This window comes from Chelonia mydas, chromosome 8 (assembly GCF_015237465.2).
Source record: "Chelonia mydas isolate rCheMyd1 chromosome 8, rCheMyd1.pri.v2, whole genome shotgun sequence".
Taxonomy (NCBI): Eukaryota; Metazoa; Chordata; order Testudines; family Cheloniidae; genus Chelonia; species Chelonia mydas.
In genome coordinates, this window is record NC_057854.1 from 10,403,155 (window position 1) to 10,547,333 (window position 144,179).

Genomic DNA, 144,179 nt, shown 5'->3' on the forward strand with positions numbered 1-144,179 from the left:
TCCTAGTTAGTGAAGACAGTGGGGAAATACGAGGCCCGCTCTTTGCGGAAATTATCAGCACCTCTCTTTGGGAGGACAGTGTGTCAGCTGGCATTAAGGAGGAAATTGTTGGTCTCTTGCTCAAGTGAACATGAATGATATGGATAATCCTAATCCTATTGATCATGGATATCTTTCAAAACTCCCTTTTTGGGAAAAATAGGTGAGGAGGTTGTAGTGAGACAACTCTGGTAATACCTGGAGTCCTCAGATTTCCTAGACCCCATTCAATCTGGTTTCAGGCCTGAGTATGAGTTGTTTTGGTTGATTGTCTACTTTTTAAACCACTGGATTTAGGGATGGTCTTAGATCCTCAGCTACTAAGAGATGCTTAGAGAACAAAGTGGCCAGGATGGTTTATTTGCTTGTTTTTCCTTTTTTCTAACTGTGTTTGTTTAGAAGGCTCAAAACTTTTGTTTTGGGGAAAGACTTGGCTACACATTTTTTGTCACCTCGAGATCAGATTAATACAGTATGCTCTACATAGAGCTGCCACTAGTTATGATTAATTATTAATTATTATTATTAATAAACATGTATATTGCAGTAGTATGTAGAGGCAAGCCAGGTCAGGGTCCCATTGTACCAGGTGCTGTTGTACAAATGTGTCAAGACCATCTAGGAAACTAAGCTCGTGCAGACTGTGGCTCCAGACGGAACTGGTTTGGAACCTACATACCTAGCTGACAGACAGCATCTCTCCCAGCATGATACCACACAATGATGGCCAGTGGGAATGCTTGGGTTAACAGCCTGCTGGTTAAAATGGAGGTGTCTGGGGGGTAAGGAGTTCTTGGTGAGAGGTATGTGACTGTGGAACTCACTCTGTTACCTTGGTCCATGAGATCCTTACCGTAATTATCTGCAAAGCTTGTCTACATTCCCAGGTTTTGCGGGAAGGTGTAAGGTAAAAAGTTTGGATTGATTGGGGAACGTACTATTTTCGGTGCTCTAAAGGGGCAATTTATATTTTGCGAGATTGGGGCAGATTGGCTTTCAGGAGAATGGTTAAGTCTTTGATTAGAGCTATTTGCCCTTTTGTTTGCATGCTTCTAATATATGTGCAAGAACCTAGAGCCTTGGATAGGCACGTTTAAGCATATTTAAATATACACCGTACATGTGGAACCATTTATCTCATTTTCTTGTAAACTTCCTGTAGCAAATCATTACAGTCTTGGTTTCTGTAGTATTTTAGGTGAAAGTGTTATGTTATTTTCAAAATAATAATTCATGCAAATATTTTCTCTTTGGCACTTTGCATGCACACACATGTTTTGCATTAACGAGAAATGATAACTGGATCTTCTGCCGGATTTACTCAAACCTGGATGGCAAAGCTATTTATATCCTGGAGCTAAAGCTGCTCATACACATTTTCAGAATCTTCTGAGTTTCATTTCAGCTTTGAGGAACCCTTTAATTTCTTTTCCTTGCCTTCCTTTATCCTCCTGGGATCGCTTTGTACTGACCGGATTGTCATTGATATTTGCTTTAGCTATTCTGTAATTATTGCCATCCTTGTCATACTTTTATAGACTGCAGGAGGCTTTCTTCTGCCACATGTCAGTTACACTGAACTAAAGTGACTGGATTGTTTATGAGCAATGTTTGCTGGGGCATAACATCAGTTTCAGATTAAAATAACCATAAAGGCTTCAGAGCAATGTCAAACAAAACCCTCAACCCTAAATCCTAATATTAGCTGTCCTACCATGAAGGCAGCATCCAGGAAAGAAGATCATTGCTTACTCTACAAGGGAAAAGAAAACAAAGGCAAAATAATGGAAAAACTTGCATACAAAAGGTAAGAAAACAAAGTCTACAACTAGACCAGACATGGCATTGGATTTCAGAGTTTTACATCTAATTCTGCAGACAGAACTCAGATGTTTATTACTGATTGTTGTAATGTCACTGCTTTATGAAATGAGGCCTGTATATAAATAGTGTACCTGAAGTATAAAACTCCCCATCTTTCCATCCCTGCTACTCAGTTATTAATGAGCTATTGCCCCTTTTCCCAAGATTCATAAAACTATTAGCTTATGCAAGGTTTGAACCAGAATTCTGTTGTCATTTTCTGGGAAGTATCACATTGACACTTTCTGCTTAGCAAGTTCTGAGGATAAGAAGTTTGGTCCCATGTTGCTAAACACAATTAGTGAAGCAGGTCATGTGTGGTGGGCAAGGTACCTGGTGGGGAGGACAAGGGAAAAATGAGAGGAATTGGCATGTAGTGTCTGAATGCAGGTCAGTTCGTGATAGAAAACTTCAAACATTTTCTGAGAACATAGAAGGCCTGATTTTCCTCTCCCACATTGATATAACCCAACTCAGAGGTAAATAAGGCCCAAAGTGTGCAAGTAGTCCTTAAGCCTATCTTAATTTAAACCCCTGGCACTGATGGAGAAGTGAATCCAGGCTATTATATTTCTGAAGATTGAATCTATAATCGTTTTCTCCCATAGCATTTGGACCCCAAAATTATTATTGTGGTCTATATCTATCTATCTATCTACACACACACACACACAGAGGGAGAGAGAGAGAGAGAGACCCTTTTTATTCTGGAATATATATATTTCTAACATGACCAATATATGGAAAAGGTGTAATACAGTTTAGGCTTATTGTAATAAGTCACTAGAAGGGAATATTAAAGAGATCTAAGACATAAAGTAAAATGTGACTGAGGTCTGTGTACAGAATTGTATTTTATGATATGAAATGTGAGCCTGAAAGAACATTACACAAGTGAAGCAAAGTGAAGCCATGAAGAAACAAGAGGTCAGTTCATGTTCTGTATTATACCAGGGGTCAGACTAGATTATTATTATGGTTCCTTATGGCCTTAAAATCTAGGAATCTATAAAATGACAGTAAGAGAGGAATGACCATAAGAAAATTGCGCAACACCTGTCCTAGGTTCCCTGGATGAAGCTGTAGTATGTTGGGATTATCTTGAAACTAGAAATGGGTGAATATTCACAACCAATGATTTTATATGCTGAATTTTGCCTTTTCCCACCATCATTCTCAAATTGTCCATGAATAGACTGGATTATGGCATCCTTAAGTTTATTAGTTATTCAGAATTAGTGATCTGTGAACATGGCCATAATTGATTTTCAATATCAATATTTCAGGGAAAATATTTTTCTACTATTTGCTCAGCTGGAATTAAAACAGCACTAAAATATATGGCAGGTTTCAGAGTAACAGCCGTGTTAGTCTATGTTCGCAAAAAGAAAAGGAGTACTTGTGGCACCTTAGAGACTAACCAATTTATTTGATGCATCCGATGAAGTGAGCTGTAAGCTCACGAAAGCTTATGCTCAAATAAATTGGTTAGTCTCTAAGGTGCCACAAGTACTCCTTTTCTTTTTACTAAAATATATGAAAGTTCTACTAAACATTCTAAAAACATTCAAAGCCAGATTCTCAACTGGCATAAATCAGCCCTGAATGTTTTAATTCAGCAGCCCTCTGCCAGAGGTGTCTGAACTTTCCCCAATTTGCCAGATGTCTGAGGGTTGTTCCTAATTTTGAATGATATGGAGAAGCCTGCCAAGTCCTCCACTTGGACCAGAATGAAGCATAAATACCACCCCCTCAGGCCATATCTCCATGTTAAAGAAAAGGGTAGGCGTGACCTATATTTGACCATCCCTGCTCTTTCAGTGCTCAGAACCTCCTGAACAGTGGCTGAATTAAAAACACAAATCTCAATAGGTAAAAAAACAGCCTCAGAGACTTTTTTCCCTAATACTAGCAGTAGAATGTTCTGGAAGAGTGCGTTAGCTGAACTTTCTGAGGTGTGTGTGTTAGAAATATTCAGAAGCCACTGGGACCTCCTCACTATAAGGGGATTGCCACGTTCTGAGCTACTTTGTTTTCTGAACTATTCTGACAGGGTCAGGTTTGCATAGTGTCAGAGCCTCATCTATGAAGCCAGCAGTAAAGGGCGAAGTGGAGAGTTCATTGAAGCTGAGTTACTGTTTACTCTGAATGGCTGTCTCTTTGTCACTTCACATCCATGATCAGTGCAGAAAGGAGCGTCTGTCTGCTGAACTTGAGGAAGGAAGTTATAGACTTTGAATCGAGGCTGATCAATAAAAGGTCCCCTTTCACTCCCCCACAACTGCTGACCGGGGATTCTATTCGTGAGAGCTTGTTAGAATATGCAGCATGAAAAGCTAGTCTAACACATTTTTATGACAGACACAACCAGAGACAGTTGAGGTCAGATTAAAAATCAGCCTGCTCTGAGGATGTTCACTGGCAGCAGTGATAGGAAATTATTGTACATGGTTAATGCCCTGTTTATCTCTTAACAAGGGACTCCCACAATGAGGTTCCCTATTTGGCTGTGATACACTCCGTGTGCAGTATGGCAAATGTGTGTGTTTGGACAAAGGAGGGATCAAGGACAAGGGGCTTTAGGCTTTTCCTGACCGCCACGTGTAGAGAGGAAGGGGAGGGCTCTGTGGGTCTAGTGCCAATGGCAGGTCTTATGGAAGGCTCTGACATTCTGTGCACTCCCCGCTGTCCGCTGGCCATACCGCTTTGGGGAAGGAGCACTGGGAGACCAAGGAGTTCCATAGTCCTCTCCCAGCAAGTTCCTCCCTATATGGAGGAGGGGGAGGGGAAGTTTCAGCCTGTTGGCCTCGCTCTGGGTGTGGTGGAGATCGAGAAGGTCAAGAACCCTCTGACTTATCCCTTGAACCATGTTTGGCAGGGATGATTAACAGTGTCCATTCAGGGAGTGAGGATCGTCAGCAAAAAAGGAAGCTACCCAGCCCTCCTATCAGTTTGCAAGGAGAAGTTTATCAAGAGGCTCCTGAGAGTTCCCTGTCACCCAATAATGGCCAGTCGGCATCTCCGAAAGATAGGTGCTATCACCAGGCTTGCAGCAGACACAGCACATGCCATTGATTTATTCCTCTCCACTTTGTTTTAATCCTATTGACAATGGCTGGTTGTGACAGGCGGCTAAGCAGAAAACTGCTTAGCCCACCCTCTGTCACTCCAGCTCCAATTAAGGGAGGGGAATTGGAGCTGGGTAGATCACCTGGCCCTGATTGGGAAAGCTGGAACAGCTGCTGCCTCATCAGGCTGGGGCTGGAGAAAAGCCCCAAGGGAAGGAAGCTGGACAGGCTGTAAGCTGCAGTAGAGGAAAGGCAGTGCAGGGAAACAGAGAGAGATTGCTTGCCCCTTCTCCCCTGCTGGTGGACTGTAAGAAGGATCCTATGTGTAGGATGGAAAGGAGGAGAAACACAACCTGTAAATAAAAGCACCAGGTGAGCACTGCACCAAGGTCTGTGTGTGACTTTCTCAGCCCAGTGGGGGCAGGAGTCAGGAGGGCCCTGCAGGGACCCTGTTACATAAGGGGGCTTGTCTGGGATTTGTGCCAGAGCAAGAGTTTGGCAGCCTGAGGTGGAAGAGACCTTGCAGTGGCTGATCAAGCAGCAGGAAGAGCTGCAGAAGGCAGTGGGAACATTTCAGCAGTCCCAGCAGCTAGAGAAGCAGGCCCTGCTCAGCTGGCAGGCTGAGCAGCAGAGGAGTCTGCGAGGCTTTATTTGGGAGCAGAGATGACCATTCAAAAGCAGCTCCTCCAGAAGGCAGCGAGTCCCCTGGTGGGGGATGGCATGTGGGCACCGGGCTTAGGACTATGTAAAATGTGCCCGGCAGACTACCCTGATGCCTTCCTAGGCACTTTTGAGCGGGTAGCTATGGGGGCAGGATGGGACAGAACAACCTGGGCCCTACCTGGCTGGTGAAGCCCAAGCGGCCTATATGGCCCTGAGTGAGGAACAGGCACCAGGAGCTACGACACGGTAAAAGCGGGTGTCCTAGGGCTGTCAGCCAAAAAATATTGCCAGCGCTTCTAGGCAGCGAAGTGGACAGGGGGGTTGAGGCCTCTGGCCTTTGCCCAGAAATTAATGGACTGGGCCACCCGACAGTTGAGAGCTGGAGCCCAGACCGTAGAGGAGGTCATGGATGCGCTCATCCTGGAGTGCGTTTTTACAAAGCCTCCCTGAGAGGACAAGTGTATGGGCGGAGGCTGCAGTAAAGCTGACAGAGGAGTATGTGGAGGCAGACTCCCCCAGAAAGGAGGGGCACCCCTATAGGGATGAAGACTGTTGGAGAAAATCCATGGACACCCTGAACAGGAAGGGTCTGGAGAAAAAGCGGGAGTCCCACTGGGGAGCTCCCACTGGGACCAGGCAACTCATCTGCTGGCAGTGCGGGCGAGTGGGACATAAAAAGCAGGGTTGCCCAGATATGGACTGCGGCTTTGCAGAATTTTGTGGGTGGACCAACTCTGGAGGGCGGAGGAAGGGGCAAAAACTGTCCACCATTCCTGTGAAGGTGGGGAGGAGACCCCAGTGGGGTCTGGTGGACTCGGCCTGCTCCCTAGTAAGGAGGGGGCTAATGAAGCTGCAGTGGATAATCCTGGGGGCCAAAATAAATCTGGGATGCATCCATGGGGATGAAAGGCAGTGCCTAATGGCCCAAGTACCCCATGAGGTTCGGGGCCAGTTCCATTGGAAACAGGTCGGGGTGGTAGAGGGCCTGTCATACCCAGTGGTGGTGGGCACCGACTGGGACTCTTGGCCCAGAGGGAAAGGAGATGGGGCGAGGAGGCCCAAGATGAGAGGAGAGAGAGACCCATTGAGGAAGGGGGAAGAGGTCTTGGAAATAGAAAGCCCTAGACAACAGAGCCCGAGTCAGGAAGGACGGGACAAGGAAAAGGAGAAAAAAGATAGGGAGGGAGTATCCGCCCCAGGGCTCTCAGCAGAGCCAGTGGGTCCAACAGAACTCTCTGTAGGCAGACCCCTAGTAGACGAGGCCTGAATCCTGCTTCAGGGGTCTTGGGAATCAGAGGTCCTGGGTGCCCAGGAGGAAGCTGGGGCCAATCTTGAATCCCTGTCCAAGGTGAAGGAGCGCACCAAGGGGTATGACTGATGTGATGCCCTCTGGGTGGAAGCAGCGCTAAGGGGTGGCCCACCCCCCACGCGATGTACTTGCGGCAGATGGGGGATGGCTGAACCCTGCAAGGAAGCCCCAGCAGGTCACCCAAAAGATGAAGGCCTCCCCAGTAGGACCCCACCCATTAGAAGGGACCTGTATGGTTGAACTGGGTGGTTTGGAAAAAGGTGGGAGGCATGTGACAGGGTGCTAAGCAAAAAACTGCTTAGCCCACCCTCTGTCACTCCAGCTCCAATTAAGGGAGGGGAATTGGAGCTGGTAGATCACCTGGCCCTGATTGGGAAAGCTGGAACAGCTGCTGCCTCATCAGGCTGGGGCTGGAGAAAAGCCCCAAGGGAAGGAAGCTGCGGGGGAGGGAGCTGGACAGGCTGTAAGCTGCAGTAGAGGAAAGGCAGTGAGGGGAAGCAGAGAGAGATAGCTTGCCCCTTCTCCCCTGCTGGTGGACTGTAAGAAGGGGACTATGTGTAGGGTGGAAAGGGGGTGGGAACACAACCTGTAAATAAAAGCACCAGGTGAGCACTGCTCCAAGGTCTCTGTAACTTTCTCAGCCCAGTGGGGGCAGGAGTCAGGAGGGCCCTGTAGGGATCCCGTTACACTGGTTTTGTGCTTCACCAGGTTTGCCGGCATCAGGCAGCCAAGTTTGACAGCTGCTTCCAGACTCCATGGAATATCTTATTTTGCACTAACCAAAGGCATGCTCTCAGCTCCTCATCCAACAGGTGATACTTCAAACAGCTGGATTTTCCTCTGAAGCAGAAAGTGATATGATATCTGAGGCTGCTTCTTTTCTGTACGAGGAGTTGGTTACAGCTCTGTGTCATTAGATACTTCTATAAATGCAGGCTTCGAATAGTTATTCTTTCAAGCTAGCTCAGCTGCTTATTATCTGCAATACAGGGGTTAGCTGTACACAGCTTATATAAGTCAGTAAAATAGAGCTGAGCAGGAAATGGTTTTCCTGAGCCTCTGAGAGTTTGAAATTTTTTCCCATCCTGAATTGGGCTAAAAAGTTGAAATCTTGTTAATTTTTCACGGACCGATAATCTGAAAAAAATTTCAGACTAGGTCACTCAAAACACCTTGATTTTGACCCTTTAATTTTTTTAAATCTTCTTAAAAGGTACAAATAAACTAAAATTTCTAAACAAAGTCATTTTGAACCGAAAATTTCATTTTCAAAACGTCAAAACAAGATGTTTTAAAAAAAAAAAAAGAGAAGTTTTGAAATTGTCAAATCAAGAGATTCTTCAAAACAGACTCTTTCTCGTGAACAGTGTTGATTTCAAGGAAAGATCATTTTCTGAAAAAGAGACTTGTCAGAATATCCCTGACCAGGTCTAGTAAGTAGAGAATAAACAACTGAAGATGAGAAACCTTGCAAATGCTTGTGAAGCTTCACTCTCTTTTGATCAAATTTGTCATCTGGACAATTGCCAGGTGCTGAAAGAAAATGGAGCAGTGTGCAAAGAGTGAAGGAAAAAAGGAAATCAACAGAGAGCTAATTTTTTTGGATTTCCATATGAAGAATCACTGTCCACCTTGTTCTATTCGCTGACAGAATAGGTGCCAAGAGAAATAGCAGATGTGACCTTAGCTCTCCTCCTGCCACTGAGGATATGGATGGTTGCTTTTGTGATAAACATAGCTGTTTTCAGCAGAATTAAATAAATTAGTTTTACATTCATTACCTAACCACTTTCCTTCCAAACACCACTTTAGATCCCCAACCATTACTTTAGCATTCAGAATTACCAATTCAGCATGGTAATTCAAGCACATGAATAGTATACTCACTGAGTTCATTGGGACAACACACATGCTTAAAATAGACACATGCTTAAATATCATGCTGAATCTGGGTCTAAAGTAATTGCCATCTCTCCATTCTGTGATCTCTGGTTTTTCTTTTCACTAACTTGACCGTCTCTTTTCCCACTGTTTTAACACATGCAATGCCAAAATTGTATTTTGGATGCCAGCTAAGTGACATTCTTTGACATGGGTGATAGAACATGCTAGTGGAAATTCCCTTTTCCCCCCCCCCCCCCCCCAGTGATAGAAGGGTAGACTTTTAGAGCCAGAGTAACTGAGGCCTACTACCATAAGGGATTGGCAGCCACCAAGTCTGAGTTGTCACAGTATTTATGATGTCAAAACATATTGGGCCAGATTTTCAGCCATACTTGTATTTTGTATAGCCACTGATGTGAGTGTCCTCAGCTACACGTACTAAAGTGAGCACATAAAATCAGAGGACAAGGCTAAACAATTTGCCCATAATAAATATTGCAACAGGATAGCTCTTTTTAGATTAAAAGTAAAAACGTTTAGACAACCTGTTGTGTACCTAAGGCCTCACACCCAAAATTTCCTCAGATCCCTAGGAATCACATCCCTCAGATCCAAAAATCCTTAGATTAGTTGGCCAATTTATTTATATTTACAGTGTACGTATGCCTTTGTCAGTTTTGTGCTAGGAATGTTTCTAGACAATAATGGCTTGCTAATTGGAAACCAAATCAATACACAGACAAATATGTGTCTGAAGAAAAAAACGGAACAAGCTTTTTGCTTTTTCAAAGATGCACAGAGTACTGTTTCAGCACATTAATTATAATGGTGCATAGGGCAGTGAAGAAATCCTGTTCCAGGATTTTTAGTGACTGTCACGGATGAAATGTTAACTAACAAAGTCTACTCTGTTCTAGTGTCACATTCCTTTATTGTGTATGTTGCCTAACATCTTTCAATGGTGACAAGTCTCAGGTAAATCAGAGATGAGATTTTCTTCCTCAATAAAATGGATTCTAATAATGTACATATCAGAGCTGGTCAGGAACATTCTATCAGTATGAGTTTCCAATGGAAAATGCAGTTTCTGCAAAATTGAAATTTTCTGCAGGAAAATTTTGATTTTTCCGTCAGGAAAATTGAAATGAAATACTTAATTTCCAGCCTGTTTAACTCAAATTGGAATATTTCATTTTTTGAACTGATCCAAAATGCTTTATTTTGAATCTGTTCAACAAAACACTAACTTCATTTCCCTGTTGCACTCTGCTTTAAATGGGTATTGTACTTTCAGCTCCCAGTTCTGTCCTATAACCTGGGCTCCCTGGAGGACTACATTTTCCATATGGCAATGCATTGATTTTCTTTTGACCAAGCTGTGTGGTGCATCATAGAAGACACATGCCTCTGGGTGCATTATGGGATTGATAGTGCAGTTAAGGATCCTAGCCCACAAGAGGGAATGGGGGCTGGAACTACAACTCCCATAAGGCAATGCAGAGTAGGGAAATACAGTTTAATATTGAAATGACTTGAAACAAAATATTTTGGGTCATTTTTTCAACAAAGTGAAACAAACCATTTAAAGCTTGGAAATGTCAAAATGTTTGAACACTTCTGAGTTGAATTTTTGGGGAATTCCCATTCTGCAGAAAACTTCAAAATTTCAGCTTTTTGTCCCATTTTGGGATGAAAACATGTTAACGTCAGAATTTCTTGTGGGATGGAAATTCCAAATTTCTCTCAGCTCTAGTACACAGTGGTATGTGAATCAATGTTTACTAAAATGTTAATGAAATCAACTTTATTATTATTTATATTGCAATCAAAGTGTACTAGGTGCTTTACAGGCAAATATACAGAGCAGGTGCCTTCCTGAAGTGCTCACAATCTAAATAGCTACAAAAGTTGGAAAGAGGATTTGTCCCTGAAGAGATTCATTTACTTAAGCAATTTTGCACCTACAATTATTTGCATCTGCAGGCTTAGTTGTTAGATGTGTAAGGGTCAAATTTTCAAAAGAATTTACATGATCTAGGAAGCTAAGCCCAGGCTGCTAACTCACTTGAAAATTTGTCCCTAAATCCTGAATGTGTAGGTTCAAACTGGGATTTTACCTATCTATTTGACCTAAAGTACAGATGAAAATAACTGTGGGTACATATTTGTAATTGCAATTTACATCCACAAGAAACAGATGTGCCAACTCTCATGAATTTATCACAAGAGACATGATTTCTAAGTAAAATTAATCCTCACTCGTGATCTTGCAAAAGAACTCTCAAATGTCAGGTTTTTTTTTTTTTTTTCAGCCGTGGGAAGATGAAGACTCCAAAGAGAAGCAGAGCTGAGACCGGGAGGGCTGAACTCTGGCCTGGGGACTGAAGTGAGGAGGGTCGAGGCTGTTGGGATGGGGAGGGGCTGTATTGATGGTGGGTTCTGAGCATATCAGGTGAGTGCTGGGAGGGTGAACTGAGAGTGGTGGGGGTCGATGGGGTTGAACTGATGGGGTGGTGATGATGGGGGTTGGGGGACTGAATTGAGGGGGGTTGAGTGGGGACAGAACTGATGGGGGACAGGATTAATTGTTGGACAGGAGAGGGGCAGATGGGGGGGTGAGAGCTCCTGCAGCAGGGACCAAAATAACCGTACCCAGCCAGCACTAATTGTCACATGCACACACCCTGGAGATGAGCAGGGGGAGTTCAAACATCAAGAGACTGACCTAGAAAACAGAGTATAATCTTTTTTTTTTCTAAATGTCATGCTTTTTTGGGCCCATCTCATGATTTTGGGGGGTCCGACTCAGGATTTTTGAGCTCTTGAAGCTGGCAATACTGAAAATATTAGAGATTGCAACACCATCACAATAATTTCATCTGACTTCCAGCATAATATAAACCATAGCATTTCACCCAATAATTCCTTCATGAAGCTCAATAACTTCTGGTTGAGCTAGGGCATCTCTTTTAAAGAACAGAAGCCACTGTCTTCACATCTCTCTTGTTATCTTATACTGGTTTGTAAAAGTTAACCCCTTTTAAACTATTACATAATCAATCCCAGCTTCATCCCTCTCCCGTATTTTTCCACAGCTCTCAAGTCTTCCTCTGTTTCTATGCTCTATTTTATAAATGGACTCTTATTTATACAGCAGATTTAAACAGTTACATATCTTGACCTCTACCATTTACTATGATGTACATTTATTTGATACTACAGTAAAACCTGTGTTATCCGGCACTTTATCAACCAGAACGCTCTAGTAACCGGCATTTCTGGTATCTCCCAATACAAATCTTCACTCTGGTAACTGGGACTAGTATAATGCCTAGGAGGATGTGCAATTGCACGTTCTGCACTCCCTTTATGCAAAGGAGGCAGAAGACAAGTCAGTAAGCTGATATCAGGGATTTATTCAAAAAAGCAGCTTCCAGGGTGTGTCACAGGGTTATTAGAGATTCAGCCCAATCTCCTACACCTTCTACATCTACAATGATAACTGATGTTGATAATAATGACTCTGAGGCACTGCAAGACCCTGAAGTGCCTTCTGAATCATCAAAGATTAAATTATGTTCAGTATAGTTTTAGTGTTAAGTGTATTTTTAGTGATCTGGGTGTATGCCATGCGCTGCCCATAGTGATATGTAGTGTCATAGGATAACCTACTTTATTCCACCAATATGCCAGATAACAAAGCTTTTACTGTTCTACTAAACAACTGTATGAACTCTTGCTTTTGCACTATTTCAGGCACCTATAATCGTTAGCCCTGAATGTGCACTGTAGGACATGGCACTTTAATATAGGATGAAATGTGTTGATAAATTAGACGGTGCAATAATGTTTCATTCATGGATTTTAATTTACTTCCAACAGGGTGGTATTTCTTAGCGTCCCAGAAAGTTAATGTCACTGTCAATAGAGACTGTGATCACCACTTCAACTATATGGTTTAACTTCCCTAATCAAATGCACAGGTGAAAGGAACTACCGTTCTAAAATTGTGTGTTTGTCATTCAATTAGTACTCTATAAATCTACCATTCTCAAACTTGATACCCTTTATACAAAAGTAATTAAAGCTATTTATAGCAAAACATCAAATATTGCAAAGAAACACTCATTTCTTTGATGCCCCAGTGCGACTCGTGATGCGACTGACCGTGTTTTGTTCATCCTTTGCTTCTCTAGGATATCAGGAATATGACTGAGATAATGCATTTGTGAGACATCATTTAGGATCTCTGGAGAAAATGAAGCATAAGCACAATTTTGAAATACTGTGTACTGCAGCCCACTTTGTGTAGTGTGGTTTATGTGCACATACAAGTAAACAGATGTTCTGATGGCTAAAGATAAGATATTGCTGTATGAAATTATGCTTTTTTTAATCTGGGAATACTTTTGAATACAGATGATCTAGAATGGTCTCAGCACTCCCCCACTTAAGTGCTTAAACATTCTTATTTTGCCATCGTACATTAGGAGCAAATGCAGCCTTTAAAGTTGTAGTTCTGCATCCAGGGGCAAGATCCTCAGGTGTTATGAATTGTCATTGCTCCGTTAACTTCAACGGAGCTATGGCAGTTTGCACAAGTTGAGGATCTGGCCCCAGATATTTCATTTCACGTTAATTACCACTGGCAAAAATTCCCTGTGGTAAAAATGTTACAGACCTGACAGAGTTTTTACAGCTTATCTGCACTTTAACCATGCAGCTTTTGCAACACAATGGCACCAAGTTCATCACGAAGCTTTCCTCTGGAGATATGATCCTTAGCACAGTACTCCTTCCTGCTGACAGCATGGGCCCCATATGTAGACAGGCATTTCCTCGAAGAAAATGGAAAGAGCAGTGCCAACGCCTGTAAATCAAGTGGCTATACCATGCTAACATGAAACAGCTTTTCCATCCCACATGCATTCTTTAAATGAAAGACACTCTCTTTTCCCTGTCATCGCCTTTTCTTGTACCAAATGTAAAACTGTCTAATTACGGCACAGTGATGGACAGACATTACAAGATACAAAGGGTCGATAAGTATCAAAAAGGAGAAAATGCTTAGCTGATCTTGATGTATGCAAAGCAGTCACCGAGGGATTGAGCCTGTGAGTAAAGCGACTATGAGTTGACCCTAACTAAATAAAAGCTGCTCTTATACTCCACATATTTTAAATCCATTTGTTAGTTTCATTCAGATTCCTATGCTACTGCTACCTTTTAATTTTTTTAAAAAATGGCTTCATTAGGTTTAATAATGAGTGCATTACAGGACACTCATGCTATCAGACATTACATTTCCCTATTTCCTACCTGGTACATTTTGAGTTAACTACTGATACGCTCTAACCAGATCTGAGTGACTTGCTGGCTGGAGGGGGAGGGGAGAAAGAACAGCCATGAATATATTCATTTGAATCTGAATTTCTGGTCAGTCATGTTCATGATCCTTTCCCACTCGCCTTCCACAGACATTTGAGTTTTATTAGCATAACTGCATGTGAAAAGTGAATGTTTAATTTAGTCAATTTGCTAAAAGCAAATTTTACTATATATATTTGATTTTACAATTAGCAATTAGAGCCATGTGGATTAATTATGTAAGTCACATGGTGCTGTTTCTGTTTCCTAACTGGATGATTTATGTACATAATAAACACAGAGTAATTTGTGAATAAAGCAACTGAATTGTTCATGGAAGAAATTCACAAATAATTTCAACTAACTGTAACACTTCACAATTTTGCAATTTTCTCAGACCATTAATGAACAATAAAAAATGTTGAAATACACCAAATAATTAATACAGGTGAGTTATTTGCTCAGTTCTAATTCTAGGCTAAAAGCAGCTGTAGGTGCATGCCAGCTTCCAGAGGGAAATGCATCCTGCAGCTCTGTTACTTTAAATCTGCCTTTGATGGGGTGAAACCCCATCATGGGCTGGAAAGTGGTTAATAGCCAATTATTTACAGCACAGGTGCAATAAATGTAACTAATCAGTTGCTTCTCAGCCGTAGAGGTGGGTCTGGGAGGCATCAGGTGAAAACTTAGTAGATACCTGGCTTCATAAAAGGGGAAAGAGTTCAGCCTGAAGGAAGGAACCACAGAGGTTCCTCTGATGGGACTGGTGCTAGAGTCTGTAGGAGAATAGGAATGTAAGAGAGATGCAGTCTAAGGGGCCAGTGCTCGCTGCTAGAGATGGTGAGAAAACTGTGGATTGCTAAGAAGAAGGAGGTTGAAGACAGAGCCCAGAAGAAGGGTAGAGTGATTGAGAGACTTTTTGGATGTTGGTTTGAGCTTTTGTTACCTCACAAGGCAGCTTCTCAGCTGTGGAACTGACTGGCTCCCAAAGGCAAATAACCAGCAGGAGGTGTGGGAGATGAAGATCCTTGAGACATCATGCCCTGCAGCCAGGGGATGTTCTAGGGTGAGTGTGCACCACACTATGGCCACTTGATGCCGCTGTGGATATATATTTCCATTCATATTACTCTTGCTTCAGTCACTGTATATGACTTACTCTCATATCAGCCACAGCACACAGGATGTCTGTCCTGCAGCTTCCACTAACTCCTTAAGGCTTATTTAATTTCCCCTCCAGTGCCAATAGCAGTTCTGGAATGAGCAGGAGGGGAACCTCTGCAGCTCATGCCTAAGGAGCAGTAAATTTTCCAAAAGCCATCAAGTGATGGTGCCAGACATTTGCTCTCCTTAAGCTTGTGGGAAAGACTCATGATGACTTTGCTTGGTGCTAAAGCAGCTCTAACACCGAAGCACCAGTTGGTGGGGATTGTACTCTAGGTTTGAGCAAATTGTTGTTTCAATTGGGGATTATTTATTTGACATTCAAGCCTTGCAAGCCCCTGAGCTGATTGATTACTTTGTCCAATGCTTCTGTTCATTCCCTGTTATCTCTCTTATGGGCTGGTCCCCTCCCATTAAAGTCCATATCCGTTCTGCCATTGATATGAATGGGTGCAGTATGAGACCTTTGCTTTGTGGATTACTGGGGGTGTATCTATGCTTAAAATGCTACAGCTGTGCCACCGCAGCGGCCTCTGGGATGTAGATTTTTTTTTTTTGTACCCCTGAGTGACAGTTATGCCAACCTAATTATTTTAGTGTAGTCCGGGCCCAAGTCAAAATCTTCTTCTTTCTTAGGCTGTGATTCAGTACTTTCCTCTGGATTACCATGCTGGTTCTAGAACTGTCTTCTAGTCTGGGATTGGTGCCTTGAGTTACCTTCATGATTAGCTATTTTTATCCCATGTGGAAACTTACTCCTGATTCAATAATATGTAGCTCTCATACAATGCTCTTCATCCATAGATCTAAAAGGGCCTTACAAAAGAGGTCAGTATTATCCCTATTTTAGAGACCTAAAGCACATATATAAACCGAATATGAACATTTCTTTTGAAAAAAACATTGACTTGCTTTGTCAAATATACCTGCTTAAGGTGATCCTCAACTGTCACTCTTCCCTCAGCCCAAATCCACTTACTGCACTTAAACCTGCAACTAAGAAGCCACACACAATGTCATGAACTTGCCCTCTGCCTCAGAAAGTGGCCAGATGAAACAAGCTCAAACAATGTCCTATTGTTGGCCAGAGTTGCTCTGCAATGAGAGCAAGCAACAGAATTCTGGCCAATCACCACTTCCACAATGGGACAAAGGAGAGACCATTGCTTTGTGCAATAAATTCACAAAGTCTTCTTTACTATTGTCAAAGCTGGAAGGCACAACGCTTCCCCTTCAGAAGACTTATGACACCATTGTGTTGTGGGGTTTTTTATTTTCATTTTTCTTAAGAACTGTGTGAAATGCACCTGGTTTAATCACAACTCACACCCCATTTGTCAAAAGCTTTTGTGAAGGCTAATGAACCTTCAAGTGATCCTGGCGTGACTTATGGTTTTCTATCAACTAACGTTTCAAGGTTTTATGTGCCTTCAATTTGATGGGAAGAGAATGAAACTCCTCAGTTTTTACTGACTTTTGCTTTGTCATTTTGAATTCATTTGAATGAACAAGATTTGTGTTTGGATCTATAGGATGGAATGTTCACATGTCCCTACTGAGCTTTGCATATTTCTTCTCTTGCTCACATTGCCATGCCCTCTAACAGATGGGACGTCTTCCCCAACTCTCTCTGGGTGACTGCCTTCCCTTTGCGCCAATCCCTCCTTGAGACACACTTCTGCTGTGAAGCCCACTGGAAATGAGTGAATCATGACATGGCACAGGAATATCTATTGATCATAAAATGTATGTCAGAGTGCACATGCCTTTGATTAGCCACACAAGGTCGATTTTTTTCAGAAATGCCTAAGTCCTACTTTTAAGAGTACCCAAGAGCCATATTGAGGTATGTCGGCATCTCAAGTTGCAGATAGATACTTAACGGGATTTTCAAACGTCCAATAGGTTAGGTGCCTAAATGCCTTTGAAAATCTGGCTTTCAGGTACTTAGCCGAAATCACATAGATTTTGAATGGGACTTGAGCACTTAAGCCATTTAGTTGCTTTTAAAAAATTTTACACATACTCTTGTTACTGACACCTAACTTTCATACAAATCCCTTCCACACTGTGTTGCTCCTTCATTGCAATGTATGCAAATTTAGACTGAGCTCTCAAAGGCAGGGTCCAGACACTCTGTCTGTACTCTGAGGTGTGTAACATAGCTCCAGGTTCTTTAATAATCTGGATTCTTAGTTCTAATTTTTCTCCTTCAGTTGCATTAATATGAAAACTTTCTGTCCTGAAAGCAACTAAAATGTATAATAAAAACCAAGGCCTTACTTTCCTCTTAAAATTGTATTCACCCTTAAAGAAATTAAATAGGGTTGTATGAAATATGCAGAATATAAAATGTGAAATGAGTCAGGCTGGTTGAGAAGGCCTATAGACTTAACAGGCTGCAGGATATTCCACTGCTTTACTTGAATAACCAGACAACATAAATAAGAAGTTTATAGAAAACAGTTTTTGACAACTGGATGCTGACTTAAATTAATGAGGTGTCCAACATGGGCTTATTATAGTTATCATTCAACTAGGAAAAAAGTGTGAATACCTGACCATTAGAAGCACATTTAAACCTTAACTTGATAAAAATTGGTACATTATTTAGCCTTTAGTTCCCTGTTACCCTATTAAAAGTAAAGTTCAGCAGAATCCTGGTTTAAGAATGACACTTTTTGAAACATGCAACAGCATGGAGGAAACCTGCCGGATTATCTCTAGGTTCTCTGTATTCTGAGTGAGAGGGGGAACCACTAGTTCTGGTAACTACGTGTTCTGCTGCAAGTGCTAACTTCCCTAAGTAGTACGGAGGAGCAGTGTAAAGGCTATCCCCTACCTCCCCTGGTGTAGTATGCAGCAGAGTTGGCTGGCCACAGAGAGAAAGCAGGTGTTGTGCTTATTAAGACTGATGGAGCTTTCTTTCCCTGGCAGCATGCACTGTCCTTGAGCTGGAGGAACAACAGAATGCTGTAGCCCTTGCAATTTAGTAAAAGCCCGTGCATGTAACCATTCTGCAATCAGTACAGGTTCTCCATTTGCACCTTCTCCATTTCCTACATACACACAGGATCACATGCTGATGTCAATTCCACTGATGTAACTCTGGGGCAGTGGAGTTACTGAAAAATATACTCCAATCTAACTATAATTGCCATCTGCTATCGATATTACTAAACATCTCATTAAAACAAGCCCTCCCAATAATGAAGATAAATGTATTACTAGGTGCACCTAATGGCCAGAGTCTATCTTTGGTGCAAAGAAAGGGATGAAATTGTGTATGACAGTTTGTTAGCATCTTCCAAATCACACATTCCTCAAGGTCAGCTCCCTGCCAGCTTCAAAAAAAAAAAAAAAAAATCACACCAGCAAGGCAGAACAGAGACTCCTAGCACCAGCTTGGAGCTGTCCTGTCCTGTTACAGAAAACGCTGCTTTGTGCAGCAAGCAAGATTGCCTTGAACCATGGTGCTTAGGGAGGTTAATGAGCCAAGATACACTGAGTATTTGCCTTGTAAAGAGAAAAGGGAGTTGAGGTATGGACAGAAAAGCATCATATCCTCACAAGCTGGGTTTAGATGCTAAGATATTTAAACAACAAGGAGTCTGGTGGCAGCTTAAAGACTAACGGATTTATTTTTTGAGATATTTAAGTGCCTAAAGATGCAGAGAGAGAGGCAGAGGGATTTTCAAAAGTGTCCAAACTGGTGAGGCAGCTGACTTCCATAATCACTCCAAGGCACCTGTCTGCATCTTTCAGAGCCTGTCTCTGAAAATCAGCCCCAGTATGCAGGTGTGTCTAGATAATATGCTTTCTAACCATGGACACCAATGGGGTCAGGATTTCACTCTTGGGGTCAGAGTGTAGCTTTAACCCACAAGCTGTGTTACAGTAGGGAGAATGAAGAGGTGCTGGAACCAGGGGGTGCTTCTGCAGCCCCTGGCTTGAAGTAGTAATGACAACCCAAATACATAGTTTCTGCCTTCAGCCCCCCGCTATAAAAATTGTTCCAGCAGCACTGCCCCCAGTAAAGGCTGGCCCAGCTTTGCTGATCAGCGCAGAAAATGGCAGAGCTCTGACCAGCTCCTCCTTGAGTCCTTTGGGGAGGCTAGTGCCATTCAGCCTGAAGCCTCCACTTCCTGATATAGATTGTGCCTAATCCAGGACAGGGGATGACTCCTCTCCTTCCTACCTCATTCGCCTATGCAGGGCCAGGTGAAATCTAGTACTTACATTTCGTAAGTTTATTGTATAGCATCTTTCACAAACTCATGGTGCTTCCAAAAGTTACAAACAGGTGCAAAAATTACTGTCCAGATTAAATATTTTCTAAAATCACATTCTAGTTATAATAGGGAGAGATGCATTGGATGCACGGTATTCTGCCCAAGAACATCCAAAGCACATGCTTATGCACTGAGTTTAGCACAAAGTGGATTTAACAGCAGACTTCAGATATCGGCACACATAGCGTTACAGTCATGTTGGAAGATGGCCACTCACCAGCCATTTGCAAACTGGTGGAAGGGGCTTCCCATTCAGCTCCACATTTTTGGCGTTCACACCATCTCTGATACAAAAGGTGTTGCTTGTACATATTTCACTACAAAGTACATGCCATAACATGTAGCTCTTACGCAGTGATTTGTCAGTAGATCTCAATGGAGGTAATAGCATCATGTCCATTTTACAGTTGGGGGAAACTGAGGCACAGAACAGTGAAGTGACTTACCTCCGGCAGCAGGCCAATGACAGCCAGGAAGAGAAACAAGATCCCCAAAGTCAGTCTGGCGTTCTATCCACTAGGCCACATCATGTGCCCTACGGATAATACATAAGAACTATTTGATCCTAAATTGAATTCTCTGAGGCACGCAGTGACTTTGTGTTGCGTGTACACTGGGACCCTGCTCACTGTTTTCAGGCATTACTGCAATGCAAATAAATAATATTATGGAGAACGGAAGGTAGGACCAGTGGTGCAAGTAGATTGTAATTCTTATCACTATGCATGGGTGACTCATGGGAGGGACACAAAGAGGGGTACCAGCTAAAGGGGTGGGATTATGTAACCTCCCCATATGACTCCTCCCTGCCCCGCCCCCAACCCAGAGCCCCCAAGCTCTCTCCATCCCATGTTACCTGGGGTGGGGTGGGAGGGCTTTGTCCTCCCACTGCACCGAATACAGATTTCTGAACCCCAGGGCTCTCCTAGGAACTGCTCTTCTGGTGTGACTGTACTGCCCCAAGCCCTGCCCCCAGCCCTTCCTCACAGCTACATCTCCTGTCTGGGGTCTGTACAGCCCTGCTGGAGGACAGGACTGGGGGCAGTACCAAGACAGTCGTACTTGAGGTGCTGCTGGTATGAGGCACTGGCTCCTGGGAGCAGCGGCCCCACGTTCTGCTCCTTTTGCTGCTGCGGTTCCCAAGAAAGCTCTGCCGTTGTAAAAATGTGTCTTTCTGGTACGGCGTACTGGCAATAAATATCTTAATGGTACGGCATCTCTGACCATACCTGCTTACTTCCACCACTGGGTAGGACTCACTCACAATCTGCTCAGACTAGAATTTGTGCTCCCGCCACTAGTACTTTGCAGGGATTACTTTCTTGCCAGATTGAAACAGACTAAAAACAAGCTGCCATAAATATAAAGGGAAGGGAAAACACCTTTAAATCCCTCCTGGCCAGAGGAAAACCCCTTTCACCTGTAAAGGGTTAAGAAGCTAAGATAACCTCGCTGGCACCTGACCAAAATGACCAATGAGGAGACAAGATACTTTCAAAGGGCGGGGGGAGAAACAAAGGTTCTCTCTGGCTGTGTGATGCTTTTGCCGGGACCAGAGCAGGAATGTAGGTCAAACTCCTGTAAAAAGTCAGTAAGCAATCTAGTTAGATATGCGTTAGATTCTGTTTTGTTTAAATAGCTGATAAATAAGTTGTGCTGAATGGAATGTATATTCCTGGTTTTGTATCTTTTTCTAACTTAAGGTTTTGCCTAGAGGGATTCTCTATGTTTTGAATCTGATTACCCTGTAAGGTATTTACCACCCTGATTTTACAGAGGTGATTCTTTTACTTTTACTTTAATTAAAATTCTTCTTTTAAGAACCTGTTTGCTTTTCATTGCCCTTAAGATCCAAGGGTTTGGATCTGTGTTCACCTATGCAAATTGGTGAGGATTTTTATCAAGCCTTCCCCAGAAAAGGGGGTGTAGTGCGGGGGGGAGAGACGTTTCCAAGTGGGCACTTCCCTGGTTTTTTGTGTAGCACTTTGGTGGTGGCAGTGTTTAACCAAAACTGGTAAGAATAAGCTTAGGGGGTCTTTCATGCAGGTCCCCACATCTGTACCCTAGAGGTCAGAGTGGGGAAGGAACCTTGACACAAGCTGTGCTACACGTGAGAAAATACAGCACATTTCCATGCAATTACTGACGGGATAGAGTGGCCAAGAATTTAAAACTTCACCCTCCTGATTTTTAAGAGGTCAGGATCACTGAAAAGCTTCTACGTTCTTTATCCTGAAGCTATTTCTGTTCATCAGCTCCAACAGCAGCTGCTATGTGTGCTCCTCGTAACTCCCAGGCCTTTCAGCTTTTAGAGACAAGGCCTGGGTGGCAGCTATTCAGATCCTAGGTTAATACTGAGCTTTTTGTTATGGTAAAAGAAACCCTATGAAGGGCTGGTTCTTAAGTCAGTTCTACTCCAAATATTGTGTTAATGAATCCACAAGATGAGGATAAGGTAATATAAAAGTATGGATTCCTCCCTAGACATTTTAGTGTTGAGATGGAAACTCTGCCTTTATCTCCCCAGGAAGCAGCGAGCTTTCCCAATGCTGAGGGCAAGATGATCATTTATTGAGATCATACCAAATAATGCAATACCAAATAATGAGGAGGAGGGTTAAGGGATGAGATTAGAGGGGAAAGTCTTCATGTGGCTTTAAGGTAGATATTTGGCATCATTTAGTGCCAATGATTTGTTGGAAGGGGGCTATTAATTTATATATGGTACATTTTAAAAAACAGGCCCTGATCCTACCATATATTTGGTGTCTGAATTCATGTGATATTTGGATGGGGCAAGTAGAGCTGAAAGACAGCCCTTTAAGCCACTGCTCTTCTTTTCCTCCTAATCAGAGCTGTGAGTGTGACCCTGCTTGATTATCTAGGTCACAGGCACTTTCATGTTCAGGCAGCTGGAGCAGCAGCTGTAAAGGCTGATGAACGATTTTTTTCTCTATTTTATTTTTTCCTTCTCTTCGATTCAAATAATTCCTGACAATCCCATTTCAATTAATCTACCTGTTCTTTCTCAGAGAGAGAGTGCTTAGCTGGACAGTCTCAAGATCTTTTTGCAGGGTCCTTACTGGACCTTCCAAACCCCTTTTCATGAAGCATTCTCCCCTCCCCAAGTACATTCTTTGAATGAAGACCAGGTATTTTTCCTGAGGCAGAGGTTCTGTATTGGGTTGAAAAGGAACAGAACTGCCAGTCTAGAAACAGTAAAAAGAAAAGGAGGACTTGTGGCACCTTAGAGACTAACAAATTTATTTGAGCATCAGCTTTCGTGAGCTACAGCTCACTTCATCGGATGCATGCAGTGACAGGCCTTTCAAAGGGAGGAAAAAAGGATGAATCTCAGTAGGTAGGGAAAGTATCATTGATAGTCAAATAATAACTGACGGAGGTATCACAGGTTTGTTAAAGGTAGGTTCTAATAACAAAACATTAAGACATCTGGAAACGGCTACAAATCACATCCTGTAGAACAGTGGCTCTCAATCTTTCTGGACTCCTGTACCCCTTTCAGGAGTCTGATTGGTCTTGCACACCCACAAGTTTCATCTCACATTTAAAAAAAAAAAAAACCAACAAAACCCACTTGCTTACAAACTCAGACGTACAAATACAAAAGTGTCACAGCCCATTTTTACTGTAAAGTTGCTTCCTTTCTCATTTTTACCATACAGTTAATAAAGTCAAATGGAATATACATATTGTACTTGCATCTCAGTACATAGGATACAGAGCAGTATAAACAAGTCATTGTCTGTATGAAATTTCACTAGTGCTTTTTATGCAGCCTGTTGTAAAACTAGGCAAATATCTAGATGAGTTGATGTACCCCCAGAAGACCTCTGGGTACCCCCCAAGGGTACATGCATCTCTGGTTGAGAAGCAATGCTGTAGAATACTTATCTAAGAGTGCAGGTCATGTCCTAAGCCATAATAATTCTAGCAGGGGGTGGGGCATCCAAAATCATTAATCAATTTTACCCTCTTAAAGAAATCAAAGGTTTGTGTATGTATTTGGTGATTTGTTTTGTTCCCCAAATAGCATACTGGAATAGCCCTGGAGGGAAAGTACCAACATGCAGATATATTTATCACAAGGAACTGAAGAGGATGAAAAGCCTTCTACAGTTGTTTTTTTTAATATGGAAAACAAAATACGCTAATAAAAATATGGCTCATATGTTACAACAACAAGTGATAGTTACAAGGGAGAATATGAAACTGAGAACACCATGCAAGTTCATAGGGAGGGGCTGACGTTGTTCAGCTTATGCAGTGTTGTTGTAGATGTGTTGGTTCCAGGATATTAGAGACAAGGTGGGGGAGGAAGAAGAAGAGCTCCGTATAAGCTCAAAAGCTTGTCTCTCACCAACAGAAGTTGGTCCAATAAAAGATATTACCACACCCACCTTGTAGCTCTCATTGTTTAGCTTGTGAGGTATGATAGAATCACAGCACTAAATGATAATGCCTGCAGGCTCTCTGCGTGGACTTCTCTTCAACTGCAAGCTCACATGAGGCATTAAAGAATATTGTTACAATGGGTGTGTTTTTGGATAGCCCTCTGTTTCTGAGTGGCTTTTCTGCTTACAATGCATTCCTATCTCTTTGAGCTTCCTTTACATATATCATATCACAAATAAGCGTTCCTGTGGTAAAACTCTGTACTGATGCTGTATGAAAAAAACTGGTCAGTGAGTGGCTCTATGTTTTCCTTCTTTTATGGGAATCCATATCCCATTATCTATCTTTCACTGGAATATCCTGACATATACACTCGTTTGCAATTGCAGTGCTAATCTAAGTAGTGGCAGTAATAATAATTTCCTAGGTGATCAATCTTCTGCATTTTAAAACTTACAATTGCAGAACATATGTAAAAACTAAGGATGGCAAGCTTGTTTTGCTCATGATGATACCCCACCCCAATAACATGGTTCTGAAATTCAGCTCAGCCTTGAGTCATTACTTTACAATTCTTGTTAGGAGTGAATGCAATAAATTATGCCAGGAAAAATTAGAGAGAACTGGAGCGGGGGGGAGGGAAGCACAGACCATGGGAAAAAGTAGAGAAGGTGAGGGAGAAATTCAAGTGAAAAAAATATATAAGGCCAAAGTTTCACCTGTTGTAATAAATCAATGTAGCTCTGTTGGAGTCCATTGTATTCAGCAGCAGAGGAAGTAGCCTGCTGTATATAGGCCACCCAATTTACCAGTCTGGGTTTTTTTCTGAGCTGGTTTGTCCATCCACACCACTAATCCTGCTTAAATTTAGCTGTCTTCGCTGCACTACCTGCAGCGGAGCCAATGCACTGGAAGAGCAGTTTCATTCTTCAGTGCTGAATTAACCTTGGTGGCACTGTCTTGATGGCTGTCCAGGGGTACCCCAAGGTAGAAAATCATGTTTATTCGTAATTTTAAATAGTGATCCTTAGAAAAGCTACATCAGCCCCCACCCAGAATAAGAGGTTCACAAGTTTGAGCTGAGCTACTTTTGCACAACTAAAAGTTATTTGGGAATTGTGCAAATCCTCAAGTATGGAGATCATCCAGTAAAAGGCAAACATTAACACAACCCAAGAGGAAACGTGATAAGTGATGTTATCACCTCTCTGTCAGTGAAATCATTGTTTTACTAGAATTTGGCCTATCCTGCATTCCCATTGATTTCATCTTGCCCTCCCTGCCAGAATCAGCTCCCAGTTCAGCCATGCACTGAAGAATGCAATTAGCTTTAAATACATTTGCAAAATACATTTCAAATAAACACATTTGCAAAAATCGCAAGTTGTTCTTGGGGTGGGGGGAGAAAAAAAAGTGACATTAATTGAATAAATGACTCTCTGCACTTGTACAGACCCAGAACTCCAGATTCTTGCCCAGAGAGAATAATCCCAGTAACTCAACCAATTAAATAAAATAATTCATTCAAGTCGTGCATCAGCAAATGCCATTACTGAGTTAGATTGGAGAGTTTGTCTATTAATGTCAGTCAAACTGATCGCTGCTCAAGAAAGTCCAGTCAAACCTGCCCTCCTTTTAAAGTATTACTCATTAAAAACAACGAAAAAAAGCGCCAGGGATAATGAAACCAAAGTTATCTCCAACTCAGAGGAGCAAGTGTACTCAAACCTTCTCCTCTGCATGGCTAGCATCCTTAATCATATGCTATGAGATGACAATCAGCAATTAAAGGCACAGTGCCCGAATTAAAAAGGAACAGGATGCCAGGGCTGCACAAGAGTCTGTAATTCCTTCCTTTCATCACTACACACAAGAATAGGCTCGCACAATACTGTAAATGATAAACCAGCTGGTACTGGAGTTAACCTGCTAGCATGTCATTGCTTCACAGTATGGATTAGATCTAAAGCTCAAAATCAAAAAAGTAAACACTCAGTTGTCAAGATCTGCCCAGCCCACATTTTTTAGGGCTGGAGTCAGTGCCTATGCTTACTCACATTAATGACCACTTAGTTACATAAGGAGTCCCACGAAAGTCAGTAAGTGCTCACCAATATGGAGAAAAAGTTCCACGGCTTTTGGTGTCTTGTGTTTTTCCCCCCCCTCATTCCATCATTTCCTCCAGGGCAGATTGGCAGAGGCCCTTGGGGTTTTTCACCTTCCTCTGCAGTATGGGGCACAGGTCACTTGCTGGAGGATTCTCTGCACCTTGAAGTCTTTAAACCACGATTTGAGGACTTCAATAGCTCAGACATAAGTTAGGTGTTTGTTACAGGAGTGGGTGGGTGAGATTCTGTGCCCTGCGTCCTCCCAGGAGGTCAGACTGGACGATCATAATGGTCCCTTCTGACCTTAAAGTCTATGATTCTAGGATTCAATGAAAGGCAATCCAGGGACTTCGGATTTGCAAGGACTGATGCTCTGTATGTTCAGCACTGAACAATCCTCTGCTAGACAGTATAGTTAGCGGAGCACCTGTGCAATAAGTTTTCAGAGGGGTTTACCCTTTATTCTGTCTTAAATGGGTTTATCATCTTTTTTTGGTAGCACATCATCCAGGGTAGAGAAATGAGTGGTAATAATTTGCATCATGCTTTCAAATCAGAGTCATGATTCCTTAAACTGACAAAAGAACAAGGAAGGTGCACTAGACTGAAATAATGGAAGATGTTTCCTTATGCACATCACCCCTTGGAAGAGATGCAGATGCAAAACTGTCTGCTTTGTAACAGCTCACTGGGAGGCTTTGTAATGACTGCAGTAGGTGGGAATCCACTGTTGACATGGAGGAATAACTATTCAAGCACTGTGTGACAGATACGGCAATTTCCTGCAATATCCTTGGGAGATTTTATTGAGTTAAGTTTAAGTATCTTTGAGGTCTACTGTATTAAGAGAATGTGGTGTACCAGGCTCTTTGAAGCCTCCTGCTGGAGGCCTCACAGTCCTACCACACCCCACCCCAGAAAAGGAGCAGTGAAGGCAAGTCCTCCAGGCCTGCCTAGAAAAGCTGCCAGGAATCAGCCAATCAGAGCACAGTAGCCTCAGATAAAAAGGAGCTGCAGAGGCTAAGATGATCAGTTACTGACTGGAACCAGAAGGGTGAAGAGGGACTGAAAGGCTGTGAAACACCATAGGTAAAGCGATTGGGGAGAAACCCTGCTCATGCAGGGACAGGATGGGATGCTCTCCAGGCACAGAGGCCTGGGACAGACACCCTTGATTAAAAAGGGGGCAGAGAATGTTACAAGTTCTCCAGGCAGAGAGGCCTGAGAGAAGACTGAGAAGTCAGGACAGAGAAGGAGAAACTCTCCAGGCATGGAGGCCTGGGCGATACCCTACTCAAACAGGGGACAGATGGAGAATCCAAGAAGGTGATGGAACAGAGTGGGAAGCAGCTCAGGGAATGCAACAGTAACAACTATTAAAGAAAGAAGCAAGTGGCTGTTATTTGTAGGGTCCCTGGATTGGGATCTGGAGTAGTGGGTGGGCCTGGGTGCTCCCACTGGCTACTGTGGAAGGGGCCTAAGCCCCAAGGCAGTAATAAGGCTCCATACTAGAAACCCAAGAAAGGGGCTAGACTTTAAATAGGCCTAGAGACAGGGCTGAAGACCACAGAGAAGGCCAGCCATTTGTTGGATTGTGTTACCTCAGAAGGGTTTAATCCATTTTAGCTATTGTGTGATTTAGCTGGAGGGCTGATGAGGGCAACAGCTGACAGGGGGCACTGTGAAAAGAGAGTGCAGGCTTGCACCCACCCATCAGGAGGTGCTCATGAGAGGTAAGTGTGCACCGACAGAGAATGGTTTATGTATTATTGTGGGATGAGATTGTATGTAATGTCTCCAGGGCGGAGATGTTATGGGTGGCCTGGGAGTTCAAAGGACTATATTGAAAGTGTGCCAGATAGGAATGGACTTTTGGGACAATAAGTGTGAAGTGAATTTCCTGGGGACTACCAAGGGAGAAGTTAATGCAAATTCCCTACCTCCAGTTATACAAAACCCAGCCTTTGGGAGTTACACCCTGAGGAGTGTTCATTATCTCTCTCAGTGGTTCCCAGACTTGTTCTGTCACTTGTTCGGGGAAAGCCCCTGGCGGGCCGAGCCAGTTTGTTTACCTGCCACGTCCGCAGGTTCGGCCGATCGTGGCTCCCAGTGGCCGCCGTTGGCTGCTCCAGGCCAATGGGAGCTGCTGAAAGCAGCACAGGCCGAGGGACGTACTGGCCGCCACTTCCAGCGGCTCCCATTGGCCTGGAGCAGCGAACGGCGGCCACTGGGAGCCACGATCGGCCGAACCTGCGGACGTGGCAAGTAAACAAACTGGCCCGGCCTGCCAGGGGCTTTCCCTGCACAAGCGGTGGAACAAGTTTGGGAACCACTGATCTCTTTTCCCAGAGACTTGAAATCAAAGGCTCGAGCTGTAGTAAAAAAAAAAAAAAAAACCTGCCCAGCCTGTGTTATGGTTCTGAATCTGAGACAATTATGAACTCATAACCTTGGGGAAAACCCAGTTGTGGGTCTTGACGGACTGTCTCCTACCAGAGACCAAGGTCTGAGTTGAGGTGACCTCTGGTAAGCTTTCTGGCATGCATGTAGGTTCTTTTATTGTTTTAAACGTATTTTCTCTGTAATGGTTTCACCTTAAGAATAAATGGGCTTGCTTATAAAAAACCATGCAGTAGCCTGTAACTGGGCAACATGCTGTTCATGGCCTTTGGCAAGAAGGCAAAGAGCACATGCTGTCCTGTTTAGGCAGCCTGGCTTGCTGGGAATACCACCGTGTAGGTACGGAACTCTGCAGCCTAGAAAAACCCTGCTCAGAAAAGAGGGAGGTGCAAGTCCGCCCACAAGAAGTGATGGAGTGGAGCCAGAAACCTTTAGAGTTGGTGCCCTTGAGGGGCCACCGAAGGGGAATGCAGGAGCAGTTACCCTGAAACTGTGACACTATAAATCCATTACTGACTTAGCAAAGCTACGAAGCAGTGAAGGGATCCCTTGTTGCGGTAACTGCTTACATCATCTCTGCGGTGACTCCGTTCTGAAGCAGCTGTGAGCATGTATTGTCTAAGAGGTAACGGGAACATTCACTGTTAGGATAGGAAACTGACAGTTAAGGGAAGAACACAGCTGGGTGGACACTGCAAAGCACTTCTTGAAAACCAGAATTTTAAACTAATTTAACTCACTAATTTTATACCCCTTTTAGGCTCACTTTGTACAGATGTTTGCATGTGCATTTTATGCCTGCACAGTAGGATGCTTGCAAAAAGCCTGTGTCGCTGGCCTTCCCCTTTGCCATTAACATGCTTATTATTGAGGGATGTGGGAACAGGCAAAATCATGAATATTATCTGTTCCAACACCACTGACAGCGTCTTAGTCTGTAAATTTGTCTAATGTGACTAAATGCAAGCAAGCTCTTCTGTAAACATGTTAGAAGATGCTTTGACTTAAAAAGGTTTAAATAGGATCTGACAACACACTCTTGGCTTGTCATCGTTGCTGGGAAGCCCAGTTCCCAGATGTGTGCATTCTGGGCCTCAACATGCAAGGTCTGAGTGTGTTCATCTTCCCTTTGCTGGGGATTGACAATGCTCAAGATCTCACAGCAGGTGCTCAGAACCTTGCTAGATTAAGCATAAAGCACATTAAACTATGTGAATATATATTTGATAACAATGGTTTGAGCATGGTAGTGTGGTTCCCACATGTATAACCCAATGTGGGCCAGTTTATGATACTCTTACTCAGACTGAGTAGAAATACACCTCAAGAAGTCCCTTTGAAATGCATGAGACTATTACTGTTAATGGGAGTAAGGATGGCAGAATCTGGCCATATATAATCAATCATTTTATCCAAGGTTGTGAATTACTCTAACAGCTGGGTGATAATTCCAACTCTGCTATGTGACCTAGAATAAGTTATTTCACTGTGCCTCATTTTCCCCTATCTGTAAAATGGGCATAATGAGACTTGCCTTCCTTTATAAAAGCACTTTGTCTCATTCTTTTATCTGTAGCTCTCAGATAATATACACTGAAGAAAATTTGAGAGAAAAGGTTATTAACTACACTTCCCTGATTGTACTAAAGCATGTATTATGTCATTCTCAAATCTCCCTGTGAAACCCTCTAGGTTTTTCCAGTCTTATTTAATTTTAGACTACAAGGTATGAATGACTCAGTAGCAGTCATCCTGAACTTCACGCAAAGGGGAAATAAAATATTGTCTGAAGTTTTTACTCAGAAGGAAGTGTAATCAATTTTGAATGCATGAACTAATAGTATGCACCCCTCAGACTTACTCTTTCCCAGATGAAAGCTAGTTAACTGTGGAATCTCAAGGCTAGATGAAAGATTAAAAATCATCCATAGTCAATTTGTTTTTCTCTGTCCTATGAACCAAGTTTACTCTCTAACATAGAAAGAAAAGGAGTACTTGTGGCACCTTAGAGACTAACCAATTTATTTGAGCATAAGCTTTCATGAGCTACAGCTCACTTCAATGGATGAATGCATCCATTGAAGTGAGCTGTAGCTCACGAAAGCTTATGCTCAAATAAATTGGTTAGTCTCTAAGGTGCCACAAGTACTCCTTTTCTTTTTGAGGATACAGACTAACACGGCTGCTACTCTGAAACATCTCTAACATAGATTTGTTTAGATGAAGGATTTAACAAGACTTCTCGCCCCCCCACTTCCTCTCCCCCAGCTACTAGCTGAAATTTCTCTTACATAACCCAGTAAGTATCATAATTCGGTTCTTAACATTGCTGAAAAACTGACAAATTTAAGTTTATTCCCAAAGTTATTGAAGAATGGCACAAACGTTCTGCAACTCCGCTTGTAACAAGTGGAAAATGATCTGTTCAAATACAAAGAATTTTTAAATAAAATGACCTCTGATTCCTTAGGCCCATATTCAGATATCTTTACTCACAATTTGGGGTACCTTTTTCTGCAGATAGGCCCCTTAATTTCTCCAGTGCAAAGGCAGTAGCAATGTCAACTCCATTGTTCTGTAAATTTCAGAATGGAACACTTGGTCATCTTGGTATGTAGCTGTGAACAGAAACATGAGTTCAACACAAAATGAAATTCGAAAAGGCCAGAGTCAACAGAAAACTCAGTATATCATGAAATATAAAATCAAGGCTTAATAAGGAGCACACATTAATTTCTTATTTTGCATGATTTCAGAAACTGACTTCCAAATAGAAAACGCACAATATTGAAGGAAATTCAGCTTCTAAGAGCAAATTCTTCTCAGATCAGCAGGTGGATTTGGATTCTAATATTCTAGGAACCCCACAGAATTTAAGACCAATGGGTATTCTGCATTTCTGGAAACAGAAATTGTAGGTGAAACACACCCTGTAGATCTAAGGAATGAATTTTGCCCCAAATGTAGTAGTTGAATTGATCCAAATGAATATCTTCCTTAATTTTAATGTTTTCATTGCTATCTATGTAAGATTTCAGGATTGTCACTCAGCGTCTGAGACTCCAAGGCCTAGAACATCTGAGTAAGTGTGAAGTGATAGAAACAGCTATAAGCATGGATCAGAACTCTTTGTTCAGAATATCACGAGGTTCAGTAATCATTGGGATTCATGGCTGGTTAATAGCCCCAATTTTTAGGTTCTCAGCCATTTTGACTTTACAAATTATATTTGTGTAGCGTACAACTACAGTAAGGCACATCTATCCCATGCCAAAAGGCCTAGATCCTTGTGATATCAGAGGTTACTCAACCAATCACCACCCTTACACTCCAACTAATTTGCAATGCAACATTGCATTGGCTCTATGAGGGACACTGCACAGATAGTGGATTTCTTAGCCCAGCTGCTACACAACTGCGTGACAGCATGTGCTTTAAGCCTCTAGTATTATATATTTAAAAGAACAACTGTAGCAAGGTTGAGACTCACTGGTGTGGTGCCTCCTGCTGGTAATTAGCTCTTTTCCCAGCATATGGAGTGCCCTCTGCAGGCTGGTGTCTCACCTGCCAGTGGCCCTGTCCCGCTTGGACCCCAGTACCGCTTTACCTGGGGGTTCTGCCCCCAGCAGTACCTCCTTACTCTGGGTTCACCCTCCCAGGGAAACCCCCAACCCTCTAAACCCACCTTGCCTCCATGGCTACTGCCAGTCATCATGTAACCCCTCACTCACTAGGGCAGACTGCAGTCTGTAATGGCCACTCATCATTGGCAAGGGGGTGGGACCTGCTGCCTTTGCCTATTTCCAGGCTGTATCTCTGCAGCCCCAGTACCTTTGATAGGCCTTCAACAAGGCCTGCAGCCTGGGTTTTCCCAGGCTGGAGCTCCCCAGCTCTATTCCCCAGCACTGTGCCAGTTCTGGTACCTGCCTCTCAGGCAGCTAGCCCTTCCCACTCCAGAGCTAGAGTGAGACTTTTCCAGCTCCTGGCCCACAGCCCTCTTATCAGGGCCAGCTGGGCCCTAACTGAGCTGGCCACAGCTGTGGCTGCTTCCCCAATCAGCCTAGCTTGGCTGCTTTTCCCTTGTTCTCCCAGAGTGAGGCAGCTGTCCCACTACAACTATATACAATGGATCTGTTAGGTTAATGGAAGTTCTGAGGTGATGTCTCTGATGCTGTTCCACAGGCCAACAATACCACATGGCAGCAGTTTTAAGACATGCAGACAAATGGGGCACTTTTTATTAAAAGCAGCTAGATTTGATTTCCTATTTTCTGTGGTGCCGAAGTTAAACGTGTTTAGCTTTCAGGTTCATTTTTCAGGATATTTTAGGGGAAGGGCAGGGACAGTTAATCCTATTCCTAGCAGTGCCCAAAATGAGATGCTGGGCAAATTGGTGGGGGAATTCAGAAGAAAGGAGTCATCCCTCTGAGGCTGTAAAAGAGATGAGGGCTGCTCCATGGAGGCAGCGTCAGCCTTGATGGATTATTTCTGGAGGTCCTCATATGTCCCACTGTGAGGGGAGGAGGCACCTCTGCCCATCAAGGGCAGTATATTTTGTTGCTCTGCTAAGTGGATATGCCCGAGTACCTAGGGACATGGGGTACAAACAGAACAGCTGTGTTCACAATGACAAAATATTATGAAATCAACATTTTCTCCTGTGACATGTAATGGATCTCACAAAACTGCGTGACTGGGCAACAGAATGGCAGATGAAATTCAGTGTTGATAAAGGCACATTGGAAGCCATAATCCCAACTCTACATACAAAATGACAAGAGTCTAAATTAGCTGCTCCCAGTCAAGAAAGACGTTGGAGTCATTGTGGATAGTTCTCTGAAATAATCTGTTCCACAGGCGCTGACTTTTGTTTTTGCTGGTGGGAGCCTCCCAGGGGCACAACCAAAAGTTTCCTAAAGAGGGGGCCCAGAGGGAGGACCCCTTTCCACTAAGGCACCTGTCCCAGAGCAGCAAAGACAGTGGGGTGCAGGGTGCCCTAGAGGCATGGCTCAGCTTAACTCACAGCTTGTAAAGGTCAGAACCAGACACAGGCCCATTTGGGAGGGAAGCCAGGGAAGAAAGTGTTGAGACATGCCAGGGCAGGGCATAGCCCTGAGAGCAGTCCCACGGGGCTCCCAGCACCCCTGCTCCCTGTGAAAAGCCTGTAGGCTGCAGCTCCCTTCCCTGCCGCTGCCCTGTCCACAGTGCCAGGACTCCAGCAGGGTCTCCCCCTCCTCCATTTTGGGCTTCTGCATAGCCAGGGGGTTCCCAGCTATGGGCTGCGCTGCACTGTCATCTCAGGCATGGCAAGGGGAGGCGGTGGCTACTGGGTCTCTGTTCAGAGCTGGCCAAGGGACTGGGACCCTGCCTGTTATGCCCCAGGAGTCTCCTCAACATTTAAGGATGTTTAGATCCAAGGTTTTAGTTTGGGTCCTCTTCAGTTTGTTCTTTTCCTCATAGCAGTACAATGCTACGGCAAGAGTGCAATACATTTGAACTGTTAATTCCATGGGATTTACTGTCATAAGAATAAACACGGCTAACCTTTCCTGCGTAATTACATTATTTTCCTGCATTAGTATTTCTGAGGATTTACACCTTATTTCGTCAGGGCAAAGCAAATGCCACACAGGTCAGTGGTTTTTGTTGTTGTTGGTTTGTTTTGCATGCCTTTGGTAGTGTCTGTGATGGCTTGACCCAAATTACCAAGTACATATTTTTACCACATAAACCTTTTGCTATTATATTACTGTGTTGTAATAAAATATACTAGCAAGGAATTCACTGGGCATTCAGCATATGAAGTAACACTGAAATAATACAATATGTGCTCTTTACTAGAACAAGAAGAAAGCAGATTATCTGACAGTTTACCTCACAGTTTAGGAAATTAAGTTCTGTTTTATTTGCATGAAGTAATTGTTAGCTAGATGAGAGAACCTGATCTGAAGACACCGTTCAATTCAGCACTATGACTCAGTTCCTGATAATTGCCACAGCCTCTGCCCCAAAGGGGCTGTAATCTAGTCTGAAACAAGACATGACAAGTAGTCCAAACCTTTCTGATGTTTACAAGATGATCAGCAGGATGCATCATCTCACCCTTTATCTTGTGAAAGCTGATGCTGAATTCTTTAAAACCTGGTGCATGGATTCCACTTCTTTATGGTAGGCCCAGAAAGTGTGACTGATTTGTTATTTTTCAAGGCAAAAAAATAAATTAAAAAAAATCTACTGGCTATGACACCTGACTGCTGGAGTGCAGCACAGATTTCAGTTACATGGTTGTATAAAAGTAGAATGAAAAGGGGAAAAATGAACTTTGTGCTTTCAGTGTGAGGTGAGCCATGCTTTACAGCCCTGGCTTTCTTTGCTTTTAGGAGGCTGCAGTAATTATAGGCTATTGAAGAGTACATTAGAATTAGGATATTACGAAAACCTTTAAATTAATATTGGAATATAAAAAGCTGTGGTTGTCCTTTGCTTAGCCAGGTAGAACTGTATTATCTTTTCAGATGTTTTACTCTGCATCTATGGTTTACATTGTACAATTTATCTTGCTTCATTGTAAATGACTCTGCTTGATTAGTGCATTGTAATTGATGCTATAAAGCTAAATGAAGAATTCAAAACCCTGTTGGAACATTGTCCTAGTGAGTAACATGTACAAAGTCAGAGCACATAAATGTAGTGACTGTCAATATCTTCTTGCTAGGTGGATTTAAAATTTGATTAACTGTTTTATACCAGTGCTCACAGCTGTCTCTTAGCACTCCAGTAAATTAAACCCAAACATTCAGTTGCACTGCAGGGAAAACTGCCAGCAAAATGGCTTGACAAAGTGTCTCTAAACTATACAATTCTCCATTGTGGTGTTCATATTATTCAGATAATAATATTTTTTACACCAGCATTGTTACATGTCGGTGGCTTATGTCAGTATGAAAGTAATATTATGTTAGATTAGTGTAGCATGAACAAAACATTACCAATCCAATGAAGATATTCTATGGTACTATTACAAACACAAATGCCTTGCTTGCTGTCATAAGCTGCATTGTTGTCTGTCTGTCTTCAGCAGTAGCTGAGCTATAGAAGGGGCCAGCTAGAATGGTGGAGAATTCCATGGCCTGGATCTTGGGTAACTGGCACAAAGTGACTCTAGAACCAGTGTTGCTAGCCATGGAGGTGTCATGTAAGGTAAGCCTGTAGGGATGTGGAGCTGATTTAAGCAGGGAAAGCATGCCTATGCCCTGCTGATATCTGGTTGCTGTAAAAGGTCACTGAGATAGAGCAGCCTGAATGCTGTTGTAATTTATGCTGAGGGGGATCAGCCTAGTGAACAGCTAGCCCAGGACCGAGGGAGCGGAAATATTGCCTAAAGTCATGTTTGCTAATCCCTCCTGAGTTGCACTAAAGCACTCTTTGGATACTACAGAGAATCTGGGACTGTATTCTTCTTACTGAAAGTACCTTCTTCCACAGTCATCCAGGGACGCTTGTACAGGCCTCCTTAAAAACATAAAGGCATAACTCTTTACTGTTGAGCTATGAATACCATCTCCCAGTTCAGCTTTACACTGACAAGGTGGGAGAGGGAGTGTGTATTGTCTGGGTCACTCATACATACACAGTGGACAATTTATCTATAGCTCACAGAATGTTCCTGTTTTTATTAGAAAATGAGTAACAAGGGTAATGTTACTTGTGTCAAGAATGTGTATGGGGTGTGGTTTTTTTTTTGGGGGGGGGGGTTACTCTTTAGTCTTGTTAAAATCTGGAATTACACCAGGAGCAATACTCAAGGTTCTAAATCAAAGTGCTTCTTGGAAGAAGGGGCTCCTGAATAACTGCCATGTTTCTGGTCAGAGCAAGAAACTGGGTTAATATCTTTTCTGGCTTGTGGTGATTGTAGTTCTTGTTTAAGATGGCTTCTGAGCGTGTGGGGTTTTTTTTTCTCGTGACATTTGGAAAGTGCTGTAAATAAGCCTAGAGACTGATGGTTCATACGTGTGTGTGTGTGTGTGTGTTAAAAGTCCATAAAGGCAGGAAATATGACTGTAGTAACTCTTAATTGGTTTCTGTTTGACTAACTACTGTAGTCATACCTCCGTATCTTCAGTATTCTCTGTTCTTACTGTGGGGAATTCTGAGGTAACATTTAGTTTCCTAAGCAAATCAGAGTTTTGAAGGACAATCACTATCCTGAGATGAGTGAATGAAATGAGAAGGTAGAAATAATGGAAGGAGAAGAGGAAGAAAGAAAACAGGAGAGACTGGAAGTGAAAGTTTGAGTGAAGGGAGGGGCAAGCATTTGTCAAGGCTTAAGTTTTCAAAAGTATCCACTAACTTTGGTTGTCTCCCAGTCAGTTGCTCTGGCAGGACTTCTATAGCTTTCCTTATGGAAATCTGACTTGGCACATGTGCACGTCTGTCTTAGCTTAACTTCCATTTCAGTAATGGCCCCCTTATCCAATACTCTTTCTATGCCCACTGGAATGGATTCTGTGCCCTGCTATTTTCACCTTGTACTACTCAGGTGGTGTGAAGGGAGATGAGACTGGGGTTTCCCACTAGCTGGGATTTCCTGAGCAATCAGAATCCCTAACAGGCATGGAGCCAGTATTGCCATACTCCTCCTACACCACTGGGAGGGATAGCAGAGAAGGAGCGGCTAAAGGGGTTTTTGTTTTGGCTATGCTCAGCTGCCAGATAGCTCAAGTTAGAGTAACGTAGCTGAGACTGGTTTCAGAGTAGCAGCCATGTTAGTCTGTATCTGCAAAAAGAAAAGGAGGACTTGTGGCATCTTAGAGACTGGTTTCAGAGTAGCAGCCATGTTAGTCTGTATCTGCAAAAAGAAAAGGAGGACTTGTGGCACCTTAGAGACTAACCAATTTATTTGAGCATAAGCTTTCGTGAGCTACAGCTCACTTCATCCGATGAATACATCCATTGAAGTGAGCTGTAGCTCACAAAAGCTTATGCTCAAATAAATTGGTTAGTCTCTAAGGTGCCACAAGTCCTCCTTTTCTTCTTGTAGCTGAGACTGTGGGCTGGGTAGAAAATTAGGGAACCAGAACTTGTTTCCTGTCAGCTATCCCCACCTCTGCTCTGCTTTGCTGATCACAATTCTGCAAAGCAGATACTCTAGCTGACTGTGTCTGGTGGTAGCAGGACCAGAAATCTGCATGAAACAGAGGTAATGGGTCGCTTTGCTGATGTGCCACCGCACAACCCTGTCGCCTCACTTACTTCAAGCTCATCTGCTTCTGGCAGCCAAGGTTACATTAAAACAGCATTGATGCCACTATAGGAGGAAAACGCAGTTCCAGGAAGTACAATTTCAAAGCCGCGAGCTAGGTTTTAATCACGTCTCTCACTCTTGTCAGAAGAAATTACATGGCTAAATCCCTGCAAGCTGCTTTGAATAGCTACCCCTGAATGTTGAATTTACAGTTATAATTGGGGCAAATCAATAGAATTACACATTGACATGCATAGTGACTACCTGAGAGAGGTTGAAAAGAAAATGGTTAGTGACATTAGGAAAACATATTTTAGATTTTTTTTTCCAGAAGGTTAACTATGCTTCTGGCATCTGGCTGGTTAATATCACCCATGCTGTTCTGGAAGCTATTCAGTACTGTGCAGTCCATATTACCTTCTATAAGGATGCTGATATTTGAGAGATTGCAGAGAAATTCTGCTCAGGAGTGTACTTCATTGCCTGTGAGACAGTTTGCTGCTAGGCTCAGTAATTGCCCTTTATGGCAAAGCTGTGCCACTTGCTGAGCTAATCATCACTGACAGAAGTGTTACTGTATCTTCCAGCATGCAGGGGCTGTGGCTGGTTCAGCATCCTCTTACTCTCTCTTCTCTCCTCCCCTCAGTGCAGCCAGCCACCTCTACTAACTGGTGTGCATGTCTGGGAAGCCTTGTCTGGAGCATTGTGCATCACCAGTCTATTGAGTGAAATGCTGCCAGGCTCTTCTCCAGGGTGCACAAGTGACACCAGGCTCCTCTATTCTGTACCCCTCCCCCTACCAGCTCCCCTCCCATTCTGTGCACCCACCATAGGGCCAGGTAGAATCTGCTGGCCAACTACAGCAAATAATTGTCTAACTACCATATTCAGGGACTTGCATTCTGCCAGCTCAAAAGGGAGCCCTTAGGTAGACTTAAGCTGCCAGAACATCTCTCATCTCACTGGGGTTTTTAGTCCCCAGTCAGCGTTTGCTGTGCAGTAAAAGAAAATAGCCAGAATGTACATCAATGTAAAGCAGTCTCACTTATCACTCCTCTCTAAACAGATGTAGAATATGTCAGTGATCTTTGCATCTTCAAGCTGCAATATAAATACCCTGCAGTACAAAATCCAGATACTGGAGGCCCTGATACTGTTAAATATGGCAATTGCAGCTGCCAGAAAAGCCATTTTATGGCATGCATGGCCCCGAAAATCTTAACCAAAGTTTTCCTTTCTCTCTCCAAAACAAAGATTGCCATGCTAGTGCTTTTCTACCCAACTTTGAAGATCTGTGCATTGTAGTCAGAAGCCTAGAGTTACATCAGTAGGAGCTATAGCCTACGGTGCTCCTGTCAGAGTGAAACCTGCCCTTTGACACAGGAGTCTTTTTCAAGAGAGGCAGTACAGGAATTTTATGCTGCACAGCCAGATAAAGCTGAATCCCCCCAATGAAGGAGGCTTTCAAGGTATTTGTTTGAAAATGGCCAAATGTCACTGGATAAAATAAGTAAAAGAAGGGCAAAAGTCACATTTGTTTAAGGGCAGAACAATGTCTTCTAAGGTATAATGGCATTCTAGGGCCCGGTTATGCAAGATACTGAGCAACTCCTGGGAGGTGCTGAGTACCCAGTCCTCTCACATTGGAGTCAGTGGCAAAACTCCCATATGCTGCAGTGGTTGCTGCCTTTATTTTTGCTGTGGCTGCAGGAAACAGATGAGCTTGGCTACACCAAGAGTCAAGGTCATCCAGCTCCTCCCAGGAGCACATGGTTGGACCAGTGAGAACTGGTACTGTGTGCAGGTGATACCATTCTTGTCCTCCAGAAGAAAAGTTGTGATTGTACAACAGTTCCTTCTCCACTCCTGCCTAATCAATGGAATTATCTTCAAGATAGACTTGCAGTAAGCAGAACCACTGCTAGCAAAGACTTATAATAATAATTTAATGCTGCATTTCAAAACACAAGCCAGATCCTCAGCTGGTGCAAGCTGCCCTTGCTCTATTGAATAGAATTATGGCAGTTTACACCAGCCAAGGATCTAAGCGGCTAAAGTGATTTACACCAGATTAGGTTAGGCCCCCCCCCCCCTTTTTTTTAAACTCAAATCTTAGGTATCCGCTGAAATCTGAACCTGAAATCCAGACTACCCAGATTGTGGAGGGGTTTAAAACTTCAATGAGCCTGAGCTACAAAATTTGATTAGAAGACTAGATTTCAAACTAATAGCTGTATATTTGCTACCATGGCAAAAATAATTCGGCAAGGCTGCATCTTGTTCAAAGGCTGTACTTTTTACCATCCAGTCACATTGATGCAACTCAGGGAATAAGCAACTACCTCTAACCACTCATCAGAATTTTGTTACTGAACATCTCTTGCTTTTTCTATTAAACAAAACAATTTAGTTTACCAATTGTATGGAAGGTTCAGACTATGCCAAACAATGCTGGATACTATTCTATTTTGAAGAATTACTATGGAATACAGTCCTCTTGGTAAAAAGAAAAGGAGTACTTGTGGCACCTTAGAGACTAACCAGTTTATCCGATGAAGTGAGCTGTAGCTCACGAAAGCTCATGCTCAAATAAACTGGTTAGTCTCTAAGGTGCCACAAGTACTCCTTTTCTTTTTACGAATACAGACTAACATGGCTGTTACTCTGAGTCCTCTTGGTAGTCACAACTCTTTCATTAATGCTCTTCTGCCCAATTTAGAACAGGGAAAGGCAATTATGTAAGTGGTGTGAGTCAAAGGAGAATGAAATGTATTTGGCTTTGAAATGCATAATAAATAAGTGCACCATTCCTTTATTATTCTAAGACCAGAAATTTCACCAGAATAAAATGAAATAGGAGCCATGTTGAGATGGAACAAAAATGAAGAGGATATTCCACTATTCAGTGCAGGAGGGGTGGAAAGGATGGAATGTTCACTGTAATGTGGTGGGCTGCTTACATTACACATTGGTGCAGGGTTGATTTGGCTTTTCCCACATGAAATATGACATTAGACACATTTCAATGCAACACGAAGAATGGCTATAATCTTTCTCCTAATAGATTATAAAATAAACAGATAGTTCATTCTCACGCCAATGGACAAAGGATGTGTGCGTGCTCTCCAAAGCTGCACTGAGTGGGAACAGTAGCCTATATCCATCCTATCATACTTGGTATCTGTGTGCTCACAATTCAAATCTGAAAATCAAGGGCATGACAATTAGGGACTGGTCTAGATTGCCCTCCCCATGGACATCCAAACATACGAGTGAAGGGAGGAATTGCCATCTCCAAGCCACATGCAGTTCCGTAGAAAGGGTGCTGGAAATGGGACTATTGAATAGATGTAAAGAGGACTGTGCATTATGGCAACTAAGATACAGCATTATGTGGCCTAATTCTTCACACCACACTGACATGAACATGATTAAGGGTTTGCTGGGCCAGGCTGTCAGATTCAAAAAGAGAGACAAGAAACTTTTGAATTTACAGAGATCTTCTGCAGGTCAGCTCTGTGTAAGCTCTAAAGCTTGACTCTTACTAACAGAAGTTGGTCCAATAACAGACGTTACCTCAAGCACCTTGTCTCTCTAATATCCTGGGCCCAACATGGCTACAGTAACACATTCAAAAATAGTCTATTACCTTTATATAACAGAAAATATAATCAAGTTAAGGTGGCAGATGAAAAAAGGGATGCAAGTCACATGATCACCATATTTAAAAGTGCTCACCATTGGTAAATTATTATTAACAGTAAAAGATTGGGTGCTCACTGACCCTATGTTTGATCTGTTTTTTGTGACACCTGGGTCTGCAAATAGAGTTTTGACCAGCATGATATTAATTGTTAATGGAAACCCTTACTAAGAATACTGATGCTTTGACTGATTCTCCCGTTAAGTATGTGAGTGTGGCATGGATTAGTAGCATACTGAAGAAATTTATTTATGAACTATATTTATATTTTTTCTGCATAATAAATTCATTGGAGAAGAGGACCACATTCATAATTTTAGTAATAATGTTCCAAAATGACAATTTGTTTGTTTGTTCTCTGTTATGGGAGTGCTGCATTCTATTTCATTGGCCAGCATACCCTCTGTATGAAATACAGTATTACAATATAATCCATTTCCGTAAATGTTGGAGAGTGAATCTGCAAAAAGGCTGTACATGTCCATAAGCCCAGCATCGTGCAGGCAGCTGCAGCATGAGTTTCATTACAATGCTTCATCAGTGAATGACCTTAGCCTGAATCTGAATGCACAGGACAGTTGGTAATTCATTTCTACACTAAATCAGTGCTCCTTTTGAACTGAATTAGGAATTTGCAATGTGAAAAGGACTAAACTAGGAATATCAAAACCAGGAACCTTCTATAGTTATATTATCAAGGGTAAGACACCTTTATAGCCTATAAATTATAATGCAGTTTTTGGCTTCCTTAGAGAAATGTTTGGTTCAATAAGGACAAAATCTTTCTAAGAGCCCACTCTTGATCCTGTTGAAACTAATGGCAAAACTCCCATTGATTTCAAGGGAAGGATTGCGCTCTACCTGTATGTACAAATGGTGACTGAACACCTTCAAATAAAATTCCTGTCCTTGAATATCTTAACATAAATTCAGGTCACAAGGCAGCAGGAACCAGAGTTTCCCAACAAAACCGGGATTTAACCATTTAATACCTGAACACATGTAACGAGAATCAATCCATTTTTCTATCTTAAAAGAAAAATAGTGTATATTTGCAGTGATGGTTCTTTTTCCCTATGCACAAGCTGAAAAATCTTGGCTTGCTTCACCAGTAACAAGACAATTGGCAATCAATTCTCTGTTGTTTCAACAGTTTTTAAAGTATTAATCTGGAAGATACAGTACCCTTTTATAGCTGTAGCTGTAAATTGCTTGGAGTGCGAATTACATGTTGGGACAGATTTAAACCATTCACAGTTAGGAAACTGATACTTTATGGAAAGCAGATTAACTGTTGTAATGCACCAAAAAAGCCAGAAAATTTGATAGAGGCACTGGTACAAGAGGCAAATATAACTCAACCACTCAAATAATAATCTCTAAGGCGCCACAAGTACTCCTTTTTCTTTTTGCATAATTTAACATCTTGGTGGAGGGACAAGAGGGGAATACCGAAGAAACCCACCAGAGTAGACTTCAGTGTCAAAAAGGGGAACTTTATGCAAAATGGGGAAGCTAGTTAAATAAAAATTTAAAAGGAACTGTCACAAGAGTAAAATGCCTCCAAGCTGCATGAAAACTATTTAAAAATACCACAATAGAGCCTTAAACTAACGGTATACCCAGCACTGATAAGTGCAAAGTAATGCACACTGGAAAACATAATCCCAACTATACATGGACAATGATGAGATCTAAATAATCTGGTCACACTCAAGAAAGATCTTCGAGTCATTGTAGATAGTTTTCTGAAAACATCCTCCCTACGTTCAGCAGCAGTCATAAAAGCTAACAATGTTAGTAAACATTAGGAAAGGGATAGCTAATAAAACAGAAAATATCACAATGTCGCTATATAAATCCATTGTACACCCTACTGTCAATATCATGTGAAGTCCTGGTCACCCCATCTTAGAAAAGATATTAGAAATAGAAATGTACAGAGAAGGGCAGCAAAAGTGATTAGGGGTATGGAACAGCTTTCATGAGGAGAGATTAAAAAAGCTTGCATTGTTTAGCTGGGAAAAGAGACAAGGGGGGTATGATAAAGGTCTATAAAATCATGAATGGCACGAAGAAAGTGAACAAGGAACTGTAAACTTACCTCTTCTCATAATGCAAGAACCCATGCAATTAAGAGGCAGTAGGTTTAAAACACACATAAGGAAGTACTTCACCTAATGCACAGTCAACCTGTACAACTCATTGATGAGGGATATTGTGAAGGCCAGAAGTATAGCTGGCTTCAAAGAAGAATTAGATAAGTTCATAGAGGATAGGTCAATCCATGGGTATTAGTTAAGATAGTTGGAGATGTAACTACATGCTCAGGGTGTCCCTAAACCTCTGAGTTTCAGAAGCTGAGACTGGATGATAGGGGATGGATCACTCAAATTGGCCTGTTCTGTTCATTTCCTCTGAAGCATCTGACACTGGCCGCTGCTGGAAGTCAGGATAGTGGGCTAGATGGACCATTGGTCCGACCCAGCATGGCTGTTCTTATGTTATGTTCTTAAATAATAGAATGTTACCACATGTGGATAACATGTAAGAAGTGCAGACTGTCAATGGCCTCTGGTGTGTGTGTTTGTGTGAAAAAGAGAAGTTTTCTGTGGCTGGGGTGTTTTTTTTTTTTCCATCTGTGTCTTCAACAAATATGTCATGTATCTTTTCTATGTCTTTGATCCCAGGTGCTTAATGGGAACAGGTTACTGCTTGAAGTTAGACACATGCTTAAGTGTCTTGCCAGATGAAGGTCTAAATCAGCTGTATTAACTGAAAATATTTTCCAACATGTCTGTCTTATGGCTTGTTTAAGCCATAAAACATTTGGCATAGACAAAGTCACAATGCAATGACTACATCTTGAATTTAGGGATGAATCAAAAAGCACAAAACCTTCATTTTCCTTCATAAATATTTCAGACATCAGCAACTGAAAACTATATGCTCGGACTATAAGAAACAAAGCCCTAACTGATATCTTTTTATTATAAGATCTCCAGCCTAACTTTGGTGACCAAAGTAGTTTGGATAATGTTTGAATAAACTGCATGTTGTCTAGCTCATTGCTACTTACTTGGGGGGACAGAGTGTTACATCCACCAGACTGACACTCTGAAACTTTTCGCATTTACTCATTAACTCTCTTGAGAGAGAGCAATGGGCTGTAGCACTTCAAATGACTATTTTCAGTAGGGGGCCTTTAACATTTTCTTTGCAATATCTCAGGAGGAGACAAATTAACTTGTGTCAACAGCATGTGTAATGGAAGGATTATTTATTCTCTGTAGCTGAACATGGAATTTCTATTTAATGCAGGATCCCATTAACTCATAAATATTGAAGCTGAAGTTATGAACTTTCCATCTAAAGAGATGGTGCTGTTGATGTGATGTATGTGCTTCTTTAAAGACTTCCCTTTGCTGCCCCCCAAAAGGATGAGATCTACCAAGAACAGGGATGTCTGCATGGCATCAGTGGGTTTTATATTTGTGTTCAGTTCTGAGTTGCAATGAAGCTTATGGAACCTGAGAGCACACAATGTAAACAGGTTGAAAGTGCAGTTGCTATGCTAGTGTGCCAGTGTTTTTGTGGTTTGGCTATTTTATCCCCACTGTTGTCTGCAAGGATTGGCTGCCTGCTGTGGGCAGGGTAATGTGTTCTGTAAGCTTTGGTTAGAGACTGACAAAATCCAAGTAAGAAAATAACTCTGGATTCGGCTGTCTGTGCCTTTTTAACCAAAGAGGGGGGGAAAAAACCCTTCAAAATGCAAGCTCTTCATTGCATTGCACAGGGCAGGACCCAGGCCTGGATGCTGGGTCATCCCTGAAGAGCTGCTTGTACTCTGTCCCAGTCTCTCACCCAGCACTGCTCCTGCACAATGGCTGGGGGGGGGGGGGGGGGGCTTTTAAACTGGCCTGCTGGTGCTTACTTGGTCAGTATTTCCTCCTGGCTCTTCTAGATCACTGGAGGACAATCTTACTGGTCACCCAATTTGAGTGGACTTTCCTTTGTCTGGGAGTGTCAGCAGGAAGCAGGGAAGGCCTGATAGGCCACATCACACTTATACTACTTTGCTGCCCCTCCAGCAAGTGTGTTCGTGCTGTCAGGGATTAAAGTAGTAAGTTATTGTTAGCAGGTGAGGTGTTCATACAGCCTTATTTTAAAATTTGTAATGTTTTCCAAAGTAGCTGGTTTGCCTGGGTAATTGTGTACTTGTGCAGTGGGGGCAGGAGCCACGTTTGGAGGTTGGGGTGCTCCTTTTCTATGCGTGGAGTTGGCCTGAGTTTGAAATGAGAGCCAGTCTGAGGAACAAGTGTGTCAGAAGGACAGAATAAAAGAGGAGTTTTCATTACTAGTACCTGACTGGAAAAAGCACATTCATGATGCAACACAGAGCTACTACTGCAGTCCAGCGGAACTAACAGACATAGCCATTAATGGCTAAGCGTCTATCATACAGTCATGGCATCAATTAATTGCAGAGCTATCAGAAGTTATGGTGTTATAGGTATTAATATGCAGCTATTTCATATTTTTATGCAACTTAACTCTAACAGCACTGTAGCTCAGCTTGAGTTAAGGAGCACTGACTCGTGTTTGGGAGACTTCCAACATGTGTGTGGACTCAGATTCACCATGACTGGATGATTTAAGGCCCTATCATATTGAACAGCATCACTTGCTGGGTAAGTAATGGGTAATGAACTGGACATTTTGTGATAGTCTGTTAAACTTGTGATGATGAAACAGTCTCACATCAATTCATGATTCAACTAAGGATACCTATACAAGTTCTAATTTGCTTACTCATTTCAAGTCATGAGATCTCCCAAATTCCCATTCCCTGAATGCAGTATTTCTATTACCACTATATATTGTCACAAGCTTATTGATAGTTGCCCTAGTACTCATGCACTTTGCTTGAAATTCAGGCCTCAGTAAATCTTTATTTCTGACCACTCTATCTTTCTAATGTTTAGTCTTTGCATCATCCTACTTGGATAAAATGTATTTTCTTTGTCCAGAGAGCAAAGAAAACTGTCAGCAAACGGTTGCTACCAGACCTGTGTTGTGGGTACTTCAGCATGGAGCTAGATAACATGGACACTACCTTCATCATCCTTAGGTGGTGTCAGGTTCATAAATTCAAACTCAAATGTGCAGCGTTGTTGCTGCAAAAATACAATGAGCTGCTGTTTGTCTTCTTTCAAAGGCAGCCTGCAGACAAAGCCCCTTGTTATTATTGATTGTTATCTAAAATTAGAACAACCAGCAGTCTCCCTCAGGAGGAAGCTGGTCTTTTCCCTTCCAGAAAAGATCTCTTTGTAGAAAAGGCATTTGAACATGAAAATGTGTTGCTTTGAGAATTTGCTTTAAAGAAATTCAGACAGTCTGAGATACAAATTAAAATGAGGTTTTCAAAAGCTTTGCCAACAAGAGTAATTGACATTTTAGGGAGTTGGAGGAAGAACACTAAATAAACAAAATTCTGAATATGACCGATGAGTTACCCTTCATTGCTATTGTCATGACTAGACAGTCTAGTATAACACAGGGATTCTTTCGTTTGCTCTCTTTCAACCAGAAAGCAATTGTAGCTTGCCCATAAGAAATATGAAGGCTGCTATAGCATCTAGCAGTGCTCCTCTTCATTAGGGGAAATGCATTAGAGATTTTAAATGGTTAATGTGCTTCTGTAAGTGGGCAGGGAAATCTAATATCCCCAGACTTCAGCTTCCCTCCACTTGTTCCAGTACTTAGAGCCACTGTAGGAAAACTTTGGCTGGATCTATAAATAAAATCAGTGGCTGGAAATATTTCACTTGGATTAAATTGAATACAAAATATTTAGGTGCAATGATGGGCAAATTGCTTATTGTTTTTATGGGTGAAATTTCAGCTTGGGTCTAACTCACAAGTATTTATATAGATTCTTGAGAGGTTAAAATCTGGTCGTGTCCTGTCATTCTTGACCTGAGAACTTGACATTGAAAACTTTATTACAGCTCCAACTCAGCTTTGACCTTCAGCCTGCTTCAGGACTCTGAATATGATCCAGATTTGGCTTGTCAACAGACTCTGACCTGCAGCTTGTCCCCACACCTTGGTTTAGTGTTGCCCTCATCCCGGTCCTGACTCTACAGCCAGCTGCAACCTTTGGTACCTGTACTTGACCACAACTCCAACCACCAGGCCTGACTGCCTAGAACCCAGAGCCTGCCACCATGGTCTGACCCAGAATGACACTTCTTATGTTCTAAAAATATTTTTATTTGTTCATTTTCAGACTAAGCCCTTTTAGGTGCAATGAACAATATTTACTTCTGTTGCTGTTTATCTTAATTATACCAACTAATACAGAACAAGGAAAAATCTGTTTTGAATTAATATTTTTCCAACACTGACGGCTGCAACCCTTTAATTATTCTCCTGGGTCCAGTATTGAAGTTATATTAATAAGCATTTGAGTTCATCCAGAAGTAATAGCTGAACCTGTTATTGGATTTAGCATCCCCCTATCTTGTAGATCTGGCTTTACCATATGCTTTATGAGGAACTCATTAATTTTATTCTATCTCACGTAATAGACAAATCACAATAGGAGGCTGAGCTTTGACCTTGCTGTTTTATCCGGTGATGGGAGTTCCCTTTACAGAAAGAGTTGGAAAAGAAAATGTTTAGGGCATGAATGTTCTAAATGTGCACATCCTGTCTGAGGAAAAGAGAAACCAGGAAATTTTGATGTTTCTTTTACACTAAGGGATATTTTGAAATGAGAGACCTGTTTTTAGTGGCGCTAACGCCTTTATGAAGCAAAACAATCTCCTAATAAGTGGGTAAAATGGTAGGGCTTATGCCCCAATCCTACACACTGCTCTACACAGGCAGACTCCTAAGACTGCTGGGTGATATTGCCTCCTCCCTAGGCTTCAGAGCGTGAGCCACAACTTCAAAGCACTGCCTAGGCAGCTGTTTTCAGTGACCTCTCTAGTCCAAGTCAGTTGACCCAGGCTGCGCGGCTCACTGCCACAGGTGTGGAGACATACCCCGTTCAAGTCAGTGGGAAAGCTTCCACTGACTTCAGTGCGGCCAGGATTTCAGGTGTTGGCTTCAGCATAGCCCTGAGTACCATGCGGGATCACAGTTCAGTTTGCAAACACTATCTGTGATGTCACGTTCCTGCTTCTTCAAAGATTGCCAGAGCCCAGAGATTAAAGAGCTAATAGGGAGCTAAGAGGGAATTCGTATGTCTAATGTGACAGACAAGCACAATACAAATTGTTGAAAGAAAACCATTTAAGTTATACATCAAAAATGAACAGGAAGGGGCACAAATGATTTATGGCTCTGTTCCTGCAAAAGCTTAAATATATGCTTAACTGTCATGAGCTTTTTATAGCTAGAACAATAAATATTATTTTTCTATTTTAGCAGTTCTGTTTGAACCATATGTTTGTGCTGAGATCTTGTGAGTCCTCCATCTCTACAATTCGAGCAGATAGAGGGATGTGATCGTTCCCCTCTATTCGACATTGGTGAGGCCTCATCTGGAGTACTGTGTCCAGTTTTGGGCCCCACACTACAAGAAGGACATGGATAAATTGGAGAGAGTCCAGCGAAGGGCAACAAAAATGATTAGGGGTCTGGAACACATGACTTATGAGGAGAGGCTGAGGGAACTGGGATTGTTTAGTCTGCAGAAGAGAAGAATGAGGGGGGATTTGATAGCTGCTTTCAACTGCCTGAGAGGTGGTTCCAGAGAGGATGATTCTAGACTATTCTCAGTGGTAGAAGAGGACAGGACAAGGAGTAATGGTCTCAAGTTGCAGTGGGGGAGGTTTAGGTTGGATATTAGGAAAAACTTTTTTTCACTAGGAGGGTGGTGAAACACTGGAATGCGTTACCTAGGGAGGTGGTAGAATCTCCTTCCTTGGAAGTTTTTAAGGTCAGGCTTGACAAAGCCCTGGCTGGGATGATTTGATTGGGGATCGGTCCTGCTTTGAGCAGGGGGTTGGACTAGATGACCTCCTGAGGTCCCTTCCAATCCTGATATTCTATGATTCTAATTCCCACTGAAGTCCCTTTGAGTCCCACGGGAAGATTTACAGGATCAGGTGATTTAATAAATAAATGGAAAACTAAATCACAAAGCTGGTCAGAATGAGAAATGGATTAGCAGGATCGGCAGGATTAGCTGCATAGCTGAGTATGTTGTTTCTGTATCTCAGAATGGTATTCAGAACTACTGCTCTCACTCTGTTATGCAACAGTACGAATAGGTGACTGGTTGATGGTCAATTATGGAACACCTTAGTAAGGGATAGAGTTAGCGCACACAACTTTCTGCATTTGAAATCTCACTTTCACTAGTGAGCTCTACTAGGTCTTCCAGTTTCCCAGGCAGCAGCTAGCACTCTGTATATACTATACCCGGCACCAGGAGTGAGCTATTTTCAAGTGCAATGTTCAGCCTGCCACTGTACTAAGATACATTTGTTGCCAGAAAATATATATTTCTTTTAACAAAAGACTAAAACCAGCTAAGGCAGAACTTGAAAGGCTGGAAGTTAAAATGATAACTTTTTAGCGGAAGGGCTGCCTGGCTATTCCCTTTCATAGGGAATGCCCAAGTATAGTTACTGGGCAGTCTTGCAGTTAAAGATTTGCAAATGGAGCAGCTGAAAATGTAAGTGGTTGTAATTGGTGGCTAATTAGCTGAAACTAGCAAATGGCCAGCAGGTGTGCTGAGGCACATAAAAAGAAGCTAAGGAGTACTTGTGGCACCTTAGAGACTAACCAATTTATTTGAGCATGAGCTTTTGTGAGCTACCGATGAAGTGAGCTGTAGCTCACGAAAGCTCATACTCAAATAAATTGGTTAGTCTCTAAGGTGCCACAAGTACTCCTTTTCTTTTTGCGAATACAGACTAACACGGCTGTTACTCTGAAAAGAAGCTAGGAAGCAGTCAGAGGGTGCCTTGCTCACAGAGCTGTGGTAAAATAGTGCTCTTTGAACAGGGGTGGTAAAACCTGAGAGAAATGGCTGTTTCTATTGGGGTTTTTTTTTTTTTGCTTACTTTAAATGCTTTTACCTTTCAGATATGGGATGGATCAATAAACTTAAAGCAGTTGTGATTTTTGTTTCTGGAAAGCCTTTGTGTTTTTGTTCTCTGCTAGGCCTAAAATCAAGCTGAACAGCACCTTCAAAGCTAGCTTCATTTGGATCTTTCCATCTGGTCCAGTGTTGATGATCTCCTCGCAGCTAGACATACGTGGTTTACAGTTTTTACATAATCAGGTTAAAAATGGCACACGGTTATTCTGTGGTATTGTGATGTTTTCCTTCTTATGTAGTTTGGTCACTCTTTCCAACAAGAATAGGAACTATGTACTGAACCCATTTATGTATAGGATGAACCCCAGTGGACCCTCTCATCTCTGATGGGCTGACAGTAAGCTGACCACAACACTGATTCCTTGTATCTGAGAGGTTAGCTGCTCTGCAACAGGGAGACAACATCCCTGTAAGGGTATGAACAAATAAAAATGTTCTTTGACATATTCCAGTTAAATTGTAAAAATTCCCTTGTGTTTCAGAGGAAAACAATTTGATCTCAGTGCAAAACCCCCAGCTAGGAACTTGATGACTAATGATATAGCTTATCTTTGCATAGGGAATGATTTTTGGGGGGTATTGGTCAGAACTTTGAATGTATCTAGTTTTCTTCTCTGTATGGATATTAAATTCCAAAGTTTTGATCTTTTCTGCTAGCATTTGGAAGATTCTGGGGGAGAAGTGACAGATTAAAGATTGAGATAAAGAAGTTAAATGGATTTTTATCTCCTATGTAATTGTCCAGAGGGAGGGTACATCATATACTATTTCCCCCTTGACCAAGCACATCCTTTAAAAGATAAGGATCCCTTTTTTTCAAGTTGAGCCTTCAGTGCAACAATAGTCTTCATTCTAATTGTCTGACAGCTTCCGCTCAATCCAGTTGGTATGTTTCTTAGTGTAAATAAGTGGTGATATACCCTCAGCTATTACATCCCATACTGTATCCTTCCAAAAGGGTAATTAACTTTGACTGCAAAGAGATTTGCTGAATGCTGAATATGCTGACTGTAGGAAATAAACTAAGCCTGTCCCTGTGATTATATGGTTGTGTAGCATTGTGCAGGTTTCTTTTGAGACTTAGAACTGATAGGGCAGATACAGAGTGATCACTTTGTGAAGTCTTTACCCCTGTGGTGTATTTTGTCTTTTATCATTTTCCTGTGAGTGTACATTCACAAGCATAATGATTCTCATTTAACCCACATAGTTGTTTTGGGGGGCATTTACTACATGTTTTGGGAGACGTATTGGACCCATGGATCTTGAAAGGGGTTGGGGAGGGGGATGGATCATTGTAGCAGTGGAGATGTGTATGCAGGTTTTTCATCTGTTCTGGCAGGGTCTGGTGCTGTCTTGAGTTGGTGTGTCCTGGTCTGTGGGGAGCTTGCTTCTGATGATGAACATGGAGAGGTTGGGGGGCGGGGAGGTTGTTTGAAGGCCAGAAGTGGGGGTTTAGGAAAGATTTCTTTCAGAATGGAGTCCCCATCAAGTATGGGATGTAGTTATATGATGGCACAGTATGGGTTGGTAAGTGACAACTAGGGGTGTGAGGTCAGAGGGGGTTTTATTTCTGTATTGATGCAGGTTCTCTTGGGGTATTTAGGTGGCTTGTTCCATGATGCAGTCGTCTGCTTTGGTGGAGTGTCCTTGTTTGGTGAAGGCAGTTTTAAGTGTGTTAAGGTGTATATCTCGTACTTTCATAGTCTGTGGTGTCTGAGGGTCTGGCTGTACATAACAGGTTTCTTGGTGTGTTTTTGGATTTATGAAGGTAGGTGTGGGGATCCAGCAGTTTCTTGTACATGGTTGTCTATAGAGTTCCATTGCGGAAGTTGATTGTGGTGTCCCGGAAGTTGATGCTAGCATGGGAGTGTTCAAGGGAAGATTTAATGGATGGGTGGTGGTGGTTGAAGTTGTGGTGAAAACCTATACGTGACTTTAAGCGGTCTTTTCCTGAGCATGAAAATATCCTCATGTATCTCAAATACATATTGGTTTCGTGGTGCATTTGTCCAGAAATTCTTCTTCAAGGTGGCCCAAAAAGAGGTTGGCATAGTAGGGAGCCATTCTAGTGCTCAGGGCTATTCCACTGGTCTCGACAAACAGTATTCATCAGAGACATTGCTTTTACTCTTGAAACGTTTCTATAAAGAGTAAAGGCATTTTAGTTTGAGCTGCTCTGTCATGTGACTTTGGCTCCTCAAACACCATACATGATATGCCAGTACATAGGGTATTTGGGTTATATTTCTATTCATTTTTTCCTGTAAACTGAATTTTAAAATTACAAATTGCATTCATGTCAGTTATATGAAACACATTTGTCTAGTGTGTCATATAGTGTAAAAAAAAAAATCCTAATGCCAATAACAATGAACAATTCAGCTATTGGGATGTAGTCCACAATTATGAGATTGTAATTGGTTTTCTGCTAAAAGATGTCTATTTATTGTATCTTCATTAGCAAAAAGTTCTTAACACTGGAGGACTCTAATGAAAGACTCTGTTTTGATCTGTTTATTGTCTGATGTGATGTTTCCTGAAAGACTGAAAACTGCATAGTAACAGGTTTCAGAGTAGCAGCCGTGTTAGTCTGTATTCGCAAAAAGAAAAGGAGTACTTGTGGCACCTTAGAGACTAACCAATTTATTTGAGCATAAGCTTTCGTGAGCTACAGCTCACTTCATCGGATGCATGTAGCTCACGAAAGCTTATGCTCAAATAAATTTGTTAGTCTCTAAGGTGCCACAAGTACTCCTTTTCTTTTTGCATAGTAACAGTAGCTGCTGCCACCTGTAAAAATAAAATAAAGTATTTATTGTTCAAATATACAATAAAACTATTGTACAGGGGCCAACCAATTTATATTTTCAATAAGGAGACAAAGTTAACAGTGAATCAGTCATATACTGGTAAGAATTTACCTCCTGTTCAGACTAAACTGATTCAGTTGGAAGCAGAGTCAAAGCTGACCTCTTGGTATTTCCTGTGGATTGCAGAAATGCAATAAGGAGAGTAAAAAATAACGGATATAAAGGAAATCCACTGTGAAAGGTAATTCCTGTGCTTGAAGATTCACCTTAACTAGACAGCTTGTAGAACAAGAAAGAAAAATGTCTTCCCTGTTTTTTGTTTTTTGTTTCCCCTAGCTGAAGGATAAATAATCACACATTAAACAGATATAGCATCAACAGGGATTGGAAGTCCACTCTGGAAACTTTATAAACCCATCAACTTGCTTTTAGTTCTCTATTTTCCAGTTTTTCAAATAGTTAAATAACTGGATGATTCAAACAATTCCAGCACGTCACTGCTTCATATTCTAGTTATTGCTCTCCCCACTATCTGTTCCTTTTTCAGATCTCATGTGCTGAAAGATACGGTTGGCCAGAGATGAACCATTAATTATGAATTAAACAGAATAAACCAATCATGAAATATTACTAATGAAAGCAATTTTTTAGAATCTGATAAACTCCATAATACAGCCCTCTGGCCCTGATCCAACAAAACACTTTAGAACGTGCTTCACTTCTAACACGGGAATAGTTGATATTGCTGTATTGGAGCTTGTACTGGATAAGGGAATGGTAAAGTCCAACATTACTTCATCTATCCTGTTGATCAAAAGAGAAACTTTATGATGCAAAACTTTGATCAGTACCTTCACTCTCCTCATTGACTTTGAAAATCCTCTCTTATCTGAGATACTTTGAACTACCCTAAGTTGAAAACAGCTGGGCAGCTGTTCAAAATAAAGAAGTATTTTCCATTTTTATACAACAACAGCAGGGATACAGTGACTAGAGTTGCCAATTTATCTATTTATTTTATACTAGATTTGGGGCGCAAGGAAACAGTTTTCCCTGATGTCACTCGCACTATTGATTCTTCATATAAAAACAAACACCCTAAGATGCAACAGGGCTGGCCTTTGGGAAAATGGCACCCTGGGAGAACCTGTATTTTGGTGCCTCTGGCCCCCGCCCCTTCCTTCCATTGCCCCTGGCCCCTGCTGCTTCCCCTGACTACCCCTCACCCCATTGCCTTGAACTCCCTTCCATGGCTTCGCACCCCAGGCCCACCCCACTCCTTGACCACAGCACCCTGGGCAGTCACCCATGTCACCTTCCTGTAAGGTTGGCCCTGGATGTAATTTTCTTCTTCCTGCAGAGTGCAATGCCCTTGGACAATCTTTATGGAAGCTTCTGTGATCAGACAACTAAAGAGTCATCTCTGCTGGACACAGAACCAAATTCTCCTTCAAATTTTGTGCACGCTGGGATGTCTCCCTCTGAGTGACCCAAAATGTATTGCATCTCTTTCTTAGAGGAGCCCATTAATTGCCTGCTCCCCTTGCCTGGGGTGGTTGGCAGTTCAGGGAGAGCTTTCCCCCCCAGCACCTGGATGGTTAGGCCCTCATTAAAGGGCAGCAGTGGAGAAAGAGGAATATGGGGACTAACTTATCCCTAATGGTCCAAACTTCAAAAAATAGCTTGGGTTCAGTTCAGAATGGGGAAGGGCTGAAGTTAGGGCCAACAACTATATATTGTTTAAAGTAATGGTTTGTCTTTCCCTAGATACAAATCTTTTATAAATTATCTGATCCAATAAGGTATTTGTGGTTAAAATTTTAAACACACACCTCTATGAAAATGAAGCTGTTGGAAGAAGTGGATTTTAAAGAGGATATCTTGTAAAACATGTACAAGCAATGATTCAGCTTCTGGCCAGTGATTAATAGAATTATGGAAAAGTAATGGAGTGTCTAAGGGTAGACTTGACCACAAAGTGTTTTTTTTTTCTTTTTCTAACTATTCTAGCTGTGACTGGGGCCCTAGCGGGGAGCCAACTGTGGTTACTCAATTAGGGTGAATTGCAAAGAATGGGTCAGACAATCCCCATAAAGCTGGTGGATATTCCAATACTTAGATTTACCAAGCAAGCATAAAACAGCTTCTTTATTACCTTACTGGTTACTCAGAAGTCCAAACAACACAGTTCCCTTAAAGCGATACAGCCTCAGGCCTCCAACCAGGTACCCACATCAAATATGATGAAAATTTCTGTAAATCTCATTTCATCATATAAAAGAAAGGTTCTACCAATCCCAAAGGATCGGACACATTACCTCCTAGGTTATTGAATATTCCAGATCTTACCCAAATACACATTACAGCCAATTCTTATTAACGAAACTAAAATTTTTTAAAAAGCAAAAGAGCAAGTATGGTTAAAAAGATCAATATACATACAGATATGAGCTCAATTCATTGAGGTGCAAATTAATAGCAGAGATGGTGAGCTTTGTAGCTGCAAAGAGTTCCTTTAGAATTCAGTTCATAGGTTATAGTCCAATGCCCAAATCTCATATTTAGAGCGTAGCAGCATAACTGGGACCTCAGTCTTGCGACTCAAACGTCCCCTGATGAAGCCTTAGCAGATCTGAGATGACAGAATCAGGACCAAGGAGCTTTTATACAATTGGGATTTCCTCAGGGAATAAAGGCAATTAGGATGACTTTGAAGGAGGTCCATCACCAGTACTTAGCTATACAATTTAACATAAGGCCATTTGCTTGTTCCTCCACCATTGACAGTATATTTCAAAGAGAGAGAACCCATATTTAGAATTCATTTAAATGCTAGGATGTTCTTTTGACCTCTGAATTAACAGAATACAGCATAGACAGGGACTGTTGATTACATTGTCGACCCTACTCATACGTATGTAAATGCACAAAAACATAATTATCTCCCCACATGTCTTTTGAGGGTTATTTATTTTGCAGGATGTTTAACCCTTTCTCGCCATGTGTCACACTATACTAGAATTGATGCATATGGGATTGATTGTATGCAAAGATCAGATTGTATGTCATGTTGCCCAGTTTTAAGCGATCATGCAATGAAAGACCCTATCATATGCATACTGAATAGTAACAGAATCAACTTTGCTGTGGGAAGCATAATTCTAAATTTCTTCATTTCGTGAGTATAAATGATCACACTTAGCATTGTTACTAATATGTCCCCTTTAAAGACAGGTAGGTTTCCTTCTGGCAAGTCTTTCCCTTTTTATCACTGTCTGATCAGCTTTGTGAAATATTGTTCAGACAGATGCTCCTTAGCTGAAATAATGAGATGGAGAGTAGAAAACTGATGTTCTTCATTACTGTAATTTCCAACCTGTCTGATAGCAATAGGAATTCAATTATGCTCCTCCCGTGGCAATAAGCCTGTATGCTAGATCTTAATTGTTCAGACATTAGGTTGCAATTTGCATTTGTATTGCAGTGACAGCTGACTGTTCTTCAGTTAATATAGATCTGTAGTCCTGATAGTAACAAACATAATTTTAGAAAAAATAAAAGGGACATTAGTAAATCCATGTACTTTCTCTCTCTTATATGAAGGGGAGGGATTCTGTTTCCTAATTGACTGATGCAGCAATGATACTTTATATAATTATCAGAAAATAATAATTTCTTATAATTTCAGCTGAGCTAAAATCTGATATCAGTTTACAGTGCTGGATGCTGCTAGCTGGTCTTTGCCTTGCTAACTGGATATCTTATTCAGAAATGACTATTACAGACGAGCAAATTATTATATTATTATTATGGATAACACAAATATTTAAGCTCCTCATTATTTAGATTTACAATCCTGAAGGCTCCGCACAGTATTGAACACTTTATACTTTTGGAACAAAAGAGTAAAACTTTTCATATGAAATTAAACGGAAAAATATTCCCTTATGGAAATACAGCCCTGGTCTAAGCAGTATCACTCACATTTTCAAAAGAAATTCACAAGAGTACATACTGTGCATGATGCAAGCTTGCATGTGCATTTGAGCATATACATACATGTCTGCAAATCCCTTACTTGCCTGTGGCATGAGAATAGTGAGTGCTTGCCAATCAAGTGTTCAAAGATTGGCATGCACCTTTGCTTGTGCACCGTTATGGATTTGAGCTTCTGGATTTGCAAATGTGAATTTTCATAAAGATGTGTGGTGGTTTTTTTTTTTTTTTTAAAAAAAGACTAGAAATGTGTAAATTCTTTTTGACAATGAATAGTGCAAACCAAGGAGGGGGGAGAGTTTCGTTATCCAGGACATGACAGGTTTGTAAAACAAGGGACCGTTCTAATCACTTCAGGACTGTTGGCAGCTGGGTATTCAGTTGCTGTGTATCGATGGTGTGCACAGACCGTAATCTGTGTTGCTCAAAATGGAAAATAATCCTAATCCTCATGGCAAATAATAGCTGCTGCATTGAGTAGATACTGGCCCTGTCCCACATCAGCACTTTTAACACTAGGCAACGAATGGGGGATAAGCTGGAGTGCTCCAGTGGAGTTTGTCTGAGATGGCGGGCTGCTGTGTCAAGGGTTTTTACACAGGCTTGTTAGCATCCTGCCATGAGACACAGCTGTGCTGTGTGATTGGGGGAAACCTACTGGTGATGGTGCTTTACTTCATCTGCCTCAAATGCTCTCCTGAGCTGCTCTCACTGCTCAGTGCAAAGAAACAAGCCAGGAGCAGATGCCTCCTGTCACTCAGAACAAGGCTGACAACACTACACTATTGGCCCATCAAGTCCAATAGCTCCTGGGTGCTCCAGCCCCATCCCCTCCTTGGCTGACACCCCACACCTGTAGTGGGCGAAACCAGTAAGCTCCAGGCCCTTGGCAGAGAATGAGCTGTGGAAGGGTGGTTTGTGTCACTTCATTGCTGTGACACGAACACTTTGGCAAAGGGTCTCCTGTTCTTTGCAAACATCTCTCATTTCAGACCTGACAAATACACGATACCAAACACATGTCTTACAGGTTATCTGTCCATAAAGAGTAACATGTAAGGTCTCTACAGAAAACTCGTACTCATTGTGAGCTGCATGTACAGGTAATATTTAAGCACTTATAGGCTAAGATAGTGTGTGGAGCTGGTTGGGAATTTTCCACTGAAGTGTGGGTTCAGTGGAAAATACAATTGCAGCACAACTGAAGTTTTCCAATTTGGGGAATATTTTTGTCCCTTCCCCCCCACCCCCCGCATTGTGGGGAAAAATCAAAATGAAACTTTTTTTGGTTTTGGGTCAGGTCAACCCAAATCAAAACATTTTGGTTTGTTGAAGTGTATCAAAACACTTTACTGTTGAACTGACCCAAATTGATCTGCCCCCCGCTCACCCCCGCAAGCTACCACAGTGCTTCATGGGAGTTTAGTTTGGTTGTCTGATGTCCTCATTCTCTTCTGTGGGCTGAGCTCTTTGGCTGCACTACTATAATGTACTGCTGTCTCCACACTGGTTGAACTGCTGTGGTGCATCATGGGAGTGTCCTGACTGGGTGGGAGCTGAATAGCAACCCTGAGGGAGAAGTCTGTGACCTAGCTGAAGACTAAGGAAGACCGACCTCTGAGTTTGACATTTGGGATGCTGCAAGGGGTGGAGTTAGAGTTAAATTAGTGCAGCAGAGAGGGAAAGAGAGGCAGTAGCTGCATTTGTAGCGAAGTCCTTATCCCATGAAAAAAGATGACAAAATCCAGCTGACACACGCACCATAATACATAGTTCCGGACCCTGCTCCAGTACACCTGGAAGCACCTCAAGCACTGGTGCAGGTGTCCGGACCGTGCACGGGAGTCCAGCATCTATCTGGCATCGGGGTGGACACTCCATCCAGAGAGCATTATTAAGCTACAAATAAAATACTCCCGACACCAGTGACTATAGGATCTGGTCTGTAACTTGTAAAAGTCCTTTGTAATCCTTCTATGGAAAAAAGCTATATCGGTATAAATCTCTCTGACGATAACTGGAGATCTTCCAGGACACAGAATAACAACCTGTCTATATGTTATATAACTGCACAACAATAGACCCCTGAATGATAAAGTCACTGTTTGATTCTACGTAGTCGCTGCAAAAAGGGTGAACGTGCTTCAACAGAAAGAGATGCAGTAACTCAGCATACATGTGAAATATTATTGTCCTATCTCAGATTCGACATTAGCAAGAAGTTGTAATGAACCTACTGGGAACAACATCAGAGCAGTAACCATTGAAAATCAGTGGACCATGTACCCTTCAGGCATTTTAGTGAAGAAACATGTTTCAGTATTTCATGTGTTTGTTTCAGCTTCTTGGGGAGTGTTTACTTTGTATTGATTGTGTTGTTATGACTCAAATCTCATTTCCTAGCTGCCTTTTTTAATATGCAATCAAATCAATTCTAGTAACCAGGGTACATAATGACCATGTTTTTGATTTACTTTTTTCTTATGCTGGTTGAATTGTCCCTTTTGGTCTGCATTATTCTGTATCATCATACAACTATAGTTCTTATGGTTAATGATTTTTAGGTAGAAATAGTGTTGACAGTTCTTCAAGAACATAGTGGTAAATTGATACCTTCCATTTTCTCCCCTCACTCACTAACCCTGCTTGATAACATGGATGACCAACTGAGCCTCAGTTATCACTTTGGCTGTAAAAAGCTCGCGCATGCAAGATAAAAGCAAGTCTGTTATTAATTTTTATAAATGTCACTTTATATTTTAATTCACTGTTTGTCTAGTCCTGTTTCTCTAGGGGAAATCTTGTCCAGTGAATAATACTGATGGAAAATAGCCAGAGGCCTTTTCTTTATACCTCAGACTTAAATGATTGAGAGAGTAAATTCTTATATTGATATTTGTCGAAAAAGACTTAAGGAAAAAATAAGACTATCCCCTCCTCCTCTGCAAACTGCAACAATAATATAGGGCATGATTCTACCGCCTTCAGTCTCAGGGAGTAGAGCTTTCCTCTGCAAGGTACCTGCCACTTGTGAGATGGTAAGAGGAACACATATGGCTGACATTTCCCAGTCTAATAGGATCACTAAGAGATAAGAGAGCTCTTTCATTTAGCCAATGGATCACTGATAAATCACTCTTTAATGTTGTTTCTGTAGCCTCGTTCAAATAAATGCCCTAGTTAGTCAGTGTTTCCTACAATGGCTGGGACTTCACTGCAGTCGCCTCCCCTATCAGGTTGTGGAGCCTGAAACGGAATCCACAGGCGGCTGCTTACTTCTTCCAGGCAGGTTGCCAGTATGCCAGCACTGTGTTAATGAGAATGCAGACAGCACTGGCATTTTGATAAAGATACTTGTGGAGGACTTCTTTATGTGTGATTTTTTTTTTCTTTATCCTGAAACCCTCACTCAAAATACCCATTGAGTTCGCTGAGGAAGGATGTTTAAATAGCCTCTGTATGAAAGGAAGAAACAAGAGAACAAGATACAGCTGGATCAAATGTATATTGCTATTTCTCTATAACATGCTGCTGGCATGTTGGCAAAGTACCAGGAAAGGGAGAGAGCAGATGCTGCTGGATCCCATTGCAATTTATACACCATGTGTCATGAGAGCAATGAAGAAGTCCACGTGGAGAGGGCTGTGCTCCAAAGACCTCCCCGCCAGCCTGAACAACTGCCAGAATGCAACTGAAATTTTTCAGCTAAATCTCATATGGCAAAAGTGTGTTAAAACCACTTAAAATGTAAATGCAATGTTTTTTGCACTGTATAACTCAATTGCTTTTTGAAGACATACCAAATCCAAATGATATCAAGAGGAGCTTTGCCTGACTAAGAGCGGAATAAATACTAAGGCCTAGGTTGCATTCCTTATGCCTAAACCCTCTTCCAGCTCTAGCCCAGCATTTCTCAAATGTGGCCACTGTGGCTGCATGCGGCTACCAGGGGCTTTTCTTGCGGCCACAGCCTCTTGGGCTGTGATTGGGGGCAGGGTTTGGAGAAGCAGCGGCCCCTCCCTGTCCCTGGTGCTGCTGGATACACCACCTTGGTGTTGGTTTCTGGGCTTCCAGCAGGGGTTGGGCCCTGATCCCCCCTGGAAAAACCTGGGGCACAATGCTGGAGGGGCAAGCAGTGGGTGAGTTCCCCACCTTCCCAGGGGCAGTGGGGCTGAGCCTTTGGGCTTCAGCCTGGGGATGGCGGCAGTGATGAGCTGCCAAAAGCTGAAGAACCGGTTCCTTCAGTCGCTCCGGATCTTCGGTGGCACTTTGGCGGCACGTCATTCAGTTGCTCCGGGTCTTCGGCGGCACTGAAGGACCCGCTGCCGAAGTGCTGCCGAAGACTCAGAGCGAGTGAAGGACCCACTGCCAAAGGGCCGCCGAAGACCCAGAGCACTGCCGAGTGAGTAAAAATTGCCTAAAGTTAACCATGTGCTTAAGTGTTTTCTTGTTACAGCATTCAAAAGCTTTCTAGTTGCCTCACAGCACACTGTCTGGTTCCTTACATTCTTTAACAACCGGTTCTAAACCGGCTTCAAAATATAACAACCGGTTCACGCGAACCGGTGCGAACCAGCCCCAGCTCACCACTGGGTGGCGGGGAGGCAGGCTCTGGCTTCAGGCTCCAGCCACACAGCTTTGGGTTCTGTCCCCCATGGGGCTTTAGGCTCCAGCCCCCTGCTGCTTCACCAGCCACCGCCCCTCCCATTACCCAGCCCCTGCTGCCTCCCTGATTTCCCATCCAGGGCTTAATTTGGCCCCAGACTTGTGGGGCTGAGTAAGTCTGCTGTGAAGTGATACTTGTATGTTTAATATCACTTTTCATAGCAGACTTAGTAAGTAGCAATCAATAAATTACAGCCATTTGGAGTGCATATTTATTTGTTTTTCCTAAAGCTAATTAAGTATTTTAGGAAAAAGTGTGCAAGAGCAAGAGTTGGTGGCCACTCTTTGAGGCTACCAAATAATTTGTCCTGAGAACCCCCGCTTCTAGCTTCATCCCGAGAGGGGATCAGTGAGAGCCAAATCCATGGCATTTTCACCAGATCTATCCTTTGGAGAAAGGGGGTGAGGTTTGCTCCTATGGAAGAAGGAAGGGAGGGATTCATCCATTGATCTTGGGCAATATGCTACAGGCCAAAGTAATCTACATAGAGGCTCTCTTCCCTGACCATAAATCTGGGGTTTTCTGGCCACCTCATTCACCTTGGCCTCTGCTGTCCTGGAAGTCCCCTAAAGGAGGATTCCACAAAACAGAGGGACTATGCAAGAGAGTATCTCTGGAGTAATTTATTGCTAAAGATTAAAAATCTGACTCTTTTTACTGAGTCTCAGCCCAGTTGTCACTGGGCATGTCCACACTGCAGCGAGCACCTTTCAGAGCAGCTTGAACCAAATGTAAGGGAAGCTTAGAGATGTCTGTCCTGGGCTGGTTTGGGACAGTTGGCGTAGCATAGGGAAGCTTGAACCACCTTTTGTCCATCCCTGTTTCATGGATACGTTTATTTCAGTCTGCAGAACGATCAAGCCTGCAGCTTTCATGAGCACTACATTTGTTTAACAGTGAATTTTAGAAAGGCAAGTATTTGCCCCTCCACTCTGGAAAATGTGAAGGCTGAACTGCACATCTAGATTTCAGCAACCACGTGGCACATGTTTAAGGAACCTCAGTGCTGTCTGGATGTGAGACTCATGAGAGTTGATTAATGCCAGGAAGCGATTTCTCTCGTGAAGACTTATGGGGAAAATTGATGAATTCTAGGTGCCTGTTTGGTTATTATGACATAGAGATAAAGTTGAAGCCTGTTTGACTAAAGATGTTTTCTTTATGTTCAATAAAGCCACAGGCAGTTTCTGTGATCGTAGATCACCTTTGCCTTTTTTTTTCACCTTCTAGCATCCAATATTATCACGGCTCACAATTATATTTTCCCTGAAAATATCTGATCATAGAGTTTTCCTTCTAACTCCACTGGAACAGCCCTTGTGTCTGAGAGAAACAGGGATGCAGAGAGTGAGATGGAGAAAAATATTTATACATAAGATGGAAAGAGAGAAATTGCATTAAACTGCTGGATGTCAGTTCGTCAGGGTCACAGAGTGTGGGGGAGTCCGGGCCCTGCACTCCCCTGCCTGGGATTCACCGTGACTCTCAGCCAGCCAGTAAAACGGAAGGTTTCTTAGACAATAGGAACACAGTTTAAAACAGAGCTTGTGGGTACAACCAAGACCCCTCAGTCAAGTCCTTCTTGGGGGCAGGGAGCTTAGACCCCCAGCCTTGGGGTTCCCTGTGTTCGACCACCCAGCACAAAACTGAAACCAAAAACCCCCCTCTTGCAGTCTCACTCCTCCTTCCCCAGCTCCTCCTCCAGCCTTTGTCCAGTTTCCCAGGCAAAGGTGTCACCTGGGTCTAAACCCCTCCCAGCTCAGGTATCCTCACTCAAGTGGAGTCATCCCCTGCTCTCCCATCCCCTATGCAGACAGTCCCAGCAGAACTAGATGACATTCCCTGGTCAATCCACCCCGCTCCCTACTGCGTCACATCTCTTCCCCCCTTCGAGACTGAACTGAGCGGGGTCACTCTGACCCGTGACTTGGGGAAGTTCAGGGCCCCCTCCCCGGGACAACGCATCCGCTATCATGTTGGCACTTCCCTTCACATGAACCACGTCCATGTCATAATCCTGCAGGAGCAGGCTCCACCTCAGGAGCTTGGCGTTGGCTCCTTCCATCTGGTGTAGCCAGGTCAGGGGAGAGTGGTTGGTGTACACAGTGAAGTGTTGCCCAAATAGATATGGCTCTACTTTCTTAAGGGCCCACACCATGGCCAGTCATTCCTTCTCGATGGCCGTGTAGTTTTTCTCCCGGGGTAGCAGCTTCTTGCTCAGGTACACGATGGGGTCTCTCTCCTCCTTTTCATCCTCCTGGATTAACACAGCACCCAGCCCTGTGTCTGAGGCGTCGCTGAACACCATAAAGGGCTTGTCAAAGGGCTTCTGGGTTTTCCAGAACTGGCCGCTAACCAGAGCCTCCTTCAGCATGCAGAGCGCCCTCTGGCACTGCTCAGTCCAGACCACCTTGTCTGGCTTCCCCTTCTTGCATAGCCCAGTGATGGGGGCAGCTATGGTGCTAAAGTGGGGCACAAATCTTCAATAGTACCCCGCCATCCCAATAAAGACTTGGACCTGCTTTTTGGTTTGGGGAGCAGGCCAGTCTCTGATAACCTCCACTTTGGCTGGTTCCAGCTTTAGGCAGCTGCTCCCCACCCGATGGCCTAGGTAAGATACTTCCGCCATCCCCACCTTGCACTTCTCAGCTTTTATGGTCAGCCCCGCCTCCTGGAGTCAGTCCAGCACTTGTCCAACCTGGAACACTTGGTCCTCCCAGGTCTGACTAAAGACACAGATGTCGTCAATATTGTTGAGGGGAGGGATAGCTCAGTGGTTTGAGCATTGGCCTTCTAAACCCAGGGTTGTGAGTTCAATTCTTGAGGGGGCCATTTAGGGATTTGGGGCAAAAATTGGGGGTTGGTCCTGCTTTGAGCAGGGGGTTGGACTAGATGACCTCCTGAGGTCCCTTCCAACCCTGATATTCTATGATTCTATGAATATACGCCATGGCAAAACTCTCCATCCCCCTCAGTAGCAGATTCACCAGGTGCTGGAAGGTGGCTGGTGCTCCCTTGAGGCCGAAAGGCAGGGTCAGGAACTCATAGAGCCCCAGAGGGGTGATAAAGGCCAATTTCAGCCTGGCCTCTGCATCCAGTGGCACTTGCCAGTAGCCCTTTGTAAGGTCCATGGTGGTAAGGTACTGGGCTCCTCCCAGTTTGTCTAGGAGCTCGTCAGGCCTGTCCATGAGGTAGGCATCAGATATAGTGATGGCATTGAGCTTCCGATAGTCCACACAAAACCGGATCGACCCATCCTTTTTGGGGACCAGCACCACCGGTGAGGCCCAAGGGCTGGAAGATGGCTGGATCACCCCCAAAGCCAGCATGTTCCTGACCTCTTTCCAGGTCCTGAGCAGTTCTCCCTGTGATGCGGAAAGGGGAGCTTCTTATAGGGGAATGTGATCCTGTCTGCAGCCGGTGGACAGTCAAATTAGTGCGGCCAGGCTGGTTGGAAAACAGCTGTCGGTACAGATGCAGCACCGCTCTGATCTCAGCTTGCTAGGCAGGGGTTAGCTGATCCGAGAGCGGAATTGTTTCCAGGGGGAACCAGCTCTTGACCCTTTAGTAGATCTTGTCCCTCAGACATCTCCCTGCTCCTCCCAATGTCCGCACACGGCCAACACCACATTCCCCCTGTCATAATATGGCTTCATCGTATTCACACGGTACATCCGGTGGTGATGTGCCCGGTTAGAAAGCTCCACCACATAGTTTACCTCATTTAGCTGCTTGACAACTTTGAAGGGACCTTCCCAAGTGGCCTGTAGTTTGTTTTTCCTCATGGGGATAAGAACCATCACCTGATCCCCGGTGGCATAGGTGCCTGCACCGTGCGGTCATACCAGGCCTTCTGCTTCCTCTGGGCTCTGGCTAAATTCTCCCTGGCAAGGCCCACGAACTCAGCAAGTCTTTCTCGGAAGGTCAGGACATACTCCACCACAGATTCTCCGTTGGGAGTGACTTTCCCCTCCCATTCGTCTCTCATCAGGTCTAGGGGCCCCCTTACCCTCCTGCCATAAAACAGTTAAAAAGGCAAAAACCCAGTAGACTCCTGGGGTACTTCCCTATACATGAACAGCAGGTGAGGTAAGTACGTGTCCCAGTCCTGCGGGTGCTGGTTCATAAAGGTTTTCAGCATCATCTTTAGTGTTCCATTGAACCTCTCCAACAGCCCGTTGGATTGGGGGTGGTGTGCAGAGGCCCAGTTGTGCTGGACCCCACATTTCTCCCACAAGCACTGGAGCAAGGCCGACATGAAGTTGGACCCTTGGTCTGTCAGGACTTCCTTGGGGAACCCCACTCGGCTGAAAATGGTCAGGAGCGCAGCTGCCACGGTGTCTGCTTCAATGGAAGCTAAGGGCACTGCCTCGGGGTAGCGAGTGGCGAAATCTACCGCCACCAGTATGTATTTCTTCCCTGACCGGGTCGTCTTGCTAAGAGGATCCACTATGTCCATGGTCACCTTCTGGAAAGGCTCCTCTATGATGAGCAAGGGTCTCAAAGCCACTTTCCCCTTGTCCCGGGCCTTCCCCACCCTCTGACAGGGGTCACAGGATCGGCAATATTGCTGGACAGTAGTAAAGACCCCAGGCCAGCAAAAGTTCTGTAGCAGCCTCTGCCTGGTGTGCCGGATTCCCTGATGCTCTGAGAGAGGGATGTCATGGGCCAGGTACAGTAACTTGTGGCGAAACTTCTGGGGGACCACCAGCTGCCTCCTGATCCCCCATGACTCCATTTCCCTTGGGGGAGCCCATTCTCGGTACAGGAACCTCTTCTTCTACAGGAACGTCTCCTTTCAACCTCTCCCCCTGATCTGTACTGCACTGAGGTCGGCCAGGTCCCTTAGCTTCCGCAAGGAGGGATCTTTCTGCAACTCGATCTGAAACTCAGCAGCTAGGCAAGGGATGGGGACCAGTTCCCTCTCACTGGCTTGGTCTGAGGCCACAGCCTCTCTGAGCCGTGCCCTTTGGTGCTCCCTCCCCTCTGGGGTAGGGTCCTGCGCCTCGGGCAAGGTACCCTCTCTGAGGTCATGGCGCAGTGCCCCTCGCTGGCTCTGGCTATGGGTCACAACCAGGGCACCCTGGGGGTTTCTTGGCCAGTCCTCCAGGTCTCCTCCCATTAACACCTCAGTGGGCAAATGGTGGTGCACCCCCATGTCCTTAGGGCCCTCCTTGGCCCCCCCATTTCAGGTGTACCCTCGCTATCAGCACCTTGAATGGGGTCCCGCCTACCCCCGACAGGGTCAGGTAAGTGTTGGGCATCACCTGATCTGGCACCACCACCTCGCACTGGGCCAGTGTAACTTCCGTGCCCGTATTCCAGTATCCATTGACCTTCCTCCCATCCACCTCAAGGGGAACAAGGCACTTGCTCCACAGGGACAGCCCCGCGCCCACCCTGTAAATGGAGAACCTTGAGTCCAGGGCATCCAGCCCCCCACAGGAGCTGGCCTGGGCCCCTCCCCACTCCTGAGCAGTTGATAAGCTGCCAGCCCCCCTTGCCTGGGAAGCCTGCCTCTCATCCGGCTGGGTCCCTACCCAGTTAATCCTGGATGGGTTCGGTCTGCTCAGTCTGTCACTGAGCTCGGGGCATTGGGTGCGTATGTGGCCTCTCTGGCCACAGTAATAGCAGCCCATGTCCCGTTGGTCCTCTCGAGCTGGTTGGTTGGCTGTGATGCTGGATGTTTCCCTTGGGAAGGGGTTCTCCATATTTCCCTGCTGGGAGGTCCCATGGTGACTCTCTCTCTGCATCATGGTGGGCCTGTTCCTTTGGGACTCCTCCCTGCCACCCCCGTCCGGCTCTTCACAAACTCATCGGCCAGCCGCCATGCATGTCGCGGGTTCTCTGGCTTTTTGTCCACCAACTATAGCCTCAGGTTGGATGGGCACTGCTCATACAGTTGCCCTAGTACGATCAGTTTAACCAGGTCTTCCTTCGTCTGGGCCACCTCTGCCCACTTGGTGGCCTATCCCTCCATGTGGACCGCTAGTTGCAGATATGAGGCCTCAGGGGTTTTACGCTGACTCCAGAACCTTTCCCGATACATCTCAGGAGTCAGCCCAAACTCGCGTAGTAGGGCCTTTTTGAATAGTTTATAGTCCCCTTTCTCCGCCCCTTCCAGTTGGCGGTACAATGCCATGTCTTTGGCGTCCAGTAAGGGGGGTGAGAAACCGGAGCCTGTCTGCACGATCAACCTGGTGCAGCTCGCAGGCCGTCTCAAAGGCATCCAGTAAGTCATCCATGTGCTCTCCCTCCTTACGCTGGGCCAGGAGGCACTTATCAAAGCTCCGTGACGTCCTGGGTCCCCCATCACTCACCGCAGCCGGGGGCTCGCTGCTTGTCAGCCTGGCCAACTCCAGCTTATGCTGCCTCTGTTTCTCTTCTCCTCCAGCTCATGCTGACACTGCTTTTCCTGCTCCTGATGCTGCTTTTCCCGCTTTTCCCGCTCCTCCTCTAGTTCCCGCTGCCTGAGCTCCAACTCTCTCAGTTTTAGCTCCTTCTCCCAGTGCAGCCACCTCAGCTCCAGGGATGGGGAGCTCTGCTGGGAGGATCTCCTGGTGGCTGCAGGGGTCACAGTGCCCTCAGTATTCGCTGGGCTCCTCCCAGCCCTTCCCCTAGGCATAGGTAGGAGGGGTCTCGGGAAGCCCTTAGCAGCCGCTTGTTCACTCCCCACTGGGACAGACAGCGGTGCCTGCGCAGCATCTGCCAGGCTGCTTCCCCTCAGGGATCAGTTCGTTCGAGAGATCTCCCTTCTCCAGCTGGGCAATCAGCTGTTCTTTGGTGAGCCTCCCAGTGCGCAGGCCTCTCTGCTTGCACAGCTCCACCAGGTCGCTCTTAGGGCGTTTGCGATACATCTCCTTGCTGGCCACTCGCAGGCCTATGTGCTTGCCACTCCCCACAGTTTCCAGGGAGAACCCCTAGTGTGTCAGCCCTTCTTGAGGTCACCATTCCCAGGGGTTAACCCCCCCCCCCGAAACTGCTCCTCTCTGAGCCTTCAGCACACCTGGTCCTCGTCAATCCCCCTTCGTTTTACTGCTCCCCAGTCACTTACTCTAGGAAGTGCCGTCGACGGGGTGCAGTAGATCCCACCACTACCACCAGTTGTCACAGAGCATGGGGGAGTCGGGGCCCTGCAACCCTCTTCCTGGGATTCACTGTGACTCTCAGCCAGCCAGTAAAACGGAAGGTTTATTGGACAATAGGAACACAGTCTAAAACAGAGCTTGTGGGTACAACCAGGACCCCTCAGTCAAGTTCTTCTGGGGGGCAGGGAGCTTAGACCCCCAGCCTTGGGGTTCCCTGTGCTTGACCACGCAGCACAAAACTGAAACCAAAAACCCTCCTCCCACAGTCTCACTCCTCCTTCCCCCAGCTCCTCCTCCAGCCTTTGTTCAGTTTCCCAGGCAAAGGTGTCACCTGGGTCCAAACCCCTCCCAGCTCAGGTTACAGGCTCAGGTATCCTCACTCAAGTGGAGTCATCCCCTGCTTTCCCATCCCCCATGCAGACAGTCCCAGCAGAACTAGATGACACTCCCTGATCAATCCACCCTGCTCCCTACTGTGTCACAGTCAGAAGTCTACAAAACAAGCAAACCCCAGCCTACTAAGAAAACGATATTTAAAATCATGCTGACAAACAAACAAACAGAATTTTTTGTCCCTCTCCTTTATGGGATTATTTGGTAAAAAGGGAGGGAATAACAGAGGTGGTGTTAGAGTACAGAACACTGCAGCATGGCTCCTTAGTAACACAGGCCACTGGGAGCACATTGGACCTGTCTTCTGCTCTCCACACTGGCTTCCCATACAAGATTGAGTCAAGTTCAAGGACTTGGTCCTTATCTTTCTGGTGCTCAGTGTCCTGGCCAAGGGTACCTAAAACGATCTAAAGCTCCAGGATAAAGACTGCGATCTACCCCTCTGTTCCTCTAGTCCAATGGAATTTTCTACCATAAGGGTAAAGCTCATCTGTGGAGGAGATAGAGCTTTCTTGCGGGTCGGTCCCAGACTGTGGAATCAATTCTCTCAGGAACTAAAGACGAAGACAAGCCTCCCTACCTTCTGCTCCAGAGGCCAGACTCACTTTTTTTGACCTGCCTTCTCTAACGTAAACACAGAGTCACGTGCACATTACAACAAAACAAAATGCTCCACTGCACACACAGCTCTCTTGCTGGGGAGAGGGTGAGAGGAAAAAGCCACATGTGTCAGATATGAGTCATGTCACTTAACGCACTGCGGGAATGCACTCAGATACTGTGGCGATGAGGGCCATACAAGAGCAGCTACAGAATAGAATTGGGACTGGACTGGACACAGTCTGTTTTTCTGACATTGAATATTTAAATATTTCTTGTAGCTCTGATGGGGATTCCCCTCATTCCTAGGTTGTCCCAAATTCCTTTGGCCCTTGTCTCAGACCTGTGCTCACGCTATTTTTGGGCTTGCAGTAGCAGCAATAGGGGTCCCCTTCCTATAGCACACCCTACAGAACCCCCTTTTTAAGGGTGTTTGGGCCAGCTAATAAAATGGCTGCTGTCCTTGGTACATGTAACAAGTCCCTGGCATTAGTTATTGGGACCAGGGGCTAAAAACATGTTAATGTCATTCAGAGAAGATAATAATTTAGTTGCACTGAGGACAAAGAAATGGTACAAGGGGGAGGGTGAGAATCAGAAAATGAGATTTAACATGGAAAATGAAAGCTGCATAATCAAAAACACATGCACTCAACGGGACAGGGAGACTTTGGAGTCAGTAATGTCAATGAGGTAGAGTGGACCGCAAGTTAGCCTTGAGTTTAGAATGCGATATGGGCACAGAAAAGGCAAGTTCTGCTGTGAGCTACATATAAAGTCCTGTGGAAGACAGAGACCTTAGTTTTGGGGCTGGTGTTTATATAAAGCCTCGTCGATATTATTCATGTCCTAGTCACATGTGTACAACAATGTAAAACTGAGTGCTTTGCTCAAAGGGGCCATTAAAAAGTGATATAGTTCCAAACTGAACCAATGGTGGGAGCAACACGTTGTATTCTCTAGCAAACTGGCAGCTCCACTCTGGGAGGGGAGACATGATGGAGGCAAAAAACTGACCAAGTAAGATAAAAATTGGATGAGATGTGATGGCCAGTGAAGGCTTGGTTAAGAATGATCGAGGGGTAGGAGAAATAAGATGTCTGGGACTTTTCCAATGGTTGTGCAGTCAGTGAAACCCATTCCACATCAAGTTCAGGGTAAATGGAGGTTTGGAGGAGCTCTGTATAGAAAGAAGAGCACTGCCCAGGCAAGTTAAGGATGCATCAGGAGAAATTACCGAAAATTTCATTCTTTCATTCTTTCATTCTTATTGCAATTAACATCTGTTCAGCTTACCTAGAGTTTCTGTGCTTACATATTCCTCCCTTCCGTTTAGAGTGCAACGCATACACAACCAGCTATCATGTCCCTGATCAGCAAGGTATTAGTCCTGCTCTGGTGCACCTCACCTCATTAACAGAAAGGGAGTTCAGAGGAGAGCAACAAAAATTAGCAGGAGGATGGAAGGAGTGATTTATTAGAAGAGATTGAGCCAAGCTATGCAAATGTTGCTCTTTTAATGACAACGACGAGGGAACGCTGTCTTGTCCACATACCCGCAGGGTATAAAAATGAAGCAGGGAGAAGAAGTGAATAATTGGATAAAAGGGTGCTTAACTAGAAGAAATAAGGTGAACTCACCCGAGAGGTGGGAAACCCCTATTCAAATCCCTTCTCCACAGGCAGAGCTGGGGAATTGATCTGCAGTCTTGCCCTAACCACTAAGCTAAAGGTTACAAGGGAGTTCCCCTCAGCCATTTTGTGTGGAGTTAGGCATGTATAGCCACCATTCTTGCAGAAACAGCATAGGTGCCTGACTCCAGGAGGGGATTCACAGCTGTGGATTCCAAGCACAGATAGGCACCTCCCTCTAGCCCACACATAGCTACCTAGTTTCCTGAGAGGACTTATCCCTCTCCCCAACATCTGCCATTAGCTAGCTTCGGCGGCTCCCCCACCTACTGTGCTGGCTTATGGATCTGATTTTAGGCCTCTCTCTCTTTCTATGCATTGTATAGGAGCCTAGGTGCCTACCCCAGGGTTCCACTAGATGGCTATGCACATAAAAGTTATCTGTGAGCTCAGCACCTAAGTCTCTTTGGGTATGTTTACACTGCAATTAGACACCCGCAGCTGGTCCCTGCCAGCTGACATGGGCTCGTGGGACTCAGGCTAAGGGACTGTTTAACTGCAGTGTAGACAATCGGGCTCAGGCTGGAACCTGCAAGGTGGGAGGCTCTCAGAGCTTGGGCTGCAGCCTGAGTCTGAACGTCTACATTGCAGTTAGACAGCCCTTTAGCCTGAGCTGCGTAAACCCAAGTCAGCTGACTACAGCGGAGTTGCAGTAGGGCTGCATTTGGCCCTTGGAAATGTACACTGGAGAAGAATTCTGCACCGGCAAGGAGCTGTACTGTATGAACTGTCTTTCCTGTTCTAATTGTTAAGATAGTATCATCGTATTTAATACCTCCCTGCTTGATACGCACAGCAGTATGGGGTGTACCTCAGGCATTCTGTGGAGGAATCAGCTGTATGCTCGTTTATGTCAGCTGGATTGCCAGGGTGCTCCTTGGAAGAGCTAAGATTTCTTTCCTTATGTTTTGGCTTCCTCCTCTCCTTCTCCATTTTTCATTTCAGCGGTGGTTCTGAATATAGATCAGACTATAACTGGTCCAATTTCAGACACCCTTGTTTGAGTCATAAGGGCCTGATCCAAAGCCCATGTAAATCACTGGAAAGACTTCCATTCACTCTGTGGGCTTTGCATCAGGCTGTACATTCATTTTCTGAGAGCTGACCTAACAATGTTAGGGTCATTGCTGGATCAATTTACTTGTCATTTTCTGGAGGGTCACTCTGGGCGCTGTTGAGTAGTTGGAGTTTCAAACTGCAGGCCAGCTCCATTTTTAATATTAAATCCTGAAGCAAATCACTCTGAAATACCATGGAACTGTGAACAATCAGCCTGGGGAGTAATCTCACTGGACTTATTTTAAAACACAGCACTTTGTACTTATTTTTACTCATTCTCTCTCTTTTAAGAACATTACTTGTACCCATGTTTTGGTATTTTGCAGAGAACACGTGTTTGTTTTATGTTTCTGTTTATAAAATGAGTCAGTTCACGGGGTGCTTGGTACATTTACTGCACTAAAAAAGCAGGGTACCCATCACATCTTGTAAAATACTTGATCAAATGAGAATCTCTTCCCGACTGAAGTTTTTCTTCATAATCCTCTCCCCTCAGGCAAAAGGCTGAATGGATAGATAAATTAGACCCATGAGATCAGACTTAGATAAATAAAAATAATGATTTTTAACACTTAAGAAGAATCTTAATTTAAAGTTTTCAAAAGCCATAGATTGAGCATGATTAAAGAAATGTTATTTTTCCAATCATTAACATTTTGTTATTAAAAATTCAATTTATTGTAGATATATTAAGGATAAGTTTGTGGATTGTGCGGTTTTAAGTAGAGGAAGAAAAGAGTATTAGCAATTGTACAGGGAAATAGAGACAAAATCTTGTTAGTGAAATGGAGAATTCCTTCAGGGAAATATAGATTAAACAGAAGAAGAAGGGAAAAAATCTTTGATTTGTTAAATTAGGCTGTTAAATATAGCAGTGCATTCAAATAAAGGATATTTCAATGTGTTAGATCAAGATGTCTGATCCTTTAATAACAGAGAAACTCAGTGACATAATTTAGTGAGATGAGTCTAACCATGGTGAATTTTTGTGTGTGTCTTCCATGGGGACACTGAGTGTTTCAGATTTTTGTTTGCTTGCTTTTTTCAAAGACAAAGATTTCATGCCATTTTAAAGATGGAAGTCAAGGGTATTGAACCATATGATTTCTCAGAATCTTTGCCAGCATTTTACTCATGATGAGCAAAGATGTGCCTTTCCTCTGTTACCATACCAACATGAGAGCTGTTTTGGGTCATTTTTATTCAAAGCTTCTTTAGATGAAAAAAATTGAAATCTCCCTACCCACTAACTAAAAATGCCTACAAAGGCCTGTGTGAATGGGGCACAGTTTGTTTCGTGAACAAATCCTTTGTACCATAATTTCTTCCCAGAACAACACCCTCTCTTTTCCCACAAAATTCACACCATTTCACACCTATGAAATTTTGCTGCTTCAGAAAAGTTTTTGCTTGACATAAATGTTCTAACATTGAAGCAGATAAAAAACAAATTGCCAACTTTACTTGAAATTCCTGTCCAATGAACCTCAGTGTGGGTTCTCAGCAGCCTTCAAACTCTGGACTTTCAGCAACAAAGCCCCTCTACCGGTTGAAGATAAAGGAGCAATGCCATTAGCTTCTAGTAGTAGTTTGTTGTTAACCTCTGTATGGACTAACCACCAGAGAGGGACATGGCATATATTTGAGCAAGGTTCACAAAAGTCAAAGAGAAGTCATTTTCATTCTGGTTTGATTTATTTATGGAATTTCTGTACCATAAAAGAGCCAAATTCTGCAGCTGTTACACACAGAAGTGAAGTAGCCAATGAAATCAGGCTGGGAATCCCAAAACTCAGCTGAACTGCTCAGATGACAGAGAGCTGCAGAATCAGAGTGATGTGTGCAAAGCAGGCTACTTAAACATACCTACCACCAGCCACTGTACACACAGTATTATCCATGTTTTCTACAGCCACAAACTCATGGAGAGAGAGAGAAAAGATATTCAATCACTCATCTACCATATCCTCCACCTTGTGCAGCAGAATCCATGCCGTATGTGGTTTCTAGACCCTCCACATGTGCAGGTGTCATCTTGTTGGACATATTTGTATCAAGTTGTAAAGAGCAGCACAAAGGATAGGAATAGAGCTGAGGGAATAATTGATACATTAAAAAAAATGGTTTAGACCAAGCCGAACAAATTATTTTAAGTTTTTTCCAGAGAAACAAAGTAAAAACAAAGAACTAAAAACGGTGTTGGGCCGAATGAAATGTTTTGGATCCATTAGTTTTCACAGTTTTAAAACCTTTTAATTTTTTTTTAAATAACTCATTGAAATTCAGAAACAAAAAGTCTTTCCGAAACAAAAGGTCAAAAGTTTTATTTTGGAGATGCCAAAACAAACTGTTGATATTTCTGATTTTGTTTTTCATTTGACCAAAACAATTTGCCGGAATCGATTTGAATTTGAAAATTGTTTTGGTTGACCCAAATGTTCATTTTTCAACAAAAAAATGATTTGCATGAATGTTTTCACCCAGCACTAGTTAGGAAGAAATAAGTTTAAAGATATGATTCAGAGCAGTGGGCTTGTTCATGGAGAATATTGAAGACTAGATGTGAGATTTAATGGATTTTGAACTGAAAAGTGAATTCAGCTGTGTTCCATGCCCTTTCAAGTATTTGACTAAAGCAGTGGTTCTCAATCTATTTACCGTTGTGGGCCACATCTGCAGCTCTCTTTGTGTTGTGTGCTGCAGCTACACAATATATCTACTACCTGTGTGGCCCTGAAGATGTCACATGTGCTGCAGCTGTGTGTTGATTGGGCCGCAAGTGGCCTGTGAGACATGGGTTGAGAACCACTGGATTAAAGAAGTGTTGCTGGTGGTGGCTGGGAATGTCTCCATTTTAACAGTGAAGGGATGCTGTTCCATCAGTGAAGATTCAGTTGAAGGATTTTAGATTTCTAAAACAGGGCCTGCTGTGTGAAGGCACACGCATAGCATGCAACTGGAGCTCTTTTTCATTAGAGTCAAAAGAGGAGACTCCTTAAATACCAACAAGCTTTTGTGCATATATCCAGACTAGTCCCTTTTTTCATACAGGCTAGAAGCATCTAAAAAAAAAGTGTTTTTTTCAAGCTATTTTGGCGTTTTTGACACTGGCCTGAAACCTAGGAATCTGAATGTGAGTTATCTAAAAGTTTCAAAATCTTGAAAAAGAGTTTGGTCTAAAACCGGACAAAAGTTTGGGGAGACAAGTTTCTTCCCCCTCCCGCCGCGAACCTCTCATCCTTAATGTATACTATACATTTTCTACTTTTTTGAAATACATTGTGTATTGAGTATCTCAAAGTAATCTGTACAGTGTTTGGAGCCAATTCATCAAAGCCACTGAGCATTTTATTAATTATTCATTTGTTTTAGAAGGTTAGTCTACTGTGTCCAAGTGATAAAGTGATAAGCACTTAGAAAACGGTTGTGGCATTGGGGAAACAAGCACAGATTGTTTTATTATGTCAAAATGTGAAGGGCTAAGCCTTGCCTCACATCCATACAAGTGTTTTAGTCCTTTAGATTATTTCATTCTCTTCAACTTCATGACTTTAGCCATGACAAATGTTACAAAGAAGAAACAAAATCTGACTTTTGATAGTGCTGTGTTCTAATGCTGAGAAATGTTTATCTGATATTCCTATTATCCAGTATTCTCACCATATCACTGATAGACCAGTAAATGAAAACCCCATCATGCACTAGAGGCCTGATCCATAGACCACTCATGCCAATGGAATTAATTTAAATGGGGGTTCTGGATAGGGCCACTGAGGGGAAGGTTGTGTAAATCACAGGGAACCCTATGTAAGGAGGTACAGTATCTCCCAGAATTCCATGGGGGAAGAGGGGAAATGAGGAGAAGCTATGGCCTCACTTCCTTTGCACCTTTATTGAGGCAACTTGCTCCATGGCACGTGGTGGGAAGAGGCTCCCTGCCCTACACACATGCTTGCTCAGTGCCTAAGGACAATCTAGGTCAGTGGTTCTCAGCCTTTCCAGAGTTGGATTTGTCTTGCGTACCCCCAAGTTTCACCTCAGTTAAAAACTACTTGCTTACAAAATCAGACATAAAAATACCAAAATGTCACAGCACACTACTACTGAAAAATTGCTTACTTTCTCATTTTGTCTGTATGAAATTTGAGTTTATACTGACTTTTCTAGTGCTTTTTATGTAGTCTGTTGTAAAACTGTGCAAATATTTAAATGAGTTAATATACCCCATGGAAGACCTCTGTGTACCCCCAGAGGTACATGTACCCCTGGTTGAGAACCACTGATCTAGGCTTTATGTGTTAAATTGCACAAAAATATATTATTTCATAGGATCGCTGCACTTAGAGGTATCCATTTAAACTGGTTCTTTGGTTTAGTGGAATATATTTCAGTTTGAGGCTGAGAAAATCAACTGATTAAACAGAGCTACTCCTTTGAATAGGCTAATTTCCTCTTGCATTTTATCTTGTACAGGAAGAATTTTTCCTCACCTTTGATCGGCATTGGCATAAAATATATTTCTGTGTAGGTTCTGCCTAGAAAATGTTCTCTCAGTGGGTTAATTCTTTGAAGTTTTGACTGTTTTATTTGAATAGCCTCTTCATTACAATTGCCAGGTAGGCATCAGAATTCTTTGCTGGCATGACAAATTTAGTACTAGCACATATTCTGACTGCTCGTGTTCCAAATTTCACAGTGATGGACACAACTCATTAAGCAGGCCAATGAAGGTCAGTCTTAGTGCAGTGAAGTATTGCTGAAACTCTGCCCAGGTGACGAAGTAAAATAACTTTTGTGAAGCTGAAGGGAAGAGACCCTCAGTCCCCAAAGGATACCCACTTCCGATTATTGTGCATTCAATTGCCTGTGTTTGTTGCTTCATCGGAACTGAAATCTAGTAGCTTTTTTGCTCTTGTGGGTAGTTATTTTGAAGAATACATGTAGAGGATTAATCATACAAGTATCAAAATATTTTGCCATGAGGGAAGCTGCCATTATAAAAGGATTTGCATGAATAAAATTAAATACAAAATAAAAATATTGTCTGCAGCCTTTCATTAACTCCATTTATTTTTCTGCACCAAGCTCTCTCCAGGCCCTGCATAATTGTGCCCTGCCTACGTCTTTGCTTTCATCTTATCTTACCCCATTCTTCTCTGGCCTACTTCCTAACTGGTCACTTTACATCCTCTTTCTAACTTGGTTTATTTTTTTGCCATCTTTCATGTCATCCACCTATGCCTGGAACTGCTTCCTTCATCTCACAGACCAAGTGACTTTCTGTTCATCCATCCAATCCTGCCTAGAAATCACTTCTTTTGTGAAGCCTTGTTGTACTGTGAGGATACCTTTCCATCTTTGCATTTCTGCTCTTTCAGTGTATCCGAGTTCCAGTTTGTAAGATCCTCAGTTCAGGGACCTTCTAAACCTGGTGTAAATCTAGAATTTGCATTTGTCAGGAAATGATGACACTTTGAAATTTGTTTTTGGTCTGAATGGGAACAAAAGTATTTTCAAAGTTTCCCATGAAATGCAAATTCAAAAAAATGTCCATTCAGAAGAGTTTTTACTTTGGAAAAGTTTCAAAATTCTATTTCAAAATGACATTTCCATTTGGAAATTTCTTATAGTGGATATAAGTTTTACATTATTTTCATTATTTTTCACATTATTTTAATTATTTCATGACACCAGTAGTATTAGTGCATAATATGACACATCTTATCCGATCAGCTCTTTTCAAGAGTAATATTATTGACTTCTCCAGAGTGACTCTGTATTTATACTGTTGTAATTGAGAGCAGATTCTGTCCCTCACCCTTTGACATATCTGTAAAGCAGTGTCAGGCACATACTAATCACTGTAAGTAATAACAGACATTTTGTATGAAAAATTGTGAACAGTCCAAAGTTCAGCAGGCATAAAACTGCCCTCTAATATGGAAATAAAGCTTCTTCAGATATACTTATGGGGCTGACTATGTTTTAAATTACATACAGATCTTCCCAGAAGTTTTTCATTAGATGATTTATTTTGCTGGATGCTCATTTAGCTATTAATGATATCTCTGATCATCAGTATGTGCACAAAGTCACATCCTTTGTGGTAAGCCAGGCTACCACATTATCTAATTAGTAAAGCTGCTTTTGGAAGAGTCCGGGCATGCAGCTGAACGTGCAAGCATTGGAAGGTGCCACTTGAAATCTCACCCTCTGTTGTTTACATCCCAGCATTATAATGTCATTGAGTGGCGTATGTTCTTATGCTGGTAAACTAGATGATATGCCCAATGACTAAATGTTTTTCCTTTGCAATAGAAATATTCATCTTGCAAGGCATTTGCTGAAGAGAGTCTGAAGTTCTTTGTGGACTGATGGGCATGTCTTCATTATATTCTGTCTCTTTTTTTTTCCTAGAAAAACTAAAACTCTTGTCTGGAAACCCAAAGTCTGATTGAAAACTTGAAATTTTCTGTGGAAAATTTCAGTTTCTCAAAAACCCAATTTTCTATCGAGAAACAGTTTTGACAGGATTATTTTGATCAGCCCCGCCTAATGCAAATGAGAAGTAAAATGGGAGAACTGAGAGCAGGAAAAGTAATGTCTGAATTTTTAGTATCCAGGTGGGTGGAGAAAAGACGAAATCTGTTACCTGGACTAATTAAGAGGATTCTGAAGCATGTATTTGGGATTTATGAATTTGTACTTTGGAGAAAAGAGGGAATACCTAAGTCTTGTCCAAGACCAGTTTTGGGGTAGATCTACACTGGAATTAGACACCCACGGCTGCCACATTAAGTAGTCTGATATGGAAGAGAAAAAGAATTAGATAAATCAAAATATTTTCCAAGAAACAGCTATATAAAGATAGAACTTTTGAGAGCTTAGCTGAATTGACATTATGTCTGTGAGGGTTGTTTTCTGGAAGAATATGACCATGTTTGAGGCCTTTGGTGAAAGCAAATCATCCTGGTTATATCACCCTGAGGTCAGTACATTTTCAATATTTGTAATGTGACTCAACAGTCCAAAGTATTCAAAATGAATTAATACTAGAGCTGGAAAAAATGCATTGTTTGGAAAATGTTATCACTGAAAAATGGCCTTTTTTTTCCTAAATGAAAATTTTCTGGACTGGAATTTTTTTTTTTTGAAAATTTCCAGTTTTTTTTTTATTTAAAAAATGGTTTCCCCCCTTTTCTCCAATTCCCCCCTCTTCTAGTAGAAAAGTGGGCAGGAAGGAAAAAGGAGTACAGAGGAAATCAGGGAGAGAAAACAGGGAAACAATTTTCTTTTCAGTTCTTAGTTTTTAATTGAAAAATTTGTATGGAACATTTTTAACCAACTCCAATGAATATCTATTTCCTGACATCTTTACTGAAGCTGAAATTTGGATATAGTTTAAATGCCAACTTAAAAGTGGATTCCCCCTCACGCCCCCCGCCCACCAAGATTTGGTCAGTAATTCTTTAAAGAGCAAGTTTGAGAAGTTTAAATAAGGATCTGGAGATACTCCTGCTTTGGCCTAGACCATATTCAATCCTACTGATTTTGTTGGAGTTTACATGGGATGCGATCTCAGACAAATTTGGCCACCTGAACTTTTTGTTGCTTATTTTAACTGAATTTCTCAATCATTTCAACTGTAACCTTCATTTTCATTCTTCCTCCTTCCCTCTCCATTTGTTTACGTTCATATTGGACATTCCTTAATTTTTTTAAACAGCTTTAATAATTTAACTATAGATTTTCTCATTTTATATTCCATAATGTCTGATTATATTTTTTCTCTTTTTTCCCCATTGCCTGATAACATTAAAAATTCCAGGCTTGGTTACAATATACTATTTTGACATTGTGACCAAATTTTAGGAAATGTTCATAGAATGATAGATTTTAAGGTTAGAAGTGGCCATTTTGACCATATAATTAGTTTTCCATTACTTATAACAACATTTTTATTCTCATAACTCATCAGATATCCTCTTTGAATATTCACTTCTGAATTCCTTGCTGTCTTGAATTTCCACATAAAAAAATCCATGGCCAGAATGCCTGGGGCAGAGACAAACTTGATTACATTATAAAAATGATTACTTAGAAATTAATTGCTTGAAAGAATTCCCTTTCACACTAGTTTGTAATGGTACTGGATTCAATTGTAAAATCAAATAATCGAATAATTCAGTCCTGTCTCTTTAAATAAGGAAAACTAAACTGAATCCATCTATAATTTGATCTAAGCAATCACAGTGATGACATGGGATGAGTTATAACAAAATAAACTGTAGACCATTTCTATGTAGCCCATTTAATGGAAAATTCCCTAGGTATATTTACTTTAAAACTGCTAATCATGAACGAAGCAGGTACTCTGCAAACAACTTACATATACATGTAGATTACAGATCTACATATTTTCCAGTTCACTGAATATAAATGTATTTTGATCACTGAAACTAAAGAGATATGGTTGTCTACAGCAGAGGAGAAAGGATGGTATAATGTAGGCCAAATACTGAATTCAAGGGCATACTTGTGTGTTGTACTGAAATATATAATAATAGGAAGTACATGCATGTCTCTGGGGCAGAATTTGGCAATATGTGATTTGATAGTTCTGTGAGACGAAGATGCCTAAGGAAAACAAAATATATGCATCCCTGAGTGGACTTGTTGCAGTACGGTGAGTAAGTGATAAAAGCCTCCTCTTAGTACAGTAGATAGTGAGAAAAACAGTTTTAACTTCAGTGACAGCAAAGGGAAAATATGTCCCCTTCCCTCTCAGCAGAATAGGGCAGGAGGAGATGGAGCCAATTTTGGCTGCACTGTTTCTAATCATGTTTTGTCTTACCCCTGTTGGAAATTCTGAGCTTTTGAAATATAGTTTTAGAATCATAGAATCATAGAATATTAGGGTTGCAAGGGACCTCAGGAGGTCATCTAGTCCAACCCCCTGCTCAAAGCAGGACCAATCCCCAACTAAATCATCCCAGCCAGAGCTTTTTCAAGCCTGACCTTAAAAACCTCAAAGGAAGGAGATTCCACCACCTCCCTAGGTAAAGCATTCCAGTGCTTCACCACCCTCCTAGTGAAAAAGTTTTTTCCTAATATCCAACCTAAACCTCCCCCACTGTAACTTGAGACCATTACTCCTTGTTCTGTCATCAGCTACCACTGAGAACAGTCTAGATCCATCCTCTTTGGAACCCTCTTTCAGGTAGTTGAAAGCAGCTATCAGATCTCCCCTTATTCTTCTCTTCCGCAGACTAAACAATCCCAGTTCCCTCAGCCTCTCCTCGTAAGTCATGTGTTCCAGTCCCCTAATCATTTTTGTTACCCTCCGCTGTACTCTTTCCAATTTTTCCACATCCTTCTTGTAGTGTGGGGCCCAAAACTGGACACAGTACTCCAGATGAGGCCTCACCAATGTCGAATAGAGGGGAACTATCACATCCCTCGATCTGCTGGCAGTGCCCCTACATATACATCCCAAAATGCCATTGGCCTTCTTGGCAACAAGGGCACACTGTTGACTCATATCCAGCTTCTCGTTCACTGTAACCCCTAGGTCCTTTTCTGTAGAACTGCTGCCGAGCCATTTGGTCCCTAGTCTGTAGCGGTGCATGGGATTCTTCCGTCCTAAGTGCAGGACTCTGCACTTGTCCTTGTTGAACCTCATCCTATTTCTTTTGGCCCAATCCTCTAATTTGTCTAGGGCCCTCTGTATCCTATCCCTACCCTCCAGCGTATCTACCTCTCCTCCCACTTTAGTGTCATCTGGAAACTTGCTGAGGGTGCAATCCACACCATCCTCCAGATCATTTATGAAGATATTGAACAAAACGGGCCCAAGGACCGACCCTTGGGGCACTCCACTTGATACCGGCTGCCAGCTAGACATGGAGCCATTGATCACTACCCGTTGAGCCTGACAATCTAGCCAATTTTCTGTCCACCTTATAGTCCATTTATCCAGCCCGTACTTCTTTAACTTGCTGGCAAGAATACTGTGGGAGACTGTGTCAAAAGCTTTGCTAAAGTCAAGGAACAACACGTCCACCACTTTCCCCTCATCCACAGAGCCAGTTATCTCGTCATAGAAGGCAACTAGATTAGTCAGGCACGACTTGACCTTGGTGAATCCATGCTGACTGTTCCTGATCACTTTCCTCTCCTCTAAGTGCTTCAGAATTGATTCCTTGAGGACCTGCTCCATGATTTTTCCAGGGACCTAGGTGAGGCTGACTGGCCTGTAGTTCCTTTTTTTTGTCCCCATCTGGGGCAAAAAGTTGGAATTTTTTGTGAAATGAAATATTCCAAAATATTTTGTTTTGACCTAACAAACATTTTGTTTCAATGTTAACATTTTGATATATATTACACTGTATATTATGTAGTATAGTGTTAATGTTTCATAGTTCCCAATCAAAAATGTTGATGAAATCCATATGTTCCTGTGAAACATTTTGATTTAATGGAATCATCAGCATTAATTGAAAAATTTTCAACCAGCTCTGCTGATGAACATTGACTACAGTATATAAACTGATGTGTGTTCTACCTGAGCTCAGGTAGGAGCTAATTTTGAAACCTCCGTGAAAGCAATAAACGTTGGGTGAAATCCTGACTCCATTGAAGTCAATGGGAGTTTTGCCATTGACTTCAGCAGGGGTAGGATTTTAGTCATTCACAGGGCCAGATTCTGCAGTGCGATTAGAAAAGCTACAATAGAGAACATGTCTTATGTTAAATCGCTTGTAGGAGTCTTGCTATTTCTAAGAGCGGTACCACCATCTCTATCTAAAAGGATCTAATCCTGCAAAAATATAGATACGTGATTTGTCCTTACTAATGAACCTGATCCAAACCCATCAAAGTCAATGGAAAGAGTCCCATTGGTTTCAGTTGGCTTTGCACTGTGAGGGATCCACGTTAGCAGCACTTATGGGACAATTCACAAGAGTTTGGGTTTGCAGGATGGAGTCCCAAATGTCTCATTTATTTAAAGCCCGATGGCTAGTTTTTTACAAGACACAATACAATTAAACAGAGCAGGGAAGATATGAGGTATGATTGCAGCAAAATTTGAATATAAGTAAAAATAATCAGTTTCGTTTTCAAGTGGCAAAGTGGCTCTGAAGATTGAACTGTTTTATAAACTGGACAAGTCTAACATTTACGGATGTGATCCACTAGATGGCTCAAGGAAATGAATTACATGGCAAAGACATCTGTGTCCTGGTGTGGGAGGGTCAGACTTTGTTTGTTCTATACCGCAAATAAAAGAAATGAAAGCGTTTTTAAACATTGTCCTGCTTTATTCAAGCCTCCATATACTTGATCATTTTCAGTGTTCTGTCAAAAAAGAATACAAGTACACTGTACATGGGTAGGGATTTTTTTGATTGTTTCTCTTACATTTTTATTCAGTTTTTGAAACTGCTTGGTCATGACATTCTCACAGATATGGAGGAGAATTCCAGCAAGAGAAACCAGTTCTATTACTCCATAGTCTTTTTTCTTGGTAAGAGTTACCCCATCTAAGCAATAAACAAAGAAATAATCCTGCACCTGTTTTATTCTTGTAGTTTGATAAGATGCAGGTTTTTACCAATCAGCGAAGTTGAAGTGAAATCTTACATACCTTACGTGTTGGGATTTTCTCAAAACAGGGACACTTCAGAGAAAGAAAGATGCATTGCAAATAGGCAGTAGAAAGCAATTTACACGAAGATTCATGAGAAATTCTCTTTTCATTCTAGCAGCTACCATCAATTTTAGAAAGCACGGTTTTAGTTTCAGGTAGCCAGACTGAAAGCAAAACAAATTGTATGACAAGAAAGTAATGAAGGCGTCCAGGCTGATGCCTGAGACACTAGTCACAGTAACAAATTGTTTTTGTTTTTTAAAGAGGAAAAAATGTACAATTGCCACCAAATGCTGCCATGTATGTTTACAGAATGAGTGGACTTCACTGTTTAATGAAGCTGAACGTTCATAGTGGATGGTGCAATTCAAGGGTTGAGGCATACCCTATTGAGAAAACCAAAGACAGGGAAAATTAATGTCAAGAACATGTGGAGGGAGTGTTGAGAGTTTCTTAGCATGTTGATAGTAAAATCCTTTCATCATGCTACTTTGGTGGTTTTCATTTACAATATAAATCTTACCCTGAAAAGTAGACTATGCATTTAGGTGGCTTCATGTAGATCAGATATAATAGGTGTTATTGTTCATGCATATTCCTTTACTGAAACTAAGGCTCCCTCACAGTTATCCCATAAATGAAGACTAAAGTAACCCCAACGAGGGTAAGGGATCAATTAGGGTGTCTTAGAGGTGGTATCAGGGATGAAACTAAGAAAATATACTAAAGAACAGGGGGTAAATCATCCTGATGGTGAGACCTTTTAGCATGTGGAATTCTTATCAGGAAAGAAATGGAAACTCTCTCCTTTAAAACTATAAAGCACTGAAGAGTATATTGTAGCAAACAATCCCGCATTGGCAGGGGGTTGGAGAAATAAATCCAAAAGGTGTTTTCTATGTTTAATTCACATGATTCTTCACATATCAGTAGGACTACAAGATTAAGGCCACCACACAAGATTTTCAAAACACTTCTGGAAAACTTAGATAACTTGTTATATGGCAAAACTCCCATTGACTTCAACAAAGCCAGGATTTCTCATATATACTCCTTCTCTTCTGGCAGTACATGAGACTCTAAGTTGTTAACAATATCAGCTATTAATTTAAATGTTTTATTGATTAGTCATTTTATTTGAGTAGCTTCAGGAACTCATCATATTAATTTCAGCTTTAGAGTCATGCTCCCCTAGATACTAGTCCTTCCACAAGCATTTCTGTTAACAGTACCTCCAATTAATCTGTGAAAAGACACAAGAATCATTGACCTTGTGGAAAGATGACATTGGTATGGAGTTATGAAGTGAGATAGAGGTATATAAAATAATTAATGCTACAGAGGAGCTAAATTGGTGCTCTGTGATTCAGAATACAGGAACAAGGGTACATTCACTGAAACTGAAAGGCTAAAAGAAATGCTTTCTTACACACTGCATAATCAACCTGTGGAATTTATTGGACTGAGGTCAAGAATTGAGTACAGTTAGAAGGGATTAGGGATTTTTATTGACAATAAGAACATTAGATAGGACATTCAAAAATGTTAGGAATATAAACCCTTGAGTTTGAGGTAGAAGACAATAACTAACACAGGGATTAGGAATGAACATTCCATATGGACACATTAATCCATAGTAGTTTAGCATATAGTTTCTTTCACCATCCTTTTGAAGCCTGGCGTCCTGGAACAGATGGACCACTGGTCTCATCTGACATGGCAATTCTTACGTACCTGTGTTTTAAAATGTGAACCAGTATTTGCTGAACAATGTTGCAGTAGTCACCTGTCTGCGATGTATAATTGATATTGGGATTTCCAAGCTAGACTATCACCTCACTTACAGTTTTTGTAGAATTTCGTTTCTGGGATTAGGAATAGGCTTCTCATGACGTGTTTTCAAGACTTCAGCTTCAAAAGAATTTCACTTTCTCCCATCTGAAATGCACATTAATGTGCAACTTTCCCCACTCACTCATAGTCAGGACTTCTGCCCCTAAGAATTGTACACTCTGCTGATTATCTTATCTTCACTGTTTTTTAACACGCTGAAAGTGATCATTTGTTTGATTTTTAGCTCCTTTTTTAAAAATCTGGTTTGGTTCCAGCTTCTGAATCAGGGGACAGAGAAAAGCTGGCTTTGATTTGCCATTGATGAGTTATATACACAACTTTATTTGTGCATGGAAAATGGAGAATTTCAGAATTTTGTCTATATCAGAAGTAAATCTGTGTCTGTCCGTTAAAATGTAGACCATGTACATTTGCCAAGATTGTATCCTCCAAAAGAACGATTTGTATTGAGTAGAACAGTGATAGTTATGCCTTAAGACAGTATTGTGAAAATAGGGGCTTTTTCAGACACTTTGTAGATTTCTTTACAGATTATTATTTGTATTATAGTAGCCTTTAAAACTCCAATCAAAAATCCTGACTATGCTAGGCTCTGTACAGAAGCATAGTAAGAGACAATCCCTGTCCTGAAGATCTTAACATCTAAATAGACAAGACAAACAAAAGGTGAGACAAAAGGAAGTAATATGAAGAAGGTGGGGGAACTGAGGCACAGAGAGATTGACTTACTCGCCCAGCAGCATGCATAGAAATTGTGGCAAAGCTAGGAATTGTACCAAAATCTCCTGAGTCCCAGTGTGTTGTCTTCCGTACAGAACCCTCCTTCCCCAAAGATGATTTCTGGCAGCACAAGACATTCCATCTATTTAGAAAGTGAAGTATTTATCCTTGGAGCATGGAGAGCCAAAAATAAAATTCTAGAGATGTGTGTGAACCAAATCACTGCTTCAAACTGCCCTGAAATTTGCGTGTGTTTGGATTTCAAGTCTGAATTTTGCAGTTAGAGCCCATCTCTACAAAAACCAAAAGACAAATCATTTCCGGGTTACAACTCTCCGAATTTTTCTGCTTTTTGATACATCTTTAGTGGGTTGGTTTTGTTTTTGTTTTTTTGTGAATTGTAGTCAGCGATACTTGAGATTGACTTATAATTTATTTAGACACCAGAGCTTCACCTTTGTGTGATATTTCATGATTTGAGAGGCACATGATAATGGAGGCAAATTTATTTTCTAAATGCTTTCAGCAAGAAATGGGACTGTCTATTCAGACCTATAATTAATTAGTTTACATTTGTACAGTGCTTTGAAGATGTAAAGCACTATATTGGCCCGATATGGACTCACTTACTGAATACATGCACAAGTAGATAACCTGCTCTGGTCACCTGCAGTTTTGCACACATAACAGGGTGCCTAACTGTGATCTAAGGGTGCAGTTATGGCATTTAGCTCAGGGTAGGGAGATGTGCAGAGCCACCTTGTCCCTGGAGACGCACTGGGAAGACTACCTGTTTGCAGCACAGTCGTCCCCAGACCTGCTCCCAGCACATATGGGTGTGCGTATTTTGAACCAGCTATGAGTTTGCTGCATAATGTTCCCCCGATGCACTGGCTCTGCTCTGTCAGACAGAGGGAGGGTAGGGCCATGGGTGATTCTTATCCCCTGCCCATTTTTGGCTGAGTTACTTCTGTGGGAAGCAGGAATGAGCCACTCCTATGCTCTCCAGAACAGCAAAAGTGCAGTGGTGGAACCTGTGGAGTTGGGAAGAGGGAGGGAAGGGACTGAATTAATTTTATCAAGGAGCGGGTGGCCAGGCCTGAATTAGTTTTAGTGTGGTAGGGGCAGCCTGAATTAATTGTACTGGGGAGAGCCTGGGCTTTCCCCTAACCCCCTTCTTCCAGCTCTTGAAAAAAATCCCACCAGGAACTCCCCTCCTGAAATTATCAGTCTCTGAGTAACTTTGGCAGGGCCCCCTTCCCCATTACCCTCCCTCACCACCTGTAACACATAACAGAACTTGGTTGCTAAATTTACAAGGTGAAGAAACATCCCTGAAAACAGGTTTTCCAGTAACAAAAAACAAGGCAAAAAAACAAAACAAAATCAAACCACCCAATGCTGGAATTAGCCAACTATGGCATGCAACAAAATGTGGGTGTTCTGCATTTTTGTCTTTTGTCCCACATTTCAATAGCTTGTGCCTGGCTGAGGCAGGAGCAGGGGTAGGCTGGAAAAGGGGCTGGCTAGCATGAAAAAAGACACAGGCTAAAGCAGGAGCAAGGCCAGTCTGTTGAAACTACTGGCAAAGGGAATGTTGTCGGCCAGGTAGTGACACTGAGCAGACTGCTTCTCTTAAGAGCCTGTATACCTGGTTTAGGATCACCTGGGTGGCTCCTCACCTGTGGATGGGATGAACCCTGGTTGAATGAGGAGGGACAAATCAAAACCTCCAAGCTAAGCCTCTTTCACCAATCAGTGTGCACAGTAATCATAACACCAAGATGAATATATGATTTGCACTTTCAGTGTAATAGGGGCTCTAACTATGGGGAATATTAAAAATAAAAACAATTTAATAATGCATTTACAGGGCATCACCCAATGACAGTATATTGACACTTCAAAGAATGCTGACAAGTGACAGTGATCAGGGAGGCGAGAACAGCTAATTACAATGAATAAGTGAAAAGCAGCAAAAAAATAAGTAAGATAATTTTCCCTTTATGCCCATTGCCCAGGGCAGAATATAGCTGATGCACAATGTGACAGTTGAATCCTTTCCTCGTGTCATCTTTGTCTATTCTATCAATTATGAAGCACCCCAGAGTGTTCTGCCAGCAATCAGAATGCTCGATGGGCTGAACCGTCTGACACCTTTCTGTAGCAAAAGCTTGTCATCTACTCTTAGGAAATGTCGAACGGATTTTTTCACTGTAACTGTTTGGGGAAGGGGTCAGATTTGTATTTGCTCCCAGTTTGAGAATGCAAAATACCTCTCTGTTTTTACTCAGCTTCCTTTTGGCTTCCACAACTGCTACTCATACAGTGACACCCCAAAATGAGTATTGTCCACACCGAAAACACACAATTTTGCATGTGTTCAGGGGTAATCTTCACTCAAAAATAGACCTATATTCACATGGGAATGAATCTCCCAGAACTTGGGGAGGCCCCATTGTCACTCAAAGAAAATTCACAAACTTAGCATTTCTCAAAAATGATCCAGCTTTTGAGTTCACAATGAAAAATAAGGACAGTTAAGCAGTTTAATTAAGTTACTGAGGCTATGTCTACACTACACAGCTTTTAGTGACATGGCTGTCCTGTTACAGCCGTGCCGCTAAAAGTCATGCAATGTAGCTGCTGTTTGTTGGCTCTCTTGCTGGCAAAAACATTTCCGCCCTCAGTGAGCGGTGTTTGCGTTGTCGGCAGGAGAGCACGCCTGTCGACAACTCACTGTTCACACTGATGCTTGTTGCAGCAAAACTTTTGTCAGGGGGCGGGGGAGTTTAACACCTCTGAAAGACAAAAGTTTTGTCGTTCAATTGCGAGTATAGACATAGCCAGGTATACTTCTGTCAACAAAGCCAATAAATCCAATAAGTATTGATATTCACTGTCCCTCAAGGTCAAACACTAGGTCTTTGCACTTTCTTTTTTTGACTTAGTGGCCTTTTTGGTCATTTATAACCCAACCCAGCTCCCATTAAATTCTGTGAAAAGTCATTTATTAACTCTAAGAAAGTTGGTTTGAGTCTATATACGCTGATCTCTGCTGGAATCCCCATGAACCCATTGGAAGACTACTCTAGAGGTTTTACAACAAAAGAGGTAGACACCAGTATTGCTAACCTGAAATGTTAAAAAACATGAGTCAGACTCTAAAAAGTCATGAGATTTTTAAAAAATACATTAAATTTTGGGTTCTTTCTGTCTTTTTTTTTTTTGAGCCTTTAGGATGCATTTGGGTCATGATTTCAAGCTTTTCTTAGCAACCATGAGGCCTAGAAATATACTTTATTAGAGCAATGAAAGATGAAATTCTCACCTAATCATATGCCTTCAGGAGCTGTGGCTTTAAGAAAACAGCAATATATTGCTAGACTCATGATAAAATCACAAGAGTTGGCAGCACTGAAATACATTTTACACACTGTTTTATAAACATATGCTTCTCCACAGAAGTGTTGAAAGAGAAGAATCTGGGTTGATTTTAGGCAGAAGATTTTCTGTATTTGTGTAGGTTTTAATAGAAAAATCTGTTGGATTTGCCAGATTTGCAAGGTCACATTATGGGTCAAGAAATTTATCAAGTGTAAAAATAATCTATATTTGCATAACATTTATCTAGAATGTCTTCCTCTGTCACAACTCTAGGGCCTAAATTATGGCAGAATATAAAGGTGGCCTTGTAAAACATTTGATAGATGAGAACATATCAAACATTTGACAGCTGGCTAACAATCCTTTTGTGGTGTCATAGTCTTGTATCATTTACCAGCTGCTTTGTCAAGTAGACTTTGGAAATGACTGTGCATTGCAAATGTGTAGACAGCCCCTCAGGCAGTTAACCCTTTGATGTACTTATTGGTCTGAAGCTCATCAATGAAAGCTCATGCATTTTTCTTTCAAGAACTCTAAGAGTTAATCTTCTGTGATCAAAATCTATAATATAACTTCTCCATAGATTGTTGGAAGTCAGTCCGATGAAACAAAAACATGCAGCTTTTCAACCACATTTGAGACCTTGATTTAAATTCATTTTAACACTATTCCAGCTACACGGGGTCCAGCTGAGTTGCTTTAACATCATTTAGCTCCCCTGATCCTAGAACTGAACAGGGGAGAAAAGGATTCCTGGCTAGAACGGTCCCATGTAACAGCTGCACTGGCCTGGGTTTGCTGGAGTACATTACACTCCAGCTCCATCCCTTACATTCACGCTGTAGTCACCTTTATGCCACTCTGGGTTTTCCTTCCTGGACTGAATCCCCAGCTGCCCTCAACAGGGATGAAATCAAGAGCCAAGGTCTGGTCCTGGTTCTTTATTTCAGTTTGAACACTAACGTGAATGAGGCCTAACTCGTGGACATGAGATGTTGCACCTTGTGTAGTCTTGATGTATTTATGCAGTCTCAGTATGATGCTGAACAGATGTCTGTCATCAGATGACATAACTAATGGAGGCATGATTTGCTGTTTGTATGCACATCAAACTCCGGGCACATAAGCCAACAACTATACTTTCAGTCTGGATGATTTTTATTTGAGATAAAGAAAAACAACCACTAGACTCCAGCTGTATGTGTCCATGAGTCAACGAGCACAGTGTGTTACTCACTCTGTAACAGCCTCTGGGATTGACTCAGTGCATCCAGACAGGGCTGACTGCCTCTTCTAACTTAATGGTGCAGTATTCAGCAAAGAGAACCCCACCATCTCCTCTTCAATCACATAGCTGAATACACTGCAGTCTGGTAAGATCTGTAAGAGCAACTTTTGCTGAATAATGTTATTATTTTGAAAAGAGACAATGTATTGGTGTTACTTTCACCATACTAGATCACCTGGGGGTCACTTACGTACCCATGGTGAAACCAAAGGAAATGTGACAAGTTTGAAACTCCTCAAAAGAATAGATTTCAGAGTAGCAGCTGTGTTAGTCTGTATCCGCAAAAGAAAAGGAGAACTTGTGGCACCTTAGACACTAACAAATTTGTTTGCGCATAAGCTTTCATGAGCTACAGCAAAGGTTATGCTCAAATAAATTTGTTAGTCTCTAAGGTGCCACAAGTACTCCTTTTCTTTTTGCAAAATAATAGAGTTTGTGGAGAAAGAAGAATTTTCTGGTCTTAGTCTCAAATAATTATTCACACAAGGGGTCATGGTCAGATAAAGAGTTTCTCTACAAGGCAAATTGATTTCACACCAGTGTAGCTCTTTGAAAAATGTCTGCTGGAAAGTTTGATATGCAGTACGGATGAAAATGCATTGTGTTGGTTTCACAGTTACCCTTAGTGTAAGAAAAAAAAAGTAGAATACAATGGAAGAAATGAAATAAATTCAAACTACTTCTTTTAATGCCTTATTTATGCTTAACAGGAATATTAATTAAGCTGATTGGGGTTTAGCTGTGTGTGTCGAATAATCATTGTGTCCAAGTAGTGGAATTTACCATTCTTATACACCCCACAGATTTTTTTCTCCTTTATTCCACTGCCCACCAAATACTATCACCTGGACTGAAGGTATGCATATGATAATATGCATATGTTTTTCTTCTGTGTAAACAGTTGTATCTTCTGGTAGTTAATGAGCAAATATCACTAAATTTTATTATGAGATGCCTAGCTTTGCAGACCTTCTTTTTTAAATAAATAAATAACTCTTGAATTTCCTTTGGTATGTGTTTTCCGCAAAGGTACAGATAATTTGATATTTTATCTGATCCAGTATGCTGTACTCATGGACTAAAACCAATTTCTCCTCAAATTCAAGGTATAGAACAATGTTGCCCAACTTTCAACAATTGGACCTGAATCTTCTTTACTTCCAGTGTAGTGGGGCATTAGTATAAACAAGGAACAGTCCCTTTGTTTTCTTGTGATATTTGGAGACGTACAAACCAGGGCTTCCACTTGAAAATAGTTTAGCCCATTTCCTAAATTCTTCACTAAGGGCCACTTTTGTCTCACCAAATTTAGTTGTTGCCTCCTAACCATGGGTCATTCGTCTGAGCCTCTCTGGTGGTTCTGAGTCAGCTGCCATGAAGCAGATTCTAACTGTCTTCTTCAACCAGCTAGTTGAAAATAAATTGTATTTTCCAAAAGCCCACACTGAGCAATTGCCTGTATAACATTATTCAGACAATAGGCTCCCTGCCTGTTTGGAAAGTACCTAGCACATTGTGGGCACTGACAGTAACGAGCAAATAACAAGAACAATAATTACTGGAAAAATATTCAAACCTGATTGCCTAAAAAAGTTAGGTGCCTAACTCCTAAATAAAAATATTTTCAGAAAATCAGGTCATAAGAATGTAAGAATGGCCATACTGGGTAAGACCAAAGGTCCATCTAGCCCAGTATCCTGTCTTCCGACAGTGGCCAATGCCGGATGCCCCAGAGGGAATGAACAGAGCATATAACCATCAAGTGATCCATCCCCTCTCACCCATTCCCAGCTTCTGGCAAACAGAGGCTAGGGACATCATCCCTGCCCATCCTGGCTAATAGCCATTGATGGACCTATCCTCCATGAACTTATCTAGTTCTTTTTTGAACCCTGTTATAGTCTTGGCCTTCACAACATCCTCTGGCAAAGAGTTCCACAGGTTGACTGTGCATTGTATGAAAAAATACCTCCTTTTGTTTGTTTTAAACCTGCTGTATAATAATTTCATTTGGTGACCCCTAGTTCTTGTGTTATTAGAAGGAGTAAATATTTATAAAAAAAAACTTCTATAATAAAATAATATAATAATAAATAACACTTCCTTATTTACTTTTTCCACACCAGTCATGATTTTATAGACCTCTATCATATCCCCCCTTAGTCGTCTCTTTTCCAAGCTGAAAAATCCCAATCTTATTAATCTCTCCTCATACAGAAGCTGTTCCATACCCCTAATAATTTTTATTGCTCTTTTCTGAACCTTTTCCAATTCCAATATATTTTTTTTGAGATGAGGCGACCACATCTGCACACAGTATTCAAGATGTGGGCGTATCATGGATTTATATAGAGGCAATATGATATTTTCTGTCTTACCTCTCCATTTCCTAATGATTATCAACATTCTGTTAACTTTTTTGACTGCTGCTGCACATGGAGTAGATGTTTTCAGAGGTCATTTTGATTTAGGTGTCTAACTTGACTTTAGGCACCCATGTTAGAAAATGGTGGCTATTGTGAATTAAGGCCAGATGTTATATAAAGTATGGTACAGAGATGTTCTGAGAATGTCAGAGGAAACAAGACCGTTAAACTCATCCCAACAAGACCATCTAACTTTTCTTTATTCTTACTCACAAGCAAGTATTGAGCCTGATTTCAAGTAGCCTTCTGTATTGAGCCTGATTTGAAGTAGTCTAGAGAAGCAAGTACTGGGCTGGATTCTTCTTAGCAAATATATGTGCAACGTGCCTCAGGTGGCACATGACCAGGATTCATCACCAGATTTGGTCCGCTGGTTGGATAATTAGCTTCCCTGGGTTGGGCTGGGTACTGACGGGGAGTGTGATGTGAATGCTGATGCATGCCCCCCCGGGCTGGATTGAAAAGTATATTAGACCTGATCCCTCAATCCTTCTACTGTCAGCAGCTGGTTAAAACCCGTCAAATATTAGAATAGCAGATTTATAGACTGCTCTGTACCCGTTTTCTTCTTTAATGCTATATTTAACTTGTTGAAGATCACATTCCTTAGCAAAGGTAGCATGATAAAAGCCTTGATGAGAAGCTCTGAACTAAGTTGGCCTCCTACGGCTTCATCCATTCTCATGGAAAAACAATTTTTCATAAGGACCAATCACAAAATGCAAAAGTTAGATAACTAAAGTTCTTTATGACCACACCATATAACTAATTAGATTTCAGTACTGTATACGCTTCTTGTGGGTTTGTTTTTTTACAGAAAAATGTGAAAAGAAATATTAAAGTTGTACAAGAGGGCTACTGACCAATAATTAAAGGAATCCAGGCCTTCTGGCTTTATGGGATATATTCTTTTTTTCCATTAGGGAGTTGTAGCATATTCCAATAATTAAATATGTAATGTCTATGATCTGTTATGGATGAGACTTTGTGTATAGAAATGTGGTTCAAGAGAAGTCAATTCTTTGTTCTGTATAAGCAGAAAATTTGCCAATATTATATAATTTTCTGCCACTGAATGTTAAGTAAAATGCCTCAAGCATTCTACTTCAAAATCAACTTTACAATAGCACCCATTACTTTTGTGCTCAAGTAGCTGTAGAAAAAAACTGTTTGAAATTGGATTAGCACTCATCCATGCTGTTACAGGCCCTGAGTCAGTACACCACTTAAGGAAGTGTTTAATCCCAGTGAGTCAACAGGATTTAAGCACATGATTAACTTTTATCTTTAAATTAAGTATGTTTTTGTATACTTGCAGATTCGCGGTCTGTGATGAGGTATTCACCCCACCCCAGACTAGAAGAGTTAAAGGAGCCTGAGGAGAGGCCAGTTAACCAGATAGGCCACAGCTGAGGGGAATTAGCTGGCCTAAGTAACCCCTGAATAAGTATAGAACCCATCTGGGAAGGAACAGGTGGGGCTAGGATAAAGCCAGGAAGCTGGCAGTGGAATGGGACTGCTGTAGTGAGGAGGCCTGCAGCCACTCTCTGGACAGTAGAGAGGAAAAGAAGGGAAACTAGGTGGAGATGGTGTAGGAAAAGGCTCAGGGCAAAGGCAGCAGGGTTTAAGATGGTGCAAACCTTGTCTGCTGCTTAGAGCAGTGCTGGGCAACCTGTGGCCCTTCAGGGTAATCCACTGGCGGACTGCCAGACATTTTGTTTACATTTGAACGGCCCCAGCAACTCCCAGTGGCCGGGGTTCACTGTTCCCGGTCAATGGGAGCTGTGAAAAGCGGTGTGGGCCGCAGGAACGTGTTGGCTGCTGCTTCCCGCAGCTCCCTGTGTCTGGGAATGGCAAACCGCGGCAACTGGGAGCTGTGGGTGGCCGTGAAAATGTAAACAAACTGTCTGGCAGCATGCCAGCGGATTACCCTGATGGGCCGCAGGTTGCTCACCCATTGGCTTAGAGGGTCTCTGAGCTGGAACACATAGTTGAGGGCAGGCCAAGGTTTCCCTTCCAGTCATTGGTGAAGTGGCACTGGTCTGAGCAGTGAAGGGAAGACCGCCATCTTGGAGGAGGAGACTTTGATACTCTGGAAGGGGAAAACACATGGTGACCTAGCTGGAGAGCCAAGCCACGAAGACAGAGCACCCTGAGTCTTAGAAAGTGAGACAGACAGACAGCAAGCAGCAGAAAGGGGTGTCAGACTGGAGTGGAGCAAACCCGCAAACGCGGACCCAGGGAGGTGCCCCCGTGGTGAGCAGAACACCCCATGACAGTGTCAAAGAGCCAAAAATATGCTACACTCCTTCTCCCATTAAAGTTAATGGGAATTTTGCCATTGTCTTAAATAGTGAAGAGGATTGTGCTCTGGCTTGGGAATATGAGATTTAATCAAGGACACCTCCACAGATTCTTTGCCTTTGATAGAATGACTTAATCAAGCTTTCAATACTCTGGGTGAAAGTCACTCGCGAATATTTGACCCACTGAGCTTACTGCACATTTGAATGTCATAATACTGCTTTCTGTTTTGTTACCTACTGATGCAGACCAAGCTTTCAAGTTGCAGGTTGTTTTCACGCTGGGTACTTGCAGTATTTATGATCCAATTAAATCACTCAATGGCACGTAAAGTACTAAAAGCTCCAGCCCACTCTATCCTAACCGGCTGGCAGGCTCAGCGAACCTGTAGGGTTTGTGCTTTCTTGATGGATAATTAGAGCCAGCAGTCTGAAAATGGATGGCTGTGGCAAATTTGTTTAAGAATTAGAATAGGAAAGAGGTAAACAAGTTCCATCCAAGATCAAGGTTGTTTCTGTCTGCTAATTTACAGGGTGGGAACAGATTTTGGCCAAAAGCCATATATATCAGACTTCTTCCAAACTTCTTGTTTATAGCTTTGTCTGAGACTCTTTATCATCAGTGCACCAATTACAGCGTCACAGTCTAATGATGAAAAGCAATGCTCCCTTGACAAAGGCATGTTGCACTTAACACAGAAACAAATCCATGGACCACAAATAGTGTGTGTTTAGGGGACTTTTACTAACCAATGTGTAGCTATCTGTCCCCGCTAGAGAACTTGGAATGCTGTTCAAAGTTAACACATTTTAAAAGTTTTTTATTATACTACCTGTAACATGTATCTGTGTTTCCTTATCAACATCTATTTCTATGTTTTTATTAGTAGAGATGACAAAATATTATTCAGAAAAGCAGAAGATGAAGAAGGGTGATTGCAAGAGTAAAACACTAATAATTTTGGTCTTTTGACCCAAATCACCCCTAGGACAATAGGACCTATATGGCTTGTAGTGGGATGTAAAGTAAAATTACAACAAATAAGATAAATTGCCATTACCAAATGGTTACTGGTTATATGCTACCTAGTTTATTAGTTCTACCCTAGATAATGTGTGCAATACCATAGATTGCAGAGAAGTCATCCATCTCAAATAGGATTACTTACATTTTGAAAAATCTTCAAGTTGGTCGACTTCTGATTTCTGCTCCTTTAATTATCTTAATTGGGCTTCTTTTCTCTGGTGTATATTGGTTTTCTTCCTAGCTGTCAGAGAAAATACAGCCTGTCGTCTTTGCTTGTATAAATGTTTTATCTTGGGGTGCCAAGAGAATCACATTTTTGTCTAGTTTCCACCTCCACCCCCTTCCTGATTTTCCCCCCTGAATGATTAGCCTTAGGTTTGTGGATTCATTAATGTTTTCCATTAATGTCTAGGGTACATTTCACAGTGATATGCCAATACCCAGGATCTCAGCCATTCATGTGTTATGAAAGCAAACTCACAGTAGTGTGAAGAAAAAGATTTAGAGTGACTTTCAAACAAATGGATGCAATGTTTAAAAAGAGACCTTGAATTATTCCCTTCATAGAGTCCAAAATCTCAGATTATTTCCCATCAATGCTTTGAGCAGGGGGTTGGACTAGATGACCTCCTGAGGACCCTTCCAACCCAGATATTCTATGATTCTCTGATTATTGTCATGGGATTTAGACCCTTCCTTTAAAAAAAATCTGATATATAATATTACAGGAGATGTTAAAATCTCATTTGGTTTAGAGGGAGATCACCTTACTCTTCAAAATATGTTCTGCGAAATGATGGGAAAATAGGCCTGGGTGCATAAAAATGACAGACTAAAAGACATACCTGTGCTCACTCTTTGGCCCCAGTTCAGCAAAGCTCTTAAGCACATGCTTTTAAGTTTCTTTGACTCTAAAGGTAAGCACTTGCTTATGTGCTTATTGAACTAGGCCCTTTAAGAGTTGTGACATTTGTGTGCCCACATGTACTATAATTGCTCTAATGCATAAGCATATGTTTGTACCTGAAAATATGTGCACACATTAAGCCTGGGGTCTGAAAAGTATATGTACCTCACAGGGTGTATATGTGAGTCCAATGATATAGTTTACCTGACTGTCATTCACCTTTCTAGAAGAATTTTTATTTTTAAACTAAAGCTGAACAAATTTAATCCCTAAATCTGGTATCATAAGTAAATATTAATTTAATGGGAACCAACTCCTGGATAAATAGTCAGGTGAAAATAAGTAACATTTTTATTTTGGCCTATTATATTTTGCTGAAGTTTGCCGTAAACTTCAGATCCCTGAAACTGTTTTGAGATAGCTTCTCCAAACAACTTGGAGATCATTTGGAGATGATTCAAAATAAGAGCTTTACTCTTAAAACAAAAGGATACTGAAATTTGGTAACAATATTTTTTATGTCCTTCAGAAACACATTTTATAGACTTCATGTTTTATTATACTTGGATTTGTTTGGGCCCATTTAATATAGCAAAAGCTAAGTTGACATCTTCTGTTTTGAATGTCTTATTGTAAATAGAATACATCTCTTACATTTATTCTGCAAGCATACTGCAGTAATTACTGGTCCTCTATAAAAGATGTAGCCAAAATACCATCATTTTAAAATTATTATTTTTAAATCCTCATCCCTAATTACAAATATGGAGAAACATTTGCAAAGGTAATTTTATCTCCGTAGCATTGAAAATGATCCTGTCGGACTGGACAGACCTCAATCAGTTTGAATTTGATGCCTGGCTTAACTCTTTCTGCCTAATCATCATGTCGGAAAAGTCAGCAGCTGAAAAGGGGGAAAAAATGGACACAGTCGGCTAATATCTGAAGATGGTCATATTTATTGCATCTGACCATTCAGGCTAAATAGAACAAGTGCTGGCTTTTTCCTTTTGTGTTTAGGCCAGTCTGTGGAGCTTTATTTTGCTGCCTCTTATTCTTCTATAATGAGTCTTTCTTCCTAGCAACCTTTTAGGGTGAAATCACGTCTGTTCTGCATCAAGACGGACCTCCTGTGCTACAACAAAAGGCACTGAATGCTGAAGGAAGAGAGTTTATTATTGAGCAGCATGTGCTGATGTGGTGGGAGCCTGGCATGTAGCTGGGTACGGAGGTGGACTTGGCCTGCAAGAAGCTCCCAGGAAAGGTTACAATTCCAAGAATGAAGTTCTTCAAACACTGAGCCTTGTTGTTGAAGGTCTAACACATGCAGGCAATTAACACAGGCAGGGATGGAATTCTGGCCCTAACCCTCAGAACGCCTGGGAAGCAAAGAGGCAGCAGATGTTACAACACAACTTCAGCGCTCAATGATTTTTGCTCCCTGGATCTGTGAAGTTCGGGACCCACTTACCATTCCCCATCACCCCCTCAGCCTACTCCCAGCACCCTCCTTTTGCACACAGGGAGTACAGATCCCCCTGCTGCCTTCTTCCTGATCTGTCTTGCTGCTGAGTCGATCTCCAGGGGTTCTGCTGTACTTCAAAAGGGGGACAAGGTGCCAATTTTGACTTTCTGTAATATAAGCTCTATATCTCTTCATATTCCTTTATCTTTGTGTGTTTGTGTTGTCTCCTCCTTATTAAACCATTGCCCCTAACATCTGCGAATAAAACGGATCCCTCAGTTTCTCAGATGGCAACAGGTAAGGCTAGGAAACAGTCAAATATGAACTCATTTGTCATGACATTTTCGTGTAGGCAGCTTGTTGGATCAATAATAGAAGTACAGAGTGATACTATACTTCTAACAGCAGCTCACAACAGACAGCTTTATACACCTCTCTGTTAAGGGCACGAAGGTAGCAAACTACAGCCCAGGACTGGAGCAAGTTCCAGAGCTCAAACCTACACTCCTAAATGGTAGCCAGCTTCTAGCTACAGATAAACTCCTGGGCTATTCCACAGGCTTCTAAGTAAACTAAGCGCCCAACTGGAATAAGACCATCAAAACTAGAACGCACACAAAACTCCCAAACTAAAATGAATCCTTCAGCGCTGGAGCAGGCTTTATAGCTGCTTGGCTCCACCTGTGATAAGTTCTGGCCAATGCAGTCCCTCCACCTGACTCAAAATGGAATCTCAGGAGTGGCAGCAAATATTGTGGTTTACCTCATCTCTAAGAACTTAATCCTCAACACATTACCCAAGGTAAAACTCCATTATTTCAGAATTAGGGTAGTTAAAAAGAGGGAGGGAGAAACATGCCCTGCCTAGTATGTGTGTAATTGGTGTTTGTTCTCCTATTTCTTGCAATATTTAAGAACTTTTGCTACAAGCCACAGACTATCCTTTTAACCCCCTTCACAAACTATTCCCCCAAAACATCTGTACTCTCTATAGCAGACTGCTCTGTTGCACAACAACTATAAGGTCCTTTCATGCTGTTGCAGTAGAGATTCAGGCCAATACCCTAGTAGAGAGAGGGGATGTTTCCAGGGGTAAGGGTGCATATCTGGGGGTCTAGAGACCTGGATTCAATTCCCTGCTTTGCTACAGGCTCCCTGTGTGACCTTGGGTAAGTCACTTTGTCTTTCTGTGCCTCGGTTCCGTATCTGTAACATGGAATAGCGGCATGTTTCTATTTCACAGGGGTGTTGTGATGATAAATACATTAAAGATTGTGAGGTGGTCACATGCTAATGAGGACAGGACAAGTAGGTACAGCATTGTTTTAGGTAAAAGCATGTTGATGCGTCCATTGGAACAGGCAACATGTGTCTGAAATAAGAGTGATTGCTAAAGCCAGCATAAAAATGATCACTTCCTGGAAGAAACAGGCCGGAGAGTATATCATGGACAGCAGTTAAGAGCAAAACTCCCGAAGAATGGCTCTTCTATTAGTCACTGTTTTGTTTTTTTTTTTAAATTCAATAACCTATCATAAGAGTTTGAGAGAAATGCAAATTTGAACCAACATATTTTCTTTTTCTCTAACTGTTGTTCCCATATAAGTGGTAGAAGGTTTCAATATATCTTACTCTGGGCTAGAGATTTAAAGTTACAAAATGCAAAATATTTGTGAGGGCTTTAGGTACTGAGCAGGAAGTGGGTACATTGAACAAAAGCCTCAAATAGCATTTTTATACCAATGGAATGATACGGGATCAGATTCTCTAGTGACTTTGTGGTCCCTTATGTAGCATAAAGAGGTTGTAATCTGGCTCCAAGTGTCCAGCAAAGAATTCCAGTAGTTCAAGGGGTACTTTCTGCTGGGTACTTATCTGTTCCACTGCCTCCCCCACCTCTGGTGAAGGGGTAGGAAGGGATAACGGTCAATGTCACAACCTCATAGTGCCAACAACTGCTTTAAGTCATGTTGGAGCTGGGCTTGGCTCTCAGCATCAGAGATCTGTAACCAGCTCCTTGGTGAGCCCTACCTTCTCCGGTGCTGGTACAGGAGAGAATCTTGCCTGTTTTATTATATGTCACTGCTCTGTCATCACCGTATTTATTAAAATCAGAGCTGACAAATAGCAGTGACACATTCTAGAGTATCTCTGAATTCATGCTAAACTGGAAGCACTGCACCTCTTTGAGAAGCTTTTCTTCTCCAAATGTTGTCTTACAAAATATATCAGCACTGGAACCTCAGAGAGGCTTGTCGTCAAAGATAAAGAAAGATGGACAGATGTTGGAAGGATGTGTTAAAAGTTGAGCCCTAAAGAGAAATGTGCTAATTAAAATGAGAAATATCAGCTGAAATGCATTTATTCAGAGACATAATGGCTATTCTTTTATGCAAACTCATGATTAGTTGTTGAATAGAAGGATGGCTCATGGTAAATTGTGACACTTTTATTTATACTACTATACCTTCCCTAACAATTTTCAAAACGTTTTATGGAACGAGAACATATTGTTGGAGTCAACTGAAATTAAACAAACAAACACACAAAAAAAGCCTTGTGAAAAGATTAGGCTAGAAGTTATGGGAGACTTCAACTTTCAGATCTAGATTGATAGACTAAGAGAATTGAGAAACTAAATTCATTGGTAACTCTGCAAACAAGGTACCATGCTGTGTACTTAAAGATGGCATGATGTACTCGTAATCCTCATGCTCAACTCCCATTGACAGCAGTGTGTGCTCACAATATGTAAACGAGGAACATTTGCTCCAAAACAACAGGAGAAAGGGATGTCACACGCTTTGGGGAATGCTGAAGTGAACAGCATGCATTAGTGAATATAAACCAGAGAAGGGTGTAATTAATAATTGTGACATAACACTAGATAGGAAATATGAAGTTGCTGAATTTCAGCAGGGCCTATTTTGAATTAATAAAGGAACTGATGGGTGAAAATAGACTAAATCTCTAAATGTAGTGATTATTTCATCTGATATTAAATGACAGCCTGTGCATATGAGCTCTTTGATCATCTGTCTTGACAAGGGCAAGCGGTGGGTCTGTGGAAATTGTATCTTAGTGACATTGCACAGATCTTTTTGTTTTATTTTATTTTGCCAACACAGTCTTAGATGAAATAATTTGCTTTTTTTCCTTTACACATTGCTTAGAAATAGTTGCAAGAAAAATATAGCTCCTGGCATAATTCTCTGGAAGTATGAGGCCAGTTGACAGACAGGGCGATTCACTGACATCAGAAATTATATCCTGCAAATGAGTTCTTTTGTCCAGCATTACCTATTACTGGGACAGTTCTTCACTGTGTAAAAGCAATATATTGTACAGGTATCATGCCAAGGGAAAGACTGAGAATAAAACATTTTGGGGAGAATTAAGCAAAAGGATAAATAGATTACCAGAGTTCCATTACACTTTTGGTTTGAACACTGTATCTTAAAGCATTATGCTGTCCTTGATGCATAGTCCAACTGACAATCAGTAGCCACTATGATAGCTGTTATCCACTCTCTCTTAAGCCAGGTAACAGGACCTAGTGCATGGAATATGAACCAATGAGTGGTGGCTACAGTCTCTTCCTTTATGGCTAGATGGGGCATATTTTGTTGTTATACCAAGGAGTCACAATATGGAAAAGGTTGAAATTTTAGCCTAGTGGATGAGCATGAAGATGGAAAACAGGAACCTCTGGGTTCTAGTCCCAGGTTGACCACTTACTCACTTGTGGCACTAGGCACGTCACTTCACTTCTTTGATTTTCACTGTATTCGTGGTGTTCAGGAAGATGAATACAATAGTTAAACAAGGTGGTGGTATGGTACCACACTTAATTAAGTTTAATCTTCTGGAAAGTCTGCAAAGCTCAGAAGAAGTTTAAACTGAGAATGAGGTTGACTGTTGATTGCAGCCTCTACCGCTTCCAAGAAATACGACTGGGGTGGGGAAGTCTGAACCCATACAAGTAAAGAATGGATTTTTATTCAGTGTCCCATTTTATCATTGGACACATAAAAATACCTTGGCTCAATACTCTGAAAAAAATCTAACTTTCTACTCCTTCCTAACCACCAACTGAGGAGGGGGAAATGCAATGAACTAACTGGCAATCCTTAATTGTCTAAGCATGGAGAAAGCCAGGAAGATCAATGATAGTTACGGTAGTGTGTGCATCATTAGTTCCAAATGTTAGACACAACTGTATAATGTGTTGTTTACATTTGATTTTTTTATTGTATTTGTTCAGAGTTACCTAGAGCTTTTTGTGGCAATAGAAAATAGCTACAATTATTAGAGTTGGGCAGATGTGGAAGAAGCATATGCTTGGGTGTCTGGTATCAGAGATGACCTGTACCTGACGATAGTGGGAGGGAGGGGAAACGTGAGTGCAGTGGCTTCTGCAGATGTTACTGAGCATGCTCAATCTGTGTGAGCATGCTCAGTACAAGCTAAGCAGCAAATCTTGGGGGGAGGGGCACATGACCCTCCATGTCCCCCTACATGTCTCCTCTGCCCAGTATAGCCATTGTCATCAGTTGGTAGCACCATTGCCTTCAGTGGATCTGGGTTCATTTACACCAGCTGAGAAATACATTTTTATATACCAAGGAAGAAAACTAACATAGTTGGTTGGTTGGTTGAAAATTTTCTGTCAAAACTGGTTTTTGATGAAAAATTGGCTTTTTGATTAAGCAACTTTTTTGTGAGAAGTGTCTGCTTTACATGGGAAACTTTGACTTTTGATTACAAAAAAAACCCCAAAAACCAACTGAAAAGTTTTCATCCAAAACCTGAAAATTATGATTTGGAAATGTTGCAATGGTGCTTTATGGGAGTTGTAGGTCAGATGCCACATATCCTCATTCTCCTCTGTGAGCCAAGCTTGCCAGGTCGACATTTCCCATGATGCACTGCAGTGGCTCAGCACGAGAGGAGCACGTGGTCTGCCACAGGAGATGTAATCCAGCCAGATGTAATTTGCCGCTTCTCACAAAAGAGTTGCTTAATTAAAAAGCCAATTTTTCATCAAAAACCAGTTTTCACAGAAAATTTTCAACCAACCAACCAACTAGGTTAGTTTTCTTCCTTGGTATATAAAAATGTATTTCTCAGCTGATGTAAATCAACCCAGATCCACTGCTGACACTGGAAGGAGCATGTCAGTGAATGCATTGTTTAGAGCATCATTGTCTTTCATTACTTACTGTTTGTGTGCCTTATATTTCAGCTTTGTCAGGTTGAGAGCACGGCACTTGCTACGACTCTCAAAACACCTATATGTATTCCACCAGCACTCAAACTTGGAAACACTAGTAACTCCTACCCGAACCGCTGGGCCTGTTGCTGATATAATAGTGATCTCCCTTCTTCCTTGCTGCTTAGATTTTTCTCTGTTCTAAGAAAAAATAAACTTGTCATCTTTAATACAACAAAAAAGCAATGTCCAATTAAACTTGATTTTTTTTAATTTTGCCATTCTCTCAAATCCTGAGATGCATTCAGAAGCTCACCTTTCTCTCCCTCAACGATCCCCTTGATGTATCAATCTGTGACTGAAGATTAGGAAGCAACATTCAGTTTATGAAAAAGTATTGCAGGAAACACAGGTTACCTTTTGACACTCTGCATTCTGGACTTTGCTTTGATACTCAAGTTCCATTTTCTGTAAATGAAAAGCAAGTTTTCTGGGTGAGACACACCCTCAAACCCTGCATTTCATTTCAATGGAAATAGGAGAAACTGACTGGGTACAAACCAGGTTTTCTGTTTTCCTGATATCAGAAAAATAGGGCAAAAACATGAAAGTTTTGTTTTACATTCGTACCTTGTCATAGCCTTCAATTTATGCCAGGTCTACACACTGCAATGCTTATATTTTCCCTGTGTTTCTGTTTAGATAAAGCTGTTCACCTTCTAAATGGACATCTATGCACTTGTAAATATATCTGTGGCTTATTGGCATTGAGCCTATTTACAGAGTAGAAAACTTCCAAAGATTGTTTTGTATCTTTCATTTTCCTTATAATATTTTTCTTCCACGTGTGCCTTTTGTATGGTTAAGGTACCTGGCAAAATTGTTGCTCATTTCAATGGAAGATCCAGCAAGACTCTTCGGAATTTGTTCTGTTTCCCAATAGGATTAATGATGGCACATATTGTTAGGAATGGAGGGATGGTTTTGACAAGCTATGCAACTGCATACATGTTTGTGGATACTAATCTAGAACTCATGGAACCTCGTTCTGGGGACCCCTATGGACTCTTAGCATCATAACCTCAGAGTATCTGATTGCCTTAGAATTCCACAAGAATAGGGGGAATATTTAGGTTGTATAGACATGGTGTGGAGTCCCTCTAGCACGGTGGCTCTCAATCTTTCCAGACTACTGTACCCTTTCAGGAGACTGATTTGTCTTGCCCAAGTTTTTGTACCCCCAAGTTTTACCTCACTTAGAAACTACTTGCTTGCAAAATTGTATATAAAAATATGAAGTGGCACAGCACACTATTACTGAAAAATTGCTTATTTTTTTCATTTTTACCAAGTGATTATAAAATAAATCAACTGGAGTATAAATATTGTACTTACATTTCAGTGTATAGTACAGGGATCAGCAACCTTTGGCACGCAGCCCATCAGGGAAAGCTGCTGGTGGGTCTGGGACTGTTTGTTTACCTGCAGCATCTGCAGGTTCTGCTGATCGCAGCTACCACTGGCTGCAGTCCCCCATTCCAGGCCAATGGGGGCTGTGGGAAGCGGCATGGGCCGAGGGATGTGCTGGATGAGTTGTGATTGGCCGAACCTGCAGACGCTGCAAGTAAACAAGCCGTCCCAGACCGCCAGCGGATTTCCCTGATGGGCCGCGTGCCAAAGGTTGCCGATCCCTGGTATAGTATATAGAGCAGTATAAACAAGTAATGCTTGGCATGAAATTTTAGTTTGCACTGACTTCACTAGTGTTTTTTATGAGCCTGTTGTAAAACTAGGCAAATATCTAGATGAGTTGATGTACCCTCTGGAAAACCTCTGGGTACCCTCAGGGGTACACATACCCCTGGTTGAGAACCACTGCTCTAGCAGACCAACTGCAGGTGATGTGAACAGGGAGAGGGAGAGTGGTCAGAGTGCCTTTGTGTTCCAGTGATAAATCACTGCTGGAAAAACCCCGTTGGGGCCTTCATCTGTAAATTGGAATGAAAATCTTATGCCTGAGCCAAACTCCAAAATCAGTAAGCAGCAAATTTGATGTAAAGCTTTCCCTCCAATTTGGGTCTTGTGCTGAGCAAAGCTTAGCTGGACATGACAATCTGGGTATTTGTTCTGTAAACTAGAATGGAAATCTTATGGCAACAGGTCCCTTCATAGTATTTTGTGGTTTTTGGGCTGTGTCTAAATCACTGCAAAAACAACCTTTCATTGTGGTGTATTTCAGTGTCTGGTCCTGCACTGAAGCTAGGAAATGTGGAAGTGCACAATCCCATTGATTTTGGTTGTGTTTTAAAGACTACCAGACTGATTTTAAACCTCAACAAAGTATTTGGTTCAAATGGAGAGGAGATTGCAGACAGGCCATCATTTATTAGTTATACTGCCTGGAATGAAAACAAATAGGAATCTTCTGCTAATATTTAGATTCTGTTTGGACCAAGATTCTGGAAAATACTTGGTCTAAATCTTTTAAAGTGACCAACTGGTTAATCTATTGATTAAGGTACTTTAAACACATGCAAAACTTCAAATATTTGAGTAGTCCAGTTGACTTTGGTGCTACTACTCACATGCATAAGTTTAGGCACGTGCTTATGTACCTTGCTGAACTGGAAGCTAAATAAGGCACCACTTATTCTCACTATCAGCAAAAACAATGAGGAGTCCTTGTGGAACCTTAGAGACTAACAAGGCTACATCCACCTTGTTTGAATTGGCCTCGTTAGCAGTGACTCCCCCACTTGGTAAGGTAACTCCCATCTTTTCATGTGCTGTAATATATATACCTGCCTACTGTATTTTTCACTCCATGCATCTGATGAAGTGGGTTTTAGCCCATAAAAGCTTATGCCCAAATTAATGTGTTAGTCTCGAAGGTGCCACAAGGACTCCTCGTTGTTTTTATTCTCAGTAGTTGTTTCTAGTACATGCACTATCAAACAAGCCTTCATATGAGTGAATTGCCCCTTTATACAATACAGAGAAATTCCTGTTTGTGGTTTTAAAGAAAGCATTAGTCTGTAGTGCTACCCATTCTCTACCCCCACCGTTTTTTAAAGAAAAGCTATCAAACAATTTGACAATTTGTAAATTTTCCCATTGGGTCAATATTGTTTAACCAAGACATTTCTGTAACTATGACACATTGAGTTAATGTTAATATTTAGAAAGCATGTTATGGTTTTGTTTTAGATGTAACGCTTTTGTTTCCATTATCTATCTCTTGAATCTTAATCTTTGACAGTAAACTTTTAACTGTTTTCACTTTAAATATAACTCAGTGCTGTAGTATAATACAAAGAGCTGATCCTGGGTTGAATCATACAAGCTGCTATGTATACAGTTCCTTTGGGGATGGCAGCCCTGGTACTCCTGAGCGTTCAATGGATATGGGGCTGAATATTACAGGGGGAATGCTTCAAAGGGGCTCGGAGACTGGGGGCACCTATTAACCTGCAAGGCAAAGTAAGGGCTGACATAGCCCAGAGGAGATTGTTTGACTAACAAACTGCAGGTGTCAGGGAGCTGTCACCCAGTTAAGCACCAGCAAATTTCTCTTTCACTGGAGGCTGGGAGGGTAGCAAGGTGATTCATAGTCCTGGGCACCCCAAGAATCATCACCCCTTAAACTTCACTTACATTTTTTTATTAGCAATCTTTTGTCAGTGCACAGTAGAGCATCATTTAGTCTGAGGTTCATGTTACAATCCACAGCGCTACTCCAGTCAGTGACAGAAAGCAAAGTATTCCTCAGAAAGTTCTAAATCAGAGTTTGGGGTGATTTACAATATCCCATTTATTTAAAAGTTAGCAATATTTGAAACTCTTTTTTTTTTTTTTAAAGAAGACCAGTTGTAAGGATTAGTGACCACTGATTGTAGGGTTAGGCTGCATGTACCTCTGTCAGGTGGGATGAAACCTGCAGTAGCCACTGAGCTACAGTTATTACCCACACCCAGTGTAGCAGTGGAATAACTTTTATTAGCTCAGAGAAAAGATAAATGAAGTTCGTCTGTCATAGTGAAACACCAGAAACAGTCAAAACTCCAATTTGGGAATACGCAGGTTGTGACTGTAGATTATATAAATATGTTGCGGATTTAAACAATAAGGGCATCGTTCTCTGCTGGTATGGATCAGTAAAATTCTATTGACTTGACTTGGCTGGTTGGTCCCAGGAGAATGGGACCAATATATTGATCTGGAACTCTGTTGGGTTATTCTGTAATTGCCCTTTTATCTTCCTTTCATTGTCAGATGAAACATGGTGCTTGCCTGCCTTTGTTCATTAAATATTTAGAGGGTTTTTTATGTCAAAAGATAGGTATAAATCATTCTAGTCTAGTAAAATTATTTTCAATCAAAAGGTTACAGATGGGACGTGGCAAACAAAGTCAAGCATGTGGTGGAATGCTGCGTGTATTAGAGATAACAGTTCATCATGCTAGGGTGCAAGGCATGCAAAGTGCAGTGCGGCTTTTCTCTGGCTTTCTTTCCTCCCTAAATTGTGACAGCCTCTACATGGTGTATCCGGAAAACTACCACTGCAATTTATTTTTCATGTTGAGTGTCACACAAGCAGAAGGGTCAGATAATGAAACATATATGACCTAGATTAAAGGGGAGGGGAGGAGAGGGAAGGTAGTGTAGTGCCCAGGAAGCAATTTTCAGAAACAAGAAAATATTCTAGATAAAGTCTTTCTTCTAAAATACCTTGTTTGCCGCAAAGATGTATGGATCCTATTCTGTCAGAAAACTGTGTGGGTGGGTGGGTATCTCCGATATACAATTAGTAATGTTTTGCCCAACAGGAGGAAAATTGTCCTCATTGCATCTTGCCATTTTTTTAAAGTCACCTTTGACTGGCATGTATATTTGGTTAAAACTGGCATAACATCTTGTGAATGTGCTCATTAACACTTTAACAGATGGGCCTGAGTGTGCTGTGCCAGAGAAATGCTATGTGCCCCAAGCATACCTAATAGAGGCCAGATTCCTATCCAAATGAAGTTGAAGAGATCACTTCTTTGCAGGCCTCATCGCTCCTACAGTTTTGGGGTAGGATGCATCATTGCTCTTGTAGAAATCGCTCCATGAGGCTCTCTGTGGGTAGCTTTCAATGCATATTGTTCAAAAATGTTCCATGGCGTGGTTTCTTCAGGAGAACCTGAGCTTCAGTAAATAAATCCATGGCCCTCACTGGTATCTGACTGACTTTTGGGTCCCAGAACATGTCATTCTGCCTAACAGGGATTGTAGTGGCAGCTTCGCAATAAATATGTAGGGCAAGATTTTCAAAAGTTCCAGGGTCCTATTTAGGCATCTATGGGAAGGGATCAGAAGGTCAAAAGGGCCCAGCAGCTCCCAGTGAGCGAGGACACAGAGCTGTTGTATGCTGAGCACATTTGGATATCTGGCTTGTAATGTAAAAACTTGGCTGGAAAAAATAAATAGCTTTTGCCACTCCAGTTTCAATGGGGGAACTTCAAGAGAGGGTCCACAGAGAAATGCAGAAAGAAGTCGTAAGTGACAAAATAATAATGTACTGCTCCTCAAGGCATCTTTCTTTCCCTTTTCCTTTAATTTAAGAAATAAACATAGGCTTTAGTGTTTGTGAAGAGCAGGTTTGAGATGAAGGAAGGAGGTTAAGGGACTGTGAATCTATTGATAGCAGCAGCCCCAGAGTATACCAGTACTGCACAGGGTAGGAGTGGTCTCTTTAAATATAGACCTCCAAATATTTTGGCAGTAACAGATTGTTCCTCTGCTATACTCTGACTCTTCCTGCTTTTGGGAGTTGTTCACAGATCCTTAATATTCTGTTTCCATTATGTGACTGGCTTATTCTCTGTTCTTGGCCTCTCCTTTTGTTACAATTTGTCTTCCCCCTTTCATTCTGTTCTGCATTCTCTTCTTCACGTGGTCTCCATGAGTCTTTTATTCAAATTCCCTTCTTTTCTTCACGTGGCACCAACCACATTAATAAGCGACCCAGCCTTTCGCCTCCTCTCCAGCTTCCTCCCGCAGCATAAAATTATTATTAATCAGTCTCTCCCTGCTACTCATTATTCATAAACAGATGAATGCCACAGCACTGAAAACAGACTATCTTGTGTCCTGAACAAAAGGTTCAGAGGGATAAAAGTGCAACACACTCAGAGCTCCAACAGGCAAGGGGGGGGGGGGAGAAAAGAAAAGAAAAAGAAATCCTCACATGCACTAGTTTAATTTTTTAATTTAATTTAATTTTATTTTATTTTTTGCATTCAGAAGTGCTGTCCCAGTGGTGGCAGACAAGGACACACAGAGAACAAAAGAGCGAAGAAATATATCATCCTCTTCTTGAAATGTGCCATAGCACTCAGCTGCATTCAGTATTGGCCTCTTACTCTCCCTTCCTTTTCTTGTCTTCAAGCATAATTTATACAGAAATCATTATTGTAATGAATGAAACGGGGAAAAAAATAAACCAGATAAAACTGTCACATACGTCCAGAAATAAACTCAAATGAAAGCCAGCTAGAGACTTTCTCCCAAAACCATTTCTCCCCACCCCCCCCTTCCTTCAATGTCTCAGTCTCTGTTATCAATCTTAGCATGTCCCTAAGCAGAAGCTTTTGTAATTGAGATCTCCAGAAGCAGATGGAAACGTAACTCAGCCAGAAATGACCTGACCATCAGAAAGGGACCTGTCTCATAGGGAATGACTTTATTTCAAATGGTGAAATAGATTCAATTGTGTCAGGGGTTCTGGTGGCAATTGCTCTTGTATAAATCATTTTATTTTACCTGGAAACATTGTGGCTCAGCTTGACTTTGGCTTTGCTTCCTTTAGGGTCCTGATCTGTAGCTGATAGAAATCAATTGAAAGAATCCCTTGACTTCACTGGGCTTTGGATCATGCCCTCTGAAATGAGCAAACTAAGTACAGTTTAAATGTAAGAAACACCTTCCTACCGCAAATAAATCAGTTAGCATTTTACTCTACTGTAAGAGATGGCACCTTCCTAAAGCGCGGATGGCATGCCTGCTAGTGGCAGTGTGGGAATCCTCGGTGCCTCAGGCTAATGAAATTCATTTCCATTTACTTTAATACTGGCTTACAAAAGAAAACATTTTGCCCTTTATTTTAAATAGTTCATTCTGTGGGCTTCAGATACAGCCCTGAGCAAGAGACAATGTGGAAGTTTTGTCAGCCCAGAAGTAGCCCCAAGAAACATTGTGAGTCAGAGACAAACCTGGACACATCTGCTTCCTCCTTGCAGGTACTAATTTAATGCTGGTCTAGACCAAAGCAAATTACTAAAGTTGGCTCATCTACTCTTGCAAGTATGGGCGGCTCAATCCAGTGCTCTGTCTGTTCACTGTCCCTTCCAACCCACCTGCTCCGGGGAGGCAATTAGTGAGTGAATAGCCTGGCTTACTCCTACACACTAGGATTCAAGATCTGGGTAGTCCATGTAGGTATAAAGGGGGATTTCTTACTCCTTTGTGTGGTTACATAACCTGAGTCCGAATCTAACCCCTCATGAGAGAGAGAATTATGAGAGGCCTATGTCTGAAGAAATATACTGGCAACTGAAGGGAGATATTTGGGGTTTCAATATTTGGTTTATTTGATTATTTGGTATTAATGAAGAACATGAGTTACAGTAAGGTGAGTCTGTTTCCTTAAGTATATTTGTTTTAATGATAACATCTTAGAGAAGTACTTTTCATTCTCCTGTAATGAGATGGGACCTCAAAAATTTAACAGCAAAGCAGATGAACTAATCTTTAGCTCTGTGCATATGTTAATTTAATATCTGACAAAAATGCATTTAACACAGTGAATTATCAAAACCCTGTTAATGAAAAGTTACGTCAGGCCTGTAATAATTTTGAGTAATTTACACTATCAAATGATCCTATTGAATACACTGATCTTCATTATCACTTTTCAGGCTTTGTTTAGTTACTGTAAAAAGAGTGCATTAAGAGTCCTACTTATGAGACATTATAAAATACTAAACATTGATGGATCTGACAATTAATAAATGCGACTGTTGGAAGCACCCACAAGCCGGAGCTCCTTTTGAGTATGAGAGAAGGCAGCATTATGTGTCTTACTTGTACTTGAGCTTGTTTGGAAGATGAGATTTTCCTTTCATGGGAAATTTCGAAGTGTTGACATTTCTTTCCATTCCGAGTTGGAACAAAAAGTTGAAATATCTAAAACTTCCACAAATTGGAAAGTTTCCAGAAATGTTGTATCAGAAATCTCAAAATGGAAAATGCTGACATTTTTGATCAAAAGGAGATGATTCGAGATGTCAGAATTGCATTTTTCACTTGGAATCAATGTTTTTAAACAAATAACATAATTTGAAATTGGCACTCGAAATAAGAAAATGACATTTCATTTCAAAATGTCAATTCAAAACCGCGTTTTTCATTTTGAGTGTCTCACTCAGGAAATCGAAAAATGTTGTCAATGTGAAAATTTACCCTGCAGAAAATTTGGATTTTCACCAAAATATGTAATCCAATGGATATTTTTTTTGGTGGGGAAAAAAAAATTGGACTATCTTTCTGCTTACTCTCAGTCAGCCTTTCTTGATGTACCACTACCATCTTAGATAGAAAGCTTTCGGGCTTAATGGGTCAGTTACACCATGTGAATCTAGAGTATCTTCACTGACTTCAGTGAGATTACTTTAGATTTATACCAAGGTAACTAACTACAGATTCAGGATAGTATTCTTGTATGTGGGTGCTCAGTCATTGCCATCCAGAGACTGTCGTTCTAGAAACACTTGGCTAGTGATATGGAATGTTAGGTTTCCAGATATAGTGGCCTTTGGGCATTATAGGCCAATCCAAATTAAACGTAAATGAAACCATACCCATTGATCTTATTGGACATTGAATTATGCCCTTTATTACTGGCAGTGGAGAAGAAGCATGGTCTTGTGGCTAATCTGGAGGCAAGAATATTACATTCTTCTCCTGGTTCTCCCACAAACGTCCTTTGTGAGCACAGACAAGTCATTTAGGTCCAAATTTTCAAAAGTATCTTCAGATTTTAGGTACCTCAAGTTTTAGGTGCCCCACTTTATATACTAGGTTCTGATTTTTCAGGGTGTTCATACCCATGACTCCGACTGAGGTTAATGGGAGATAGAGGTGTCTGAAATTGGACCGTAAGTGTAGTTGAGGGGAGGGATAATTTTTGAAAATTTGTCTCTTAATCATTTTGTGCCTCAGTTTTCTCACATGAAAATTGTGGTTAATAATACCTACCTCACAGAGAGGACTAGTGAGGTTAATTCATTAATATCTATAAATTCTCTGAAATCTTTGGATGGAAGGCAAGTGGTGTGGTAGATATTCACACAGGACATCATCTCTTCATACTCTCTGGAAATAACTGACTTTGTAGCACACTTCCACTTTTTTCCTGTAGAAAAATGATCCTGTGTAACAATTAATTCACCAGATTTTGCATTAATGAGTTCTGAATTCTACTGGTCATCTCCTTGTTGGGCTACCTGAATAATTAGATTCCTTCAGCATTGCTCTCCATTGATCACTGTTCCTGTAAAATTATTAACATGACTAAACCAGGAAATGTTCTTTTTGCTACCATCATGGTCCCTCTTCCAGGATTCCATACAGCAAGGATTCTTCATGGAAGATTGCCCATAATTGGGCATGATCTTTTTTGTTTTTTCTTTAATCGCCCTTGAATAAGGGACCCTTGCACCATCCCTGGTTGAGTCATGTGAGCATTGAGAGGCATTTTTAAAAAAGCTGGCCCAAAGGGTCACCAAAGTTGTTGACTTGAGTCACTCTCTAGAGTAAGGAGCTATCAATACCACTGTCCTTGGTGAAAAATCCAAGTGCTTCTTGCAGTGCTTGTACTCCTTCTGTTTGTCGTTAGTAGCAGAAGGAGATGTCTCACAATTATTGGAATGAGAAGAATCATTTTGTTTCAGAAGCCAGCTGCTATGCTTGCTAGATCTGGCGAATGAAAAAGCAATAGCTACTGTACTGTAGCTCGTATTGCATTAGTTTTTGTCATGTTTGTCCTTGGCACTACAGCTGGTTAGAAAATTTCCTTCACAATGATTTTCTGTTGGAAAATGCAGTGTCTGCAAAACCAAAATCTTCTGCGGGAAAATTTTGACTTTTGCTGAAAATCTTCAATTTTCTATTAGGAAATTCAAAATGAAAGCCTTAATTTTAGGTCAGTTCAACCAGAATTGGGATATTTCGTTTTGCTGAACTAACCTGAAATATTTTCTTCAAATTATTTTAACAAAACATTAAACTGTATTTCCTTATTGTAGTGTCTTATGTGAGTTGCACTTCAGTTGCATTCTCTCTGATGGGTTGAGCTCCCAGGAAGACTGCATCTCCCATAATGCAATGTGGAATGCTCTCTGACCATCATGGGAGTCACATGTCAGGCTGTCTCGTGGGAGATGTAGTCCAGTCAGGGAACCTGACACATAGGGGAAAAATCGGATATCTGCCTCCTAAATTACGATTCCCAGAAGCCAGTGTGCAACAGTGAGAAAATGCACTGATTTGAAACCAGGTGTTTTGGGTCAGTTCAACAAACTAAAACAAAACATTCAGATTATGGGAATGCTTACATGTTTTTGTCAAAACAGAACATTTTGACATTTGCAAATGGAAAGTTTTCAGATTTTCCATTCCATGAAATAATTTGAAATGTCTCGATTTGGGATAAAACAAATGTTGAAATGTCAGAATTTCCCATGAGATGGAAATTCCGACTTTTGGTTGGCTCCCAGGCTTCAGGTCCTGGAAAGCCATGAAGGCTTCCCAGGTCCATGAAAGAATTTCTGGTCAAAACTAGAAAGAGGGAAAGACCCCACGATAGCCATTACTTAGCACACATGCCTTGGCTGTGGAAGACCTAGGTGAGTGCTGTATCTCTTCTCCTCTCTCATATCTTCTGAAAATTTTCAAAAATCCATCCTGATGTTGAACAGGAAATTTTTTTTAAAATATCAAAATTTGCAGGAAGGAAAAACCATTTCCTTCCTAGCTCTAGCCATGGCTGCAGCAGCATCTGCCTCCGATTCCCCAACAGCCTCTCCCTCTTTAAAATCAAAAGAAACCTTTTAGGGATATTTTCTTGTACTGATAAAAGGGCCCTTCTGTTCCTCCAGGCTAATTTTTACTATTGTCACTCATCCTTCACTTTCTTACTAGATCAGAGAACCCCCTTTCACTCTTTCCTAAAATAACTCTTCAAGTTCCTTCCAAGCCTAAAAAGTAGGAAGGGGGACTTGATCTCTAAATTTTAACTACTGACTGTGCCACCTAAAAGTTATTTTATTTTTCAGGCCTATTAATCTTTTTCTTACAACACTGTCAACATTTTTAAAGAAATCAAAAATTGATTTCTGCTTTGAAACTTGTGCATGTCAACCTTGATTTTGACCTTTCCTAAGCTTTGAGCACTTGACTTTGCACTCTGGTTAACATTCTTTTAAGGTGTGTGTGTGTGTGTGTGAGAGAGAGAGAGAGAGAGAGAGTGCACGCACCAGGCTCTTTTTTTGCAAGGTCAAAAATTTCTGCCAGGCTCTTGCAATGTATAACAGAAATATCTCCTACCTGAAGGGACAATGAAAAAGAAATTAAATTCAGGTGAACCTGAGAGAATCTTAGGATTTTTCCTCTCCCAGGGGTTCTTTCTCCAACAGAGGATGATAACAATCAGATTCATAATTTAAGATAACGTTTTCTGTCTAATTATGCAAAGCTTATAAAAAGATACAAATATTTAGTTAGCAAAATTAGCTTATCCAGTATAAGATTTTGTAGGAGAAGAATAAAAGGGAATGGGGAAGGAGCATTGTTAGCCTCTGTGTTTCAAATGGAAGAGAAGAATGAGCTTGATTTCATGATGAAAATAGACTTTCTCTGCAATTCACACTGAGATTACTAAGCATTGTGTGTGCGCTATATTTTCTTCTGAAGGAAAGGCGCTGGGGCAGCCAAAATGTTAAACCTAAGTTTTTCTCTCTGTAGTATGCTTTCAAAATCACACTTGGGTTCTGTACCCGCTTTTTGATGCCTTTCAAGGAGGGTATTTCTTGGGCCTTCACAACAAAAATAAAACAGAAAAGGGGGGAAAACTCAAAACCCTGCTTGTGTAATTTTAATATTAAATTGTTAAATGCTAAAAGCAAAACGGATAAGCTGTTAAGATTGATTGAAATGTCAAAGCACTCAGAGCCCCATGGAGTTTCTGCAGAAGAGACTTTCACAGCAGAGGATCCTTTTTGACAAAGGACTCCTGCTATGTGAAATTTGTAGCTAGACCTTGTGAAGAGTACCCCCATGTCAGACTCAGCAAAATTCAACTAGCAGCTTGGATCATAAGATGTTTGTAGGGTACATTGGGCCAGTGCCAAATAATCCTTCTTAACTAGAAATGTTCTTTTAAAATCAATATGTTGTTTAAGCATCAGAAATACAGTAAGTCTGTTTCAAGAGGCACAAACTGTGTTTGAGTTAGAGTGTCTGTTTCATAAGGCATTGGAGAGCCACACTGTGGATAAGTTCAGTTTTGGGGTAGGCTAGCCATCCAATAAATAAATCATCACACTGTTCTAGCTAGAGCTGGGTGATTACTATCTAAAACTGACTTTGTTTTGCCCATGCTTGTGACCCTTTTGTGGTTTCCACAAATTTGAAGGACACACGTTTCAGTGCTCATGCCAGGACTGCTACGATTTATATAAGCAGTGTGGCGGGTTTTCCCGGAACCTTCACCAACCTGGCCTCTTGTGTGCATAATTCATTGCATTGAGTACTGAACCCATTTTGGTGGCTAGCAGACAGGTAGTTAGGCATCTAAATGGGGCAAATGACAAGTGCAAAATGTGTCCACAATATTAGATATCATTACTGAAAGTTGGATCCAGAGTGACTAATGCAGCTCATTTTACAGAACAGGAAAAGACAGCACAGGCATGGGGTGATCCAAAATGTTTCAGATAATGGGCCAAATGAATCCTTGGTGCAGCTCAGTTGACTTTGCTGGTATTTCACCAGGCTGAATTTGGAACTCTAATTTGTGTCCGGGTAAGTAGAGGTGCTATGTTTTAGAGCTGCTAGTCCAGAGTGCAATTCATACAGATGCTGGATAATCATTATATTTGGGTGAATATGCAGCAGTTATAATGTATTAGGTCAAGAGAAAAAAGGTCACAATAGCAAATTCACTATTTTCCACTAGAGGGCACCATTACAAACATATAGCTAAATCTGTCACAAAGGTACTGGAGGTATTAAAGTGAGTTAGAAAGTAGCACCACAATCTTTAGATAGTGCTAAACAGAGAAGTGGGACTCTGAAGGGAATAAAGCAGGTAGATGCTATAGGTCTTTCTGAGCTGATTTCAAACTCAAATACAAAGGGATGACAGCAAATGAAGCCAAAGAGAGGCAGAGCATTAAAGAACAAGAAAATTTTGTGTATGACGATTATTTTTATTCAGAGAAATTTCAAATAGCGGTATTCAGAGACAATCTGTGTACATAGTCGTAGAAAAAACTGCATTCATATATCGATATCAGCTGGAAAATATCTGGAACAACCAAGTTGTACCAGGCTCCACTGAGGATGGGTATTGATTGAAAATCTGAGACACTTATAAGGTTAATTTTTAAAAAGGGCAAAGAGCTGCCGTTTTCGTTGCTGTAATTTGCTCCTGCAATTTAACCATGGGTGCAAATCGGCAAATTTGCATCTCTGACTATCTGCTTTCAGGTTTGCAGTTACTCAGATTTGGGCCCACACTTAGCTGCTGACAGGGAAAGACGGGTACAAACCACATCAGATTGGAGGCAACTCTTTTAAAATTGGCCCCATGTGCATTGTCTCACCATCAGGACTTAAGAAGATTTTTACAGCCTGTCCTTTGTAAGCCTGTACTTTCATCGTGTAATTTTTCCTTCCACCAGGGCCTTTAATGGAATGTGGGACCAGAATAGAAGTGTTCATTTAGTTGACACAATTAGTGGCATTTGTACATTTGAACACAAATAGGAATCAGAAGTCCATTTCAGTCCACTTTTGAGGAGAGGTGTTATAAATTCAGAAAAGAAGGCAATAGACTAGCATCATGTTTTTGAACTCTGAATAAGAAAAACAACTAGAAATGCAGAAAGGTGTGGCATTTACAGCAAAGGCTGGGGGCATTATTTGCAGCAGAATGAAAAGGAAAATGAATGGATGTCTCTTTGATATCCCTGATGCTGCTGATTATTCAAAAGAACCCCAGTAACATACTGTATCTTTGATCTTGGAAGAAGTAGCTAAAACACTTTATACCCTGCATTTACTGCAGGAGCACCAGTGTCTCTACGCAATGAAAGGATTGTAGATTTTGATCTGTTATCTAAACCTACTCCAATTTAATTTCTTCTATAGGGAATCCCAGAAATGCATATTCTTGGTTAGCTTTAAAACTTAAAGACCTTCAAAAGTGGAGGCAATCATATCTTGATCACATCAGAATAATTTCTCTTCTTAGGATGTAGCTGGCTCCGGTTAAGAATAGCTTATTGTAGTTCTGCAATAATAATAAAAAAAAAGGTATTCTGATCATGTGCAGTTAAAATTCCGAACAGTATTTGATCCTCCTGTTACAGCAGAAAGCAAAAGCAAAGCTCACTCTCCTTTATTTAAAGAAAATTCCTAACTTGCTACAGTTCTGGCAGGAGGGTGGACTAATCTCTTCTGTGTCTAGATTCTAGGAATCTATAGGAAACACTGATCATATTGTCCCTCTCCAGTGCAGTAAGGGGATAGGATCAGAGACTAAGCTATCCCCCGATTAGAATAAAATGTTGTAAAGGGACAACAACAAATTCAATCAAATTGAAGTTTTGTTTGAACGTACACTCTTCGGCTTGCATTGGTAGTATCTTGGATTATTTCTAGCATACCACAAGCACTGGATTACAAAGCAAAATATGATTGAGCTCTGTCTGACTCAAACACAGAGGAAAAGAGTTTGTTCAGAGCATATCACTAAAGCTGTGCAGAGGGAGGGAGGAGAGGTGCCTAACATTGCATGAAAGCAGCACATTTCCACATTTGCATCGGGCCTACAAAGAGACAGCAGGGGCTCCAAATAGCTCAGAGGAAAAAGCGTGTGCAGTTTCCTGTGGAGCTGGGTTAAGACTTAGTTGGAGTTTTCTCTAAACTCCTATTCCACTCACCTCTGTGAGGTCAGATTATGGGCCTCTCTGATACTACTCCAGCTCCAGAAAAGTTCATTACGTAGCTGACTGGAGAAGCCCTCACCACGACGCTTTTTTTTTATGTGGACGCCTCTGTTCCAGGCATTACACAGAATGAACTGCTTCTTTTTTTGGTGGTTTCAATTTTGCATTCAGTGGGGACTTGATCCCGGACTGGTTTTAAACTCCCAAAAGGAATGGGTTTGCCACAAAAATCTGAGGTGCAGGCAGAGAGAGAGAGAGAGGGAGAGAGAGAGAGACTAAAAAATTGCTGCTTGGCTGTTTCTCGTACAGAGATGACAAAGCCTGCCCCAACTGAGAATGGGATTGGCATCTTGCCAGGAGGTTGGGGCCTGGGCCTAATCTGGACAAAAAGGAGCAGTTTGCAGTTGCTGAGGATCTAGTCCATTTTCCCTATTTAACAAATAGAAGAATGAAGGCATGGAGAACTCCTCTGGCTGATTGTACAAGGTGCTGAGAATCTACAACTCCAGTGGATTTCAACTGGAGCCAGAGGAGCTCAGAAGATCAGACCATCTATAGCTTGCCTGGGGTTAAATTGAACGTCAGATGCCAGGTCAAGAGAAGAATCCACAACACCTGATCCCTCATCTTCTGCATTAATGAGAACTAGATGAATGACCAGAGGATCAGGATGGGGGGAGGGGAATGATTCCTTAAATGTATTTCAAAATCATTGTGCAAATCCTTGAATAAACTCTTTGAATGTTATTGCTCATCTCGCCACAAAACCCTGCTCCTTCCCACACATCCTGCGTCCTTATATCTATAGCACAGCATTTGCATAATGGTTTTCCTGAAGGATTTTTCTGTAAGTCTGGGCAAGGAAATTACTGTATTGTTACATGCAAGAGTGGAACTTTCAATCTCTTCTGGCAGTTGACTCAAACAGAAAAAAATCCTGCTCAAAATGCGGCTCAGACATGGGCAAGGTTCAGTTAGAGGGGGTGTGAGGTCAATGTGAGCATTTTCCACAGCTCTACAGACACTGGGCCAAATTCTCAGTTGGCAGCAATTGACGTAGCTCCACTGACTTCAGTGTAGATGCTCTGATGTATGCCAGCTGAGGATCTGCCCCATGTTCCTTAGTCTGTCTAGGAGCCTGAGTGCTGTGAGACTCTCCTTCCTTCCCTCTCTGCAAACCCAAGGGATGAATGGGCACTTCCAATCCCTCCTACCTGGAAGAAATGTTTAGGACTCTGATTCAAAATGATGCTGCTAGGAAGCCAGTGATCAGCTCTATCATTCCCCTTTATGTATGGAAGCAAGTCCTTTGGTAGTGCCAGGAGGGAGTTGAGTGACACAGAAAAAGAGACCAGGGTTCTTCTCTTTCTAATCTCCATCATAGCATGGATAACACATTTTCTTTTGGTTTAAACTGGGAGATAGGGGGAAAGGAATCTATGAAACTAACTTTCAACTCCAGCTCTTGTTTTTTAGCGGCTTTGTGATGCAAGCAGGATCTTTTTTTAGTACATATTTTTTTCTGTGCTGTTCATTAGTACAGTAATAGGCATGGGAAGCAGGGGAATGAGACGTTGTCAGCTGGAAATTTTTTTTTTAGAGTTGGGGCAAAATGTAAATTGCAAATTGCGGCATTGTATTGCACTGGATTAAATTTCACTTAACAAGAGCATGGAAAAGTAGTTCCCATCTGTTTTACTCACTGACAGTATGAATCTATAATGTAAGCAGGAATCAAATGAACGTTGAGACAGGGGTAAGACTCAGCTGGTCACTAGACTAGTATCAATATGCCCTACAGTGCCATGAATGGTTAGGCACAGCTCCTCCTTGATTTCAGTGGGGACTTCTGCATAAAACAGATGGTACGACATGGCCTGGGGTGTCTGTCTCCCTTTAAATTGGTTTGGGTTTTTTTAGCTCAGGGACAGTGGGTAGTGAATTTAACATTATCCTATAACATAGAGAACCAATGTTTTATTGTTGACTCAGGATGTCATTAAAAGAATGTAGCAATAAGAGTTGAAAGAGCTTTTACAACTGATTGAGATTTGAATAATTTAGTTACTGTGAATGTAGGAAAAATATGAATCAGCGAGTCAAATCAAATAATGTTAAGTAACAATTTGGGCATCAACATTATCTGGCTTTTGTAAGGCAATAAAATATCTTCTGAATAATGCATCAAAATGTCAGTGAGCGTTCTTTGGCTTGCTCACCTTTTTGGATTTCACACTTAAAGTACATCTACCCTGCAATTGGAGGTATGATTGCAGCTTGGTTAGGCATCCCCCTACTAGCTTTCGTTTAGCTAGCACAGCCAAAAATAGCAGTGAAGATGTGGTAGCAGAGGATACAGTGAAGGCTAAACGAGCCCACTCAGAAACCTGAGTAAATACTCACATTGGTACCCTACACTGGGTCCATGCTATCATATCTTCACTATTACTTTTAGCCAAGCTAGCTAGATTAAAGCTAGCGCGGTTATCCGAGCTGCAGGCACACATCCGATTATCGTGTTGACATATGCTCAGGCTAGATGCATGTAATGCTTACCACTCATGGGAAGAGATGGTCTGCATCTTCCACACTCTAGGTACTATAATGAAGATACTTCTTGCCTATCATAGAGATCTGTTTTGAAGTCTTCTTTATTAATATTTCCTTTATTACAAAATATAGAGGGCCAGATCTTCAGTGAGGGGTAAATCAACAGAGCACTGTTGCAGTCCGTGGAGTTTTGTCAATTTATACTAGCTAAGGATCTGGGACAGAATTTTTTTAAGTGTTTAATTTAATTTTATTCTGTTAAAGCTGGGACTGGTAGTGCTACTTTTGGGGGGGGGGGCACTGGAATAGTAGGATCTATAACCAAGGGATACTCCCCTCCAGAACCTGGAACTGAACTCAGGAATCCTGAGACTCTACATTGCTCTGCTGTCAGCAAACTGCTGTGAATTCCACTGAAAAAAAATATATTTATGCCCTTCCTAGTGATTGGCCCATAGAGGAGTACCTCCCATTATTGCTACCAGTTATTCCTCTAGTTCAAGGGGTCTATGCTGTGGATATAAAGGTCTGAACCCTGCTCATGATTCAAGATGAGGGTCAATAGGTTTCCACGTGATAGAATTATTGTTTTTCCCCCCCAGTTTATTTTAAATAAGAAATGACATTTAAAAACTATATTAAAACAACATGATTAAGATTGCAATGACAAGCAATCAAAAATTAGGAAATGCCAGAACCCAGGGTGCCTGTACAACCTCAATTTGCACCCCCCTGTAAGCATGCATCATGATACAGGCTCCAACTACATGAAGTCAGCCTATTTTTCCCACAGACCCCTGCCTCACTGAGTGAATGAGTGTTTATTCAAGGTTTATTTTCATCCTCCTCATTCACTGACTGCATTTAATGAACAGTACTGAATACAGAATTATTAATTTCCTCCTAGCCTTTTCTATGGTACGCGCCCCATAATATCTGTGTGTCACCTCTGAATAAATTATCCCCACAACACCCTTTTGAGATCAGGTGGTGTTATTGTTCCCATTTTGCAGCTCAGGCACAGAGAGTTAAGGCAAAAATTGTCCAAATTGTCCACTAATTTTGGGTGCGCACCTTGAGACATCTAGGGCCTAATTTTTCAGAGTACTTAGCCTTTTTATAGCCTTGTTATAGCAGAGCTCCAGTCCACTTCAGTTGCAGCTGGGAGTGCTCAGCACTTCTGCAAGTCGAATCCAGGTGTTTCACACTGGGCATCCAGAGAATGAGGAGTGTGCAGTTAGTGGCCAGAAGTGAAATTTGGTTTAAGTGCCTTTCCTAGCATCACATAGGAACTCTGTGGGAAAGACCAAGAGAGAATCTAATTCTTCTGGGTGGCATTCAACTTCCTGAACCTTGAGACTATCCGTTTCCTGCAACCATTTCCCACCTTCCAACATCCATAACAAATGAGGTAGGGGTTCTACAGGCAACAGCCTCCTTCACTACAAAACCCTGGTTCATTCCCAGACCACCATCCAGCCTGTGCACTGAATGAGGCAGGGCACCTGTGGAAAAAATAGCATATAATTAAAGACTGCATCAGAATGCATATGCAAAAGGGGGCTGAACCAAGGTTGCATGGGCAACCCCAAAACTGGCACTTTCCCATTTGAGTGCTTTACTCACAAACTTTGTTCTTTTAACATCTTTTTTTGGATGTAATAGATTGTTGTTCTGAAGGGTGCTGACAGGTGCCACCAAGTGAGTCATCATAAAGTCAGTCATTGCGCCAAGCACTCGCTTTCAGTCTCATTGGGAAGAGCAATTAAGCCTCTCCATGTAGTGGAGACAACTGTAGACAATAGAGGGGCTGCCCAAGGCTCATAGCAGGTCAGAGCTAAACCATGTGGGACAAGGTTTTTTTCTTTTTATTGCAAACACAGGGACAAGAATATTGGTTTTGCAACCTGTGTGTGTTGAAAGCCAGAGAAGCAGTTGTGAGTGTGACCCTGAGATGAAACAGAGAAGGAGCTTCCCAGGCACGGAGCTCCCTGAGAGGCACACTTGGGGTTTGCTGAGCAAGGAAGCTGCCTGCTGTTGTTTTTTTCTACTGTGATGTGGGAAACAGGATTTTGTATACTTTTTCTGTAAATAAGCAAAATTACACCAAAGAATAGATCTGATTTGTAGCATCAATTTTTCCTCCTAATGGAAACAACCCTCCAAGACTCCAAGCTAACAGCTTGGACCAAAAGTGCAACATTATATCGATCAAATGGAGAACTAATATGGTATATTCAGCCTGTGTGCTCATTGCATAAACTTTGTACATCAGGTCAAATAAGAAATGCCAGATACTAGTGAAGGAGTTCCACACAGATATGCAGAATTGTATGGCTTTAGAACCGTTTTTATGCTGCATTTTTCCCTCCCCTCTCAGGTTGGCTTGATGTCTGCAGTATTCACACTGCCAGCCTTTTCAGCAATGCTTCAGGTGAGGGACTCCTTAAGTGCTCAGATGCTAGGAGCCTGGAGTGGCCTAGTCTGCCCCTCGGCAAGGCACTCTGTTCCCCGACAACACTCTGTTCCACCCCCCACCCCCCCCCCCCCGACTTCATCTCAGGCCCTTGGGCTCTTTGATTACAACACAGTGAGGACCCAGAGTTGGTGATTTCTCTTTGACTCCACTAGCCCCCAGAAGCGAGATCCAGCCTGGGGAGAAGCCTGGTGTATGTGGCAGTGGGGCAGGGAGATCCCAGAGTTTAAAGCACACACTCAGCTTCACCTTTCACCAGAGCAGGTCTTCTACACTTTCCCTCCTCCTCTCTTTTGTCTCCTCTTCCCTCCCCTCTTTTTCTTTTTGGTGAACATCTTTCTCTCTTCCCCTTTTGGTGTTGCTCCTCTTTTCTTCTCTTTCCCTCCCCTCTTTCCCTTTTCTTCTCTCTTTCCCTCCCTCTTCTCCTTACCCACCACTTTTCCTCTCCCTTTCTCTATCCCTGGCTCATGCCACTTATTAAGGTTGCCCAACACCACCCATTATAAGGCCTCATTTCCAGTTGCTTGTAACCTTGCTACCATGAACCAATTAGGCTGAAATTTTACATGCCAGGTGTTTGCCTTGAATTTTCTTGGTCGTTTCCAAGAATGAGGCTAGTGAAAAATATGGTTTGCCTGTGTTTAAAAAACAAATTCTGGTGACCTTTTCTTTGAACAGCACCGGCATCACCAGACTTTGGATAAGGGAATGGGGAGGTTGGATGGGCTTTGTGTCAGCGATATGTCGTTTGCTGTCCCTGTGAAAAGCCACCCAAATTTGGCCAACTTGTAAGACTCCAGAATAACCAATAGTCAGAGAAACACTGACTCCATATGGTAGCTAGGGTCCTCATGTGGGATGTAGAAGAACCAGGTTCAGATCCCTGCTCTTCTTGACTCGGAAGAGGGACTTGAACCTAAAAGTGTCACATCCCAGGGGAGGGCTATATTCACCAGGCTATTGAATCAGGGTTACTATCTCTGGCTCAATAAATATGTCAATATTCATACAAAGTGAAACAGCACTAATAGGGAGAGACTCACGTCACATCATTTGAAAATCCCAGTTCATGTGGTTTTTGGTTTGGTCACTCCCCCCCATGGGATCACGTTTTCCAGGCGGAGGTTAGATTTATTGCCAGAAATGCTCATTCACTTTGCCATTGGAATAGCAGGCATGGAAAGATTTATATGAGAATTCCCAGGGGGAAGAGCTAAGCCTGACAAATGAGGTAAGGTCACTGCAATTTGTCAAAAGGTACAGTCCTCTACCCAACGCTTGCATTTGTTCCATTTTCTTGATCTTGCAATTTAAGCAGGTTAATATCCTGCGGTAGGAGGGGGAGAAGAAATGAAGCATTCCAGGCTCTCTCCTGCTATTGCCGATCATTAATTTGCTGCTGGGATCTAATGCTAATATACTACATTTATTGGGATCAGTTCTGCTCTCCTCAGTTATACCAGTGTGTCTGGGATCTGTCAGTGTGTACTGCATGAAATTCTGTTTAGATAGACTCCAAACACACCCTCTGGCTTACAAATATGCATACACCATGCACTTGGGGCACTGGCAGTTCTCCTTTGGATATAACAGCCCCAGAAAGTCACAACATATCAGCTCTTAAGATCACCACATTATTTTGCATAGAAAACTATTTTAGATCATTTTTAGGTGTTTCAAAAATATATTAGTCCAACTTTCCTCTCCCTCCAAGGTCTGCAAGGTCAGATATCTAACCAAGCCAGGCTCACATTATAGATGAAGGGATGTAAAAAAAAGTGTCTAGAATGATTCTGAAATAGGTTTTCTCTAACATATGAAAGACAAACACAATACATGATGGAGCGATGTGTTGTAATGGTGCTCATTAGGGATGGCTGCATTGCTCATTGCAAACTCCTGCTGCTAAAAATGTTGGCCCTTGACAAAGAATAATACACCATATTACCATGCAAGACGATCATCTAGTGTCTCTCTCTCCTGATCTCTCCTCCACCTCCAATAAAACCTTTATACCACACCATTTTACATTTTGTATATGTCCGTTTTGCACATGGTTCAGCAATATGGGCTTAATTTTGCAAGGACGTGAACATTCTGATCCCAGGCCAAAGCTCTTAGGCATGGGCTGATCATTAAGCACCTGAATACTCCTATTAATTCCTATTTACATGTGTAAAGTTAAACATGTGCTTAAGTGCTTTGCTGGATCAGGGCCAGAGTGCTCAGTACCTTAAAGGATCAAGTCCTATATCACGGGGGTAGAGCAGCACAAACTTCCCAAACTGGTATACTTGGTTTTCATGTTTAAAAACAACCACTTTATACAATAGATCTTTATAAAATTCATATTCAGAATTTTCGAGCCTATGCAATATTTTCAGAAGCTCTGGGGCAATTTTGCCTGCAAACGGTGTTATTAGTTGCCGCATATGAAAAGGGCATGAGGATTTACTCAAGCATAGTCTCAAGAAGTGCAAATGTCAAAAAGGCATGGAAGAAGGTAAATTTAAGAGCAACCAAGCAAAGAAAGGCCATGGAAACAGTGCACAGTAAAACATACTCTGCAAACACAGTTAACTTCTGTGGTGTTTGATATTGATGCTTTTGTATTTTCTCTGAGTTTTTCAGATGAGCATTGGGGAGCAGAATCTGCTTTTTTAATGCTCCTTTTTGTCATTCACTCAATGCATATGAGGGTTGGAGTTGACTGCTATAGGATCTAATCTGATTCTATTAGTTTTTAATTATGTCTGTTTGGGTGTGCTATACAACTATTAAAATGTAGAGTAGTATAAAAACGTTACAATACCATTACAAATTAGGCAAGATTTAAAAACAGTCGTGCTCAACGCTCTTGAAAATCAAGTAACTTATTTCGTTACATAACTGTGGCTGTAAGAGCCCTATCTTTAGACACTCATTTTGTAAAACCTTGGTTTATAACCTCTGGCTGAGCGGTTTAGCTCTGCCAAAGCAAAGAGCATGCTGTTGCTCACATGAGTTTATACGCTACACTGCAAAAATAAGCCAGCTACGCTGTATAATTTTTCATTTAAGCAGAGATCTATTTTTTAAAGTATGTAATTTCTGTTTCTTTTCAGTTGTGTTAAACAGTTACTTATTGGCAGCACGGGTAAGATATGAAAGAGAGAGAGTGTGAGTGTGTGTTTAAAGGCAAGATCATGGTTTTTTACACAGTAGAAGGACAAATATAACATAAAATGTCATAAAGATAGTAATTTATTCTCCCAGTAAACAACACAAGCTGAATTACTTACAGTAAGCTTCATGGTAACTACACTATCGGCCAACAGGTTTCCCATCATCAGAGCAGGGCCCTTTCTGCTATGCTCTCTCCAAGAGACACCGAACACTCAGTATTTCATTGTGCTGTGCTCACTGTATGCCATGTGAAGAAGGTTCACTATATATGATAAGGGGTACGAGCTTTCCTACCATATAGAATGCACGTTCTTTGAGATGGAATTTCTCAACTCAACTCATGAAGTGTAAAAGTGATGGTTTTTATTATAAATAAATAAAGAAGAGAGACACCTTTGGTATCTCATACCAAATTAGTATTTCAGAACAAAAGAGAAGGAAAATGAGTGCAGAGATAGATGAAGGCAAAACGAGCATTCAAAAACTGAATTAATGACCCACTAAGTTTTAGCAGCTAGTCTCAGGGTATGTGGTTACAGTTTTGTGTTTGCCTCATGATAACATTATGGTGTCTGTAGCAGGCAAAATGTACATTTTTGGCCACTATACTATGGCCAAAGGAACCTTGAACTTATTCACTTATTTACAAAAAGTGCTTCTATTTCTTCTCTTCTAAGTTTTTAAAGTTTGACCCAGTCTACCAAACTGGTTGTCAATAACCTGAGGTAAATTGGCAATTAGCTTTTTAGATTATCTTGAATAGAGTAGTTTTTGAAAGGAAAAACTGCTTAATATCCTTCACTGAATACATTTCATTAATATAATCTCATCAGAAGAAAGTCCCTTAATCCTTGTGGCCACTCCTGAATACCCACAAATCCTGATTAAAACCACTTGCCTTGTGTTAAGGACAAAGCTGGCAGAAGGTCAAGGAGTGCAACATACAGGCTCTTGAGAGACCCGTATAACTCACTAGATGAACCATCTCCCGTATAACTCACTAGCTGAGCCATCTCCCCCCGCAGGAGCTGATACAGTTGATCAGGGTTATGTAATTATAGTGGTGCAGTAGCGCCACTCTAGTTAAGCCTGTGTCACAGCTTCTGTTTAGAGGCCGACCTTTGAAAATCTTCTAAAATCAACATGCTTAATCAGATTCCTTTGAAATTTGGTGTGTCTAGGGAGGGTGCAACATAAGGTCAGTGACCCAAATTTGGGGTCATTTGCACTAGTGGTTACAGATATATAAACCCTGAAAAAGCAGCCATTTTTAAAACCTCCCCCCCCCACGCACTTTTTTTTATCCTTTAATAGTGTTGAATGGAATCCTGCGGGTGAGAATGAATGGGTTGTACAGTCTCTTCACCTCCTTTTACATTTCAGCGGCCGTGGAGCTGGCATGTGTGTGTTAATGGGGTGTACTGGGGCATTGTTGAAAAAGGGCAGAGTTAAGGTTGCATGGGCAACCTTAAGTGTGCCTTTCTTAGTTTTCAGAAGTTGAGTTTTACTCAACTCAGCATTCTGCAAGGCGACAACATACCTCTGCATTAAGGTAGGGCTTTTTTGCCACTGAATTATAAAATGAATTGAGTTCAGAGAAAAAGCAATAAAAATGGCTAGGAGGCTGGAGGAACTAACTTATGAACAGAGCAAGGCAGGAAATGGGTTTCCTGTCCCATGAACGTTTTCAATTTCATTCACATTTTGACTTTTTTTAAATGTGTCTTTTTTATGACATAAATTTTGAAATGGAAAATTGAAATGTTCTATTCTGAAAATATCAAAATGGGATGTTTTGACCCCACATCAGAATACTTCCCCACCCCCCACACTTTTCCCCCTGACAAAACAAAATGATCAGTAAACCATGTTTCCACAAAACATCTTGCTTTGAACAAATTGGCATTTTCTGATGGGGAAAAAGGTTCCATCAGAAAATTTCCACCCAGCTCTTCTACTTACCTGTACCTATAACTTACCTGTTAGGCTGGACATTGTTTGTAGCTACACTGACTTGCTACCTGAATCATCATGCCAGAGATGGCTGTTTTGCAGAGTCAATTTCACATGGCAAGTCAGTGAGAGTTTCTCTACTCCTATTTACCATCTGCTCTACCGCCTGAATGCCTATAGTTTCTGGCTGCTTCAGACAGACATTTGTTATTCTGACAGCTTCTTTTACACAATGTATGCTAACTTCCACTACTTGTACTTTAGATTTCTGACTTTCTCAGTATGTGAGAGCACTAAGTCATTGCAAGATCCTACTCCCCCTGTGCTTGTTGGCAGGATTCTTTTTTTCAAAATGCCTCCCTTAAAATGTATCTGATGGTTTATTGTGACCTTTTCTTCAGTACTTCAATTTTTTGTCCCATCAAACTGAACCTCATTTATTTAGCATGTAAGTGCCTGGTGTTTTGAGCTGACATCTAGCTAGGAGTTGTAAATATTGAAATGGAGAAGGTGGTAGCTGCATGTCTTTGATTTAATTTCTCATTGGTGGTAGTGGTGGTACAGTATGATAGTAAAGGTTAAAGAAGTGAACTTCAGCAAAGAACAAACACTAATTCAGTGCTGTGGATTTCTGTGTGTGTGTGTGTGTGTGTGTGTATCATACACAAATACGGTGTTTGTAGTTTCAGGAGAAAAACTGTCTATAGATATGATATTGCTCCTATATGTTGATACGGTCTAAGTATAATGTTGCTTGTATGTTGAGTTATGTAGCTAAAGTTATACTAGTACAGCATTAAAGTAATTGCACAAAGTGACACAAATAATGAAAATTGACTTTAAAGTAGTGATGGGTGAGAGAAAGAGCAATTCAGTGATCAAAGCACTTGGTTGTGACTCAAGAGACCTAGGTATAATTCCCTGGTCTGCCACAGACTTCCTGGGTGACCCTGGATAAGTCATTGTCCCAGACATAGAGGAAGAAAGACAAGATGCAAGGAACTGGGTTTAATTAGTATACAACCTTACTAATTTATCTGTGAACTATCTGGCAATAACACATACAGCGCAGGTCATTATTCATTCCTTAATCATTTCTTCCTGGTGTAGGGCTGCCGTCCTCAGCTTTTGGTGAAAAGTTTTGCAAAACTAACTTCCTGGTTTTTTTTATTACCTCTGCCGTATTCCCTGCCAAATAGCACCGTGCTTAATTTGTTCCAGTGGTTGGCAGGTTGGTTGTTCTAGGCTTGGCAGTTCATAGCCCTGGCATCTCTGGGCTTGCTGTATCAGTTGTGAATGTAAAAAAATTGCTTGAGCCCTGGCACCTCTTTCATTACAAATTAAGCACTGAATAGCACTTATATTTCTCCAGCTTTCGTGATTCCCTCCCCTACTTTTCAGCTGGGTATTCCTTACCTTGGACTCCGTTCTTTCTGGAAACCGCAATCTACTTAGAAGGCTACTGGAAGAAATGTGAGAAAACAGAAACCCCGTTTCTCCCAAGGCGCCTGATTTAATGCCCTTTGAAATCAGTGGACATCATTCCATTGACTTCACTGGGTGTTGGATCAGGCACAAAATGAGCTGTACGTGCAGGGCTAAATTCTACACACAAGATGTAAATTAGACTCCTAAGAAGAATCATTCCCCTAATGTTAGTCACACTAAATCACATTTAATTAATTATATTTAATAAAATCAATTCATCTTGAAAGCCATACAAGAAAGTCTTAGTGCTTCTTTTTAGAGACTTCCTTTTTCTACTTGTGAAGATGTAGTTGTTATGCAAAAAGCACATCTGGAGCAACTGGAGCATGAAACTTTTATGAGACATTTTAAACATTTTAAACTTTCATACATCTGTTTATAGGATGCTTATCTCTGACATAAGGCTTGATTGTTGAACAAATTATATATATTTTTATTTCCATATATCACTGCTAGTATTAACTAGTGCTGACAATCAATTCATCTGAAAACTATGACAATCAATTCATCTGGAAACTATGAGAGTTCTCAAAATGGAATTTCAATCTTCAGAAATTAGCTGGGTCAGTGCGAAGTCTGCTTTTGTGTCTGTGATGGCTTCACTGTGTCTTTAACAGCCATTTTCAGCATATTTGTAGCTCTGTAATCCGTTCAGTTGTTGGAGAGAGGCTGGGATCTGGTTCAGTAAAGAGTCTGGCTTTGCACAGGGCTATGGAAGCTATGGCAAAGCAATTTTTTGCGGTTTTGTATAGGATTCTACATTGTGAAAACCAGGCCTTGTGGTTTATTGAACCATATCTTAATGCTGATGAAAGATGCAGAATAATAATTATGTGCCACATCATTGCTTCCACTTGCAAAACAAGTGGATCCCTCATTAGGAAGGGAAGAAATGGAGAAATTGCCCCCTTTGAGGCAATTCCTTCCTTCCAGCTCTGAAATAGTTTCTCTATGGGGATGGAGTCCCAAAGGTTTCAGGGTAAGGTCAACAGCTGGATTTGGGAAGTGGTCAGGAGAGAGCCCCTGATAATGCAGTTACATGATTGGGCGCCAGTGCCACGGAAAGTAAGGTTATTTAGTGGCAGGTGTCCAATGAATAATCTGTTTGCCGCTCATGTAAATGATCCCAAAATGTTGTTTCCCCTATTTGTGATTTCCCTGGTGTACTTGTGGTAGTTCACACGTGTGCCCTGGAACTTACCAGCTGTACTACATGGTAGAGGTTTGTGCGCTTTAATCGTCAGTCTGCTCTCTGTAGGTGCCAGGCTCTACAGTTGGTCTTGCACTATTACCCAGGTGTCGTCATTTAATGACTATTAATATTTGCAGTTGTGCGAGCTAAGATATTGATGATCAAATTGCAGACGTCAGGGAGGATTTTCCCTTCATGTGCAGCATTGCTACAGATTACGTGGCCTATTGATCTACTCGGGATGGCTCTGTGTTTTTTCTGTTCACTAGGATTTCAGCGTTCATGTAGCAAATATTTGTGGCTCTTTTTTAAATTGGAGTTATATTTTCAACACCATCCCCAGGCAATAACATGAAGCTGCGATTTGTGAGGAAGAACCTGTCTGCGTATCTCTGAGGCCTTGCCATAACTGCTGCTGATCTGTAGATTACGCTCAAGTGTCAGTTTCTTTTAAATTGGCGTCAGTGTCCTTGTCCTTACTTTCTTCAGAGGTGTGAGTGTCTCAAAGATTCTTTCCCTCTGTCGGATGGCAGTTTGTCCCTCCTTGGAATTCGTTCTTTTTTTTTCTCTCACGCTTTCCCCAACAAGTTTCCTTTCTCTCTTCCCAAGTTTTACAACCTTCTCTGCTTCTGAAAATACCTAACTTTTTCCTAGGCAGGGCTAGGTCAGTCTGCGGGATGTGTGAGACCTGAAAGGAAGTTATATGGGCTTTCTTTAAATTCTCAGGTCAGTGCCAGTTCTTACACCAGCTTAGAGCTGGACTATCCCGAGAGGATCTGACCTTGGGTATAACTTGGGCCTAAAATCCATAGACAGTCTTTTATTATTGATAACCCTTTTTACAGTTCTTTAGCCAGTTTCCAGTCCGTATGACTGGATTCACATCCGATCCAATTTTCAATTAAATTGCCATGTAAGATTTCATGAGATGTTGTATCAACATTTAACATCTGTTGGGCAATAAACAGGGCTAAGGAGGGGTCATCGGTGAGGTTTTTGGTCTTAGTGGTACACATTTGTATTGAGTACTTCAGTGCACCTCTAGCAATTATTGTGTAGTTACAATACAATGGTTTAGATATTTGGGTCCTGTGAATTATATAGGAAAACTAATTCGGGCAAGGGGAAGAAAAGAGGAGGCATTGTAGAAGTTGGAAGAAAAATCCAAAGAAATGGTCAAAGAAAATGGTCAAAAAAGTAATTTTTTTTTCTATTTCTGTGATTTAAAAGAGGACGTGCTCTCTTTCTCCTTGGAGATGAACGTGTTTCTCAATGAAAAATGATCTCAACAGGGTTCCTATAGGCGTGAAGTCCTGCACCAGTGGAGAGTCCTCTGGAAGCACTAGTGAATCTCAGTTCAGGATCCAGGCCATAGGCAGGAGAATTGAAATCCCACCAAATGAATAAAAAAATAAAGCAGGGTACAGAAATAAGGGATAAGAAAATAACTGAATCTCAGAGCTGTTCCTGTGCAAATGTAAAAAAGCAAAGAACAACAGTCTGGAATTTATAACTCCATCTTTCCCCCATCCCTCATTTCTCTGTTTTGCTGATTTGTTCCAAGATGATTTCCAAATCTGACATCTAGATTTAACATACAGCTCACCTTTCCGTCAGAGTGGGGAATTTTCCATTGTTGCCACAGCACTAGGAGCGCAGATGGCTGTAACTCAGGGGGAATGCTGCTGCTCCTTAATACAGCAGGGAAAAGAGGAACATGAAGCAATATCCCCAAAGCAAAAATTACTTTTAGGATGCTGAGCTGTGCTTGGTTTCTGCTTGACTAGTGCATAATAAACAGTCTAAGTTGCCTTGGAAAGGGTTCAGTAGTGATATTGAAGATGTAGGCAAGCATCACTGCTTAGAGCTTATCTTATAAAATCAGCATCCTGAAAAATGCCATCAGTAGTAGCCCCAAGTCAAAATTTAGGTGGGGCATATTCATTTTATTTTAGCTTAACACAGGCTCATTAATTAAGGACAATTCTGAAAGTGCTCCTCCATCTTCTGTATGGCTGCAAGGCTCTGTTCAGTTAAGTTCTTCTCCAAATGATGCATAGAACTGAGTGAGTTGGTGGTAACTTAATTTTACTCTGATGTAATGTTCCATTTTCCAGCGTGGGGCAGTGCCTTGAGCACCTCAGTAGTAGAACTGTCATTGACCGTAACTAATTGTATTGGGTGCGGTAGATGATGATACGCACCCTGGTAGGTAAGGCTAAAACAGTGTCCGCTGAGTTAAAAACCTAGTTTTCCTAACCTCCGAGGACAGGGATATATTCCCCCCCAAGGAAATATGGTAGTCAAACCATGCTGTGGTCTTCTCCTTCAGGTCAAGTATAGTAGCATGATATAACTAGCATCTTTTCACCCCTCAAGTCGGGGAGGGTCCCAGAGCCCAGGCTCCAGCCTTGGCCTGATTGTCTACACTGAAATTTTAAAGCCCTGCAAGGCTGGGTCAGCTGACATAGGCCAGCCATGGGTGTTTTATTGCAGGGTAGATATTAGAAGCCAAACAGAGATGAATCCCTTCAGAGTGGCTCAGTGATAAAAACCACGGAAATAGGAGAAAGGTTTGTGGGACAGCATTAACTGATCAGCCCTGCAATTCCAGGCCAGACCACCAGCACCATTTAACAGCTAGGTGCATGGCTCTTACCAATAAATTAAAGTTAGATTTTTGGCTCTTATGAGCCAGGACCCAAAAAAAAAAAAAAAAGGAAGTAGCAAATTAGTTTAAGAATTTCCCAGTGTGTGACCAAAAATAAAAAGATACAAAGAAAGGCGTGTAAATGACACAAGACACAGGGATGGAAACCAAAAAGGGGCCCGAAGCATCATGTTTCAATCAAGCAGGTCTTTACATTGTGAATCAAATATTCCTTAAAATGCCATTTATTTAAAAAGAAAAATATTGAAGAAAAAAAAGCAAAGTGCAGTTGGGGCCTAAGTTAAGAGCATCCCTTAAGTGGCATGATTACATTCTCAAAACGACACCCCAAATCTGCCCCTCGCATGTAGCTCCATCAGTAGAGCTGGATAACACTGGAAACAATGCTGATTTGGTGACACCAACATGTTTTGTGAATTCTGTTTGGCCAAATTGTGTAGGGGGCGGGGGAGAGGGGAACAAATCTGGGAAAGTCTAAACATTTTGTTTTAATATTTTTAATGTATTTCAAAATGTTCAATTTTTTAATTTGAAATAACTTTTTGTTTCAAAATTTCCTTTCTTTTTATTTTAAAAGTTTTAAAAAAGTTAAAATATTAAATACTTAGGGCTGATGAAACATTTGGTTTGACCTGAAACCAATTCCCTCCCCTGCAATATTTTGGAATTACCAGCGAATCAAAGAATCCATTATTCATCCAGCTCTACTCGTGACACTTGGCTGGCTGTCACCAAATCCCCTCTAAACTCAGCTCCTGCTTGTGCCCATAAATGGTGCGCAAGTTGCCGTGACACTAATTTTTTCTTATGTCTTGCTCCCTCTATTTTCTCTGTATTAAATTCTCTATGCAGTGTAATTAAACTCTTCTTCGTCCAAAGAGTTGGAAGAGAGCCTATTTTTAAAGGGAGATTGTTGAAAACCTTTCTGGTGAGCAAGCTTTTACAGATGTACATAAAATATCACCAGTGCTAGACAGACATTAGATGTGACATAGGGTTAAACTGATTTCTCAACACTGAATGTCCCAAGATAATTAGTTTTCATAGAATTATACAGGATATCCTTAGGGGATTTGGAATAGGTCCCACTGATGTTTCTTGTCAAGGTGGCTTTATTGCCACAAGCCCCCAAAAAACTCAACTTGCGTTATTCCAACATAACTTATCTATTCATGCTGATGAGATCTGACAATGTAGAATATGATATGACATGCAGAGAATTTTTAAAAAAATCAATTTTGAAGTTTGAAAACATTTCATTATGGGCTAGTTTCATCCTTGTGAACAGCAAAAAGCGAGACAGCTTTAAAAGGGTGGATGTGTTTCACTGGACTGATGTGATTTCACACAATTAATATAAAAGCCTTTGCAAAAAATATTCCCTTTGCCATGTACAGACTATGCATGGAGGTGGTAAAGCGGCATATCTGTATGAATAAACATTAGCTCTGTGTGATGAACTTTCCCATACAAATGCAGCCTTGGAGATGTAAATTGTGATTCAAGAAAAGGAATGGAGTACTTGTGGCACCTTAGAGACTAACCAATTTATTTGAGCATAAGCTTTCGTGAGCTACAGCTCACTTCATCGAATGCATACTGTGGAAAGTATAGAAGATCTTTTTATACACACAAAGCATGAAAAAATGGGTGTTTACCACTACAAAAGGTTTTCTGTTAGTTGCTTTACTATGTACTAAGAGTTTGCTCACACTGTCCCTAGCTGGCTACAGGAAAACACCCACTTTGACTCTATGAGCAAGGTGTGAATCCCCAAACATAATCAAAACTGGTTTTAAAGTCAGTGCCCTATAAATACAGACAGAGAATTAAAGGGAAAATTTGACTCCCTCCCTCAGGATATGGTTCTGAAAGAGAATAACATATGCTGATTGAATCTCCCAAACCAATATCTGCAAAGGGTAGGTCTACACTGCAGTAAAACCCTGCAGCTGGCCTCATGACAGCTGACTCGGGCTCACGGGCTTGGGCTAAGGGGCTTTTTAACTGCATTGTAGATGTTTGGGCTCATTCTGGAGCCTGGGCTCTAGGACTCTGTCAGGTGGGAGGGTCCCTGAGCTCAGGTTCTGGCCCAAGCTCAAACATCTACATTGCAGTTAAACAGCCCCTTAGCCCGAGACCCATCAGCTCGAGTCACCTGGCATGGGCCAGCCGCAGGTGTCTAATTGAAGTGTAGACACACTCTAAGAGTATTACAATCAGCCTTGTTTCTGTAACAGCACTTTGATAACTTAGGACCAGACCCTCAAAAGTCTTTAGGTGCCCAACTCCCATTGAAAACCTTGGATCACAGACCTCAATTCCAGACAGTTCTTCTCCAAGGTTATAGAGGATATTCTTAAGATTGGGATGTATCAAAATATAATTATTGAGCAACCAACGAATATTGGGCCCGAAATTGCAAACCTTTTGCAGACTGAACTCCCAGGTGAAAACTGCAGGATGCTGGTGTGTTTGTGTGTATTATCTGAGGAGCTTCTACTCCTACGAATATATGAAAGACCCTCCTAGTACACCATGGAAACCATTCTAGTTGGAAATCATCTTTTCTGCATGTCATTTAAAAAGAAATCATTCCCCATTTTATAACATCATGAACATTAGCATCCAAACTGGACCTTTTGTTTTCAGTTCGCACAAACCTCCTCACCTGAAGGTCCTATGTTTGTGGCAACACACATGGTTTCTGTGGAGATGATTGTGCCTTCAGATGGTGAAAAAAACAGCAGAACCTGGGGGTAGGGAGGAGATCTTGTTTTCATGAGGAATAAGAGTTACCAAAATTATGACTTATAAATAGAACTACCTTTTAAATACAAGGTTTTACCTGATGAATCAGTGAGGTGTTTTAAGCTCCCACTCTGGTTCAGTGTTTTGCATTCTTTACATTTTAGATAAAGAACTCTGTTTTGAAGCCTGGTGGTGCCATGTAATTGTCAATAGTTTTAACTTGAGCTAAATTAAGCAAATTTCCCTCCTTAGGCTGGTTTGCTTTCTCTAGCAGAACAGTTCTGCATCCTATTGATCATGCAATTACATTTGCCTTGCAATTGATTTACATTAATCCATCTCACTATCACTCTGTCCTCCTAGTTTCCTTATGTCCTTCCTGAAGTGACATACTTCTCTCAGAAATGAAATGAACTCATATTAAACCCTTTCCCTGGATTCCATTCCTTCAAATTGTTATACTGAGTGCTTAAATTGGATGGGCACCATCACCAGATGATGATGTGGAGAACTGCCAGTGTTTCACATACAGGGTTAATTTTCTGTCTTTTGTGCTCTGTTCCATCTCGTTTGGCATGGTTGCACTTTGTTAAAGTGACAGTTAATTTAATGTTGATTGTTACATTGTTGTATCACCTTTCTCCTTTCCCTATCAGTCATTTAATTTTAATCACTGGAGGAATATTAACTGTGATAAGAGGAATTCATAGTCCATTAATTTCTTTCTCCCTGGTAGATTGCAATCCCTAATAAGTATTAAAAGCTTCACATGTAGCACTACCTAGAGTTAAGGTTGCTCAACACTTTTCATTATAAGACCCTGTTTTCAGTTGCTTATAACTTGGGTGAATTTTAAATGTCTAGGCTGAAATTTTCCATGTTGCGTGTTTTCCTCAGGCAGAATTGTTTTGCAGAATTTCCACAAAAGCGATTCAGCTATTTCTCTTTATGAGGTTAGGGAAAAAAATACTTTTTTAATTTTTTTGCATGTTAAACTCTTAAAACTGTTTAGTTGAGAAGCTCTGGTGCTTCCATGCCTTGGAGCAGGGATTTGGAATATGGCCAGTGATTAGACCTGGTGTCAAAAGTGTGCTTTTTTTTGCAATCCCTATGAAAATCTGCCAAATTTGGCCGAGTTATGAGCCCCTCAAAATCTCTGTTCCCACATGCCCAGTATAGATTTAGTAGAGCTTGCCAGCTAAATTTGCAAAGATTGTCTGCACTGAGCATGCTCCAGCACCTCTTGTCTCCTGTGTGCTGACCAGACTGTGCATGCATGCATCATTCCCACAGAGTGGTTGAGCATGCTTCATCCTGGGGCTGTGGGGAAAGTCTAGTTAAGTCCCTGCAGTTATTCCAGCTGTCAGCTGGGGGCTGCTGTAGCACTGGGTACAAGAACTGAGAGCAGGGGATGGTCTCTCCTGTGCTCTGAATGAGCCCCTATCCTAAGCTGATGCCCAGACAGCCAGGAGAAGAAAAGAGGAAGCAGCCTGATTTGAATGTTGAATGTAGAAGGATGAGGTGCTGGGTCTGGTGGAGTGCTGAGGGGGGAGACTGGGAAAAGGAGGAGGGGGACGCTGAGCCTGGGAAGTGGTGGTGGAACTAGAACGTGGACATGAAGGTGAACTGGGGGGCTAGGACTGGGATACGGATAGGTTGGAGGGGCTGGAGCAGAAGGGGTCAATCCTGGGGGGATAGGAGCAAATGAGTCTGTAATCATGAGAGTACACACTCCCCTCAGAATCTGGAGTAGAACCCAGGATTTCTGAGTTTCACTGTTCCTCTGCTGTCAGCAATAACTGTGAAACCACTGGCAAAATGTGTGTCGCATTTCCTTCTAGTGGCTGGCGCACGCTGAGGATGACAACCTGCTTGTGTTATAGTTGCTTTGTTAACTCAAGCGGCGAGGTCTGTGCAGTGGATCTAAAGCTTCTAACCCTACTGGTGACTCATGTAGGAAGTCTATATGTTTCCACATGGAATTTCTGGGTGGGTTTTCAAAATTTTTGTTAACAAATCTTCAAGCATATAAATTCCTTATTCCTGTTAGGGAATTGCCAGAGTGAGGGATGAGTAAAAACCAAGTAAGGATGTTAAGATTTGGACCATGCCCAGATGATCTCTGCGATCTAATTTTGAAAGGTACCTCTCACTCCTGTTTCTTTAAAATCATTCTAATTATAGTTAGGTTCTGAGATAGGCAGCTTAAATACACATTCAGTAGAGGGTGCAGATGATGACTCACACACAGGGACAATTTAGTTCAGCAAGGAAGGATGACAATGAGATTTCCTCAAGGAAGAGGACTCTCAGTTGGGGTAGCAAATAATTCTAGTGGTAGTCGAGCTAGAGGAGTAAGCCAGATACTGCTCTGAGTTATGCACACCTCTCCCATCAAAGCCAGTGAGACTAACTATCTGCAGGGATCTGAAAGCACAGTCTAGCTTTCTCTACATTGATTTAGATGTTTGATTATTATGGGTTATTTTCTTGTCTCCTATGGAAAGTCAGGGTAAAAGTGTTACAGGCAGGGTAACTATATACTGTAAGAGTTGGGCATGACACACCAGCATAGATTACTACAGCCCAGGGGTCTTCACATAGGGTTGTAGGGCCAATAGGTCTGTTTGTCTGCAAACCCACTGACCATACCTCTGATACTCCCCAGCTAGACCACCCTCACCGTGTGCTCCAACACAGAACTACCGCAATGGTCTGCAGTGCTCAGTGGCCACAGAATTGCCTAGCACAGTCCCCCTATTTCCCAGCAATCCTCTTCCCATTCCCATGTGCAGCATTTCCACTGTGTTTTTCGGTATTTTCAGTAGCAACCCAGGGGAGCTGCAAGATTTGGCCCTGAGGGCTTGACGCAAGGCTCTAACCACATTATTCAGTTCTGTTCCTTTATATTCTCTAATGAATTGTGTGTCTGAAAGAGAATGCACAGTTCAGGCACAGGAGTTAAATGAATAATGATATTTTCATTTCCTTTCTAATAAATAAAATAAATTTCCCAGCATTCACAATTGTGATCCTAAAGGAGGAATAATAATCTTAACAAAACAAAACAAAACCAAAATAAAACCAACAAAAAAAGTGCTATACTCCATAGTAAAGGGAACAATAAAGCCATCAGCAAAATCCATAGTTTTTTTTTTTTAGCCAACCTGTCTGCCAGAATAAGTGCAATAGCTGAAAAAAACACAACAGAAAATGAATTACACTCTTTATTACAGTGTCCGCACTGCCTCGGTCCAAAACAACTAGGATAAACAAAATATTTCTCTTTTGAATTAATACTAGTTAGATTGGATTTGTGCTGGAAAGATAGAGAATTGACCACTTTAAGCAAAATATTACCTTGCTCATTATATGGGGTGGCAAGAACCTACTGGGTCTTGGTCAAACTTTATTACTTTACCCTGAATAGATATTTGTTTGGAAATGTATTCTATGTTTTTATATTTGATGTGATTTTTGTTTGCTAGTCATCTGTAGAATTCAGCTTGACTCAGTGTATTCAGTTCGCCTCAATTTATTTCTAGACCACTTTGCTCATACAAAAGTATCCCAGAACAATTTGTATGGCCCATATCTGCTCTCACTAAATTCAGGGGCAAAATACTATGGGATGGGGCCCACAGCCAATTAAAGTTTATGCATATAAACACAAGTCAGTTACTGAGGGTATGCTGTAACATGAAGGTATTATCTGTGCTCCACAGGCAAAGAGGGAGTATGGGAAAACAGAGAGGCTCGAGGTAGTAGGAATTAACTATTTGAGTAGAGAGGGTTGTAAATTATAGGCTAAGGATGAGGGAAGGGATTTTATGAAAGCCAAGGAATGGATTTATGGAATAGGGGCTGTTATGTGTACAGCATAGGTTTAAAAAAAAATCTGCCAGCAGCCACTGGGGTAGGGGAAGAAAGGAATGGAAGCTGAGAAAGTTTGAGGCATGTAGAGAACAGGCAGAAGAATAGAAAGGAAAAGAATAGTAAGAAATGAGGTCAGACATAGGGAGATGCATATTAATAGGATGTTGAAAAGTAGGAGAATGTAAACCCTTAGGGATTTTCCTATGATCATTCTTGTCCAAAAAGTATCTAGAGCCCTGTGGAGAGTTTATAAATAATGGGGTTTGTTGTGGGGCTTGGGAGTGGCTTTGTAATGTACCATTTGGTCAAGTGGATAGACAGTGAGTGAAGATTTCTGAGCCTGGCACCAAAAGGTCCCAGCTACAGGGGACAAAGGTGGAGCTTGAAGAGTGGAGCCGTAGGAGAAACTATAATTGTTAGGAATTAACAAACGGTTTGTCCAACAAGACTGTAAGCTAATATCTGGTGGTGCTGATGATTTGATGGTGAAAGCAGGCTCAGGAAGAGGCATTAAAAATACATGTATATATCCTAATTGAGCATCTGAGGAGAAATAACTCAACAAAATATCAGCTGAAGTAGGATGAGAGCTGCAAGGTAACTGTTCATTGCAGAACAGCCTCTGGGTGTGCTATGCATAAGATTACACAAGATATCGTAATAAAGTTAAATGACTTTCATTCATCGTCCGAGACTAATAGACATACTGGTATGACTCTCTTGTTTGCCTAGGCAGAAGAGATTAAACTTGGTTTAAGTATCCACACACACCATGGTCACTGTTATTCATGGATTATGTTTGTATGTTTTATTTTACAACAGAATTCCCTTGGATGCATTTTACATCCTCATTAACACCATCAAAATTAATCAGAATTAATGTTAATACAGTACATGCCAAAATGATGAATAATTTGATGCTTGTAACACTTTGCTGTAATTATATTTTTGGATGTATATTATGACCACAGTAGGTACAGTGGCTAACTTTTTCCCTATAGTTGCAGTGAGCTAGGGCCATGTGACCGGAGGCATTGAATGGGGAACTAGGAAATCAGTAATTAGGCCCAGCTCTGCCACTAGCTCACTCTGTGCCCTTGGGAAACTTATTTAGAGCTAAATTTTTAAAAGAAGTCTCTGATTTTTATGTGCCTTATAGTTTGGGTGCCTGATTCTCCAAGGAGCTAAACTGCTGACTTCAACTGGAGTTGTGGATGTTCAGCACCCCTGAAAATCAGGTCCTAAGGAATCTCAGTCTGGACTATCAAAAAAGGAAACACCCCAAATTAGTGGACGCTCCAGAAATGGTGGCCTTAACCTCTGTCTCATTTTTCACCTCTTTAAAATGGGGATAATGGGTTGCATTTTGGACTGGCATAACACCATGACTTTGAGTTCAGGCCATCAGCATCCTGGGTGAATTTCACCCTTAAAAGTCTGAGTGTATCTCTCAGTCTCACAATGAAAAATATATCTGAGAATAGCTACTTGAAAACTATCATGCCTACAGGTCAAAGTGGAGATTTGCCATCCAGTGCCCCCGAGTAAGAGAAATATGATAAAAGACACATTTGTAGAAGCTACTGTAGGTAGAAGCT

The 144,179-nt window shown here is 41.7% G+C and overlaps 2 long non-coding RNA genes across 3 annotated transcripts; both read left to right on the forward strand.

The window, feature by feature from the left end:
• Nucleotides 1–5,180: 5,180 nt before the first annotated feature.
• On the forward strand, nucleotides 5,181–14,623 carry LOC122461365. Its single transcript, XR_006283210.1, has 3 exons — nucleotides 5,181–5,342; nucleotides 11,139–11,278; nucleotides 13,550–14,623. It is a non-coding gene; the product is annotated as an uncharacterized LOC122461365 (long non-coding RNA).
• Nucleotides 14,624–27,141: 12,518 nt separating this feature from the next.
• Nucleotides 27,142–48,850, forward strand: LOC122461532. Of its 2 annotated transcripts, XR_006283476.1 has the most exons (4): nucleotides 27,219–27,262; nucleotides 27,816–27,906; nucleotides 35,652–35,773; nucleotides 47,532–48,850. It is a non-coding gene; the product is annotated as an uncharacterized LOC122461532 (long non-coding RNA). The 2 variants fall into 2 exon arrangements; XR_006283475.1 differs by lacking the exon at nucleotides 27,816–27,906 and having other exon boundaries at nucleotides 27,142–27,262.
• Nucleotides 48,851–144,179: the final 95,329 nt, after the last annotated feature.